The 121896-nt window shown below is 49.3% G+C and overlaps 1 protein-coding gene across 5 annotated transcripts; it reads left to right on the forward strand.

Moving 5' to 3' along the window:
• Positions 1-46837: 46837 nt before the first annotated feature.
• On the forward strand, positions 46838-121194 carry DAGLA (diacylglycerol lipase alpha). 5 transcript variants are annotated; one of them, XM_072638841.1, is made up of 20 exons: positions 46838-46903; positions 89192-89330; positions 89831-90042; positions 90124-90225; positions 91265-91403; positions 94779-94866; positions 97676-97810; positions 98816-98893; positions 100667-100791; positions 104297-104450; positions 105477-105560; positions 105921-105998; positions 106339-106419; positions 106683-106825; positions 108394-108462; positions 108795-108867; positions 110062-110258; positions 110572-110701; positions 116600-116772; positions 117096-121194. In XM_072638841.1, the coding sequence occupies exons 2-20, from the start codon at positions 89236-89238 to the stop codon at positions 118015-118017; spliced, it is 3078 nt and encodes a 1025-aa protein (XP_072494942.1). In that variant the 5' UTR covers positions 46838-46903; positions 89192-89235; the 3' UTR covers positions 118018-121194. The 5 variants fall into 5 exon arrangements, with proteins under 5 accessions (XP_072494942.1, XP_072494940.1, XP_072494939.1 ...); XM_072638839.1 differs by lacking the exon at positions 46838-46903 and adding an exon at positions 47999-51099; XM_072638838.1 differs by lacking the exon at positions 46838-46903 and adding an exon at positions 64073-68549.
• The last annotated feature ends 702 nt before the right edge of the window (positions 121195-121896 follow it).

Raw genomic sequence — 121896 nt, forward strand, 5'->3', positions numbered from 1 at the left:
AGAACTGATATTGACCTTTATTCTGACAAGCCAGTGGTCTAACTGTACACAGACTGCTGATTGGGAAGTAACGCTCATATCGTTGATCAGTTGTTTCCTGTCCGTTAAAACGGAGCCCATTTCCTTTGGGGTAGGGAGGGGGAACATTTGTCATTTCCAGGGCCAGGAAAGTATTCATGATATACCATAGGCATGAGGCTTCTATCAAGTTGGTAAGCTATTGGTCTGTCCCATTCCTTACTTATGAGCTACATTATTGAACGTAGATTGTTTTCCCCTTCCCCTATGCCTACTGAAGTCAGAGAGTGTTCAAACGCGTAACTGCCTTAATTAGGATGAGTCCGATCAAGTTTTTGTGGCATTTCTCTGCCTCTTCATCACCTAAAACAGACCGATGTTATCACATAAACATCCTTTTTTTTACAGGAATCATTTTGCAGAAGGTTATCATGAAGGCTACAGTGCAGCATAACCAAGAGCCCCAGGTTCTTTCTGCCTTTAAATTCAGGATAAGACCCTCTCTACTAGACATTTTCTTCGCCTCTCCAAGGAGAACCTATGACCTATCCTTCAATTTGACTGCAAATTTATTTCTTGGTTTCATATAATAATATAATATAAAATAACATATGATATATATTATACATATATATTATATAATTATGAAAATAGTATCAGTTTGCATTTATTAATACTTTATGGTTTACAATATTTTATCTCATTTGATCCCTCACAACAACCCTGGGAGAGAGGTGATATTATTATTTACACTTTACAGATGAAGAAACCGAGGCAGGAAGAGGTTATGTGACTTATCCAGGATGACACAGATGGTAAATGCCTGAAGCAGGATTTGAACTCAGGTCAGAGATGATCAAGATTCCTGTGATCCTGTATGCCTCCTCACTGTTGGTCCTTGGACAAAGGTCTCACAATTAGCATGCCAGCAGCAAAACACTTTCCTAGAGGGCCTCATATCTTCGTGGTTCTTAATCCCCCTTCCCAGCCCTCTTCTCCCTTTCTCTGCCATTGGCACCATTTCATCCATTGTATTTGTAGTCTTTGTGCCGAATGTCTAAATAACTTGTGATGCATGAATGTAATGAAATATTAGCTTTTTGGCTTTCCAGGAGGCATCGTGGCAGTTGGCAAGAATGATAGATTGACTATAGGCAGCTTTAAAAAAGAGCCAAGAAAAAGGTGGTTGATTCATTTTCCTTTTATAGGCTAAGTTTTTATTGATAACTTCTATTTTTCCATCATCAACATTTCTAATGTATCCTTCCCTCCCTGAGATCAACCTTTAGAGCAAAGAATTAAAAAAAGAGTTCAGCAAAACAGACTGAGAGAGTCTAGTATGAGGTGCAAATGCTCTTTCCCTTTAGTTCTCTGCTTCTCAGAGACCAGGGGGAGGGATCCTTTCTCCAGGTGGCCAATCAGCTCCATGGATCGATCACCTGGTCACGTCCTTGTCTCTTCTCCAAGGTCATGGTCAAGATCAGTCATTCCAATTATACAACATTCAGCTGGAGGATGTTCTTTTAGATAAAATTCTCCTAGATTCTGTCTTCCAGATAGAATTCAGATAGGATCCTCCCAGAGTCCTATCTCTCCTTTGGGACCAACTTGAGTTGTTATCACTTCAAAACACCCAGTTCCAATTGCCTTCTTGTTTCCATTTATATGATTGTATTTATTATGTGCATTGTTTTGCAGGCCCTGCTACTTATACTGTTTTCTCAGTTCATAATATTCATCATTTTTTACATGTCATCCATGTATCGCAACCTGGTTAGCCATTTCCCAACAGACGGACCTCTACTTTGCTTCCAGTTCTTTGTTCTCATAAAAAGTGCTGCTATAAACATTCTGGTGTATATAAGGCCTTTCTTTTTAATCAATGACCTCCTTAGGGACATATGCCTAGCTGGAGAATTTCTGGGTCAAGAGGCATGGATGTTTTATCCACCATCTCAGTATAATTCCAAATAGTTTTCCAGAATGTTTGGCCTGATTCATATCACCACTAATAATGCATTCATGTGCCCACCATTCTACAACTAAGTTGATACATTTTTGAAGGAGTGGTATGGTATTAAATCAGTAACTACATTCAGACTTAACAAATGAAAATTGTCTCTGACGGTCTTTCAGGTTATGTTTTTGAAGAAAATCTTGCCTATATGCAGGATGATGTTTGTTTTTCATAAATTAAAGTTGGTTACTGAAAATGTTCAGGGTAAAAATGTTTGACTGATTTCCATAGAAAGGGACTTACTGATGACAAGATGTGTTCCCTGACTTAAAAAAGAGAGAGACTATGTTTGAAGCTCATACTAACGTCAGAACTATTGACGGTTCCTTGTTCTGCCTCTCCTGCATTGGTTTTACTAAATCTGTAAGATGTCTTATACCCATCACCAACACGTCCATCGAATTTGCAAGAAGATGATAAAATTACAACTCACAGGTGGAGACACATGACTTGAAAAAAATCGTTGATAAACTCATTCCAGACAGCGCTGGAAAAGACAGAGAAGAGACATACCAGGCGATTTGCCTTCTTCGACAGTATATTTGTTCATGTTGCTTGAGAAGCCCAAATTCCAATTGGGAAAATGAATGAAAACGCATAGGGATGAGATAGGCACGAAACAAGAAAGAGTTGATGGATGTGAGCCATCTGCCAGTCCAAGAATCTGTCTAAAATAAGTACTTTTAAAGGTTGAAAAATAAGAATGGATATCCTTGGGAAAGAAATATTATTGATCTGCTTTATTTGGCCTCATTGTTTGGGTTAGAGAAATGACCTGGGTTCAAGGATTTAAAGGAAGTTCAGCTGCAAGCCTGAGCTTTATTATGTGGTACAGCAAGCCAGAGTTCGGGGGTGGGGGTGGGGAACATGGAAACGCAGGGATCTGCACACATATGGGCCAGGATCAATCAGGTAAAGGATGGAGACATGTACTATAGCAAAAATCTCAGTGGGAACACACCCTCCACATTGAGTCTGAGCAGGGAAGGTGTTTGCCCTAAAGATGGGCTTGGTCGAGAAGATCTTGGAGAAGAAACAAAAAAATGCACCTCAGGTGTTCATGAAACTGAGTGGCTACCTGGAGGAAGGGTCCCTCTTCTGCTATCAATCAGCCAGATGTGGGAAGGGGCGTTCCTAATTAGACCCAGATATGGGAGGTGGGGGAGGGGGTCACTTATTCATTCTAGACTCGTTCTAATTGGGATCAGAAATTGGAGCGGGTTCAATTTGATAATGGGCCCCCATTAGTATTGAAGCCAATATAGTCAGCAGGTGGAGAGGCACTCTTCCAATCTGGAGATTTGATTGTTTGTAGAAATGACACACGATCTGAATGAGTCAGGACAGTGGATAATTACAGGCTATCTGTCACTGTTTATATGTTTATGGTCATTGGAACCAGTTAATCTAAGTAACTTCCATATTGGCACCTTGTTGTTTATAAGTAGAATATCAAGCAAGTTTCAAAAATCCCAATCATTACATGCTCCAAAAGAAACAGTAAATAGGAAGAATTCAGAGAAACATGTTAAGATCTGCATGAACTGATGCGGAATGAAATAATCGGAACAATCGACGTCTCATTTTCATCAAGCATTTGTATTACAGGCTTCGAAGTTTGCCAAGTGATTCTTGTATATATTACCTTATAATGCAAACAAAAAGCAGTATCCTCCAACTGAATGTTGTGTAATTGTTAATGACTGAGCTTGACCTTGGAGGAGAGATGGGGAAGTGCCCTCAGGTGATGGTGGAGCCCAGTGGCTACCAGGAGGAGGCCTCCCTCCCCAATATTTTAATCAGCACATCAGTCTAGTGTGCACTTTGTAGGAAGAGGACATAGAAGACGTGGTTTTTGCTCTGTCTGATGCCATGATGGCTCCAGAAGGCTTATTATCACAGACACAAAGGATTAGTGAAATGTGATCATGAAAGATTTTTTTTTTTTTTTGGTGAGGATCTAGGGATGCAGAAAGTCTGATGGAACTGATGAGACAGTTGGTTTTGCTCCTCTGCATTTTTCCTCTGTTACAAGGGAAGGCTCACTGGGAGGGCAGAAGGGAGAGAGGCATAACTTACATAAGGACAAAAGAGGCATAGTTTTAAACCCAGGAGAGACTTTGAAGGCCAGCAAGACCAACAACCACATTTTACAGGTGAGGAAACTGAGGCTCAGGTAAGGTAAAGTGCCCGTTGCTAGAAAGTGTCTGAGGCAGGGTTTGAACTCAGGTCTTCCTGCCTCTAGGTCACCTAGTTGCCTCCTTTATCAATAGTTTAAAATTTTTTTTCAAAGGAGGCCAGAAAGTGAGGGTTTTTAAGTCTCTACAGATTTTAGGGGGGTGATGAATGAATAAATAAATAAAAATACATCTTTCTTTTCACTAACCCCTAACTGAAATTGAGCATTTTCTTCAAGTATTGAAAAATATAATTCTGAGAAAAGGTTCACAGGCTGTACCAGACAGAGCCACAAGGGTCCAGAAAAGGCTAAGGATCCTGGCTGTGAAGCACTGAGAGACACTTTGCATTTTTATTTTTTTATTTTTCAGGGGTTGGCATGTTGGGAAGAGAGATATTGAGTGATAGAGATGGGAGTTAAGTATCAGAGATGGGGGCTTTGTATTGTCATTGGGCAAGTCTTGCTGTGCTCTGGGACTCAGTTTCCTTCTCTGCAAAATGAGGGGCTTGGATGCATGGTCCCTAAGGATCCTGCCATTCTGTGCTAGAAGGGATCCAATGCTCATGAGTGTCTCGGGGGAGCCTCAAGTAGAAGAACATGCCTGGGCTTCCTATCAGGTTCAAAGATCTAGATTTAAGAAGGATGAAGGACGCACATCCAAGGAAGGGAAGGGACAAGTAGGTCTTGAATCAAACCATGAGGGGCTCTTTAATGGAGCACAGCAGACCCCTTGCGTCCAGAGCCTGGTACTGCATCTCCCAGGTCCCAAGGAGGCAGGGATCCTGGAATGAGCCAAGAGAGGTGTGTGTGTGTGTGTGTGTGTGTGTGTGTGTGTGTGTGTGTGTGTGTCCATTTGTGTCCATTCTGTCCCAGGTGGAGAAAATTGTCTGGTCCTCAAGCCTTCATCTCCTTTCCAGGGTAGAGCTGCCTCCTCAGTGGGTTTGGGGAAATTCTCAGAGGGCCAGCACCATGTGGTAGAGAGGACACATCACTGGACAGACAAGGAACCAAGAGCTCCTCCACTACCTCTCTGTGACTCAGTTTCCCTTCCATAAAATTAGAATGCCATGGAGTCAAATCATGTCAAGTCATGCGCCAAGCACTGTGCTAAGTTCTGGGGATGCTGTTGCTCATCCTTTGTTTTTGAAGGGGACCAATCACGTCATGAGTTGATGTCTTGACTTACAAGTCAATTGGATTTAAGCGAGGCAGAGTTGAAAAGCCTCTTTCTCTTCCTGAGTCATCAAAGTCCAGTAGACAGGACAAAAGTCAAGATGACCAGTGATGACCAGGGATGCAGTGGATGACCTTGGCATCTTTGGCTCCTGACCAACTTGAAGTGCCTTCTTCAACCACTTGGCTGTTGGAACAAATTATTCTCATTGACCCGTTTCCCTAGAGAAAGTCTTCACATACTTTGGATACTTATCCCCCTAACCTGTTGGTTACCCTCAGTCTGAGTTAGTCCATCTGCTGAGATGGTTTACTGGGGTGTGTCTGCTGGGCATGCTATAGCTTCTTGGAGCCACAGGTGAGAGTCGGGGTATATGGGGTGTTTAGGAGGACAAGCACCTCCGATATGAGGGCTGGCTATCATTCTCCTTAGGGGAATATAATGCAGTCTGCCCTTGCCCCCTCTAAATTTCTACTCCCTAAGACAGCCTCAATTTATCTACCCTAGTTAGACTCTGAGTAGAAGCCAGGGAAAAAGAGAGCTTTGCTAGAAAAGGATGAATGAGGCCAGGAAGAGGTAGCGGTGGAGTTGGGCAGACAGATGGTTCAGAATCACTGAGATTAGGGAAACAGGAGGCTGGAATTTGCTAGCCTTTGGGCAGGGAAATGTACCAAGTCTGGGAAAGCTTTGAGATAAAACCAACTTCAAGCTTCCAGTCATAAATCTAGTGTGAAGGAGTCTCTGTAGATGGGTCTGACAGGAGGAGCCTCCTTGAATTTGCTCACTAGGATGGGAGGGATCCAGGAAGGGGGACCAGGAAGGCCCTGGAGGAGGCAATCTCAGAGGGAAAGAGACCTGAAAGGGGAGGAGACCTCGCAGGGGAGATCCCATTAATAACCTTTGCCTTGAAGACCTTTAAGAATGATGACAGTTTTTTTCCTTTTTTTATCCAAAGCATTTATATAGTTTCTCTCATAATTTATGAAGCACTTTCACATTCATTGTATTTGAACATCACAATAACCCTTGAGAGAGATGATGGGGAAGATCATTGGCTCTGGGGTCAGAGGACCAAGTTCATCAGAGCCTGTCTGTTACTACCTTGGGGAAGTCACTCCTCTCTGGGACTCATTTTCCTATGTGTAAAATGATGGGGGTTGAGATAGCTCCCTTCCACCATCCCCTCCAGTTCTAAATCTACCATCCTTTCAATATGTCTAATTGTTTATACCTCTTCTCCACCATTACAATATAAGTCCCCTGAGGACAGGCACTATGGTTCCTTGCATCCCTAGCACTTGAGAGTTGTAACAATAGCTAGTATTTATATGGTGCTTCACAGTTAACATTATTATTTTCATTTTACAGATGAGGAAACTGAGGCTGAAATAGCTTAAATGACTTAGTACTATTATTATAATAGGAATCCCCCTATTCCTGAGTTCCAGGTAAGCTTCTCCCAATATAGTCCTGCTCTTCTCCCTCCCCTGGCAGTGATAAGCCACTTCCCAGCAGTGCCCTGGGGTCTCTGCTCTCATGAGTCCTTAAGTCCCAAGAGCTGAGGCTGTGACATCTCTCACCTGTCTCCAATTCAATATGTCTCATTGCTTGTCTTGAGCTACTTGCCCCAGCTGTCACTGTGCCCCGACACACCCCTCCACCCTGAATTGTTAGCAAACTCCCCTTCAGGGTAAATCCATTCCGCTTACCCCCTCTTATATTTTGGCATTCAATGTAACTTGCCTTTCTCTTTAAATTTTTTTTACTATTTTATTTCCCCCCAAAGAAATGTAAACACAATTTGTAATACTCAAATTTACTCAAAAATATTCAAAATTAAAATTTTGAGTCCTCAATTTTCTCCCTCCCTCCTTCCCCCCTCTGCCTCATTGAGAAGGCAAGCAATTTGATATTCGTTATATGTGTGCAGTCATGCAAAGCATATTTCCATGTTAGTCATGTCTTCTCTTGAAGACGTTACATCCCTTGCCAACAACCAGGTGGTTGTTCTTTATTTCCTTCTCCTCTCCCCGTTTTTCCTGCACTCCTTTCCCCCTTCATTTCCACCTCTGCCCCTGCCATTAGGACCCACCAAACTCTCCTCCACTGAGTTGGCTTCCTAGGTCTGGGTGCCCAACGTCCACGTCTCTGTTACTGCTCTCCATCAGACTCCTTGTCACTTTCCTCCCTTCCTCAGCTCCCTCTCTATCTGTTATTTCTCCCTGTTAGAGTGTAATCTTCTCGATCATAGGAACTGTCCATCTCACACTGAGAGTTGTGACTCCAGTGCCTAGCATTATGCCTGGAACTTAGTAGGTGCTTAATAAGTGAGTTTTCATTGTCACTCTTAATAAATTCAATATTTGACTCAGTTACATTCCATTCAACAAACATTTATTAAGCATCTGCTACATTCCAAGTTCACAATCTTCGTAACTCTAAATCCTGACCTCATCCTTGGTGATTCCAGTAGCCATGTTGATGACCCTTTGAACACCCAGTCCTTTCAGTACCTCAAGCTCCTGGACTGCTATGAGCTTCTCTCTACCTCAACTACTCAGCAACACAGTCTTACCTTAGCCCTTCTATCTCCCTAAAACTGTATGACCTCCAAATCCTTACCCAGAACCCCAGCCTTCTCCATCACCATCTCCCATCCTTCACCTCTTCCCATGCCCCACTGTCCCCTAAATCCTTTTCCTCCTCATTCCAACCTCTTCTAGTCTTGGACTCGCTGAGCTTTCTTGTATTATGGATCTCTCTGGCAATCTGATGAAGACTATAGACTGCTCTGAAAAATGTTTTTTAAAAAATCATAATAGAAGAAAATGCTATATTTTAACATCATAAATGGAAGGAAATATTAGATTTCAGTTAGAGGTCAGTGAAAAGAGAGACGTGGGTTTTTTCCCATCCAAGTCCATAGTCCTGAAATTTCGTCACAGATCTCTTAAGGGTTCATGGAACTCAGACTAAGCCCCATCCCTCCCTGTTCCCCAGTTCATCACCCCATTTCACTGTCCTCCCTTTAGAGTCTTAACTCAAAGTTAACCACAACGCACTGACCTGGAGTCCTTTGTCCCCTTGTCTTTCCTTGTTTACCTCCTGCTAACCCTCAGCTCTCGGTAACCCTCAGCATCTGCCTTCTCCCCTCCTGTTCCTTAGCTGCTAGATGGGGCCAGGAAGCCATGAAGACTGGAGCTGACAGAAATTCTTCTTATCTAACTCAACTGGGCCTCCACTGCCATGGAGCGATCCTTTCATCCTATCTCTGACAGTCACCAGCCTCATGCAGAAGCCTCTTCTTCTTTCCAGACCCCAGCTCTAGTCTTAGTCTTTTACTTTGTTAAAAAAATAAAAGGATTGCTCTTTCTGTCTTTGCATCACCTTCATTTCTTAATTTATCCCTTCCCCTGTCCTCCCAAGCCAGCCTGTCTAACAAAACAGAGAGAGAAAGATATAGATATATATAGATATAGATATAAATGTGTGTGTATGTATATATATATATATATATATATATATATATATATATATATATATATATATATATATATATATATATATATATATATAAAGAGAGAGAGAGAGAGAGAGAGAGAGAGATGTATGCAAAGTTCCACACCCCAATAACCCATTTCTTCAACAAAGATCAGAAGGCGCATCTTCATCTGGACCAAGCTTGGTCATTGTAATCAGTGTCTGCACTCTTTCCATTTCTGCTGTTGCTCTCATTACGAGGACCGCTTTCCTGGTTCTGCAGATGTTTCTTTCCATCAGTTTATGGAAATAAGTGTACCCACACTTTTCTAATTCTTCATATTCTTCATGGAAATATTGAAATGATATTCAATTACATTCATGCTCTGACTTTGCTTTTCCATTCCCCAAACAGCAGGCATCTTATTTTTCCGGTTCTTTGTTACCACACAAAGCAATGACATGAAGACTTGGCTGTGTATGGGACCTTTCTTTTCATCTTTGACCTCCTCTGGGGTATGTGCCAAGCAGTGTCATCTTGAGGGCAAAGGCTATAGAAATTTTTGTCACTTTCTTAGCATAATTCCCAAATGTGTTCCAGAATGGCTGGACCGATTCATGGCTCCAGCACCAGGCTATCAGTATGCCCACTTCTCTGCAGTTTCTCCAGCACCGACTATTTCCATCTTTTGTTATCTTTGCCAATTTGAGGTTCCCCTCTTCTTCAGTGAATGATCTCACCACTTACTTTACTGAAATGGAGCCTGCCTGTCAACTGTCTCATCTTCCCTTGTCTCCGTTTTGTCCATCCTTTCCTCCTTCGAAAAGATGAGATGACCTTTCCGCTCACCAAGGCTAATCCCTCTACTCGAGTCATTCACATTCCCTTCTATCATCTTGGGAAGCTTGCTCCATCAATCATTTCTTCTCTCTCTCTCTCTCTCTCTCTCTCTCTCTCTCTCTCTCTCTCTCTCTCTCTCTCTCTCTCTCCTATATCTTCCTATCTCTTGGCTCCATTCCAGTTGCCTGCAAATGCCCTTAGGTCTCCTCTATCCTCAAAACACTTTCCTTTGGCCCTGCTACCCCCTTAGGCTATGTGAACAAGCATGATTATACATCAGAGCAGGTCACTGAAAATCACAGACCTTCTGCATGCAGGCTCAAGGGGTTCAAGTCCTTTCTTTTAGTGTTAAGCCCTTTGAAAGAGACCTTTATCCTTGCTGCCTCTCCTTCCTCACCATCAATTACTTTTTCAGTCCTTTGCAGGCTAGTTTCCTGCCCTACCCTCTAGTAACTGCTCTTGCAAAGGTTACTAGGGATCTCTCCCTTTTAAAAAAATAAATATTTTTATTATGAACTTTATAGTCAACAACAAACATGAACATTTCCATTTTAAAAAAAAGGTCAGAAAAAAATGGATCGCTTATGAAACTGAGAATCTACCCCATATTTGTGTTTGTTTTTAAAGAATGCATCACACATTATTTGCTATTTTCAACTTGAACATGATAGTACGAGCTCTGCCCTTCTCTTCATGACTTTTGAACTTCCTTTCATGTATTTTTGTTTCATCTCTTTTATGTTTCTTTTTCTATTTCTATTATGTTTCATTGACTTTTCTTTAATCTTTTTTTCTCACATCACTATTACTACCCCCAGCTCCTCTAACAAAAGCCCTGTCCTGTAGCAAATGAGGAGAGAGTCAAGTAAAACAGATTTGTGTTACATGGGTCTGGTCTGAAAATGTATGTCTCATTTTGTGCTGATAGTCACCAGTGAACTCTTAATTGTTATAGCCGATGACCTATTTTCAGTTGTCATCATCCTTAAATTCGCTGCTTTCTACAGGGCTGACTATCTCTTCTTCAAGGATAACCTCTCCTCCTTTAGCTTCTGTTCTTTTCTGATTCTCCTCCTACCCAGTCTTATTTTCTAGTTCATCATATCATCCCCTTCCATCCTCTCATTGTGAGTATGCTTCAAGTTTCTGTTTATTCTTCTTTGTATTCTCTCTCAGTCTCTCTCTCTCTCAGTCTCTCTCTCCCAGTCTCTCTCTCTCTCTCTCTCTCTCTCTCTCTCTCTCTCTCTCTCTCTCTCTCTCTCTCTCTTCCCCTCTTGATGATCTCATCAGGTCCCATTGGTCCACTCATCATGTCTATGCAGATCACTCCCACATCTATAAATCCTACCCAAGTCTCTTTCTTGAGTTCCTGTCCTGGTGGCCAGGATATCTTCCACTGGCATCTCAGACACATGTCTAAAACAGAACTCACCATATCTCTCCTCCACCCCCAACATCCCTCAAACCTAGTTCTCCTCTAAATATATCCACTTCTGTGGATGGCACTGCCATATTCCCAGTTGACTGAGCTACAATTTTAGCCTCTCCTTGCATCTTCCCTTGCCCTCAAACATCTAGTCATTTGCTAACTCCTCATGTTCTGGCCTCCACAACATCCCTCCCATCCACCCACTTCTCCTGGCTCATACAGTTCTCTTCACCTCTTGTCTGTACAAATTGCAACAGACTCCTAGCTGACCTGCCCAGTCTCTCCTCTCTATAATCCATCTCCATACAGCTGCCAAAATAGCCTTCCTTAGGCATTGAGTCAGACCACATGACTCCTTTACTCAGTAAGCTTGACTTATTCAGGTTTCCCATTGCTTACAGGATAAAACAAAAAGTCATCAACCTGTCACTTAAGAACCTTCACAGTTTGGTACCAAGCATTCAATCCACCAATATATATTAAGAACTGTACTGGCAGCTTGGGATGCAAACACAAAAGGGAAACGGCCCCTGTTCCCAAGGAACTTTCATTTTCCTACGGGTGTGGGTGGGAGGGATAGATAATGTGTGCAGGTACAAATACATACAAGGTAATTCAGGGGTATGGAGGCCCTAGCAGTGGAGGAGGTCAGAAAATACCTCAGATAGGAGGGAATACTGGAGTTGGACTCTGAAGCCAGGCATTCAAGAAGGTAGAAAAGTAGACAGAGTACTTTCTAGACATCAGCACCAGCTTGAGCAAAGGCAGAAAGATGGGAGATGAGAAACTGTGTATGAAACCTTCATTAAGTGCCTACTGGGCAGCTAGGTGGTACAGAGGAGAGAGTGCTGGGTCTAGAGTCAAGAAGATTCATCTTTGTGAGTCCAAATCCAGCCTCAGACACTTACTAGCTGTGTGACCCTAAGCAAGTCACTTAACCCTATTTGCCTCAGTTTCCTCATCAGTAAAATGAAATGGAGAAGGAAATGGCAAACCCCTCCACTTTGCTAAGAAAGCCCCAAAAGGGATCAAGAAAAGTTGGACATGACTGAAAAATGACTGAACAACACAAAGTTGTTGCCTACTATGTGCCAGGCTTTATGCTAAGCACTGGGCATACAAAAAGAAGCAAAAGATAGGTCTTGACCTCAAAATAGAAATATAGCTCAGTTTGACTGAACCCTAGAGTAGGGAGAAAGAAAATAAAATATAAGTCTAAAATGTAGGTCAGAGCCATGTAGTGAAGGTCTTTCAATGCTAAACAAAGAAGTTTACGTTTGATCCTAGAGACAAGGAAGAACACACCTGTGGGATCCTTGAGGAGGCGAGTGACATGGTCAGAACGGGATCATAGACTCATGGCTACAGAGGCCATTTCTGGTCCAGCCCCTTCATTTTATAGGTGAGGAAACTGAGGCCCAGGGACATTAAATAATGTGTCCAAAGTCACACAGGAAATAAAGGTCAGAGATAGGGCCTTCTGACTCTGGAGCCAGAATTCTGCCTCCACCTTGGCAGATATCTGAAGGATGAATTGTAGAGGGAAGAGCCTGGAGGCTGGGAAGTCAAGTAGGAGGCTCTAACAAGAATCTAGGCAGCAGGACAGGAGACCCCAAATTGGTCAAGGACTATGTGAGTAGATCGAAGGAAATAGAAGTGAGAGATATTGTGGAAGCAGAAAAGGAAAGACTTCACAACTGATTGGATGTGTGAGGTTAAGGAGGAGGACGAATCAAGGGTGACACCAGAGTCAGGACCATTTCCAAACCCTGCCACCTGTACTCTGCATGTCCTTTCTCCCCTTCCTCTTTTATGTATTGTCCATCAGGAACTGTTTTCATTTTTGTATTTGTAGCCCTAACATTTAGCTCCAAGTTAGCACTTAATGAATGGCTTGCTCACATGGATAACTTGGACTATATAGTTGCCCGAAGAAAGAAAAAGGGAATTAGTAAGAGAGGGAGTCTGGTAGGGAAAGATCATGTGTTCTGTTTTTGGAAAGACTGATTTTGAGATGCCTTTTTGACATCCATGTGGAGTTCAGGAGAGAGACTAGGGCTGGATATAGACCCCTAAGAGTCATCTGCTTAAGACAGAACCTATGAGAATTGATGAGATCTCCAAGGGAGAATAGTGAAAAGAGAGGAGCAAAGAATAAGAGAAGAAAAGGAGGACAGAAAAGGAGGAGAGAGGGGAAGAAAGAAGATTTGGTCATTAATAGATCAAGGAGTGAGTAGTTTCAGTTGAGTGAGTGAAACGATTGGAATGTTGGAGGGGATGTGGGAAAACTGAGACACTAATGCCTTGTTGGTGGAGTTGTGAACTGACCCAATCATTCTGGAGAACAATTTGCAACTATGCCCAAAAAGCTATAAAACTGTGCATACCCTTTAATCTAGAAATATCACTGCTATATCTCAATACAATAATATAATAATACTATATATACATATATATAAAACAATACATATAATAATATCCCAATGCAATAATCCCAATACCAGGTGTATATCTCAAAGAGATTAAAAAATAAAATCAGATAAGAACCTATTTGTACAAATATATGTATAGCAGCTCTCTTTTTGTGGTAATTGAAGAATTGGAAATTGAGGGGATGCCCATCAATTGGGGAATGACTGAACAAGTTGTGGTATATGATTGTAATGGAATATTATTATGCTATAAGAAAGGATGATTTCAGAAAAACCTGGAAAGATTTACATGAACTGATGCAGAGTGAAGTGACCAGAACAGAACATTGTATATAACAACAGCAATATTGTATGATAAAACAACTGTGAATAATTTAGTTATTCTCAGCAATGCAATGATCCAAAACTGTCTCAAAGGACTCATGATGAAAAATGATATACACCTCCAGAAACCAAGAGCATCTGAATACAGACCAAAGCATATTATTTCTCACTTTCTTGGGGCTTTTTGGTTCAAGTTTCCTTCTACAAAATGACTAATATAGAAGTATGTTTTATGTGATTGCACATGTATAGCCTATATCAGATTGCTTACTATATCAGGAAGGAGGAAGGATAGAACTTGGAACTCAACACTAAAAAAAAAACAAAACAAAACCACATACAACTGTTAAAAATTGTTTTTACATGTAATTGGGAAAAAATAAAACATTTTTTAAAAAAGAAGTGATTGGAAGCCAAATTTCTTAGGAAAGTAGAGGCAGCAAATGTAGATGGCTTTTTCTAGGATGTTGACTATGAAAAGAAAAAGGTACATGCCAGCATCCAGGAGATGATAGGTACAAATGAAGGTTTGTTAAGGATGAGAGGAGGTTTATGCATGTTTCTAGGCCATGAGGAAAGAACCAAGAGAGAAGGAGAGATTGCAAATTAGAGATGGGAGAAGCAGGGCAAGCTCCTGGAGCAATTGAGAGGGGCTAGGATCCAGGTTGTGCCCAACAACCACAGGGTTGGCATTTGCAAAAGGAAAAGGCCACCTCTTCCTCCTTGGAGCAGGTGGCAAAGGGACCCTCTTACGTCACCCAGAAGGGACCCTGTCACCTTCTACTTCCTAACCTTTAGTGATACAGGCTCCTTCTTGCTTCAGGAAAAATATCCTCATCTTTTAAATATTTAAGGCCCTCCATCCATAACCTGGTTTTCTTTACTCTCCTTCTGTGTGGCATCCTTATGGAACTATCAGCTGTTCCTTGAGCATGATATGTCCTCTCCCCTCTCTGTGCATTTGAACATGGATTCTCCCACCATCTGGAAGACACTTTTTTCCTGGTCCCTGCCCTTTAGATCTTCAAGGCTCAGGTCTGGAGCCACCTCCTTTATGAATTCTTCTCTGATCTGCCCTGATTGAAAGTACTTTCTTCCTTCTTAAGACTTTCTTGAATATTTTGTCTGGATCTTTCCTTTGCCCCCATCATGTGGTATTTTATATTATACTAACCCATGATCTTGTCATATGCCTGCATCCCAGCAGAGTAGAAGCTCCCTGATGTCAATAAAAACATCTCGGTATTCCCAGTGCCTAGTATGGTGCCTTGCTTGTAGAAGGCAGGTAACAAATTGCATTGAATTGCTGAGTTTGCTGCAGCTCCATACACACACACACACACACACACACACACACACACACACACACACACACACACACACACACACACACACACACACACACACCCCTTGGCTCTAGCTTCCTCCTTCCTGATTTTTGTCCTTCTGCTGGACTTTGCTGACTCTGGAAGAGAGAGCGAGGATGATGATTTTGCCCGGCTCTGCCTCACTAAAATCCAATGCATGCGCAAGTTAAGACATCACACTGTGATGTCATTGGCCCTCTTCAAAAACAAAGGATGAACAACAACGTCTAAGATTCAGGGTGAAACTATTTGGGAGATGGGAAAGAGAAGCTCTGGACAATTTTAGAGCATAGCGGTATTCCCTTACATACCCCAAGGGCAGAGTGGAGGGTGAAGGGATCCTTACCTGTATGTCCTTGGGCAAATGAAGCTCTTGACTCAACAGAGCTCCAAGAAGCCTTGTGACTGAGTTTTGATTCTCTCCAGTCACCATCCTAGCTCAGGATTTCATCACATTTCACCTGAACGCTTACAACAGCCACCTAACTGGCTTCCCTGCCTCCAGTCTCTCTCTCCCCATTGCAATCTAGCCTCTCCTCAGCTGCCACAGGGTAGGTCTGACCATGCCACCCTTTCCAATAAATTCCAGTGACTCTGAGATGCCTCTAAGAACAAATGTGAATTCCTCTGCTTTTTATTTTAAAAATTTTAAATTAAAAAATATTCATTTTCTTTCCCTTCCACCTCCACTCTGCCAGTGAAAAAGAAAAAAAAAACCCCAAAACCTTCTAATGAATATGCATAGTTCAGTAAAACAAATTGTTTCTTCAGACATGTCCAAAAACACAGGGTGCACCAAAAACCTTAGTCCAGTTTGAAGCTGCTAAAGTGTTCGTAGCTGTCTCATTCTACATCATGAGTCCATCACCCCCTCCATCCCAAGTTGTGCAAAGTGTATTATCACTGGTCCCTTGGAATCATGGTGGGTTATTGCAGTCATCCAAGTTCCTACGTCTTTCAAAGTTGTTTGTTTTTACAGTCTTGTCATTATTATATAATTTGTCTCTATGTTTATGCTCCCTTCATTCTGCATCAGTGCATACAAGTCTTTCCAAATTTCTCTGAAACCCACCCTTTCATCATCTTTTATGGCAGTATTCCATTAATTTATATATCATAATTCATTCAGCCATTCCCCAATTGATGGATACTCCCACCCCACTCCATCCCTTACTTTCCAGTTCTTTGCCTCTACAAAAAGAGCTGCTATATTTTTGTAAATGAGGGACTTTTTTCTCTTTCTTCATCTCTTCATAGTAGTGGTTTGCTCAGTTAAAAGATATGCCCTGTTTAGTGACTTTTTGAGCAAAATTCCAAACTGCTTTCCAGAACTGTTGGACCAGTTCTCAATTTCACCAACAATGCATTAGTGTGCCTATCTGCCCACTTTTATGGGCAACACCTGTCCTTCCAACATTTGTCATTTTTCTTTTTGTCAACTTTGCCAATGGGATAGATATGAGATAGAACCTCAGAGTTTTAAAAAAAGTTGCTTTTCTCTAATTATAAAAGATTTAGAAGATGTTTTATGTGTGTTGACAGCTTAGATTTCTTCCTTTCAAAACTGCTTGTTTATATCCTTTGACCTTTTTTCAATTGGAGAATGGCTCCTAGTCTTATAAATTTGAAAATGTTCCTTGTATATAGGAAATGAGACCTCTATTAGCAAAAACTTGCTACCAAGAGTTTCCCCATGTTCAGTGCATCTCTTCTAATTTTAGCTGCATTGGTTTTATTTGTGCAAAAGCTTAATAGTTTCATGTAATCAGAATTGCCCATTTTATCTTTATGATTCTCTCTGTCTCTTGAGTGGTCATGAATTCTCCCCTTATCTATCGATTCAAAGGTTTATTTCTTCCTTGCTCCTCTAACTTGAGTATGACATCACCTTTTATACTTAAGTCATGTATCTATTTGGAATTTACCTTGGTATTTACCTTGGTACCTTGACCAAAAATTGGTCAGTGGAACAGATTAGGTACAACATACAGAAGAAAAGGAATATAGTAGCCTAATGCTCAAAACCCTTCAAACCCCAACTACTGGGGTAAGGATTCACTATTGAACAAAAACTTATGGGAAAACTGGACGGCAGTTTGGTGGAAATTAGGTTGAAGTCAACATCATACATCAGTTTTTTAACCAGTACCAAATAGTGGGAAACTGGCTGCTCATTCAGATAGCATGAGATCTCAAACTGCAAGAACCCTAATTTCTTCCCACTTTTTCATTCTTTCTCTTGAGATTCTTGCCCTTTTGTTCCTCTGGATAAATTTTATTTTTTTCTAGCTCTATAAAATAATCTTTTGGTAGTTTAACTGGCATGACACTAAATAAGTAAACTGATTTAAATAGCATTGCCACTTTTATTACTTTATACTGGATGACCTCTCATGAGAAATTAATTTTCCATTATTTCAATCATGTCTGACTTTTTGTGATCCCATTTGGGGTTTTCTGGGTAAAGATACTGGAGCAGTTTGCCATTTCTTTCCCTAGTTCATGTTACAGATGAGGAGACTGAGGCAAAGAAGGTCAAGGGACTTGACCTGGGTCACACAAACTAAGGACGTATCTGAGGCTGAATTTAAATTCACAGAGATGAGTTTTCCTGAACCCAGACCCAGAGCTTTATTGACTGCCATATAACTGCCCTGAAAATTAACATTCCTCCAATTATCTAGAGGTCTGTCTTTATTTCTGTAACTGGATTCATATATTTCCTAGGTATGTCTTAGTGAGTAAATTTCAAATATTTCTTTACTTTCTGTAATATTTTAGATGATATTTCTCTTCCTATCTCTCCCTGCTGAATTTTGTTGACAACTCTGATTTTTAAATAGACAACCTGGTCTCCACCTATCTTTTCAGCCTTGTTATATGTTTGCTTTCCTTTGATCCTCCCATACAACACTATATCTCTAGCGTCTATCTATGCCTTTGCACTGGCTGTGCCTCATACCTGGAATGCCCTTACTCTTCATCGCTATCTCTTAGAATTTCTAGTCTCCTTCAAGACTCGGCTCAAGCACTAGCTTCTACAAGAGGCGTCTCCTGATTCCTCCAGATAAGAGGATCTACCGTCCTACCTGAACTACTTTGTATTTATGCTGTACTGTTTCTTGTACTTACACTGATGTAGATCTTCCCTGACGCAAAGCAAGCTCTTGAGGTCAGAGGCTGGTTCATTTTGTTGTATCTCTAGCCCCTGACATAGTGGTTGGCTCTTAATAGACGTCCCTCTCCAGACTTGGCCACCATGTTCCACTTGCCTTCTCCCTCTGCCCATAAGATGCTCAGCCCCATTGGTAAATTTCAACAATAGCCTCCATTTTAAGCAGCTACCCATCATTCTCTGGACTTCCCTACCTTCCTTCTTCCTCCTCATCCCCTCAAACCCAAGGATCCTCTCGCTTCTCCCACCCACCTCCCTTTAATGTTTTATTAAGTTGTAAACTCCCTGAAGGCAGAGACAAGCTGTCTTTTTGCTTGTAATCCTACCCCAGTGTTTAGCACTGTGTCTAGAGCAGTTGAATTGACTTGGAGCCTAAGAAATGCTCATTGCTTGGGTTTCACTTTTCTCATTTGAAAATGTTAAATTCCTTGACGTTTAAGACTCTGCCCAGGATTAACATCTTACAATCCTAAGGACGAGAATAGGGCTTAGACCCATGATTTCATTAGCACAGGGCACTCCTGGGTGGGGAAAGTTCCCCAACCAATGGAGGTTGCCTTCAGTTTCCCATAATCAATGTGTCCAGGGCAGGACTTGAACCCAGACCTTCTGGGTTGAGCAGCTTGGTGGTGCCACAGAGCACAGGGCACCAGGCTTGAAGTTAGGAAGACTCATACCCCTGAGTTCAAATCCAGCCTTAAAACACTAGTTAGCTGTGTGACCCTGGGCAAGTCACTTCACTCTGTTTTGCCTCAATTTCCTCATCTGCAAAATGAGCTGGAGAAGGAAATGGCAAACCTCTCCAGGATCTTTGCCAAGAAAGCCCCAAATGGGGACACAAAGAGTTGGAGATGACCGAAATGACTGAACAGCAGCTTTTGGGCATTCTCTACACCTTACTATTCTCTCTAAAAGCTGACTCCACTAAATCACTCCCAGAATGGTGGAGACTTTCCTACATATACCCTCCCTTGGCTGATGTCCCATCCTGGCACCATCATCCATGGATGTCTCTAAGCTAGGGCTGGTTGGTTTAGGGTCTCATCACGTCTCACCCAGATGTTTACAGAAGCCTCCTAATTGGCCTCCCTGCCTCTATCCAGTCTCTCCTCCTGGGCTGCATTCCTCTTGGCCCCTGGGCCATTCCATTCTCAAGACCCACCCTTTCATTTTCCATCCCAGAAGCTGATAAGACCTGAAGAAAATGGCAAGTCCTACCTTGAATCTCAGCCTCTCTGTCTGTGAAATGGGGATAATCATACCTGTCCCTCCCTGCCTCACAGTGTTATTGTAAGGATCAAGCAAGATAACTAGTGAAGTGTCAGCTACAATTAGCTTGAATTGACTGTGATTATCATCTCTAATGGCAGACTGTTCTGCAGGTAACACAAAGAAGGCCTGACTTGAGAGGAAGCGATGAGGGTGGGCTGAGCTGCTTTCTTGTAGGTTATGTTTTTAAGTGCAATGTTTTATATTTTGGTTTTTTTTCTAATTACATGTAAAAGCAATTCTTCACATTCATTTTTGAAGAAATCTGAGTTCCAAATTCTCTCCCCACCACCTTGAGAAAGCGAGTAATTTGATACAGATTAGACATGTGCAGTCTTGCAAAACACATTTCCACATTAACCAAGTATCAGGGGAGAAAACAAACCAAAAAACAAAAAAAAAGACCCAAGAAAAATAAAATTCAAAAATAGGCAACTTCAATCTGCATTCAGACTCCATCAGCTCTTTCCCTGGAGACGGAGAGCCTTTTTCATCATGAGTCCTTTAGAATTGTCTTTGATCACTGTATTGCTGAGAATAGCTGTCTTTCACAGGTGATTATTGTACACTGTTGCTATTACTATGTACAATGTTCTCCGCCTTCTGCTCACTTGGAGAAGTCGCTTAACCTTGTTTGCCTCAATTTCCTCTTCTGTAGAATGAACTGGAGGAGGAAATGGCAAAGCATTCCAGTAGCTTTGCCAAGAAAACCCCAAATGGGGTTATGAAGGGTATGGCTGGGGCAAAGGGTATGCACAGTTTGATGGTTCTGTGGGCTGAGTTCCACATCACTCTCCAGAATGGTCAAACCAGCTCATAACTGGTGAGTGCTTTCTAAGAGGTACACCCACTGGATGGGTGGTCATATCCACTCTGACCAAGAGGCCTTTGGAAGGGGTCCAATGGAACTGGATGCTTCAAGAGTTCCCTCCAGGTCCAACACCCAACATGACAAGGGGATTTTAGCAAATAGAAGTAATGAGTCTCTGGTCATATGCTGATCTTTAGTTTGCTAACTTGTATTCATTTGACTATCATGATGATCATGATGATGATAGCTAAGATTTACTAGCATTTTATGGCTTGCTGAACACTTTACAAATATTATCTCATTTAAGCCCTACTAAGAATGATGGAGGTGAAGTGACTTGCCCAGGGTCACACAGGTAGTATTTAAAATGCAATTCAAACCCAAGGCCACCTGTATCAAAAGTCCAGCCCTCTATCCACTACACCACACTCCCTAACTTTTGCTCCCCAGATTCATTTCTGTTGTCTCATCTTGGCCATGGGTTGTTAACTCTGGGAAGGCAAAGACTCATACTTTGTTCTCTGGCATCCTGAGAGTGAAGACTAAGAGTATCAGAACGGGGGGAAGTTTAGAACACAGAACACAGAATATCACAGCTGGGAGGGTCTTAGAACAGGGTATGTCAGGGCTGGGAGGGTCTTAGAACAGGGGATGTCAGAGCTGGGAGGGTCTTAGAACAGAGGATGTCAGTGCTGGGAGGAATCTAAGAATCCTGATTCTGTCACTTACTAAATACCTGTGTGACCTCAAGGAAGTCTCCTAACTTGTCTGGGCTTGAGTTTCTTCTTCTGTAGAATGATGGAGCTTGGACAAGAGGCTTCTAAAGCCCTCCTCAGTGCTGAATCTATAATCTCAAGAATATAGACTATATGGGAAAACAGGCCCAGAGAGAAATGACTCACCCAAGGTCATATGGCGCTTGGATCACATCCGAGGTACCATGTTTCCGAGTTCAGGGTTTCTTCCATGTTGCTGCATTGCCTCCCTGACCTGGTCCATTTGCACCAAGACCAAGGGCCTGTGCCAACCCTCCTGCACCCTCCTGTAAGGCCACCAGAGAGATACTTTTCAGAAGGGGGTGCCCGACTGCTGAGAGGATAAATGGGAGGGGGTGAGAAGGGTAATGTCTGGGCACCCACAGGGTCGTCTCCCACACACATTCTAACTCTTAGGTCACTTAGGGTCACAAGCTCTGTGATGGGTCTTGGGGTTGGAGCTGATGACTCATTAATGTGAATTAATTTAATTTGATAATGGGATTGTTTTTCCGCAGACAAATCAAAAACATTTCCCAGACATCAGTGTACAGAGTGCAGAGACTCCCCTTCACCTTTTCATTTAGCAAACATTAAGTACCTACTGTGTTCAGGGCTTAGCATGGAGAACACAGAGGTGAATGAACTAGAATCCAAAGCCTCTGATCACTTACTTAGGGAGAAAAGATGGGCATGGTTTGATGGAGTCTGAGGAAGAGTAGGCTTGGATTCGACCACTAATTAACCAAGGAGTCCTGGGTATGTCACCAGCCTTCTGGGCTTTCCAGGTCCTCTGGGAAATCAGAAAGGTCTTTCTCTACTCAGACAGTCCTTTCCTGACCTAACAGTTCACATGCATCCTGGTCTGACATTCCCTGTTCTAAGGGCCCTCCCAGCTCTGATGTCTCTTGTTCTAAGGCCCCTCTTGTCCTCTGACATTCTCTGCTTTAAAAGACTTTAACATTCCTTCCTAGAGAGAGAGAACCCAAGTATAGGGAGAAGGGCTGGGGGCCTCCAGTCTGGAGGAATCTGCGTTTGAATCCTTACTGGCAGGCACTCACAGAGCAGTTGAGGCTCACTGAGCTCACAACCTTGTTGGGGCTCCATTGAATCTCAAAGTCATATGCAAATGTGCTAAGTGAGGGTACAAATGACATCAAGGATTTGCATGAGACTGCATCTTCTTTCTCATCTTGGCTCTCCGGGTGAGGTGGAAAGACCACCGTTAGAAGCAGAGGGCCTGGGTTCAAAGTCTGCCTCTGATGCTCACAACCTCTGTGACATCCCCTCTCTGGGCCTCAGTTTCCTTGTCTGTATAATGACAGGTTGGATTAGATGACTCCTGAGTTCTTCTCCAGCTATTCTTATCTAGCAATATGTTATGTACGAGTATGAATGAGGAACAAGAGGCTTTGGCGGACTACATCCGATGATGGCGTGCTCATCTTCACCAGCTCACAATTGACTGAGTGATGGAGAGGAGATCTGCTCCCCAGGCGCTCTTTGTTTGTGGATTATGAAAAAGCATTTAATTGGGCAGAACAAAACACTCCCCTGAAGACTACTTCACAGCAAGACCATTTGGGATTCTTTGGAAATTATAACAACAGAAATAACCCTGCTCAATGACCCTCTGACAATAATTATCAGGTGAGACAGAAAACAGGGAGATGTATGCTTGCCAAAAACATTTGACACTGGGATAGAGGAGATCTAGCCCAGGGTCCAGGGAAGGGAGGGATTTCCTGTGGTTGGCAGAGGGCTTCTGATGATCCTATCGGTGACCAACATGGTGTAGATTAGATCAAGACCCAAGATACCGCAAAGCCTCCTGGAAGAGACAAGGAACCACCCAGAGGAGTCTGACCTCTCCATCCATACAAGAATGACCAAATAGATAAAGAATGTCTGTTACCCAGATTTCAGCTTGCATCTGGGAAGTACACTCTATCAAGCTTGTCTGACTCTCTTTTGTTGTGAGTGTGTGCAATAGATATGTAATATATAACATATGGTAATGTTATATAATATGGGTAAAGTAGAACCATACATTATTTTATTATATGAATATGTGTGGTATAGTCTATATAACATATTAAGCATCACTATATGTCATTATATATTATAAAATATAGGAATATGTTATATATGAGTAAAATATAGTCATATATTATCATATGACTATATGTGGTATATTTCATAAAATAAATTAAATATCACAATATGTTTACATATTATGAAGTATGGTAATTTATTAGATACCATATATTATATCTGGACAGTACAGTTGGCCAATAAGGTAGGTCCAAGATTGGGAAGGAAAAGAAAGGGCTTTATTTTTCTTTGGAGAGATTACAAAGAAATGACAAAGTCCTCTTACCAACCTTAAGCTTCCCATAAGAGGGAAGGCTGATCTTCTGAATACAAACATTTTCCCAGAGTTGCTGTCCAGCAGTCAGCCCCAGCAGGCTACTGCCTCTGAAGGACTAGAGATGAGCACCTTGGAGAGGGGCAATGGAGACCCTGTGGTGGGGTCACGCAGGAGACCATGGTGAGGGTGCAGGGGCTACAACAGGTAAATGATGAACACCTCCCGAGATCAGGAATCACTAGCCTGAGCCTGGTAGGAATGAGGGTTGACAGCCAGCCAGAAAGAAGGGAGGAAGGCTCTGGGAAAGGATGTGGATCAGAGTACCACAGGTTGGGCAGGCAGAGATGTGGCACTATATGTCTGGAAATGGGGGGCAGGGTACCTCATCCCTAGAAGTCTTTAAGCAGAGGTTAGAATGACTATTTGTTAGGCAAGTTATAGGAAGGACTTCTAGTCCTCCATTTCCCCAGATACCCCATTATACTTTTGGAAACATCCCATAAAATTTATGATCTTATAGATTTGGGGTTTCTCTCCAAAGAGACAGACAGCAACGCATCTCTGCTTGCACACACACATATGTAATAACCTAGACATTTTTTTTTATTCCAAACTGGACAAACTCCAACAAACATGACCATTTCCATATAAAAAGGACAGAAATAGTATCGTATATGAAACTTTGAATCTCATTATGTACAGCTTGGTTTTTAAAAATACATGTGCTAAATTCGGCACGTTAGTTTGGTCTGTATTTCAGGGATTTTTATCTGATACGGGTTGCCCTAAATAACCATCCCCTTCCAACTCTGAGATTCGGTGAATATTGATCATTAGCAACTGTTATTTTTTATTTTTGTTGTGCAGTTGGGAAGCAATTTGGACCCAGTGTTGAAAAGGTAAATGGGAGAGGGCTGGCTGGCTTTAGGAAAATTGGACAGAATTTCATTCTGAGAGGCTCACCACTGCCAAAGCTGGTCTTTTTAACCCTAACATTCTCCCAGCGATTCTTTTGGTGACAGAACATTCCTATCTCTGACAAATCAAAATTGCTGGTGACCCAAAGGGCAGTGGAGAGAACAGCAGCTGCTAAGTAGCCTGCGGCCTGTAACGGGACACTGCCCATGATGTAGATGACATCAACCATGTCCTGTATGTAGCTGTAAAGGAAAGAGGTCACTCATTGAACCAGGATGAAGAATTGGCACCCCAAGGGCTGAGCTGGTTTCACAGAATGTTAAAACAACAAGGAGAAGCAGGAGAACAGGGCAGACCTCTGACAGGATGGCAATAGGGGAGGCAGGACACAGACATGGCCACAGGCTACTCAGGATGAGACTGGTACCAGCATTCAGGAGATGGTGCAAAGTACCTGACCTCTAACAAGTGCTGGTAAAGTACCTGCATTTTACCAGTGAGGAAACTGAGATAGAGATCTATCCAAAGTCACCCAGCTAGTAAGTGTCTGAGGCAGGATTTACATACAGGTCCTCTTGACTCCAAGTCTATACCTTGTGTCACCTAGCAACTTTTGTCATTTCATCCTACAAATGATACAGAGCACAACCTTTCTACAGCTCAGATTTCAGTCTGGATGCTTACTAGTCAAGTGGTTTTAGACAAGTCACTTGAACTTTATGGGCCTCAGTTTTATTATTTGTAAAATGAGAGGGCTAGGCTGGATGACTTACTTCAAAGGGCGTTCCCAACTCTGACCTCTGGGTTCTATGTTCTAAGCAAGCTCCTTCCCAACCTAGACATTCTATGTTCTAAGTTGCCTCCTAGTTCCATTGTTATCTGTTCTCTGTTCCAAAGATCCTCCCAACTTTGACAGTCTATGTTCTATGGGGCCTTGTGGCATATGCTCATACCCTGTCAGCTTGTTCAGCTGATGCAAGCTTCCCCTGGAAGGACGATGGGGGTTGGCTTCTGGGAGTGTGATGATGTGCCAAGGAACTGGCATAGAGACATCATAGAGCCTGGGTACCCATTCCACACCTGCTCCTGGTTAGCTAACCAGGGGGGGAGGATTTGGGGGGTTTGCCATTTAATCAGAGTGGTGGGCACCCTTTGTCAGTCTCTGCTTCCTGGCTGTCTGGGGGAGATCAGCCATAGGGTAAGCTCTGAGGCTTTGTGGCCCCAAGAAATAGGCCCCAGGCCTTGGTCTTTTTGTTTATTCCAGGTGAAAGGGGTTGGAGCCTCATAATAACAGGGTCCTAGCATTCCAGAGCCTGCCCAGCAGCAATGTCCCAGGATCAAAGAATGCCAGTCTAGCCCCAGGCCAGCCATGGCTGACTTCGGGACTCATCTGGCTGGCACTGCTTGGGTGGACCAACTGTGGAAAAACTGAGCTACCTGTTGAGCCCACTCCCCAGAACCTGAGCTGGTGTAGGGGAGACCATGCTCCTGGGGCACTGGGGGAAATATTTGTAGGGGTGTTCTTGCTGTGTCTCTGAAGAAATATCCCTGTGAAGAAGCTGCCTGGTACTAACTGGTTAAATAGGGTCCTGGTCATTGGCCCCTAACAATGGGGGGAGCTCAGTTGGTGGGGCTCCATCTAACTCTGATGTTAAGAAGAAACGACAGATCCCTCCAGATTGTGACAGGCTGAGGAATTGTGCAAGTGGCCTGGCCCTGAGGGAGAGGGAGCCACAGTCTTCACTATATCTAAACAGAGCAGGATGAAGCAATAATGATGCAGAGTCAGGGGCCAGCCTGCTGAGAGCTCAGACTTCGCCCCTCAATCACTGGGAGGAACCCTGAGGTCCTCGCCACTGCCCTCAGGCCATTCTGATCAGAAGCCAGGCTCAGAGGGGCCAAATGGCAGAGCTGGAAGAGAGACCTCAGAGGTCAGCTGGTCTAGCCCCAGGATTCTAGGGATGAAGGAGCAAAAGCCTAGAAAGAAGAAAGTGACTTCCCCAGCCTTGCCCAGTGAGGTGGTGGCAGAGTTGGGTTTATCCTCAGTGCCCAGCCTTCCCCCCCTTGGCACTTTGACCCAACTCTGCCAGTTCCTCCTGCCTCCTTCACATCTGCCCCCATCTGTTGTCAAACTGGAGGAGCCTGGGAAATTCCTCATTGCATAAAAACAATACTTTCCCAGAGTGCTTTAAGGTGCACAAAGCAGGGTGGGTGTCATGTCATCTAGTCCTCAGGATTCGATGAGATAGGTGAAAGGGGATGGTTCCTTCAGGTGTAAGTGGCTTTGCACCGCCAATGGCGGCAACACCTTCACCCAAAGGGGAGGAGCTGTAATGGGGTGATGCCAGGCAAGGTGAGGGAGCCCGTGGTGCCCACCTGCTAGTAAGATCAGCTTTGATTGGATGGTTTCTGGCCCTTTGGGACTGCTATATAGATGAAGTCATCGAGAGGGTTCAGACCTGGACTGGGCACCTGACTATGCCAGAAGTCGTCTAATCCCATGCTCCCTTCATTGCCTTGGGCTTTGGAGAAGGGGTCTCTCTGGAGAAGGAAGGAGCTTCCTGGCTCAGGGATGAGGGATAATTCTGTCTCACACTGATTCCCCCGCCCTCCCTAACCAAGAACAAGATGCAAAGTTACGGCCATATTGTGTTAGATGAATCTTGAACCTGATGTAGAAAGGCAAAAAGATTTGGAGTCAAGAGAAACTGGGGTCAAATCCCAACTGTTATTTACTACTTGGATGACCTTGGGCAAGTCATGCCTCACTGCTGTTCCTCAGTATTTTCCTCTGTAAAGACCAAAGGATCTGTCACGTCCCCTTCAGCTCTGAACCCTAGGAATCTCTGTTCCTACATCAGAGCTGGAAGGAGTCTTAGAACACAGAACAAAATGTGAGTTGGGAGGGACATTAGAACATTGGATGTCAGATCTGGGAAGGACTTTGGGAGGAGCCATGCCTAAGGTTTCACAGGTCCTTAGTGACAGGGCAGCCAGGTGACACCATAGTGCATAGAGCCCTGGACCTGGAGTCAGGAAGACTCCCCTTCTTGAGCTCAAATCTGGCCTCAGACACTTCCTAGCTGTGTGACCCTGGGCAAGTCATGTAACCCTGTGTGCCTCAGTTTCCTCATCTGTAAAATGAGCTGGAGAAGAAAATGGCAAACCACTTCAGTATCTTTGCCAAGAAAACCCCAAATGGGGTCACGGAAGAGTTGGATGTGACTGAAAGAGGATTGACCCACAAAAGTGACATTCTAGACTAGAACACAGTTCCCTTGACTCGTTTGGGTAGAGCTCTGTGGGGTAGGCCAGGCTTTCAGTGGAAATCATACCCTTGTCCAGGGCAGGGACTGGTTTTTTGTTTTGTTTTGATTCTGTCTCCCCAGAACCTTGGTTAGCGCCGGCCCAAAGTCGGCACTTAATTAGTGCTCATCCAGTGGAATGAGTCCAGAAAGGCTCTGAAGTTAGGTGTGGAAGCTCTCACTTAGTCACTGAGGTGGGGGAAGGGAGAGGAACCTGGAGGGAAGGAATGTTTGGCTGGAATGAGAGTCTCAGCCCCGGGGAAGAAGAAAGAAGAGACATTCCATTCATCTCCCAGCAGGAGCCATGTAAGAAATGGGTACTTGGAGACAGGTGAGGAGAGCTCATTAGAAGGAACAAAGCAGGCCTGAGGAAAGGCAGATTCACATCCCCTGGCTCCTGGTCTGTCTCCAGCACACCTCAATAAGAAAGTTGCTAATCCTGTAATGCTGGGCAAAAGGCAGCTGTGGTTTAATTCGAGAGCCCCAGGTCTGGAGCCAGAGCCAGAGAATATGGCTTTCAAACCTCTGCTACTTGTGCCATGTGTAACCTGGCAATAAGAACTCCCAGGCCTCAGTTTCCTCAGCTGAAAAATGAGGAGGGTTGGATGAGCTGGCCTCTGAAGGTCCCGACAGCCCTAAGTCTACACTGGGTCCTGAGTTATCTCCCATCCTGGGCCTGTTTTCTCTGTAAAATGAGGCATTTGGACGAGGTGATCTGCAAGGCCTCTGAACAAGACATTCTCAGAGCAGCTGGGCCTTCCGCTGTCATCTGGGCCAACATGTCCCTGACCCAGACTCACTGTCTCCACATCCTTAACAAGTTATCATGCTGCCTTTGCTCAGAGGCAAAATGTATAGAGTGCTGGGTTTGGGACTAAGGAAGACTCATCTTTGTGAGTTCAAATCTGGCCTCATATACTTACCAGCTGGGTGACCCTGGGCAAGTCACTTCCTGCTTGCCTCAGTTTCTTCATCCGTAAAATGAGCTGGAGAAGAAATGGCAAATGGTTCCAGTATCTCTACCAAGAATGACTGAATACATGCACACTTGCTAAGGAAAGGAAATCCTTGACCTCTGAGGCCACCCATTCTACTTTGAGATAGCTCTCATTGGTAGAAAGTTTTTGCTTTGGTTTTTTCCAGCTTAGATCTGCCTCTCAGTAACTTTCCTAATTCATCACTCCTGGCGCTGTCCTCCAGGGACATGCAGAACCTAATCCCTCTTGCACATGAGAGCTTTTGTCATGCCCTGTCTCCTCTTCTCCCCACTCAACAGCCCTAATTCTATCAGACATTCCTGGCACATCCTTGGAGCTTCTCATTGGAAGATCCAAAGGTACACTGCAAAGGAACAGAGACTGGAATCTGAGGGCTTGGATTTGAATTTTGACCATTTGCCACCTTGTGATCTTGGGCAAGTCAATCACAGGACAGGTCAAGAAGCATTTATTAAACGTGTCCATTCCAGGCACTCTGCTAGGCACTAGGTACGCAAATCTGAACCAAAAAAAGCCACAGTCAATAAGGGGAGATGGAGGGGAAAGGAAACTGAAAAGGGAGGGGAGGGAGGAGTGAAAAAATGGGCATCCCTGGCTTGGTCACTTCCTCAAAGTGGAGGATCTAGGAGGACTTTGCCAAGGAGAAGAGGAGATCCCAGGGGTAGAGCCAACATCCTAGGGGAGAAGCGTCTTGGCAGTGATGGAGAAGTCTAAAGGATGAGGAGATGAGAGAAGGAAGAAGTATGGCTGACTTGGGGATTTCTGCAAAAGGGCAGCACCTGGAAGAATTCCCCAGTTGGAGGAGGGAGCTCATGAGGTAGAGGGATCCTCCAGGCAGGAGTGGGGAATCTGTGGCCTCTAGGCCACATGTGTTCCTCTATATCCCTCAGTCAAAGGGTTGCACTTGAGGATCTAGAGCACCACGAAGACTCAAAGCCTCTCTCCTCCTGGGCCTCTTCCTCCTACAGCACATGTCCAAGGAGTCCCAGGACTTGGGTTCTAATCCCAGCTCGGCTTCTCTCTACTGGTGTGACTTGGACATGTTATTTAACCTTCCCAGCCACGGTCCTGTATCTGTAAGATAAAAATAAAACCAAAGGGATAGGGATGTCTCTCCTCCCTCCCAGTTGGCTGCCAGGATCAAAGGAGATAAGGCTGGTAAGAGGCTCTAGAAGTCTCAGAGCCCTTTACAAATGCTGAGGATTAAAGGATTCAATCCTTTTAAAAATGTCTTTGCACTTTCTTCTTCATCCTGCAGCCTTTGCTGGCCAAGGAACAAGTGCTAACCCAACCACTTCCTACCTTCCCATCTTTTTGCACCTTACCTTATGGAACACAATACTCCATTTTCAAACTCCAGGCATTTGTACTGGCTGTGCCTCCTGCTTGGAATGCTCTCCCTCCTCATCTCTGCCTCCTGGCTTCCCTGGCTCTCTTAGAATCCCAGACAAAATGCCCCCTCCCACAGGAAGCCTTTCTCAACTCCCAGCAAGGCCAGGGTCTTCCCTCTGCTGACTCTTCAATTCATTGTGTCTTCATGGCTCGTTTGTACATAATTGTCTGTACGTTGCCTCCCCCCATTAAGTTGAGAGCTTCTCAAAATCAGGATTGGTTTTGCCTGCCTTTGTATCCCCAGAATTTAACACCGTGCCTGGCATGTTTGGGGTTGTCATTTTCCAGTCCTGGCCTACTTTCTGGGAGCCCATTTGGGGTTTTCTTAACAGAGACACTGGATGGCATTGCTGTTTCCTTCTCCAGCTCATTTTACAAAAGAGGAAACTAAAGCCCAGAGAGGGGAAATGATGTGTCCAAGGTCACACAGAGAGCACTGTCAGGATTTGAACCCAGTGCCTCAGGCTCCTACTACAGCCATCTTTCCACTATTCCATATGAAATATCCACATTCCGGGGCAGAGCCAAGATGGCGGAGTAGAAAGATGCACATACACATAGCTCCAAACCCACAACCCATATAACATCTACAAAGAAGTAACTCACGGCAAATTCTGCACCCAGAGGCCACAGAACATTGGAGCGAGGGAGATTTCTGTTCCAGAGAGACCTGCAAACCTCTTGCAAAAGGTCCTTTGCGCGGTGGACTGGGCGCCAGGACTGGGAGCTGAGTACAGCCCTGCTGTGGCCGTGGCCCCGAGAGGAGCAGATCTGAGCGGGCTTCAGGGATGGGATCTCCAACAGCCACGTGGGTCCCTCCACCCACAGAGGGACCTGCAAACCTCTCACAAAAGGTCCGTCGTGCTGCAGACGCGGAGCCCAGCCCAGACCTGCCGCGGCACCAAGAGGAACAGATCCGAGCAGGCTTCAGGGACAGGATCTCCAGCGGCCGCACAAGTCCCTCCACCCACAGGTGACGGGGGTCAGTGAGAGAGTCTCTTTGGCGGGTCGAGAGGGGAGTGGGGTGCCCCCATGGCTCAGGCCCCCTCGGGAGGCAGAAGCTGAGGGGCGGCGGCAGACCAGGGCTCCCCAAGCAGGCAGGAGCCTGGATCCATTGTTGAAGGTCTGTGCATAAACTCCCTGAGGGAACTGAGCCTGAGAGGCGGCCCTGCTCCGACCTGAGCACCTGAACTTAATCTCACACTGAATAGCAGCCCTGACCCCGCCCAAAGCCCTGAGGCTGGAAGCAGCATTTGAATCTCACACCCCAAACGCTGGCTGGGAGGATCAGGAGGCGAGGTGGGTGTGAGGAGAATATTCAGAGGTCAAGTTACTGGCTAGGAAAATGCCCAGAAAAGGGAAAAGAAATAAGACTATAGAAGGTTACTTTCTTGGGGAACAGGCATTTCCTCCCTTCCTTTCTGATGAGGAAGAACAATGTTTACCATCAGGCAAAGACACAGAAGTCAAGGCTTCTGTGTCCCAGCCTACCCAATGGGCTCAGGCCATGGAAGAGCTCAAAAAGAATTTTGAAAATCAAGTTAGAGAGGTGGAGGAAAAGCTGGGAAGAGAAATGAGAGACATGAAGTCAAAGCATGAACAGCAGATCAGCTCCCTGCTAAAGGAGACCCAAAAAAATGTTGAAGAAAAGAACACCTTGAAAACTAGCCTAACTCAATTGGCAAAAGAGGTTCAAAAAGCCAATGAGGAGAAGAATGCTTTCAAAAGCAGAATTAGCCAAATGGAAAAGGAGATTCAAAAGCTCACTGAAGAAAATAGTTCTTTCAAAATTAGAATGGCACAGATGGAGGCTAAGGACTTTATGAGAAACCAAGAAATCACAGAACAAAACCAGAAGAATGGAAAAATGGAAGATAATGTGAAATATCTCATTGGAAAAACAACAGACCTGGAAAATAGATCCAGGAGAGACAATTTAAAAATTATGGGACTACCTGAAAGCCATGATCAAAAGAAGAGCCTAGACATCATCTTTCATGAAATTATCAAGGAAAACTGCCCTGAGATTCTAGAACCAGAGGGCAAAATAAATATTCAAGGAATCCACAGAACACCGCCTGAAAGAGATCCAAAAAGAGAAACTCCTAGGAACATTGTGGTCAAATTCCAGAGTTCCCAGGTCAAGGAGAAAACATTGCAAGCAGCTAGAAAGAAACAATTCAAGTACTGTGGAAATACAATCAGGATAACACAAGATCTAGCAGCCTCTACATTAAGGGATCGAAGGGCATGGAATAGGATATTCCAGAAGTCAAAGGAACTAGGACTAAAACCAAGAATCACCTACCCAGCAAAACTGAGTATAATACTTCAGGGGAAAAATTGGTCTTTCAATGAAATAGAGGTCTTTCAAGCATTCTTGATGAAAAGACCAGAGCTGAAAAGAAAATTTGACTTTCAAACACAAGAATGAAGAGAACCATGAAAAGGTGAACAGCAAAGAGAAGTCATAAGGGACTTACTAAAGTTGAACTGTTTATATTCCTACATGGAAAGACAATATTTGTAACTCTTGAAACATTTCAGTATCTGGGTACTGGGTGGAATTACACACACACACATGCACACATGCACACATACATAAAGACAGAGTGCACAGAGTGAATTGAAGAGGATGGGATCATATCTTAAAAAAAATGAAATCAAGCAGTGAGAGAGAAATATATTCGGAGGAGAAAGGGAGAAATTGAATGGGGCAAATTATCTCTCATAAAAGAGGCAGGCAAAAGACTCATTAGTGGAGGGATAAAGAGGGGAGGTGAGAGAAAAACATGAAGTCTACTCTCATCACATTCCACTAAAGGAAAGAATAAAATGCACACTCATTTTGGTATGAAAACCTATCTTACAATACAGGAAAGTGGGGGATAAGGGGATAAGCAGGGTGGGGGGGGATGATAGAAGGGAGGGCATGGGGAGGAGAGTGCAATTCGAGGTTGACACTCATGGGGAGGGATAGGATCAAAAGAGAATAGAAGTAATGGGGGACAGGATAGGATGGAGGGAAATATAGTTAGTCTTACACAACTATTATGGAAGTCATTTGCAAAACTACACAGATTTGGCCTATATTGAATTGCTTGCCTTCCAAAGGGAAGGGGTGGAGAGGGAGGGAGGTAAAGAAGTTGGAACTCAAAGTGTTAGGATCAACTGTCGAGTAATGTTCTTGCCACTAGGAAATAAGAAATACAGGTAAAGGGGTATAGAAAGCTATCTGGCCCTACAGGACAAAAGAGAAGACGGAGACAAGGGCAGAGAGGGATGATAGAAGAGAGAGCAGATTGGTCATAGGGGCAATTAGAATGCTTGGTGTTTGGGGGGGAGGGGATAAAAGGGGAGAAAATTTGAACCCAAAATTTTGTGAAAATGAATGTTAAAAGTTAAATAAATAAATTTAATTAAAAAAAAATATCCACATTCCCTTCTTGTTTCTGACTTTCAGAATCCTTTTCCAATGAAGTCTCTACTTCATGTAATTCAACAAATCTTTATTAAGTACCTGTTATAATAATAAGAAGAATAGTTACCATTTATATAGCCCTATCAGGCTTAGAGAATGCTTTACATGTTATTTCATTTGAACCTTACCACAACCCTGTGACCTAGGTGCTGTCATTATTATCATCCTTATTTTTACAGCTAAGGAAACAGAGGTCAAATGACTTATCCAGGATCACTCAGCCAGTAAGTGTTTGAGGCAGGATTTGAACTCAGATTTCCAGGCTCCAAGTCCTTGCTCATTCTGTCTGCTGTGCTACCTAGCTCCCCATATCTTAAAAAGCAGACAGGGATTGGGGTGGGAGTGGCGCAAAGGCCAGATGTAGACAAGGTGCTCTAGGAAAATCTGAGGACACCGAAAACCCTCCTGAGTGGGCCAGGTATCAAGGAGGTGTCCAGGAGACAGGTGGCCCCTAAGATGAACCTTGAGGAAAGTGGTTGAGGGCAGAAATAAGGAAGGCAGATGTTCCTTACAAGAGGGGTGGCCTCCCCTTTGTTCACTCTCCCAAGGAGTTGGCGGGTCAGGTCATTCAGAAATCGTCAGTGAACCGTCCAGAACACTGCAGCTGCTGGACAAAGAGTAAAGTCTGGACAAACCCCACCCTGGTTAATGCTCGTCTGTTCAGAGCTGGCCCATTTAGATTGAATTTCAGTTAAAAAAACCTATCAGTCCTCGGGACCTGCTTTTCAAAATGTCTCCTGGGCCGTAATGGAAGCTGCCCCTTTACAGCACTGCCCAAATCACCAAGCACTTTCCTTAGAACAACATCAGGCACCGGGAGGGGAAAGAACTCTGTCTCTAGAGCCAAGGAGTCTGGGTTCAAATCCCACCGCCCTTACCTACTTAACTTGTGCTGCAGCAGCAAGCCACCAGCCCTCTCAGGTGCCTTCTCAGTGAAACAAAGGGGTGCAATTCAAAAACTTCAGGACCCTTCTCACTCTAGCTCTGAGACCCTATAAAGTAGGTTGTATGAGTATAATCAACCCTATTTTACAGGTGAAGAAACTTTCACCCAGTTAAAAAGTGTCAGAGTTTGACCCTGATGACCTCCCCATCACATTCTGCAGGCTTTGAATAACAAAAACATCCAGTCTGCAGCCCTCAAGGTTACAAAGCAAGGCTTCCCAGGCATCCTTATCTCCATTTTACAGATGAGGAAACAGATAAAGGGACTTCCCCAAGGTTAACACCAGTAACCAGTGCAGCCAGGGCCCATTTCTAGGTCTCATGAGGCCAAGGCTAGCTCTCCTTCCACTGGACTATAATGCGTTACGAGAATGCCTAAGAAAGTAGAGATTCATTCCCTCATCAGACATTTATTGGGTACCTATAATGTGTCAGCCCTAGGGAAATGACAGGTGTCCTAAGGCTGAGGGGAAGAGATCTCCTGAATCAAGTTTTGAACTCAGCAGAATTCTACCTCATCTGACTGGTGCAGCCCTCAGAATGGGTGAAGTCTCCTTACACGGTCATTTCCTTCTGAGATTGTCCTCTAATAGGTAGCAAAGAAAGGTGGGTTTTCCCCCATTTATTTTACTTAAGTTAAAGCCCCCTATCCCCTTGCCTACTTCTAGGCTGGTTCTTCATGGAAAGGAAGCCTTAGAGATGGAGGGATCTGGACCGTATCGTGCCTCTACTTCAGATGTAACATGACAATCAACAAGGGAGGGAAGCCCTCTCCAGAGACGTCTGTGTTTATGACTCAGTATCTCCCCCGTGTTCAGAGCAGGGAAATGAGTTACTATAAAGTCCACCAGGGAGACACCCCTGACAAATAAGCTTGTATAAACAGATACAAGGATCCCCAGGATCCTCCAGGCTTTACTAATGGCCTTGGGGAAAGTGTTGGTGAAGCTGGAGTAAATGCAGTGGGATAGAAATTGCTAGGAAAGCTCCATTATGTTATTGTCACCATCACTCACCGCCATCATCTCCATCCTCATGGTCCCTTGAACTCCCCCCTCAGCATGCCCAAGAAGGTAGAGATTGTGGCTTCAAAGGTGCCATTAGGGATGCAGCTGACGCTGTTGTAGTAACATGATCAACTACCACTGAGTGAACCTGGTGCCTACAACCTCAAGCAATTTAGAGTATAGTCGCATACACAAACCTTCCCTTTGCACTAGAGGCACACAGCCCAGGGGAACATAGATCCAGAGGGAAAACCACCCAGGTAACATGAGTTTCAGGATATGCACTGCTCTGCCACAGACATCCCACGAGGCTCTCTTGCCCAAAACAAACAGCTCAGTGACCACAGTGTGTTGTCATGGGCTAGCCTAACTCCAACCTAGGTGCCCAAACTCGTTTTTATTGGCCTTCATTTAGGGGCTAGTCTAGCATCCATCTTTGGGAGTGCTGCTAACATCTCCTGCCTATCTACTCTCGCAGTTCAACCACCCTTCCTTCCTGAGTGTGGTAACTCCTTTCTGTCTGTAAATGGGGCCTATTCAGATAAAAGGAGGCATACCCCAAATGCATAGTGGATTACTGAGGCCTCCTTTTGGTGTTGGGAGCTGTTGGCTCCATTAGAGACATACCCCTCTCTCCTCTCACCTCCGCTTGATCACAAACGACTTTCAGGGTGAGAAAAACAAGCACTCCACCTACTTTCAGGTAAGAGGACATCCGGGGTCATTCTCTCCCCCCAGTTCCATGATGATCCTTATTTCTGAGTTCTTTCAGGTGAAATGGACCTGGAAAGAGGGAAGGAAAAGCAGTCATTGAATAAAGAGCAGTATAGCTTTTCTCAGTTGGGAGAACACTTAGGATTAGAAGGACAATCTCTCCACAAGGTTCCCCTAATCTCCAGATAAACCTGAGTTTGGGTACTTGGCTTTAGGTGGCATAAAACCCAATCCACATCTATTCCCTAGTCCATGAGACATACTAATTTCTCCCTTTGTGGGAATCTGACAGTTTAATTTTTCAGGCAGGCTGAGTTTATCGTTTTCAGGTAAACACTCTTTCCTCCACATTCTCAGACTTCTCCCAGGTCAAGGATTGATTTCCCTGACCTTGGGAAGGAGGAGATATTTCTGCCCTGAGGCTGTGTGCCTCTAGTGCAAAGGGAAGGTTTGTGTATGGGACTGTACTCTAAACTGCTTGAGGTTGTAGGCACCAGGTTCACTCAGTGGTGGTTGATCATGTTACTACAACAGCGTCAGCTGTGTCCCTAATGACACCTTCCCAGCCACAATCCCCACCTTCTTGGGCATGCTGAGGGGGGAGCTCAAGGGACCATGAACCAGGTGTGAACTAGATGTGTTTGTTAGGAGTTGTCCAAGACAGAATCAAGGACACTGGTGCTACCAAGATTTCATCTGGGGGATGTCAGGACAGAATGGACCAGAGAACCACCAGTAAGGCTGAAAGTGACCAGCCTCTGACACTCATGTTGACTCTCGGAATCATGGCGCTTTGGCAGTCCCAGGTACAATGAGTCATAATGGAGAGACCCCTGGATGAGGAATTAGGAGAACTGAATTCAAATCCTGGCTCAGGCATTTATGAGTTGTGGGACCTTGGTCAAGTCATCTATAAAACAGGGATAACTATAAGCATCCCCTAATTCACAAAACTATTGTGGGAAGGTGGTTTGTAAATACAATAGTTAGAGTTCATTATATGTGGACTAGGGGAAACCTGAGTTCAAATCTGAAAGCAGACGCATACTAGTTGCGTAAGTCACTTCACTTCTGTTTGCCTCAATTCACTGGAGAAGGAAATGGCCAACCACTCCAGTATCTTTACCAAGAAAACCCCATGGACAGTACTAGTATGACATGGTCCATGGGGTTTCCGAGAGTCAGACACACTGAACAACAACAAATCCCATTCCTTACCTCCCTGCCACCCCATGGCCTGTAGCCATGAATAATCCCTGGGGCCATGCTGTAGGGCGGTCAGCTTCTTGTTTCGCGTCTCAATGTGGTGAAGTTGCCTTAAACTTCCAGGCCTGAGCAGAGAATACTGGAGTGATCTCCCACCTTCTTACCTGGCCCAAACATCACACACACACACACACACACACACACACACACACACACACACACACACACACACTCCCTGGAGCCTGCAGTGGCCTTGGGAACTCAGAGACAATCGTCTTGGACAACTAGACTATGCCTCAGGTCTAAAGAGGAGAAACTTTGGATGACTTAGGAGCCAGGGAGGTGCCAGAGGTCAGCCTGGGCTCTTCTTGGAGAATGTTTAGGCTGAGGGGCAGGAGGAGGGAAGTTGGATGAGGGTCAGAGTCAAGGGAAGCAGGGGGACGACTCTGGCTCCAGAGTGGGCTGCCTGGCACTCCCTCCCCAGGCTTCTAAAAATAACCCCCTCAGCCAGCATCTTGTCTGACAATCAATGAATCTGGGCAAACCCCACCCTCCCTGTGGGGGGGCTTGTATATAGTATTCCCCTCTCTGGGACCCTCTGAGGCCTAGAAGGAAAGGGACCCTGGAGTTTGCTGAAAGGAGCACAGTTCTGATTGTGGCATTAAGGGTCAGGTTTCTGGGCCTGGGCCCCTCTCTCCAGAGCTATAGGGCAGCAAATATGGCCCAGACATTTACTAGCTGTGGGATCCTCTGTGCATCACTTAACCTCTCAAGCTCACTTTCCTCATCTGTAAAATAGGATTAATTATATCTCCAGGTGCAGCTAGATGGCACAGCGGATGGAGCACTGGGCTTAGAATTTTCATGAGTACAAACCTGGCCTCAGACACTAGCTGGGTGACCCCGGGCAAGTCACTTCACCCTGTCTGCCTCAGTTTCCTCACCTGTAAAATGAGCTGGAGAAGCAAATGACAAAGCACCCCAGTATCTTTGCCAAGAAAACCCCAAAAGGGGGTCATCAAGGGTTCAACAAGATGGAAAACCACTTCCCAGGGTTGCTGTGAAGATCAGATGAGATAATATTTTTAAAGTTCTTTTTAAACTTGAAAATGCTACATAAATATTATTCTTTTTTATTATCATTATCATTTTACATTATTTCCCTTTGCTCTTTCAGTGCCCAAGCTCAGCTGACCTGCCTGCTTTCACCATCTCCCGCCTCAAGCCTTGGCAGGAGGCATCCCCCCTTTCTGGAAGCCTCCAGGCCTCTGGAATCTTTAGAATCTTCCTTCTAGGCTTTTCCACTTCCTCAGCTGCTTCCTCCTCCCTTAAGCTTTCCTGTTCTTTCTACGTATCTTCCTTAAGACCTCCACCTGAAGGCTTTTTTATTTTACCAGGTTTGCCAGTCTTAAAGAGACAAGGTTGGGGTGGGGGAAACCAGAAGTCCCACTAGATTTTTGAGGGCGTCCTATGAAGCCAGGACGGAGGCACAAATAAAGGTGAAACTGGAGGGTCAGGCTTTGAATTCAGATCGCTCGATCGCAACTTTTCATCTGGTCAAATGACTTGCCCAAGGTCAGAGTCGAAATTTTAATCCAGGTCCTCAGCCTGCAGAGGACTTCCGTACTCTCTCCCGCGCCCCACTCTGCTTCTGAATTGGCGAGAGGATTCTGGTTTATACAGTGGCTGCCCTAGATGAATTCTGACATCCTTTCTGCTGCTAGAATTCCATGTGTCTAAGGGATGGGAACTGGGGCAGGAGGGGGAGGGGGAAGAGGAAACTATGTCATCTTTTCCTTTCTTTGGCGGACTGGCCTATTCCAGATTCCAGAAATCCAGAGGTTTGATTTTCCAAAAATGCCTTTATTAGCAACTGAAATGGAAAAAAGAGGAGGAGTGGTATCCATGCCCAGGCTGGGAGAATGGGGAACAGCCAAGCAAACTCGCCGAGGAGGATGAGGATGGCAGCCAGCACTCCAATAATTTCGGGGGTGGACAAATGTAACACAGATCCTCGTTACTTCTCCCTCGGACTATTGTAACAGCCTCCAAATTCATCTCTCTTCCTCCAATCTTTCCCTCATTCAATCCCTTTCTCCATAGAGCCATCAAAATTGTCTGTATCAAAACAGGTCTGACCATGTTTCTGCCCTGCTCTGTAATCTCCACTGGCATCCTGGGGCCAGGAGAGCTCTAAGGGTGGGGACCAGCTAGGGTGCATCTGGGATGAGGAGGCCAGGTCTAGAAACCTGACTAACACCACATTTCTTCTGACAGATTCCAGGCTCCCTCCTCCTCTGGGCCTCAGTTTCCCCTGAGTGCCAGACTCTTACTGCCTCTAGGATAAAATATCAACGTCTCAGCCTAGCATTCCAAACATTTTACACTACTTCCCTTTGCTCCCTCAATGCCCAAACCCAAATAACCTGCCCACTTTTCCCATCTCCTACCTCTGAGCCTTTGTAGATGGTATCTACCCCTTACTGGAAGCCTCCAGGCCTCTTTGGAAGGCTTAGACTCTTCCTTCAAGGCTCTCCTTTTTCAGATGTTTCATCCTCCCTCAGGCTTTCCTGTTCTTTTGAATTTGTATTTATCCTCCTTAAATTGCTCTACTTTTTCTTCTTTGTTTATACACCACATTCCCCAGCTGAATATGCACTTATTAGCTCACATATTTAGAGCACAAGCACAACCTTCTCATTTTACAGATGAGGAAACTGAGACCCAGAGAGGTTAAGGGACTTGCCTAGGGCCACACAACAAAGAAGTATCTGGGGTAGGATATACCTCTAGGTCTTACTGACACTGAGTCCAGTTCTCTATCCACCACACCGCACTGCCTCTCAGCTCCTGGGGAGGGGTGGGGGGGTGGCAGGTATAATTGCTTTTATTTCTGCTCCCCTAGTGCCTAGCATGGTAAGTACTTAATGTTTGTTAGATTGGAGACAGCAAAAGAAAAGCCCGAGTGAGACTGGATTTGGGGTCTAGCTCTGAGTGTTTTCTCCATGTCTCTAGTTGGGGGCAGAGGGGCTGATTCTTTACAATGAAATGGTGGTCTCCTCAGCCTGGTCAGCCAGTGTGACCAGCATGAGACAGTGTTTGGGGACCAGAGTCTTCTCAGGGCCAGTGCTGCATGGCTGGGATTCTGCTCCCAGCCCAGGACCAACAGCTCTACATGCAGATGCCAGAGTATTTTGCCAGAGCATTCATACCCCGGAGATCCCGAGGGGGAGAGGAGACAGATGTAGTAGTAGATATTCCCCCATCACCTTGTATTTGCCTACCAACCCATCTCATAAAATTTGAGTCTCAGTATTGGAAATATCTGTCCCAGCACCAAACAAATCCTTTGAAAATTGTTTTAGATGACTTTAAAACACCAGAAAGAAAAATGGACTCCTAAAATAATACATTCTGGGTTAAAAGACTGGACCAAAAGGTGTCTTTGAATGATAAAAGCAAAGGGAGTTTTGCAGCCAGGATGGCTCTCTGAATGGATGTGGTCCACCTGTCCCCCGCATACTGAAGTAGATACGTTGGCAAAAACCTCAAATGCACCCCAGACTGACTAATGATCAAGACAGAGAATAAGAAACACTAGTGACTTCTTCCACCCCAGAATTTCACAAAAAAACCAAACCCCTCAAGTCCAAGTAGCCTCAGAGCACTATCAAAGACACGTAAGCTACAAGCCTCCGTGTCCATAAATCGCAAGAGCCTCCTCCTGCTCTCGACTTGGAAAAAGACCCAGGGAAGTCAGAAGGCCTCAGACCGTGGTCCTTGGAAGATGACACTCTGGTTGGCAGCAGTCAAAATAGCATCAAAGTTCTTAGATCGCTGCAGCCCAAGTTTGGAACCAACTCCCAGGTTCTTAGCACTCTGTCCCGAGATGCCAAAGAAGGCTTTAAAGATTCAATGGTCTCAGTCCCAGAGTTCTAAGGAGCCTAACTTCTCTGGAAGAGGAGATCAGCACAGGAACCCAGGGGCAGCCCTGGGTCTTCCACAAGCACAAAACCTAGAAGAAATGAAGCAAGAAATATAAAACATAAAAGCTCTGGAGGAAAGAATTGGTAAGAGAATAAATAGCTTAGAAGGGAGATTGCTAAGCCTTACCCACCTCCTCTAGGCAAACTACAAGAAATTAAGGAGAAATCAATGACTCCATGAGACCCCAAGACATATTAGAACAAAATCAAAGGACTGAAAAAAAAATAAAGACATTATCTGATATCAAAATAACTGACCAGGAAATAGATCAAGGAAAGATAATTTAAGAATCACTGGATTCCCTGGAAGCCAGTGTTACCACCATAACACCAAAGTGTTACCACCATATTTCAAGAAATCATAAATGAAAACTTACTAGATCTAGTAGAACCAGAGGACAAAGTGAAGACAGAAAGAATACACCAATCACATCCTGAAAGAAACCCCCAGAATATAACAGCCAAAATCCAGAGCTCCTCCAAAATACTGAAAGCATCCAGAAAGGAGTTCAGCTACCAAGGAACCATAGTCAGGATCACACAAGACTAGGTAGTTTTGTTTTTTTGGTTTTGTTTTTTTTACTGTAAATGAGAGGAGATCTTGGAATATAATATTCCAAAAGGTAAAAGATATGTTTCCAACCATGAATAATTTACCCTGAAAAGCTGAGTATAATCCTATAGGGACAGAGCTCTCAAGAATTTCTCATGAAAAGAACAGAGCTGACTAGGAATTTTGATATGCAACCCCAAGAGTCAAGAGAAACGTTGGAAGGTCAATTAATTTGCACAATTAGAAGGGACTATATGATAATGTAATGATAATATTCTATGAGAGAGAGAAAAAAGTAGAGTCTCTTGAGGATCTGAAGGTCTTCAAAGTCTGAGAGTCCTGAGGGTGAATTGATTCTGTTTTGAGAGGGGAAAGAGAAGGAAGGATACAATGGAGAATACACTAATATAAAAAAGAGGAAGAAGGGGGTAGACCTAGTTATTTCTCATATATAGGTTATGTGAGAAGTAGAGCAGATAAAAATGAAGAAAGACATTGGAGGGCAGATGAATCTCATTCTTATCTGAAACAGTCAACAGAGAATTGCAACAGGAATACACACAAACTGTTTTGTGTAGAAATACATCAAATTCAATAGTGAGGGGTGATTAAAAGGGAGGAAAATAAGGTGATTGTATAGCTGTGAGCCAAACAAACTCCTTGAGCCTGGAGTATTAAAAAGGGGAAGCAAGCAAAGCAAAGAACTAGAATCTAAGGGGCACCCACCAATCAGAGCAGAGTTGATTAAGTTGTGGCATAGGACTGTGATGGAATGGGAATGGTGAGAGAGGACTGCGGAGAGATGACTGAGTGGTCTGAACTGATGCAGAGTGAAGCAAGAAGAACCAGGGAAACCATTTTCCACAAGAACAACATTGTAACAAAAAACAACTTCGAATGCTGATCCACACTGCAACCTTTTATGTCTGCAGAGGACCTGTCATAAACTATGTTACCCGGTTCCGGACAAAGAGAATAGGAACTAGTAGGAAAACAACATATATTTGTGGACATGGCCATTGTGGGGATTTGGTTTGCTTTACTAAGATGCTTACAAGGTTTTATTTTTGTTTTTTGCCTTATCCCTTTCTGTTTTTAATTGGAGGCATTTGGGAGGCAGAAGGAGAGTTAGAGAGGTATTTAAATAAAGAGAGAAGAACCATTGAAACAGGTTTAGAAGAGAACACAAGACAAGCAGGACAGTTTTGAAAGTGATATGTAGTATGTTCTATATTGGGCAGTTAGGTAGCACAAGAGAGCCACGCTTGGGGTTAGGAAGACCTGAGTTCAAATCCTGCCTGAGACACTTACAAGCTATGTGATCCCCAGACAAGTCACTTCACCCTGTTTGTCTCAGTTTCCTCATCTGTCAAATGAGCTGGAGAAGGAAATGACAAATCACTCTAATATCTTTGCCAAGAAAACCCCAGATGGGGTCACAAAGAGTCAGACACAACTGAAATGACTCACAACACCAAGAAAAAGCAGGTAATATGAAATAGAGACTCACAGTTTCATACACTGTTTATAACAATGCTGCTTTTGAGAGTGCTTAACTTCAGAACAAAATATCAAATTAAAAATGATCAAAAGTAAAGAAAATTTCCCTCTAGTATCTCCCACATTTATTTTCTCTTCTCCTATTTGTTTGCTCTTTCTACCTGGGTTCCCAACATCCCCCTCTTCTCCTGACCCACACTTGTCCTAGTCCCTCCCTTTATTGATCTGTCAGGGACCAGAATATTGAACAACTGACCATAAAATATAGCTGAACAGATGGAGGACTTCATTGGTCCCTTTCCTCTGAAACAAGTTTTACAAACAGCTGTAGATAAAGGAAAAGCTTCTCTTATTTAAACCATCCTCTTTCCTTTAAGAGCAGCAATGAAAAACCCATACTTTGGCTAACATTCATTTCCATGCATTGTTTGCTCCAATTAACCTAACTGTGGAAACACTTGGGCAAATGAACGAGTATTCCACATCTTTTTTCTTTCCCGTATTAATTTCTCAGTTGTTTTCTCCTGTAAGGGAAACAATTCTCTGCTCAGAAAGCAAAGCCCCAATCTTCCTAGAGATAAAAGCTTTCTGTGGTGGTATGAGTCCAAAGGTCACTTGGCCTCCTTGTCGACTAAACAGAGATGTTAAGAAGTAAAAATGTGTATCTACATTATTCCGATTTTTTTTTTGGTAGATCCATCAAGTTGCTGCCTTTCTCCATATCGGTGTATTTTTGATTGACTTAAAAATTGTTCTTGTTTTTCTTTCCCCACCTTGGGCAACAATGCTAAAGGGTACATCCTACTTTGGGGAGACCCACCTCCTCTTTACAAATCAACTTTGTAATAATCCCTCCCTTGATTTTATTTTTTATTGAGATCTTTTTCTCTTTCCCACTGAATTCCCCCAAAGGAAGAGAAGCAAGTCTACAAACTTTTCTTGACTAGAAACACTTTATCAAAGATCAATTCCCTGTTAAATATTGTGGCTAGAATCTAGGAAGAGGGGGTGGTCAACATTGTCATGGAGCAGAGAGGGAAAGGATGAAGACTGAGAAAAGACAATCAACATTGTCAGTTGAGAGATCCCTGGCAATTTAGGAGAGGATGAGATTATGGGGCTAGGGAATTTGTAGTGTGGTCAAGTGGTCAAGAGAGTTAGCTAGTCTTTAAGCCGAGAAGGCTTGGGTTCAAGGGCTGTTTCCACTGGCTGGCTGTGTCATTCTGGGCAAGTCACTTGACAGAAGGTGCTAACCCACCTTGGTGGAAGAATTAAATAAATACACCCCTGAAAACTGGTGAGCAGGACAGCAGCCTTTTCCTCCCCTCCTAGTTTGTTTGGGCCTTTAAAGCACACTCAGTAGAGGTCTGTAAGAAGAGGTGGCCCTGTCTCCTCCTCCCTGGTCCAAGCAAACTTTTGGGATGGTAACAGGACCCAGGATGTAAGAAAGTTCCTTCCACCAAGAGAACTTTCATTGGGGACAATATGGAAGAGGTGCTGGGGGCAGAGAGGGATGATGAATCCGCCAAGCAACAGTTCATCAGAGTGAACAGAAACCTTCTTCTTCCTCTACCTGAGAGATTATAGTCTGTGGAGAAATCATCCTGCTTCTCATTTCTCCAAAGGAAATGACTCGTCTAGCTTCCTTTTTTTCTGTTCCCTTTTAAGCATGAGACTCCTAGAAGGTCCAAGGGGACCATGGGTCCCATCACAAAACTGCAGCCTCAGAGCAGGAAGGGATCCCCCCCGCCCTTGCCTCTCTCCTTCTTTGCCAGCCCAAGAAATGGGTCATCGCATCCCAGCTGAGCACCAACTCAGCTGCCCACTGCGATACCTCTCCTACTTACAAGTTATATCTCCCTTACATTTGCCTGTCCTTTGTCTTATCTCAATCCCCTCATTTTACAAGTAGGAACACTGTGCCCTGAGAAAGAGGCAGTAGCTTCTCCCAAAAAGTGCGTGCTGCAGCTGGGATGGGGGCACAGGCCTCTTCTCTCCCATCCTGGGGCTCTCACCACTGACAGGGAGCTGGGGGATACTGGGTTCTGCCCCAAGCCAGGGCTTTCTGCCCCCTGGTACAGAGATGGCTGGGTTTGGAGCCGGCCGACCATGGGTTTTGTGCGATTTAGAGGTGGAAGAGGCCTGATCCAATCTCCTGGTTTTGCAGAAGAGAAATCAAAGTCTGGGGATGGTCAGTGATTTGTCCAAAGTCACAGTGACAGGATAGTCATGAGATGGGGAGAGAGTGGACTTGACACGCCCTTGTTGCTCCCAGACGAGGAAATCCCTCTTTCAATGCACCTTTTCTGCAACTGAGAGGAGAGAAGGGAAGGAGAAAGTCAGGAGACCTGCCACAGTCCCCGGGTCGAGGAGCATCTGGGGCAGGGGGGGCTGGTCGGAGCTGGAAGAGACCTCAGAGGCTGTGGGTCCCACTGATTCACTTCCCAGGAGCTCAGACAAGTACAGCTGTGTAGGCCAGAGATCATGCAGCTGGAGGGGCCCAGGGCCTTCAGAAAAGCCCCAACAAGGCCTCCTTTTACAGATGAGGAAGCTGGGACAGCCAGGGTGACGTGACTTGCCCAGGGTCACACAGCTGGCCAGTGTCAGGCCAGAGTGGAACCCGGGAAGGGGAGTGCCCTGCCTCCAGGCCCAGCGCTCCTCGGGCTCCTCTCCTGGCTCCTCTTCATCCCCTTCTCCTCTGGGACCCCGACCCGCTCCTCTCCCCATCCTCTTCTACTCCCCTCCCTTTCCTCCCCCTCCCCTTGTTAGGAGGCGAGGGGGACAGAATACTGGGCCTGGACGCAGCCAGGCCTGAGTTCCAATCTGCCCCTGCCTCAGTTTCCCTAAGTGAGTTTCCTTCCAGGGTTGGTGAAAGGCTCAGGATATCTGTAGAGCCCAGTGCCAGTGCCTCTCCCCCATCCCCTCCCCCTCCCTGTCCTCTGCCTCTCTGGTCCTCACCCCGCCCCCCCCTCCCCTCCGCTCCGCGGTCTCCCTCCTCCGCTCCCCCTCCCGCTCCCCTCCCGCTCCCCTCCCCGGCGCCAGGGGGCGCTGCAGGCCGGCCCCGTCGCCATGGTCACCGCCGGCTGCGCAGGGGGCGTTACGTAAAGCACGCAGCGTCCCCCGGGGGGCGGGGGCGGGCTGGGCGCCGGCGCCGGGCCCTGCGGAAGGCGCGTTAGTGAATCGGGGCCTCGGGCGCCCGGGATGGAGGCGGCGGCGGCGGGCCGGGCCCTGCGGCGGCGGCGGCGGCGGGAGGGAGGTAAGCGCGGGCGGGCGGCCCACGGGCACGCGTGGGGCGGCGCGGCAGGGGGGCCCGGGCCCGGACACGCGCGGGCGGGGGCGGAGGGGCGCTGACACGTGGGGCGCCTGGGGGAGCTGGGGGCCCCCGGCCGGGCCCCCCCCCCGCTACGGCGGCCGAGGACGCGGGCCCCTCCTCTGTGACAGGCGGGGAAACTGAGGCCCGGCAGCCGCGGCGACTGGCCCAAGGTCACGGGGCAGGGAGGGGGGGGCCGCGGGCGGTGACCTTGACACGGGGGGCGGGGGGAGCGGGAGGAGCGCCCCCCACCCCCGCCCCTGGTCAGGCACTCCTGGGCTCCTGCCCGGCCCGCGCACACAGCTGGCGCTCACTAAGTGCTCGCTCACGGACGGCTGAGTGATGGAGGGGGGAGGGGGGCTGTCTACACCTGCGGGCGCTGTGGGGGGGGTCCCGGCCCTCGGGGCGCCCAGGAGTTGCCGTGAGTGGGGGAGTTCGCGGTCCTGAGTGGGTCGGGTCCTCCCAGCGCGGAGGGGTCACGCGGGGATCCCGGGTCCCGGCCCAGGGCTGGGGGGGGGCTTGGCCCCGGAGCCGGACCCCACGGGGCCACGCGTGTCCGAGGAGCGGGTGAGTCAGCAGCAGCCGGGCCAGGGGGAGGCTCCCGGGCTGGGGAGGACTCCTGCAGCCTCCCCGCCCCCCTCAGCCCCAGCAGATCGGGGGCATCGGTGCGGGAGGAAGGCTCGGAAGGGCTCTGGGTTCTCTCCACGGTGCCCCTCGGCCCCTGCCTGGGTGGCAGTGAGGACAGGGAGCTGTGGGGGCCCAGAATGCCCCAGGCCGGGGTAGGGGACGTGGGCTCCCACTGAGGAGGCGCCTGCCATCACCCTGTGCCACTGACACCTGCTGCCACTGCCTCCCTGGGGTCCCAGCTGTGAGCTGGGCACCACTCTAGAGGAAGATCAGAGGGTCACAGAGCCACCCCTCTGTTGAGGAGCCCACGCCCAGCATCACCCAGGCAGGCAGGATTTGAACCCTGGGTGCTCCTGGACCCTGGGAGGTTCTCTGGCTTTTTGCTGGGGGTGGGGGTGGGGGTGCCCACAGCTGCCTTGGGGAGAAGAGTGATGGGCATGGGATTCGTAGGGGAAGGCTAAGATGATGGGCCTGCAGGGGCCCTGACCTTGTTCTCATCTTACCCCACAAAGTAGAGGTGACCCTGCCTGCTGACTGCAGGGGATGGTCTGGCCCCAGCCCCATCAGCAGGGCCTCTCAGACCCACCACCCTGTCAGACAGTGCCCCTGAAGTTCTGGCCTGCCGCCCTCCCTGCTGCAGCATCTGCAGGGCCCGGGGCACAGTACAGGTGGCTGCCAGCCTGCGCCTTCCCCAGTGTGGGCAGTTGCCTGGGCACCTCCCTGCTCTCCCAGTGTTATTTCCTTTGCAGTTCTCAGGGGCAGTGGGGGTAGGGGGTGGGAAGAGATACCTAGAGCATCTCAGGCAGACCCTCTCCTTCTCCAGAACTCGGGTGGAGCCCTTTTGTCTTTGACCCCCCCCCCCCCAACACTCTGTGGCCATCCTGCCCCTGTGGGTGCTGTCCAGCCATACAGAGTCTCAGAGTGCTTCCAGCCACCGCTTCCCTTGTGAATCGTTTTCAAAGCCTTGCAGGGTGGCAGGCTGGGCAGATAGGGAAAGGGCTGAAGAAAATTGGCCCCTTTTCCGTCAGATCGTGAGTCCCTGGTGGGTCACATCCCACCACTCACCAACCTGTCCAAATTCTCTGTATGCAGCCCCTGCTTTGGGGCTCCATTTTAGGAGAAAGACTACTGACCCTCACCCTTTGTACAGAGCTGGAAATCAGAGATGCCCTGGATGCCAAAACCATTTTTGGTCTTTGCTTTGCCCACTCCCTAATCCCCTAAAACAAGAAGGCATTGCCCCCTGCCTGCCCCAGGTGAGGTCTGGGAATTAGACCTCTCTTGAACCAGTTTTAAAAAACATTCTGGGGCCTGTGTGGAAGCCAGTTTGGAGAGGCTAAACGTGAACTCAGAACTTGGGGTGAATTCCCAACTTACCTCGTCCTCCTTTTCTCTCTGCCCTCTGGGATCCAACTCTTAGGGCTAGGACCCAGAGGAGCTCCAGTCTTCACTTCCCTGGTGCCTCTGGCACTGAACCCTGCTGCTCCACAGTTAACAGCCTGGGGGGTGGGGGGCTCTGTTTTCTGGTAGGGGCAGATAAGTGTCCTGGGAGAGCTATCAGTAAACTTTGTGGGAAAGGAAGGAGAAATGTGGTGACAAGCCCTGGGCAGGATGCGGTTACCCAGCCACCACACACCTTGTTAAAACCCAGTGTTTACTTTGATTTTGTTAAGATTTTTTATGATGCCAGCATCTGCTGTGCTGGGGCTCCCTGGGTCAGACAGGAGAGAGCAGGAGGAGAGGTCAGCGTCTGTGTGTGGTGTGGAGGGCAACAGAGACGAGTAAATTGTTGGACCTGGGAGGTGGGCACCTAGCGTTCCCTGCTAGGCCCAGGGATGGTGTAATTCAGGGCATCTTTTTGGAGTTAAGTGAGGTTAATGGTGCTTGCCGAGTGGGCTGAGGGTCCCTTTGAGTGCCGCTGTTCCACCCATGTCTGTGGGGGTGCCTTGTGTGGGTCCCTGAATCAGCGTGGGCCGTGAGGGTGCAGGGGAAGGCTGGGAGGCTTCGGGTTTCTGTGTCTGGCCTGATGTCAGTGGGTGTGTGTGAGTGGGGTGCTGGTGGGTTCTGCACAGCAGGAGATGCCAGTGGGAGGAGGGAGAAGGAACGCCTTGGTGCTCTGGCATGGGGGGAGAGTGGGTTTCGTCACAATTGAAGCTTCCTGCTTTCTGGGTATTCCTTAGAAGAAGTCCCAATTTAGGGCTTGTCTCCACCACTCACGCCACCTGTAGGCTTCCCAGGCAGGCCTGTGTTCAGCTCACCAGAAGCTGGCTACCAGCAAGAAAGGAGAGCCCTTTTCCTGTGGAATAGTGAAGCCACTGCTGAGCTTGATTCCTCAAACTCTATCTCCATCGTGACCTCTGCTCTGAGTAAAGGGGGTCCTGCCAGACAGGCCTCAGTCTCCTTCTCTGTGAAATGAGGGCCTTGGACAAGGTATTTCTAAGGTCTCTCCCAACTCTAGCGAGATGAGGGCCAGGCAGCCCCATCTCATTGAAGGTTTGCTGGAGGAGCCCCGGCCCGCTGGGGCTCAGAGAAGGACTGCCAAATGAGTGAAAGAGAAAAGCTGCCTTCGTCTCTGGGCGACGCTTTGCACTAGTGGGCTCTTCAGTGCTTGCACCAGTCACAGCAGCAGGCACCTAGCAGACACTTGGTTGTTGTCCTTGGTGCTCAGAGTTCCCAGAGGGCCTCGTGATGTCAGGGTCAGGCTGAGTGGGTTCTTCTGGGACTGATCAAACCAATAGGAGCCAGGAAGGCCCTGCCACAGGTCAGGCACAAACAGTCCACATGAACATCTAGAGTGAAGATGTTTCTAAATCCGCGCAGCTCCCATTTCTTTTGAGCTACTGTGCTTCTGTTTCACTCACAGAGCACAGTGCCTTCTTTGATGCTGGTGTGCCATGCTGGGCAGTCCTGCGCCAGGATCTCCCATGTCTCCCAATCCTTTCCAGAGTCCTTCAGGAAGAACTTGAGAATGTACTTGTAGGGCCCTTTCTGACCTCCATGTGAGCACCTACTGTGTGCCAGGCACTCAGCTTCCGAGACCAACAATAGAGACCCTGGCTTGGGGACTTTACTGATAAATGATGCATAAAGAAGTGCAAAGTCACTTTAGTGTTGTGGGACAGACCAATGAGTGGGTCCCTTAGGAAAGGCCCTTGTAGGAGATGCTGCTTGAGCCGTTTTGGAGAGGGGTTAGCTTGAGGTAGGAGAGAGAGCCAGGCAGACAGGAGAGATGACTGGTGCAGAAGGACAGACTGGATATGGGCATTATTGTGTGCAGGGGACAGAATGAATGTCATCAGCCCGGAAAGAGAACCAGTGTGGGAAGGGCTTTCAGTGTCAAATAGAGGAATTTGTGTTGTGCAATAGGGAGCCCCAAATGTTCTTGAGCAGGGGAGTAAGTGAACAGTCCTGTGCTTTTAGGACTCAAGCAGTTGTGTAGAGGATGCGTCAGAGGAGGGAAGAGGACACCTTCAGGAAGACCCATTAGGAAGCCGTTGGCATGGCCCAAGCAAGAGGTAACCAAGTGTTGATTTGAACGGAACTGAATTCTTTGGCCTAGGCTTTCTATGAGCTGTATTTCTCATGAACAGTGGGGAGCCACACTTTAAGGCTGGCTTCTACTGACCGGCGTCTTCTTATCTCCCTCCCCCCAGTTTGACTAAAGAGGTATTACTGGGCCTCCTTCCACTTATTTCCAGCCTTTTAATGATTTTCTCACCAAATTACCCTTTGAAATTTCTCCTGCCTGATTTCAGCCCAAGAGGTGACTATTCTAGGAGGTTTCATTAAAGCCCTTTCAGCTGTTTTGATCTCTGTGCTGGTGGTGGGGACAGAACCAGAGGAGAGTACTTTTTTCCACTTTTTTGGATTGGGAGGTGGTTAGGAGGCAGCTAGAAAAACTAGCCCCCATCCTGATTTCTTGTGGTGCTCTGGAAGAATTCTATGTAGGGGATTGGGAGCTATGTGTTTGTGTATGTGTGTATATATACGTGTGTGTATGTGTATATGTGTGCCTGTGGGTGTGTATATATCTACCTATGTATATGTGTGCATGTATGTATATGTGTGCCTGTGATTTGTGTGTATGTACGTGTACCTATGGATGTGTATATATATATGTGTGTGTATGTGTGTGTGTGCAGGGTACTTTTCTTGTTAGAGGGAAGATAGAATACTTCTATCTATACTTCTGTACTTCTCACTCATCCTGAATAAGCCCCAGGTCAGTACCTCTCCTGGAACCATTTAATTAATTTATGATTGATGTTCCTTTACTTACTTGAGGTTAATTTATTATTGATGTCCATTCATTATAAAAACCATCCTCCTGAACAGAACCCAGCGCATCCATCCTCCAGGTCTGAAGGACACTCTGTAGGGGTCTGCTTTGTATTGTGAACACTTGCTGTCACCTGGTTTGGGTCTCTCTGCCCTTGTGATACGTAAGGAAGTGAGGACAAAACACTTCTGTTGTCCCCTTTCCCAGAGGTGTCATTTCAGGACAGAGGGTGACCTGGCTGATCTCTGCTCCTCTGTAATCTTGAGAATGTCAGCCAGAGTCAAGTTAACTCTCCTTTCTGAAGTGGGATACCTGCTGTGCCTCACAGCCTAATGGGGCAAAGCTGATAGTCCTGGCCTTTTGGGGGAGGCAGCATGGATCCAGGGAGAGCAGCTGGCTTGGGAATCGGGAACCTGAGTGACAGTGGTCAGTCTGGTCAGGGGTCTGCCTCCTGGCCCTGCACCTCCCACTCAGGTGGAACAGACAAGGATTTCCTCCAAACCCTACTGTAAGTGGCCATCCAGCTGCTGGGGGAGGACCTCTCCCGAGGAGGAGCCCCATTCCATCTTAGAACATCTGGAGTGATCAGGAAGTTTGTTCACACCTCAAGCTTCAACTCCCTCCCTAGGTTGGACCCCATCCCTCTTCCGGCTGTCACATGTTGAAGACCGCTCTCATTCCCCACCCAAGTCTTTTCCATACTAACTATTCCTAGGTCCCCAACAAATGCCTGCGTGGCCAGGTCTTGAGGCCCTTTACCAGCCTAGTTGTTGTCCTCTGGACATTTTCCAGCCTGCCAGCATCCTGAGAATGTGGCAGCTGGAGCTGCCCCCAGAATTCCAGAGGTGACCTGGCCTGGGGTAGAGCTGTGGACTCTCATGGACCACACTTCAACATGGCCCTCCACCTGTTTGCTTTTTTGGCTGCCAATCACACTGTCGACTTGAGTTTGCCATCTACTGACACCCCCAGATCTTTTGGGGAGCTGTTACCCAGTCCTACTTCCCCACCTTGAACTCCCAAAGTTGAATTTTGGAGCCCCAATGTAAAACATCACGTTTCTCCCTATTATGCTGAGATCTTTCTGGGTCTTGATTTTAGCACCCAGCACACTGGCCGTCCCTCCTTGCTTTGTGTCATCTCTTCATTTGATAAATGCTGCATTTATGCCTCTATCCAGGTCACTGGGGAAAATGTTAAGCAACACAGTGGCCAGAGATGTTCCTGGAGCCCTCCTTCTAAGTGGACACCAAGCTCCTAATGCTCTTACGAGCGCCCCTTGGGTCTGACCACTTAGCCAACTCTCAGTCCTCCTGACTGGCCATACTGTGTGAAGCCCACATGTCTCTACTGAAGCCATAAGAGCAGCATGAGAGACTGGGGGGGTGGGGAGGGAGGCCAGAATCAAGGTAAGCTGTATCTACAGCATTCCTCTCATCTCCCAGTCTGGCAGCGCTCCCTGAGTGATCTGGAACCCATCCTGGGAAAGCCTTCTAGTGACTGCCGCTTCCTTTCTAGAGGGTCACTAACTATCCCTTTAATAATCAGCCCTCAGATTGTTCCAGGCTTTCAGGTCAAGCCCCTGGGTCTGGTGTTTACAGATTCTGCTCTACTCCTTTTATGAAAAGTGGGACAACATTTGCCTTTCTCTGGTCCTTCATCCCCTTTCTCATTTCCCACAGGCTTTCAGAGATCACCAACAGTCAGTCACTCTCTCCAGTTCTTTCAGTATTCTGGGATGGAGCTGGTCCCAGCCTGGTGACTTGAAGTCATCTAGAGCAGCTAGGTGCACTCTCACCATCTCCCTCCCAATCTTGGGTTTCAGCTTTCTGTCTGCCATAGTCATTCTGTCTTCTCCCTCACCAGAGAAAACCACAGGAAGTAGGAGCTGAGTAAATCCTCCTTTGTGTCTCCTGTCATCGTGGCGACCCCAGACAGCAGTTCCGGCTTGTCTTTGGCCCTCCTCTTTTCCCTAATAGAGCTGGAGAAAGCGGTCCTCTCTGTGTCCATAGTTTCAGCACATTCTGAACTCTGGTGCCCCGACCTTACTCCTTCGTGCTCTCCTTCCATGTGGTGGGCAAAGCGAGCTGGTCTGTGACGTCCAGACCGACTCTTTCCATAGCTTCCCCTTTCCCTCCTCAGTGGGATGCTTTTTCTTTGTACCGTGAGAACTTGTCTTCCCTCCTGGCTTGTTCAGTTCCTCTGTAGAGCACTGGTCCATGGGATCCTCCCTGTCTTTTTGGCTGAACCCTGGAAGCTGTTCTCCTGAATTCTAGGGTCCGTGTCAGACCATGCCTGAATTGTCTCAACCTTGCTCAAGATCTGAGGTGAAGTGCTCACTTTCTTCCAACATTCTTCTCAGTCCTACTTTGGGAACAAGTTTCTTCTTGTTGGAAATAATCAGATCCATATTAGGAGTCCCCTGTATTGCTTCTTCTGCTTCTTGAAGTAATTCATTCTTATTAAGGCAGGTCAAAAGTGATTAGCTGCTCTGTCTGTGACTGAGAGAGCTCCAGCAGAGGCCCAGGTCATTCATTTCCTCTGTCTTCTTCTATGGTAGGCTTGGGGTATTTCCCAGTCTCCTTATCTATTTCTTCTTTCTGCCCAGGTGGTCTGTAGTCTATTCTCATGGTGAGATTACTCCTGTTTCTGTTTCCCTTAACCTTCACCTAAATACTTTTTACCATAATACTCTCCTCTGATCTTTGGATTTTGTCATAGAAATGTGTCTCTTTCATCTAAAACAGCATAACATTTCATTTTCCCCAGTCTTCTATTTCCCTTTTGAAATGAGTGTGTCCTCCTTGAAATGGGAAGTTCTTCAGTTTTCTGTGTGTCCTCTATGGGACCTTGGACAGCCTGGGAAACTTGGACCCCTTCCCAGAATGTTTTAAAATGCATAAATAAAACGCATAGGATTACAAAGGAAAGCAGGTAGTGAACTGTTATTAGTATTGAAACATTAAAAAAAACCCAAAAACTGAGTTCAGGAATCCCAGGTTAAGAACTCCTGTGCTGGAGCCGTATTCTGGGTATGGGTCCATCTCCCTGAGTCTTAGCGTTAACTCAGTCTCTTTGCATCAGAATCTTTAGTTTATCTTGCTTGTATCTCCACTTGGTGTATTTGTCCATAGATACCAGAGGCCATAGCCTTTGTTTGCAGGCACCTTGCTTGAATTTTCTATGAATTTCTTGGCCTTTTCTTTCATGACTCCTCTCTATGGTATCTAGACTGAAATATTTGAATTGAAAGTGAATTGAACATTTCCTTTCCTTATCCTTGTCATTAAAGTCTTTCCAAATTAGACTTGGAAGCCTCTAGATAAATACATTTTCTTCAGTCTTTGCTTAAGAGCACAGGATTCTGAGGGTTTACTCCATAATCCAGATATTGAAACCTTGGTCTCAGATAGCTTTTTTTCCTCCTATTTACTTAAAAACAATGTATTTCATTTTAAAAGTGTTTATGTTGCCTCTTGTTAACTGTCATTTCCCTGGAAACTCTCCCCTTCCCTTCTGAATCCTTGCTTGCAACAAAGAGAAACGTGGAAGTACGTTGGGATGCATCCCACCTTCCCCTCCCTGTGTTTCCTTACCATCTCTCTTTGCCTGCCCAGAACGTAGCCCAGGTTCAGGCACACAGTAATTCTTCATCAGCGCTTGCTGAGTGACCGATATATTAACTAGTGGTTCACTTTGTAGGGACATTTCCTTTTTCTGAAAAATACCACCCTTCCCCCCCAAGATCTATGGTTTCTAGCCCAAGAGTTGATCATCCTCATTAGTGCTTTTTTGATCCCTCTGTCGACATCCATTGTGTCCGTGAGATTCATGATGTGTGTGACCTTGAGTCAGTCACCAACCTCTCTGACCCTCAGTCTCCTTATCTGTAAAATGAGAGCATTGAGCTAGACTAACGATTTCTAACCTCCAGCTGGGTTCGCGAATCCCACTTACCCATAACAGGATTGTCATCTTGACCTTTATTCAGCTCCAACAGAGTCTATGATGTGAATAACGGGTCCTGTGCCCTTGTGATTAATATTATGAATCTGCTGTACATTACCCGAAGGCTGAAACCTTCATCACTTCACGTGTATTTCCAGACTCTGAAATTTGCAAAACAGTACCAGCCATCTCATTAAATGACTTGGCATGATAAATAAGCAAACATTATGTCTGAATAAACAGTGTCTCATGAATATGTGCATTAGTATTTTTTGAGGGTACGGAGATGATCTTGTGATCAGAGAGATAGTTTGGCACAGTGTGCGGCGCTGGACTTGGAGGCAGAAAGACCAGGTTTGGAATCCTGTCTGATACTTATTGACTAGATGATCCTGTCACTTAACCCACTTCTCAAGCCTCAGTTTCTTCATTTGTAAAATGGAGGTCATACTAGCACCTGCCCGGCAGGGTTGTTGTGAAAGTGAACTATTGTTGACAGGTTCACTTTAAAGCTTTACTGGATTCATTACAGCTTTTGTGGAGATCTGTGTCCTAAGTCAGTGAAGGCTAAGGGAACAGCTGATATCACATAGAAGTCTGAGAAATAGCTCAACCTAAACAAGGGATCTTTGTACTTGACAATGTTGACATCTCTGAACTGGAAACTTTGTAGAGCCTCTTCAGCTCTAGTATTCTGAGACTGGAAGAAGCTTGATTTCACCTCTCAAAGCTTCACATTCCCCATCACTAAACTAGGGCTAATGAAAATCCTTCCTGCCTACTGTTGGTGGGATGGAACCAGTGAGCTCGCAAAGAGGAAAGTATCGAAAAAGTACTGACTACTACCGGGATGTGTATTAAGTGCTTCTCTGGTGAAAGTCGTGGACATGGTGCCAGCAAGAGCTGACTGCAGATCTGCCCTCAGACACTTACTTAGCATTTACAAAATGGGGATAATAACTGTCCTTCTGGGGTAGGATCCTTGTGAGAATCAAATGAGATCATGCATACAAAGTGTTTTGCAAACCAGAATGCTGGTTGGAAAAATATGCCTTCAAATCCAGCCTCAAGCACTTACTTAGCTGTGTGACCCACCCCTAGTTGAGGGGACACAAGACTGAGGAAGATGATGGGCCCCTCCCAGAACTGAATTCATACATGCACACAGTAAAAGGTATCAGATTAAAAAGAAAGCTATTTATACTGGAATTAAGTGACCAAATGTGTATATATATGTATGTATATGTGTTTTAGTTTTTGGTTCGTGGCCCCCCCAGGTTAAGAACCTAAAGGGATGGTGTGTGTGTCTGTGAGAGAGAAAGCATGTCAGGTGCTATCATGTGCAAGGCATTGTCCAGCTACTATGGTCAGCCACCATTTACTTCATGCCAGGCACGAAGTGAAGCCATGATGATACAAAGAAAGGCCGAAGACAGCCCCTACTCATACATGTAAACCAGTAGGTACAAAAAAATCTCTAGATGGGATGAAATGAGAACATTCTCAGAGAGAAGGCACCAATATGGAGGAGGTCTGGGAAAGGCTGGGGGGTACTCTCACCATTCTGTGTTCTGGATGTGCACTGGGTTTAAAACATGACAGGCCTAGCCCATGAATTCACACTCTAAATGACCAGGAGACCTGGGAATGTAACCAAAGGATTCTCCGCCCCCCTTTCCCCTGTATCATACCAGCTTAATTCCTGCTAGAGGAATGGGTGCTTTAGGACAGCTGCCCAGTGTGATGGGTCTGCCAGAAGGGCCTCCTGGGAGGGTGCCTAGCTGGGGGCTCCCCAGAGGGAGCAGTAAGAAAGTGCCACGTTCCATCTTCTTCTGCTTAATTCAGGCTCATTGGGGAGTTCAAGATGGAAGGGACTTCCAAGCGTATCTTGTCCCATCATGGCCTGATATTACGGTCCCTGGATGCCTGGCCTGGGCTTCTGGGACATGTGGAAAATTTGGTTTGTGGCTGGACCTGAGTTCTAATCTGGCCTCACTTGCTGGCTGTGTCACCATTGTTGGTCTCAGTTTCTTCATCTGTAAATAAGGGATAGCAGCACCTTCTTCCTAGGGTTGTTAGGATAAAATGAGGTAACATTTGGAAAGGGTTTTGCAGACTTCAAGCCCAAGGTCCGTGGGTTGCTTGCCTTGGGGCTGCCCTCTCATCTCTCCCTCAGTGCCCAGGGCGGAGTCTATACAGTGTCAGCCAGCTGGTTTCAGTTTGGTGGAGAAAGAACAGACATCCCAGAAACTGCCTAGTGGGAAGGCCTGGGAAAGCACAGCCTTGTGTGTGCTAGGGAAAGTGGTCAGGCCTCCCCATGGCCACGCTCCCAGGGCGTTGGCTGGAAGTGTTCTTGCTTTCTCATCAGCTTTCCTCCCAGGCCACACAGCCTTGTGGGGATATTCATGATGGTCCCTTTCAGTGAGGAGGAAAGGAAGGGGGATGAGTGCTTCCAGAGCATCCACTGTGTGCTGTACACTGTGCTAAAGGCTCCACAGATAGCATCTCATTTGAGGCTCACAGGGACTGAGGGAGGTAGGTGCTGTTATTGTCCACATTTTACAGTTGAGAAGAGGGCAGCAGTGATTAAATCACTTGACCAAGGTCACACAGCTAAGTAAGTGCCTGAGGCTGGATTTGAAGGCAGGTCTTCCTGACTCCAGGCCTAGTGCTGTGTCCCCTCAGTCAACAGTCTTTGGCAAAGTCCTCTGGATTAGGGGACCCAGGATGCCTTAGGCTACCCCTGAGTTAGCATCCTGGGGTCTGCTCACCCACAGCTGGTCTGTAGTCTCCACCTGGGCTGGAAGGCCCAAGGGGTGACTTGTTTTTCTACTTCCTCTGAGTCTCCAGCTGGGGATGACATCGGTCTTCTCTGGCTTGCACAGCCCATGTGCAGTCAGCTCCCATGTCAGCCAGGTTCCTAGTCTGCTGGGCCCTGGGACAGACAGCTCCTCAGCCACAGCTGCAGTTTCTGGGGCAGGCCAAGGTGCCCCCCTTGCCCCCAGGCTCCAGCACCTTCTGGCCCCTTCCTGCTTCCTTGTCCCACTCCAGTCTAACACTGGGGCCGGCTCCATGGGTCCAATCAGCAGCTTTTCCTCATTAATCACCATGGCCCCTCGTTCTTCTTTTCATTGCTGTTTCTGCCTGGAATGCCACAAACATTCCCTAATGCCATGGTCCCCTTGGCACTCTGGCCTGCTCTCCTCCTCTCCCTCCCCTTTTGACTTCATTCTCTTAAATGTGCTGATCTGACACTCCCAGAGCCTCTTGATACAGCCTGGCCCTTGTCCTGGCCTAGGCTCTCCTTTGGCATGCTGGACCCTGGGGGGCAGGAGGCTTGACCTTTCTTCAGTCTGTCTCTCAGACCATCACTTCCCGCACTGGCTCCCAGCGCATATCCTGTCCTTACTCCACCCCCCCTGCCATCTCCTGGCTCATTTCCCCTATCCTCCATTCCCCCTTTATTCCCCTCCCTCTAGGGCCTCTCCCAGCCCTCTGCCTTCTCTTTGTCCACTGTGGGACCAGCTTTTTCCCCTTTCCAAGCCTTTGGGGTAACAAGGTTTCCTCACACCCGGAAAGCCTGAAGCCTGGGAGCTTTGTGCCACCCTCAAGGACCCTTTGATATTTCCACTGTATTGCTCGTATCACTCAGATTGAGAGCCCTAAGGTTAGGGATTGTGACTGGGCTTGAGAGCCAAGCTCAGTCACCTCTCTACCAACAGTCATTAGAATGGCACATCGGAGCAACCCTGCTCATTGGATGGGGGGGGAGGGGGGGGGGAGTGGTTCAGGGTGGGGCCCAGGAAGGAACAGCTGCCCCTCCCAGCTTTGAATGGAGACGCTCCAGGCCAGAGGCTTCAACCATAGATAATCCATTTCTGTCACAATGGAAGAAACCAGGGGAGGCTTCCTGTGGCCAAACCAACCCTGCCTTCCTTCAGACGAGAGTGAGCCTGCATCCATGAAGCCTTTGTCCAAGATATTTATTTCCTAAAGGCTGCTCTGGTTTGGGGGAGGGGGGGAGCTGTTAGATTTTTTTGCCTACTTTTCCTTACATAGATGCTTTTATCAGACTTTGGGGTAGACTTGCAGGAATGGGTCTCTTATAAGTAGAAGGGTTCCCTTCTGCTGTCTAATTTCTAAGAGTTCTTGGGCACATCTCCCTCCTTCTGGGGAGTTATTAACCATCAGAAGCAGGAGGCGCCCAAGGTCCCCAAGGCCAGTGGCCCTTCCACAGTGTCCCAGAGAGGTGGCCATATCTAGTCTCTCTCTCTAATGGAGGGGAGCTCCCTCCCTCCTGTGGCAAGCTTTTCATTGCCGTGTAGCTTCTGATTCTTCCTCAGTCCCCATTTCTAGCTCTGAGCACGTTTCTCTGTGATTTCTGTTTGTTGGTGCCAGGCAGTCCTACCGTGATCCTTCCGCTCATTCGCTTGCTCCCTATTGCCTGTCTTTCCCAACTTTTAGGCCTTTCCTCAGTCTTCTGAACAATGAAGGGGCCTGTGGGTGGCCTCCTGGTGGTGATTATTTGTTCTTAGTCCCCTGGGGCTCCACCGTTTGCTGGGGGCTCATCATACTGATCTTCCAGGGCCTGGAAATGCTATGGAGCTGCACAGTGGGCCCCCAGCCCCACTCCCTCAAAGAGCTTCGACCCCGTGTAGCTGCCTGCCTGGTCTGTGGCAGCTCTTGAGCCACCTGCCTCCACTGCCTGCATGACCCTTTATGGCAGTTTCACATCAGGCCTGTAATGAACCCCTGTCATAAAGCAGCTGGAGAAATGCGTCCTGGGATGTAGAAATTATCAGAGCTTCTCTGCAGCAGTGACTGGGCGAGCTAGCAGCTCTATCCCTGAGTCAGGCCCAGCCAGGGCTGAGCAAGATCTGCTTTCAGGATAGATGACAAAGCCTCCAAGAGGTTGAGTTTGGGCAGAGCCAGGCCCAGAGAATGTCCTCGGAGCTCGGGGAGACAGTGCTCTCCCTTTGCCCTCACATGGGATCCCCTCCCCAGGACTGAGGATCAGGGTGCTGGAAGCCAGACTTCACCTAGCCCGGGCCCTCATCTTGGAAGGTCTGAAGAACTCAGGATGGCACCCATCTGCTTTTTCCTTTCCCACTAACCAGACTTTGTGTGGCTGCGGCCCCTCCCCCAGTCCCTCCATAGTGGTGGACCTGGGCAGGCATCTGCCAGCCTGGCACCCTGTGCAGCCTCAGCCAGGCCAGGTTCGGTACATAAAGGAAGCCCAGACATCTTGGGACCCAAGAAGTTTCTCTGGGTTTGGAGATGGCGGTACAGGGCTCCAGGCACCATGGTTAGCAGGGATTTCTGGCCAATCAAAAAGACCCCTCTATCATAGCTCGTTTATGCCACTTGGGGTGAGGCTAGCATGAGTTTTTGAAGCTTCCAGGACCTGGCCCCACTTCCACCTGGGAGCCTCCTCCTGGGCACCAACGTCCCCTTCAGCTACTCCGACAGCAGCACATCCCCCCCTCCCTACAGCCTCTCTGTTCTCGGAGGCCAACACCTCTGTGTGCAGATTGGAGGCACATCCATTCAAGCCATTTGTTTTTAAAGACCTCTAAGTAAACCCATGGGATTCTGCCACATTGTTGATAGATTTGTATCCTCTTTCAGTTTAATTTGTTGGGCTCCGGGCCTCTCCAGCCTCCAAATTTCCAGCATGGGAAAATGTAAGAGACCAAATGCTGCTGTAAAAGCCATAGAGAGGAAAGTGTCTCAGCTCCAGCAGCTCAGAGTTGAGGATACCGAATGTGGCCTCTGGGGTCCAAGGGGCCACCTCCTGAGCAGGCTCAGCAGTACCCTTGCTGCCCTCCCTGGCCCTGGGAGCTGCACTGAAATTGCCCCTTCTCCAGTAACTGTAGGGCAAGATCTGGGGATGAATCTTAAGAGGCCTGAGGCAGGTACCTGGAGGGCTGAGGAATACACTTTGACTTTAGACTTTGTAGGTATCTGGATGGTTTCAGAAGTCCCATTCCCCTCGTCACATACATAGAAGTTGTGGCTGGTCTGTGAATACCACAGGTAGTGTCTCCACCTTGGCAAGAATTGGGTTCAGATGTTGATGAGGAGGGCAGCGTGGACACTGCCTCTCACGACCAGCAGCTTGTGTTCTCCCATGCTAAAGTGTGTTAATAGGAAGTGTAAACCAAGTAACACTGGAATGTGAAAGAGAGAGAGAGCAGTCACCTGGGGAGGTGAGGATTCCAAGAGGCAGAGGTGGCGAGGGACAGCTTAGACAAAGACATGGAGATGGGAGATGGCTTATGGTGTCTGGAGAACAGTGAGTGGTCCCATTTGTGTGTGTTTGTCTGTTGCCAAAGAAGACCATGCCATCAGAGAGATAATGACATGACTTGCACTTGACTTTGTTTTGAGTGAGGGGAGGTTGTACGGGTCACCAGCCTCACTTCTCCTCCAGAGCCATCTGAATTCAGAGACCTGGTATTCATCAGGATGACTGGAGATGACCCAGGATGAGGCAATTGGGGTTAAGTGACTTGCCCAAGATAACACAGCTAATGAGTGTTGTGTCTAAGGTGAGATTTGAACTCAGGTCCTCCTAACTCCTGCGCTGGTGCTCCATCCACTACACCACCTAGCTGCCCTTGGTCCCATTTGAAAACCTAGAGGACAGCAGGGGAGTGCTGTAGAATTCAGCTGGAAAGAGAAGTGGAAGCCATGTTCGGAAGGGCCTTCAGTAGCAAACTGGGGGTGTCAGGGTTGGTCCTAGGAGTCATTGGGAGCCACTGAAGCTTCATGAGCTGGGCATGCCGTGATCAGTTCTGTGCTGGGGGGCCATGTGATCCTTCTGGTCACCTCTGAGCTCATCTCACTCCCCACCTGTCCGCTGGGGCTGGGGGAGTCATGGTCATGCCCCAGAGATGTCAGACAGCAGGGAAGACTGCCCAGCCTTTGTCAACAGCATGCCTATCTTAGAGCCAGGGGAGGCCGAGGCTGGATGGCGGCTAACCGGTCCTGCTGGTTTCAGGGAATCTGGCTGAACAAGGCGATTGGTGTCAATGAGGTTACTGTAAAGGAGTGACTATTCACTTCCCGCCACTCCATCCCTGCCAAGCCAAGGCTGTTTATCTCCTTTAGGCCCCTTCTGTCTCCCAGGGTTTCTCATCCCTTCCTTCCCCATCTTCTCCCTCTCTTAGCCCTGGGAGTGAGCGCTGATTCTCAGACAGGGGCTAAGCTGTCTCGGTTCCAATTCTGGACAGGCCTTTCCTGAAGGCCACAGGCAGTGCCCAGTAGGGGAGGTGGGGCTGAGAGGAGCCAGAGACTAGAGATGGAGCTTGGGGGCATGTAGGGGGTGAGCTGTCAGTGCAGGTCAGGAGGAGGCCAAGGCCAAGGTCAGCAGGCTCCCTGCTGCCTCCTGGGGCTGAAAGGCCTCCTGGAAGCCTAAGTTTTGTTTTTCACAGGAGGCAGTTGAGGCACCGACTCGCCCAGGTCACCCCAAATGTGAGGAGGAAAGCTGAGACCCAGCTCTGGGGGCTCTGGGTCCAGGGGTCTGGGATCCTGAATTGGCAGTGCAGGCAGCCCGGGCAGGGGGCAGAGGACCCTGCACTGGTTCCTTTCAGTCAGGAGGGGGCTGGGCTACCCGGTTGCCCTGAGCCTGGTGCTGGGATTTCCCTGGCTGACTCAGCCTCAGTTCCTGCAGAGGTTGTTTGGGAGGTGTCTGGGTGATGATAGTGACTTGCACATCTGCTGATTAGGAGTCCCCGAGAGCTCCCACAGTGCCGAAGACAGACCCGCCCCCAGGGGGGCTGCCCGTGCCTTCTGGCTATTGTCATGCCTTGGAGAAGGGGGCTCCCTGGGTGACTTGCTCAGTACCTCCGCCCCTCCCCCTCAGCTAATCTTGCTGCATTTAGCTCAGAGCATCCCTCCCACTGACCAGCTAGACATGCTGGATGTGTGTCCTGGCTGCCTGGGAAAGGCTCACAGAAGACCCCAGGCCTCTAAGCCTCTTTCATCCTGGTTGGCCCCTTTTCCCCAGCAGTGAGCAGCCCACCTTCACACTTTCTCTGGCTGCCATTACCCTGCAAGGGAGCCCAGGTGCTCGGGCCCAAAGCTCCCCTCTTCCCTGGAGGTTCTCTTTCCCCTTCCCCATTAGGAAAGAGAAGAGAAGAGAGAATTAATGGATTGTTCCCTCTGAGGATCCACCTCTCCCTCTTTCCGTTAGCCTGGGTGGGGTGACTGTGGAGGAGGAGGGGGAGGGAGGGCTGTGGGGTCCCACCGTCCCTGACACCATGAAAGGGGTTCACATGTAGCATTGTGGTGAGAGCTGTTCTCAGTTGGGTTGTGTAGGCAGACATGGCTGCCATGTCCGTGGGGGTAGCTGTGCTGTGGCTCCCACATGGAGGGGGTGCAGAGAGGAGCAGACACACATGGGGAAGGCTTGGGAGCAGCCCTGTGGGGGCGTTGGCAGATGAGCAGCAGCTCTCCTGTGGGCTGGGCTGGGCTGGCACTAGGTGTGTGTGCCAGTCTGATTGGCCTCCACTTTGTCACTGCCTGTGGGCACATGAAGGGGGGAGGGGGTGCACCAGGAGACTGGAGAAGCTCTGTAGTGGCTTCTGTGGATTTGTCTGATGGCTCATACAAGGCACATTTTTGCACCCATACCTGCTTCCTCACTTGAGATTCTTAGCATTTTTTGTTGGCTCGATGACGCTGGGCAGCTATTGCCTCTCAGATTTTTACTCACCTCTCCAGGCACAAACAGGCCTAGCCCAAGCTACCTTATGCTCACCCTGCCACTTTGGGTGGAGGGTGCCCACCCTGAGTAGGAATGTGCCTTTTTCCTTTTCTGGACCTGCCCCATCCTGGTACTACTCAAGGCTTCAGCTTGGCCCTCTGCTGTGACCCTGATGCTCAAGGAAAAGGTTGGCTGTCTCACCCTCACCTGTCAAGGCTGGTGTTTGCCTCGGCTGGCACCATGATGGATGCCTTGGTCCATGAGATGCTATATTGCTTTCTTTCCAGGCTACGTTTCCAGGCTTCATACTTCATAGGTAGCCTCCTCTTTAAAAGAAAGGTGTCTGGTTTGGTCTTTACCCCCATTGGGTGGAAGGCATGTTAGGAAGGCTTTTATTAAGCTACTTAGGTAAACAGGTGGCCCCTCTTTGGGTGGATAAGTGGGCAGTATAAAGTTGGATGACACGTGGCACCTGACTCCTTTTGTCCTGGACGTTAACCTGAGTTCTCAAGGGTCACGCCAATGGGGCATGAGCCCTGCTAGCACTTCCCCTTCTGCCTGACTCCCATGGCCCCCTCCCCTGCTCAGACCTGGCACCTCTCAGCTGGGCTGGTGCTCCCGTTCCTTCCTCAGGCCCACGTTACTCAAGGACACACCCCTGCTCCCAGTCACTCCAGTGACTCTGTCACCTGAGAGATCCCTGGAAGCCTTTCCCAACTCTTCACTGCCATTCCCTTTGTAAACTATTTCAGCCATCCTGCTAATTGTTTCTTGTAAATGATTCAATCTCCCATTTCCTAGCCTTTGCACTCGTGGTTCCCCAGGCCTGGAATGCTTTCCCTTCTCACCTGCCAGCCTAGCCCTGGTTTCCCTCAAGTGTCAGCTCCAAGCCACCTTATGCCCAAGGCCATTCTTGACTCTCCCTCCCTCCCAATTACCTAGCTGTTATTTTGCACACACTTTCTGTTTCCCAGTTGAATGTGTGCTGCTAATGGGCAAAGACAGCTTGAGTTTTGTCTTGTCCTTTCCTGGCCCACAGGGAGTGGGTGCAGAGTTAAGTGCTTATGTACCAAGCTAGAAAGAGACTTCCAGTAAAGTCAGGGCAGCCTCCCTGGAAGGCCCCCTCTGGGCTAGCACCCTCAGGGATGAAATGATGCATCATGGGAGCTCATGGCCTGAGCCAGGCCTCGGTCTCCTGCCTGATCTTCCCCCATGGAATGCAGAAAAAGGCAGAGCCAACTGGGAAGCATCACAGGAAGACCCAAGGTATTTGGGAGAATTAGGGGTAGCAGCTGTGGACAGCAGAGGGCAGGCTGGCAGAGGTGTGCCCTCTATCCCACCCTCTCCCAGGTCAGCTCCCACCTGTGGTTGGGAGAGAACAAGGAAGAAGCAGGGCCTGGTGCTGAGGAGTACCCTGACCGCAAGGCCCACCTGTTGCTCAGGCATGTGGTGCTCTCCTGGCTCTGGGACCAGGCTAGATGAGGGCAGGAGAATCCCACTGCTCCTTGCTTGGAAGTGGTTTAACTTTGTCCCCTGTTTCCTCTTAGGATTCCTCCTTCACACCCTGCAACAGCACAGGATGGGGCACTGGCTGCTTTGTTCCGGGACCTGTGTTCAAGGTCCAGCAACAGTTGCTAGGCAGTTACTCCCTGTCTCCATCGGCCAAGTCCTGGGGGTACAGAGGTGAAAATGAAGTCATCTTTGTCCTCAGAGAGCTTATAGTCTCTCCAGAAACCCCATTACACACACAAGAGAGGAGGACAGGAGGAGAGAGGGCATCCTAGGCATGGGGGACAGACTGGGCAAAGGCCTGGAGGTGGGAGAGTGGCAAGTAAGCCAGTTCGGTGGGACCATAGAGTGTGCAGAGGGCAGTGATGTGATAAGCCTGAAAAAGCAGCCTGGCATCTACATGTGGAGGGCCCTGCCGAGAGCTGGGCAGCTGGCAGAGAGGAAGTGGGTTGGGGACATGGGTATCTTTCCAAGTGGTACAGGCCTCCATCTAAAGAAGGTACCTTCCCATTTTGTGCTCTGGTCCCAGCCAAAGCCCTTCACAAGTAATTCTGACCGAAGCTGTGGTTTCAACCAGATTTCTGGCCAGCCTCCCAGTTACTTACCTGGGGCAAGGTCCAAATCAGGCTCCACCTACAGGATGGAGAAACCACAGCTTTTGGTGTTGAACCAGAAAATTGTTTCCCCGACTCTTGGCGGGGCAGGCTTGTAAGTCATGCATCTGGAATTCAGGCTGCTCTCAGCCCCCTCTTGACAGAAGTCTTCGTGGTGGAGGCCTGGGAGCTGGGAGTCTCTTGAACCTGCACCCTCTGGTAACTCCTGGCATCCCCAGAGGGACCTCCCATGGGACAGTTATTGCCAGATTTCATGTTTGCTTTTCCCAGCCTTGGAGTCCCCTTGGCTCCTTCACCTCACACCTGGCTGGCAGGTGTTTGCTGAAGGATCTGCCCAGCCCAGGTGACGCAGGTGGTGTTGGAGGGGAGGAGGAGCAGTTCTAGGAGAAGACCAGGCCATCTACTCCCCTGCTGGGAAGCTACCACTTTAGTTCTCTTCAGGTAAGGGGGGGGAGCAGATCTCCCTTCAGTACGTAGCATCTTCTTGGAGCTCTGGGCTGCTGAGGCATCCTGGGCCTCTGGCTCTGAGAGGGGCTCAGGAGGAAAGGGTCAGGCTCGGGATGAGAGGGCAGGGTCAGTGACACCTGGAAGGCCCTGGGCTTGGTCTGGCAGGCATCTAGGACAGTGCCAAGGAAGCTGGTGGCCTCGGGGTGGGAAGCAGACCAGAGGAGGTCCTGGGGATCCCACATCGACTCTGGATAGGATGAGCTGGGAAACAGAGCACCAGGAGACTGCTTCAGGCTGAGGGACCACCCCCTTCAGGATACAGCTTACAGCCTGATCCAGTGATGAAGAGACATTTCAGTTATCCAGACATCTGCTGGAGTGCTCTCTACCAAAGACAACTGCTAATAACTTTTTGACTTGCTGTAATGATATTTTCATCCTTCCAAAGATAAAGGAGCCTACAAGGAGAAATTCTTTACTGAATCTAATTCTCACTAATAGGAAGTGGCTGCTGGGGTGAAATGAAGGGGATTTTGGGGAAGGGGGAAGTGAGCACACCCTCCAAGACTTGGTAATAGGAAAGACGAAATCTGGTGTGGCCTGATCTTGGGAAAATAGATTTCAAGGGAATCCAAGGAGGGCTCAGCAGGATCCTATGGACTAAAATTCCCCTAGGGAACTTCGTGCCCAGGAGGGATGAGAAACTCTCATGAATGAAATTCTGACAACACCTAGGAAAATAATTCTGGTGAGGAAGAAAAATGGGAGTTTTCTGAAGAAGCCCAATTTGATGAACTAGGAACCGACCAATCAATGTAGACTTTATAAATGAACTGTACAGAAGAGGGAAGCGAAGGTGGTGACAGAGGACGGGTAGGGGAGCGTGGCGCAGCCCTGAAAACATGGCTTCAGGGGTGTGAAGGCTCCAAATGAGCTCTGGGGAAACTAAGGGAAACAAAGGAGGTTTTCATGGATGTGTGTGGTTAGTCTGTTTTTCTAAGCTGTGTTTGCTGACAGCAGAGCCTGAGGAAGGGCCATGTCCAGTGCATGGGGTGGATGGGATGACAATACCTGATGACAAAGAGAGGACAGACCTGCTCAGCTCCTGCTTTGTTCCATTTTCTCACCGAGGAGAATGACCTTTGCATTGAAAATGACAGAACAAAAGAATGGTAAAGAGGGAGCTGGTGCCCAAGATCTGAGGAAGCAGAAGAAACTTGTGTGGGTGACTAGATGGTGCTGTGGATAGAGTTCTGGCCCAGGAGTGAGGAAGTCCTGAGTTCAAATCCAGCCTCCAACACTTAACTAGTGGTGTGATCCTGGGCAAGTCTTTAACTTCTCTGCCTCAATTTCCTCATCTGTAAAATGAGCTGGAGAATAAAATGGCCAAACCACCCCAGTATCTCTGCCAAGAAAATCCTAAGTGAGGTCATGGAGAATCATACACAACTGAAACAGGTAGGTCGCAACAAGGGGCATCTTGTTGCCTTTAATGAATTCTAGTCTCCTAACCCTGTGGGGCTGTAAATAAACCACTTATAAATGAAGGAGTGAAAGCATTTTTTTGACCTTAACTAGGTTCTTAGGATCATGAGATTTAAAGGAGCTTAGAGGCCATCAGTTCAACCCCTCATTTTTTTTTTTACTATTCAGTCACTTTATTTTAACAAATTTTTAAAATATAATTAATTAAATATTTGTTTTCAACATTCACTTCCGTAAGATTTTGAGTTTTAAATTTTCTCCCTCTCTCTCCTCCCCTCTCCCCACAACGGTGTGCAGTCTGATATAGGTTGTACTTATAACATTTTCACATTAGTCATGATGTAAAGAAGAATTAGAACTAATTTGAGGAACTGAGAAAGAAGAAACAGACAAAGCAACAAAAGAAAAGAGTCCACTCCCATCCGCATTCAGATGCCACAGTTCTTTCTCTGGAAGTGGATGCACTTTCCATTGTGAGTCTTTTGGAGCTGGCTTAGATCCTTGCATTGCTGAGAAGAGCTGAGTGTATCAAAATCAGTTACCACACAGTGTGGTTGTTACAATGTACAGTGTTCTGGTACTGCTTGTTTTACCTAGCATCCGTTCATAGAAGTCTTTCTAGGTTTTTCAGAAGTCTGCCTGCTCTTCTTATAGCACAATCATATTCCATTATATCCATATACCACAACTTGTTCAGCCATTCCCCAATTGATAGACATACCCTTAATTTCCAATTCTTGGCCACCACAAAAAGAGCTGTTATAAATATTTTTGTACATGTGGGTCCTTTTCCCATTTTTAAGATCTCTTTGGGATGCAGACCTAGAAGTGGTGTTGCTGGGTCCAAGAGTATGCAATTTTATAGCTCTTTGGACATGGTTGCTCTCCAGAATGGTTAGATCAGTTCATCAACAAGGCATTAGTGTTCCTGTTTTCCCACATCTTCTCCAACATCTGTCATTTTCCTGTTTTGTCACGTTAGTCAATCTGATAGGTGTGACATGATACCTCAAAGTTGTTTTGATTTGGATTTCTCTAATCAATAGTGATGTAGAACATTTTTTCATGACCATAGAGAGCTTTAATTCGTTACTCTGAAAACTGCCTGTTCAAATCCTTTGACCATTTATCAATTTGGGTATGACTTGTATTCTTATAAATTTGACTCAGTTCTCTATATGTTTAGAAATGAAGCTTTTATCAGAGACACTTGCTGTAAAAATTGTTTCCCAGCTTTCTACTTCCCTTCTAATCTTGGTTGTATTGGCTTTGTGCAAAAACTTTTAAATTTAATGTAATCAAAGTCATCCATTTTGCATTTCATAAATGTTCTCTATCTCTTGTTTGATCAAATTCTTCTCTTCTCCATAGATCTGACAGGTAAACTATTCCTTGTTCTCCTGGTTTGCTTATAGTATCAGTCTTTATATCTAAATCATGTACCCATTTTGACTTTATCTTGGTACTATTTTCCAGTTTTCCCCAGCAGTTTTTATTAGTGAGTTCTTATCTCAGAGGCTGGAGTCTTTGGATTTATCGAATCGTAGGTTACTATAGTCATTGACCATTGTGTCTTACATTATTAATCTATTCCACTGATCTACCACTTTTATTTCTTAGCCAATACCAAGTAGTTTTGATAATTGCTGCTTTATAATACAATTTAAGATCTGGTACAGCTAGACCACCTTCCTTTGCATTTTTTCCATTAATTCCCTTGGTATTATGGACCTTTTGTTCCAGATGAATTTTGTTATTGTTTTTTCTAGCTCTATAAAAATAATTTTTGGTAGTTTGATTGTCATGACACTGAGTAAGTAAATTAATTTAGGTAGGATTGTCATTTTTAGTATATTTGCTCAGCCTACCCATGAGCAACTGATATTTTTCCAATTATTTAGTTCCGACTTTATTTGTATGAAAACTGTTGTATAATTGTGTTCATATAGTTTCTGGGTTTGTTTTGATGGATAGACTCCCAAATACTTTGTAATGTTTACAGTAACTTTAAATGGAATTTCTCATTCTATCTCTTGCTGTTGGGTTTTGTTAGTAATATGTAGAAATGCCAATAATTTATGTGGATTTATTTTATATCCTGCAACTTTGCTAAATCTGTTTTTTATTTCAAGTAATTTTTCACTTGATTCTCTAGGATTCTCTTAAGTATATCATATCATCTGCAAAGAGTGATAGCTTTATTTCTTCTTTGCCTGTTCTAATACCTTCAGTTTCTTTTTCTTTTATTGCTAAAGCTAACATTTCAAGTACCACACTGAATAACAGTCCTGATAATGGACATCCTTGTTTCACTCCCAATCTTACTGGAAATGCATCGAGCTTACCCTCCTTATATATAATGCTTGCTGCTGGTTTTATATGGATGCTGCTTATCGTTTTAAGGAGAGCTCCATTTATTCCTATGTTCTCTAGTTCACTTCCCTCATTTTAGAGGTGAGAAAATGGGAACTTCCCCAAAGCTACTCATATAGCAAATAGAAAGGCTGGGATTTGAACCCAAGGTCTCTTGACTCCAGATCTGTTGGTCTTTCCACCAGCCTGTGCTGATGACTATGCAAAATCCTGGAGATACAAATCCAACCTGGAAACACTCTGAAGTTGTTGTTGGATATGATTTCTGTTCATCGAAGGATCTTGGAGAACAAGAAAGATACCAAAGGGTCAGAGAAAGACAAAGGGAAAAGAATAGGGTCCACAGCGAGGGGTTGGTGAATTTGATCTCAGTGCCTAGGGAAATTCTAGAACAGATCATTAAAGAAATGGTTAACGGGCATCTAGCAGGGAAAAGGGAGCAGAGACTCCAAAGAACCAGCATGGCGACCAAGAACAGTCCATGACAGTCTAAATCAGTTTCCTTTTTTGACTGGATTGTGTAATGAATAGTGGAGGGAAATGCCATAGATACAGTTTCCTAAGCTCTAGCAAAGCATTTTGTAAAGTTTCTCATATGAAGAAGTTCAGAAGTTGTAGAGCAGATGAGAATATCATTCTCATCTCATCATGGTTTGGATTGGGTTGATTAGCCATAATCAAAGAGAAATTATTGAATGGTTCAGGGTTGGCTTCATTGGAGGTCTCCAAGGAAGGGCCCCAGGGATCTGTACTCATTTGGGGCTATTGAGTGACATGCTCGAAAGTATATATGATATACTCATGAAATTTGTAGATAACCAAGTTGTGGGGATAACTGATACCCTGGATGACAGTGTGAAAATCAAAAAAGATCATGACATACTAAATTGTCAGGATTGGGCTGCATCTATCTTTAAAATCATTTTTATTGATAGCTTTTGTTTTTTCATTACCTAGATTTCCCTCGTATTTCTCCAACCTTGATTTCCTGATTTCTTCCCCATCCCTTGGAACAGATGTTTTTTTTTTTTTTCAAAATGAAAAAAGAGGAAGAGAAGGGAAAATTCAGTAAAATTGATTAATTATGTAGAAAAAGACTGCTATTATATGCTATACCTACCTCATCCCATGTCTTTCCCCTTCCCCAGACCCTTTTTGTTACCTTTGGAGATATCTTCTTGTGTCTCTTCTTTGGAGTCAGGTTTGTTCTCAATAATTTCCTATTTTATATTCTCATAGGTAGTTGTTGGCTCCATTGTTTTCCTGGATCTGCTCATTTCCTTTGCATCAGTTCATGGAAGTCTTCCCTGCCTTCTGTGGCCATCACAGCCATCATTTCTTATAGTAGAACCATATTTCTCTATATAATGTAATGAACAATATGCCTCAGTCCCCAATTGATAGGCATCTCTTTTCTTCCCATTTCTTTGCTATCATGAAAGTGCTGCTGTAAGACTTTGGTGTTTATGGATCTCTCCTTGGAACACATGCTCAGCTGTGGAATCTCAGGGTCCAAGAGGACAGACCCCTTAGTCCCTGTATTTGCATAATTCCCAGGTGCTTTCTAGAATGGTGGTAGTAATTTACAGCTCCGTGGACACAGACGTTTCCCATTTTTTCTCATTTTTGTTAATTTACCATGAGCGAGGTCCATCAGAGTTGTGTTGGTTTGCATTTCTTCTGTTAGGGATTTTGATCAGTCAAACCCATGGTCAGTAATCATCTGTGCTTCTTCATTCTTGCTTGCCTTTCTTTTGGGGAATGGCTTTTGGTCTTATCTATCTCTGCTAGTTATGTAAATGGCTTGGATATAAACCCTTATCAGGAATATTCAATACAAATATTTTCCCAAGTCAATTGCTTTCTTTCTTATTCTTTAATGCATTAATTTTGTTTATGTAGAATCTTTTAAATCCCATGTAATTAAAATTATCTGTTTTATCTTTTGTAATTGTCGCTTTCTGTTGGGCCAAATCTAGTAAGGAAGAACTCAGTAGAGATCAGTGGGAAAGCTTAGACTTGGGTTAAAAAAATACACTTTTACAAATATCAGATGGGAGGGGCCCAATCTCCAGGTAAGTGAGGGATTAGTGAGTTGCTGAGTCAGCAGGGAGATGTAGTAACCAAGAAACCACCTTGGACTGCCTGGAGAAAGACTGGAGATCATCCCTCTTGGCTCTCTTCTCGGACCACGTCTGCAGTTCTGGGGGCCGCTACTTTAGAACAACGAGGATGGGTGTGAGAGAGGCCAGAGGGCCACCAGAATGGAGCCTTTGAGTCTGTGTCCTAAGCAGAGCAGTGGAAGGGACAAGATGTTTGGCCTGAAGACACAGGAGCCCCGGGGGACATGAGAGTTGTCTCCCACAGGATAGAGTGGTGGGGCAGCAGAGCTGGGGGAGTTACAAAGGTGCCTTTAAGGCTGCATGGGAGGCATGAACTTGCTCACAGTTAGGGCTCGGACTGGTTCTCACACACAGGCTTCTTCCATTGAAGCAGCAGCTGAGTCCTGCTCCCGGCCAGAGCTTCCTCTGGTAACCTCCCCTCATGCTCTTGGAGAGGAAATCAGCTAGAGGCTCTTGAATCTGTTTCTTCCCTTGTCCCAGGTCTTGGGGGCCCTGGCCGGCTGTGTGTGCTGCTGAGCCTCCTGTCCCCTCTGCCTTTGTCAAATTCTGGCAGCTGGCAGACAGTGAGAGCTCATGTGGCCATAGACATCTTCCTAGTGTCCATTTGTCCGGCAGTAGCGGCTTCAGCAGGGCAGGCAGACACAGGTAAAGGCATGACTCTGCTGTAGGGTGATCGGGCGTTGGCTCTCCCCTGGGGATGGGAGAGGTCCCCTCTTCCTTTCAGGGGAGATCACCCAACTCTTCCTAGGAGTGGGGGCTGTGGTCCATAGCACTGCCCAGCTGAATGGCCTCTGCACCCCTCAGGCATGCTGGGAGGTGAATGAGATGTCACCAGGCAGCTCGAACATTCTGTAAGCAGGGAGGGTTAAGATCTGCCCCTCACTCTCTGGGAGGTTTCTCTGCACGAAGTGGGTGGGGGACCTTTTTCCCAGGTTAAACTGAGGGGGGTGGGGGGAGCAAAGGACCCACGTTGATTGTTTTTGCAAGTCCTTCCTTCCTTGGCTAGGGCAACTCCTTTCTGTAGCAAAGCAGAATGCAGTATTCTGCTTGTGTCTCTGCTGTCCCCTTGACCCCGACCATTCCAGGGCTTATGTGGGGAGGAGAGACCAGACCACCAAGGCCTGACAGGGCCCAGCTGCAAAGAAAGAACCACTGTCTCCTGCTCTTGAGAAATCCTGCTGTCCAGTGGCAGCAGACAGACTCTTCAGACAATGCTCCCCATGGCCCATCAGTCTGAGTGGGGAGGGTGGAGGGGGGGAGCTGTTTGACCCCAGGGCCAACTAACTCAGCAAGGCAAGGGAAGCAGGCTGGTGGACCAGACCAGCCATCTGTCTGGCAGAGATGGGGAACCAGGGAGTGCCCAGCTTCCCCACCCCCAAGGCTTGTGAACTAGCCGGCCATCTCCTCCTGGCTGTTGATGACAGCCCTCTTCCCTACTGGACAGCAGGAATGATAATTCATACCATCTGAGGTGCCTTTGCCCTCTTCTCTCTAAGGAGTTCAGTGGGCGAGCCTGGACAACCCCAGATTCCAAGGGGGAGCGCTTTGCCCAGGGTCCCGGAGAAGTAGCTGTGCCTTACATGTGACTGTGGCCAGGGCCAGAAGGCACGGACTGCAGTGGGTGGTAACTCTCAAACAGGCTCCAGGCTGCCCAAGTCCTCCCCTGGGCTGGGGCCTCCGCTGAGAGCTGGGCCCCTGGGTCACATGTGGGCTTCTGGAGTCCCCCCTCCCTAGTCTATCCCCATCCCCCAGAGACAGAACACAGACCTAGCCTGCCCCAAGGCACTGGGGCAGAATGAAGGGAAGTAATGACATTAGTGTGACTTTTATAGTATCTTCCTTTCTTCTGAGAAGCCTGTGTTTTATCTTATTTGTTCTCATAATATCCCGGGGAGGTTGGCAGAGGGCAAATCACGGTCACTCCAGGGAGGCGGCATGACATGGGGAAAGAATCCTGGGCCTCCTGGAGCCCAGCAGGACTGCTTCGTGACCTTGGGTGAATCATCTTAACTTCTCGAGGCCTCAGTTTCCCTAGAGCGGAAGTGCCTTTGAAGTATTTATGTGAGTACTTTGCAGGGAGGTCCAGCCAGGGCCAAGATTCCCTCTAGATGGATTTGGGAAACTCCAGAGCAGGTCTGTGCATAGCCTGAGGAGGGGAAGGTGAGCTCCAGGGCCAGCTCTGCTACCAGCTAGCCTTCGAGGTCTTAGCTGGCTCATTTCCTTTGACCTTCATTTCCTTCTCAGTAAAATGAGGGTTTGGGGCAGCTCTCCCCTCAGGCCCCTCTGACAGTGACATTTCATGCGTTATGGGTCCCAGGGATAGTACATCTCACACAGTTATGATGAGGACCAGAGATCAGAGATGGGGTTGAGGAAGTCTGAGCATCAAGTGCATTAGTGTCCCAGGAAGGTGAGGGGGCTTCTGACAAGTGCTTTGGTCAGCCTCGTGGGGCAGGACTGTACAGTACTGGCAGAATAAACTTCAGGTAGAAGCTGGGGGTCACCCATGCATCCCACCCCATCCATTTTGGATTGTGCTCATGTTCACCTCAGTACTGTCAGAGGCAGAGCCAGGGTTGTACCCGTGTCATCTGGCTCCAAACACAGGGTTCTTTCCTCTGTGCCAGGCTTTCTTGTAGCTGAGTGAGCCAGAACCACTGTGCCTGTCATCCTCTAAGCCTGTGGGACCTCAGCTGGTGAGCAGGGGCTGCAGGGCTCAAGTTTTACTAGGACACAGCCTGGTAGAGCAGGGTTCTACTCCCCCCTCCCCCCCCCCAACCCCTGGGAGGTCCCTTCCTAGGCCAGGCAACCTTGCTTCTGCTCCAGGGGTAGCAGGATAGGCCTAAGCTTTTGTCTCTGGCCACATGCAGACTCACAGTCAGAAGGCACCTCCAAGGTCCTCTCTTCCAACCCACACCAGGACAGGAGTCTCTCCTTGGGCATTCATGCCAATGGTCGGTCATTTAGCTTCTTCGTGAAGACCCACAGTGATGGGCACCCCTCCCTCCAGGCAGCCCATTCCTGTTTGGGACAGTGAGGAAGCTTTGTGTTACTTGGGGCTGAAATCTGCCTCTTGGCCCCTGTTCCCCATTGTGTGCTGCACTGACAACTGAGCTGCTCCCAGGCTAGGGGGCCAGGGTCCCCAAGAAGTCCCAGTGCCCACGATCTAGGGCACTGCCTGCAGCAGTGAATTACTGAGAGTTCTTTCTAGCATTCATGCAGAGGTGAGGCAGGCAGACCCCAGCCACAGCACCTCCTTCTCCCAACCTTGCTTTCTCCTTGTGATTTTCCAGTCCTTGTCCTGAGTCACCCATGCAGGCTCGGACTCAGCTGAGGGGGATGGGTGGGGGAGGGGGTCCCATACCTGGAGTCCTGGGCTTCTCTTCTCTCTGGCAGTGTGTCTGTTAAAAGGCTCATTGCCTGTAGTTTCCTGGAAGCCCTCTGAGCTCTCTCCAGGCCTCTCAGCTACCATAAAAGGGACAGCTCTTATTCATTACCATTCGGTGGTTAATGGTGTGGAGAGTGCTAGCCCCAGGGAGGCCAGTGAGAGACCCTGGCACGCTCCTGCAAAGCCCCAGGTAGTTTCTGTGCTAAATGAAATCTGCTATCCACTTTGGTCTGGCGAGACTGCCCTGGGGCCCCCCCAGTCCCTATCCAGTCAACAAGCTGCAGCCACAGCTCTGGGGGCCTTATCGGAGAGCAGAGCCTTACTGTCCAGGGCCTCTGGGCACAGACGTTGGTGCAGAGACTATCTGCCAGGTTTCTTGGGCACAGTAGCAGATTGGCCATGGAGCCACAAGCAAGTCTGATCTCTCCAGGCCTTAGTTTGTCTGCCTTCATGGTGGTTCCTGAGAAATTAGTTAGCATGTCCTGAGTGCTCAATGTGTAAAGGAACCCTAGGAAACTGAGAAGAAGGGAGACAGTGCTTGTGCTTAGAGGGGCCAGGAACTCTGTGGGATGAGCCATTGGCCCTGTTCCCTGGATCCCAGAATCTCTCCATCGGAAGGAACGTTAGAGGAAATCTTGCCTACTTTTTCCTATCTGGACACAGGGAAAGGCAGTGAGAATGGCAGCCCCCCTCCCAGGGGAAGGACTGCTCTGTGTGTTCTCTGTGCACCCTAGAGGATCAGGACGGTGCCTTGCACATAGAAGCAGCTTCGTACATATCCCAGGGCCTCCTCCCAGTCACAGACTCTCCAGATTGTTAGACAGGCCCCAGCTGTAGCTGCACAGGGATCGCTGGACAAAAGGCCAGCTGGTCTCCGTGGATGGGAAACTGACCACCTCCTGAGGCAGCGCACTAAGCTTGTGGATGGCACAGATCGTTAAGGAGTTCTTGCATTGAGCAGACATGCTTCTCTGCAAGTGGAAGCATGGTGGGGACTGGAGACAGAGGACTAGGGGTTTCAATCCTGCCTTGGTCACAAAGTCTTTACTGCCCCTCAGCCTCAGTTGCCTTTGTTATAAAAGGAGGGGGCCGGCCTCTCAATCCCTTCACAGCCCTCTTGTCCTGTGAGCCGTGATTGTCTACTCTTCGCTCCTAGGGCAGCCCTCATGCTTTTTCTCTTGGCCTGGCTTGTCAGGGCCCTTCCTATGCTGTGCCACCCTGTTCTGGGCTTCGTTGGATCTGAGCTCTTGCCCCATGGCATGGCCCTAAGTGAATGAGCAGCAAAGACATAGTGACAGGTGTCACTGCTTCCATTATCCACCAGCACAAGGTCATCTAGTGAAAGGGGAGACAGAAACCTCTTCCGAGAAGACTGTGGCAAGGTGGGAGCATGGCATAGGAGGGCAGGGCCCTCCCAGGAAGAGAAGGGGCCAGGACTTTGGAGCAGGAGCAAGCAGGTACAAGGGAAGAGAAGGGTTATTGGCTGGCCTGAGGTTTCATGGAAGATGAGGGGATGTGCCAGGGGCAACCAACTGGTGTGAGCCTTGAAGCGCATCATTAGGAATTTTGATTTGATTTGAGAAACAATTGGGAGGGCTTACATCTTTGATCCCACTGCTAAGGGTAAGCCAGACTGAGGACAGTGTGTCACAGGAAAGTCTAAGGAAGGAAGCTGTCCAGGCGTGGAAGGGTTCTACTCCCAGGACCTGGACAGAGTGGCCATGCAAGGACTTGGAGAGCCTGGAGGAACTGAGGGAAAGAGGGTGGCAGCGTGCACGCATACACACACACAAATTCCATCTTCAAGGACCTGGAAAGGTCTGTGGAAAGGGAGGTGCCACACCAGGACACCCCCCCCTCCCAACCCCAGTCTGCAAATCCTAGTTTGTAGATATCGGATTTGCTCAGCCTGAAAGGTACTTATATCCTATAGAGGATCTGATCACAGTTTTCAGCTGGAGGGACCTCAGCAGGAACAAGTGGTCTTCATACCAAGTCCTTGATGTAGGAGCCTGAAGTGACTCCTGGACCTTTTGAAGACCTTTCTAGATTCCATGGACATGAGAAGAAAACACTGATTTTTAAATCAGACAAAGAGAAACAACTTGATGGATTTTTTTTTCCTTAAGAAAATCTGCTGAAATCAGGAATTAATCCTAGAATCCAAACTTCTCAGTTCTAATTATCTGTTGGTGCACTGTGGTCCTTTGGAGAGTGTGCAAGAGTGTCAGGCAGAGTCTGTGTGGACTCTCTTGGGTTGGCACTCTGGTCTCTGGGGAGACCCTTTGCCCAGATCCATAGCCACTCTTGGGATTCTGTGCTGAAGGCTCCCTCCAGCTACAGGGACATGATGTGTTTGTCCTCCTCCCATGTGTGTGACTCTGCAAACATCCTCTCCACAGAAGGGGCTCCTGTTACTCCGACACTTGATTCCTACTTCCGTGTGGCCCAGGGAAATAGGTTCAAGTGAAATCGGATCAGCTGAACTCCAGAATGTGCTCTGGGCTGGCGAGGCCGTGGCAGAGCAAATAGTCTTCTTGGAGGCTCGTTCCACCCCCTTCGCTGTGTGCGTGTGTTTGTGAAACTTTTGACACAGCTGCTCATGGCTCTTGCTCCTGCAAAGAAATCAAACAGGCAAGATTGAACGGCCCTTCAGACAGACCAAAAAGCTGACAGAAGAACTGAACAGTGGTGGTTAATGCCAAGGAGCCAGGGTTGGGGGGAGGGAAAGAAGATGGGGCCAGGTATATCTGCTTCACATCTGCCTTGGGGAGCTGGCAGGTGACAGTGTACTACAATATGCCGCTCTCAGAGAGGAGAAGAAATCCTGGGAGGATCCAATAATTTGGATACGGGGCTGGGAACCAAGTAACTCCATAGCAGTGTGGAGAGAGACAAGCTAAGCCATCTGGGGAGGAATCATTCGCAGAGCTGTTTTTTGTGAAAGAGGACTGATAACTCCCCACCATGGGTGGCAGGGGAGTAAGGACATGAAGCAGAACATGCTGCAAGAGGAGGGTGCCTGGGGGTGTACTAGTTGAGGTGAAGGCAAAGGCTGTTGGCCCACTAGGCGATTATGTGTTAGATCTGAGAAAGAGCTCTTTGCAGCAGGACTGGGTCAGGGAAGGAAGGGGGATGAGGCCAGGTTGATCTGAGGGGCAGATCTCAGGCTGCAAGGACCCAGGGAAGGTTGGTTTGGAAGAGGTCTGACCAGTTTGTTCATGTCTTACCTCAGGTTTTACAAAAGGATTGGCTAGATCTCCAAGAGAAGACTTCTTTGTGTGGTTCTGAAGGGCCGGTAGAGAAATGGCCCTGGGCCTACACTGCTGGGATGATGGGCATGGGAAAAGGACTTTTGCTGTCTCTAGATCCAGGGTCATGGAAAGAATTCTGAGGTGAGAGCTCAGTGATTGAAGGAGTTAAGGAGTAAGATGCATGAGAGAAGGCCAAAGGAAGTTGTTGCTTATCTTGGAATGCCACAAGTAGCAGAGAGGTTCACTGTCATTTTTCAAATGAAAGAAGTAAGGATCAAGTGCCTTCTGTCTTCATTAATGACAGGAAGAAATGGTCTCAGTCTGTTTGTAGCATGAAGGGTTTAGATGAGAGATAAGGAAGAATTTTCTGAAATGACCAGCGCATTCAGACTTTCCAGTCTTCTCTGATCTCTGCACTTTGTAGAGGCACCAAACCTCCTAGACCTGACTCTGATATGCCTAATATCTTTTGCCTTTCTGGCTCACTGATCTGACTGTGCTCTGTGGATGAAGACATTTGTCACAGCCCCAACTGTTACAAGCCCAGCCTCACTCTCAGAGAATCAGCGTGTCTCCTGGTGAAGTGTTGGCTTGGAGGTGTTCTTGTACCTTGCTACCTGGTCCGTTTTCCTCTTCCCCTTCTTTCTCTTTCACGTGCTTCAGATCAAGAGTCCATCTTTAGAACTTTTTCATAAAGAAAAAGACAAATTTAGATATGATCAGCATGGTAAGGCCATAAGAAGTCTGTGTGAAGTAAAGCTACCCAGACCTGGGAGCATTTTAGTCCATCCCTAACTCACATTACCTGGGGATAGCCTGGCCCAAGATTCTCTTTGGACTGAAAGATAGTTGGTGCTACTTCCTTAAAGGCTCCAGAAGAAAATCCTATCTTTGCTCCCAACCCTACTTTGCCTCTTTGGAAGGAGTTCATTCATTTATTCTTCTAGTCTGAGGCTCACTCTAGTCCAATCAAGAAGCCGCTTTATTGAATGTGGGATTTGGGGTGCCTCATTCATGTTATCAATTTCCTCTCCCCTCTTCCAAGGGAGCAACAAGGATGGAAGAAATGCTTGTAGGTGGGAATGCTTATAGGAAAGATCAGACTCCTCCAAGTGCAATTCACTTCACCATAGTACATCAAGTTTCACAAAAGATAAGTCTTTCCTTATGGTTACCAAGGGAGAGTGAGGAGCCTCCTTCCCTAAGGTGCTTTTAAATCTGGGTTCTTATCTCTGAGGCTTCCTTAACTCTAGGTCTGCCTGGTGACCAAGGAGTGCTCTGGAGGTCCTGATCAACTCAAAGATTCTGTGAAACCCATTGGCCTCAGAGGAAAGGATTTAAGATTGATAACCGGGCCAAAGAGCTGCTGACTGGGACAGACATCTAGTTAGTCCGAATCTATATGATGGGAAAGGAGTTAGGATGGTTCAGAGTGGGAGGAACAGGCCAAAAGGGACAAGAACATGTTTCTTGATGGAAAACAAGTCAGGTGGCTTCCAAAACTAGAACAGCCCCTCATGGGAAATACTTGAACCTTTTGAAACCAACTGGGCCACAAGCATAGAATATAAGCCAGGACATGAGGGGAAAGGCAGAAGAGGAGAGAAATGTCTCCAGGGGAGGGACCAGAGGACCTCTTAGACCTTTCTCTTTTCTCTACAATATGTTCCTCATTTTCCCAACAAATATCAGGAAACAAAAGCACCAGATTCCAACCGAGTTGGCTGGTGTCGCTGACTGGGCCAGCAGCAGATGGCAAATTCAGTTCAGTGTAGACAAATGTAAAATAATTAGCGTGAGAACAAGAAATTGGGGACCAAAGGAACTGTGATGAGGAAGAGAAGCAGAGCCTTGGGAGGGAGAAGATGGAACCAGCTGCGTGGCCTCTGGCTGTTGCATAGAGGGACAGCTCACAAAGCCTTGAACATTCATAGGTGTTGCCCTGAACAGATTAGGAGTCTTTCCTTTGCTCCTTTCACCTTCTACCCAGTCCTGAAAATGGCCTATTTGGGGGGGTGGCAGCCCAAGATCTCAGCCTTTATCCTTGGAGGATAGGGACGGGGTCCTCTGTCCCAGAGAAAGGAGACACTAACTCTGGGTGGTTTGGAGCTCTCCATGATAGACCTTTGTCTCACAGACAGTCCTACCGGACTTTACCTCCTGAAGTTAAAGGCATGGTGAGTTTGAAAAACTCTGTTAAAAAAAAAAAAAAAAGGCCTCTCGTGCAGAAATCTGGACCCAGCCCTGGGCAAGATCAGCTCTGCTTCTGCTTCAACCCATCTGATGTGTGAAAATCAACAGCTTTCAGGCCTCTAGCTTGGGATGAACACACCCGGCCCCAAACCCACGCTTGCTCTCTCTCTCTCACCTCCCTCTCCTCCTTCTTGCTGGCCTGGTATCTGTCAAACCCTGGCTTCACTGCTGGGCTAGGCTGGTACACCCCAGCACATCAGAGCAGGTGGAGTGAGAGAGGAGAAGGGAAGAAAAATAGGCCCCTTTAGGCAGTTTAATGCCACTGCCTCAGTGGCTCTGGAGCATGTTAGTGGGAGTCCTAAGGACTTTAGGTGGATTAAAAATCATCATAATTGGGATGACAGTGGGGCCAGTGGACTACCCACTGGACTGCAAGGCAGCTGGTCTGGGCTCCTGTCTCAACTTGAACTCTGACTTGGGCAAGTTTCTCAACTCCTCTGTGCCTGAATTTCCTCATCTGCAAAATGGGAAAAATACCTACTTTACTGATTTCAAAATGTCATGAGACCAGGATGAAACGATGTGCACAAAGACCCCAGGGAAAGTAGAGAGGCCCTTGCACGTGGAAGAGTTAAAGATGTTCAGCAGGAAGGGGTTGTGTCTTCACTCAGCTTTCCTTCACTCTTATCTTTTGTACGGTGCTCTCAAAGCTTGCTACTATGACCTGATGCATTGGCAGGTGAAGAAACTCCTCTTTCCAGGGCAAGTCCATCTTCTATTAGCTAGCACTGAGTGGTTGAGAGACTTGATCAGAGTGACATACTCAGTCTGTCATAGAGGACTTGAACCCAGGTCTTTCTGCCTTCAGGACTGGTTCTCTCTATCCACTGGGCCTCACAGGCTGTCCTGTAGCATTATGGGATCCTGTCCACCAAGAGGACGAGTTCCCAAGATGATGGCATCACCCACCATCTTGAAAGAATAGCCATGTTCCATCCAAGGATGTCCACTTGATGGTGGGTCCACTCTGTTCCCTGTGGTGGATGCCTCCAGGTCAGCCTGTAGGGTAGAGAGTTGAAAGAGCCCTCTGGTCAGACTCTTCTCTGTGTAAGGCCTTGGGCTGGTCACTGTGCTGAGCCCTGGGGATACAGAGACAATGAATACAAGAATCCCACTTCTGGAGATGCTTCCATTCTAACCCAAAAGGTGGTTTGAGAAGGAGGAGCCTGCCAGTGGAGGGTATCCAAAGAAAAGAGGGATTCTGTGAGGGGAAGATGAAGAGGTCTTCTATCCCAGGTGGGGGAAAAGACATGGTGGGAAGTCATCATAGAAATCTGGGTGAGGAATGATGAGGGCCAACGCTAACTCAGCAGCCTGGGTGAGGAGAGAGATGGCTGGCCTATGAGGTCTGGTGCCCGATTGGGTGGATATGTGTCATGAGAGACAGCTAAAACCCAGGCCAAGAACCTGAGTGACCAGGACGATGGTGGTGCCTTCAAAAGAAATAGAGAAGTTTGGGGGAAAGGGTAACAAGCTCTGTTTCGGTGGTGTTGGGCTGAAGATGTCTGTGGGACAGCCGATTGGAGAAGCAGACCAGAAGCTAGGGGAGGGGCTGGGATGGGGTATAAAGACCTGGGAGCCATCTGCCTAGAGATGGGAGCTGATAGCAAGTGGAGAGGGAGAGAAGGCCTGAGGCAGAGCCTCAGGGAGCACTCACAGTTTTGGGGTGGGCAGGGATGGTGAGCCCCCAAAGGAGACTGAGGAGAGAGGATAGTTAGCAGTCTTGAGTGCAGCAGCTCAGTTAAGGGCGAGGCCTGAGAAAAGGCCTTGGGTTGGGTAATTAAGTGATCCTCTATCCAAACAGGGCAGGGGTGGGGGAAGGGAGTGTGGAGCAGGGGCTGCCCGGATCTTGGGCAGCTGCAAGAGAAACTGGAGCTCAGCCCTTCCTGATTGAGCAACAGCTCACTGGTATTGGGAAGGTTTAGAAGAGAGGTTAAACCTCTTTCTTCACATGTGAACTTCACCAGAAGTCCTAGGGTGACTCTCCCAGGGAGCGGGGAAGAAGTCCAGTCCAGGGGTGACTGACTATTGCTGGATCAGGGTCAGAAGTTTGGGTTGCCCCAGGTGCTCTCCAGTGGGCGAGAAGAGGCTGCTGGGATGGAACGAACATGGACGTAGGTCCTGGATGACCAGGCCAGTCTTGGGGCTGTCACTGACTTGATGGATGACCTTGGGCCCCTTTCCATCTCTGGGCTTCAGTTTCTTCAAGTGTGGCATGCAGGGGTTGGCTTAGATCTCTGAATTCCCTACCTGTGTCTGTGACCACAAGCACAAATAAAGGTCAGGAAGACCTGAATTCAAATCCTTCCTCAAACACTTAGTAGCGGTGGTAGCTTGGGCAAATGAGTCATCTTCTCTCACTCAGTTTCCTCATGTATAAAATAGTGGGAGGGAAGCAGCGGGGAGTTAGACTCACTGGTCTCTAACCAGTCTAAGGTCCCTTCTGGCTCTAAATCTTATGACCAGTGGTCCCAGTCCCCTCCCCATCCCCACAGGAAGTTGCCTGGGTGAGGCTTGCTGCCTGGGCACCCTCTTTTGTTCTCCTCAGTATTGAAAGGCAGAAAGCTGTAATTCCTGTACCCCATTGGCCAGCCCCCCAACCCTGTTAACCTCAGCCAATCTGGGCTCATGAGTGCCAGGAGGGAGGTATGTTTTTGACTCCACTTAGCAACTTCAAGGTCAGCGCGGGGAGAGAGAAGGAGGAGGAATCTCCCCCCGCTCCCATCCCCTGTGTCTTTTGTGGGCCCTGAGTTCACTCTGACCCAGATCCCCAACTCCCTGGAGTTGATTCCCCGTGTGCTGTGACATCCTGGAAGGTGACCCCCCCCCCCTTTGAAATTAGCCCAGCCCCCAAATCCAGAAGTCTCTGCTTGGGAGAGATGCTGCTCCCAGAATCACAGACACTAGGGAGGGCCTAGGGAGGGCCTTGGAAGTGGGAAAAAGGGGGCCTAGCCAGAAGTCAGCTCAGAATGAGCACCTAGAGCTCCTCCTTGGGATCCGCCCTTTCTAACAGCAGGGAGAGCAGCTTTCTTTGTCACGCTCTCTCCCTGCTCTCACCTGGCCAGTCCAGCAACCTCCTGTGCTGTGCACCTCAACCAGCATGCTGTTCCTCAAGGACAGGTCTGACCAGGGTCACTTCTGGTTCACCACACTCTGAGAGCTCCCTCTTGGCTGCTCCTGAGATCAAATTCACACATCTCTGCTTGGTGTGGAGCCTTTGCACTCAGTGGTCCAAGACCCGCGGGTTTGTCATGAGTGGGGCCTCCCTCCTGGCTCCCCTGTGGGCTCAGTGCCTTGATGAAGCCTCCCCAGGTTCCCTTGATTTGTGGGGCAGCTCTCCCATTCCCTTCTATGATGGGATAGGGACCTTCTGAAGAGCAGTGGAAGCAGCCCAGTGGGCAGCCAGAACTGGGTTCAGATCTCACCTGATACTGAAATGCTCTGGGGGAGTCCTGCCCTCTGTGGACCTCAGTTTTCCTCATCTGTAAAATGAGAGGTTTGGACTCAGTGGTTTCTTTGATGCCTTTGCTTTCTAGGTCTCAGATCTTAGGATTCTCCAGCACCCAGCCCTGGGCCTGGAGTTTAGGTGGCATTGAATAAATCCTTCTTAGGAAAGGAATGGTGCTGGTGGTAGGGATGTAAGTTCTGGCAGAACTGGAAAGGATCCAGTCTGTGCCTCTATTTCTCCTCCTCCCTAGGGTGGATGTGGGCAGGTCAGCCCCTCAGGGGTACCCTGTACCCCAGAGGGTCAATGACTGACACAGGGTCTCCCAACCCCAACAGGAACCTTCTCATGAACTCAGTTTTACCCTTATTCCTCTTGTTAGGAAGGAAGTCTAGTCACAGCCAAGACTTTTATCTTCCATCCCTGAAGTGTGTGCATTTAAAAAAATAAGCCTGGAGGGAGAAGGCTCCTAAACATGGAATTCCAGGGGGCTGTGGGAAAGAGGACCCTCAGACCATGTTCCAGGAGCAGCCACGCTTTTTTCTCCACTGTCTGTGTGAGGCTAGCCCCCACTGGGTGGTCAACCCTGGTGCGGGGTGGGGGAGGGAGCGGCTTCAGCCTTAGAGGTTGTTAAGGCTTTCATTTTACAGATGAGTAAACTGAGGCCTCTAGAGGCTGAGTGACTTTGCCAATGTATAGGAAGTGGTGGAGCTGGGATTGGAAGCCGGGACTCTAGACAGTGCGTGTCACTGTAGCAAACCCAGCTGGGGGACTGCTTCTCCCCTCTGTGTCTGGCCCAGCACCCACAGAGAGAGGAGCTGGTTTGGGCAGATCCCCGGACCTTGTGATTGCTCCTCCTCCTCCCCCATCTCTCCCAACATTGCCCAGAGATGGGCAAACACAGCCCCCACCGTGGCCTGGACAATGCCAGGCCTGTGAGGTGCTGGGGTCTCCAGTGAGAACACTGTTCAGGGGCTTCACCAATGGTGGCTCCAAGGTTTATGGATCCTCAGGAGGAACAGAGGCAGCCCCTACATACTGGCAGGCACAGGGCTGCTAGCTCTGGGTCTCTAAGTCCAGGTTTCTTAGGAGCCAGCCATATGTCCCAGGTCATGACCACACCTGCTGGGCCTCCCTGACTGGTGCAGCAAGACAGATGGGTGGCCTTGCCAGGAGTTTAGGGGCTGGGACACCACCCTCTTTAGCCATGGCTTACTTTGACATGAGGCAGGGTACCTGCCAGGAAACAAATAGACACCTTCCTGTTTGGACCCTAGTGTCTGGTGTGAGCTCAGCTGGGCCCACAGCCCAGGAGGGCTCCACAGGACCAGAGGAGAGGAAAGTCTGGTGTCTAATGGGATGGACTGAGGCAAGGGGAAGGGAAGGTGGGCCCTCAGGAGTGCCTGTGTAGCAGGAATGCATCACTAATGGTGGCATTTCAGGCAGATCATGCTGTGCATGACTACCAGGCATTCATTTCCCAGGCCTGCTAAATCTTATCGGTGCCCCGCAATCCTGGGGAAAGGGTTTAGGATCAATGCTCTCACTTTGCAGAGAAGGGAACTGGCCCAAGCTTACACAGCTAATCTGGAGTGGCACCAAGACTTGAACCTGCCTGTTGGGCTCCTGGGCTCCTCTGCTTCCTTGGGTCTGCCCTACAAAACAGTATCAGGGGATCCCTTGGGATGCATGCCCACTCCTCTGGCAGCTGCCTGTCCAGCCTCTCCAATCAGGGCCTGTACTGTGGGGAGAAGGGGGTGGCAGGAGCCAGGGCTTGGGCAGGGGGCTGGCAGAAGTTCCCTCTCCCTTCAACTAGGCTAGTGGAACTCCTCAGTCTGCTTTTTCCCTCCTTGGACCCTAGGACTCTGGGGTCTGGCAGGAAATGCAGGCGCAGGCTGCTGGCTGTTCCTGTTCACGTATCCCAGGCTTCATCCATCTTCCCCCCAAGATCAGAGTGAGCGGCAGGGTCCCCTTGGGAAAAAGTGATGCTGAGAAAGTTCCAGTTGTTACTGTCCACTGCATGAAGCTGAGTTAAAATGACCAGACACGAAGTTAAGAGTGGTTATAGAAAAGTGTGTGTGTGTGTGTGTGTGGTTAGAAATTCCGCACCCCTTTGGGGGCAGGTTGGTGGGTGTGGTGTCCAGGTCTGGCCGGGTGCAGGACTGCAGGAGGGGGTTGCCAGGCAGCCCAGGCCCCATCTCTGGGGATAGTGGGACTTGTACAGGGAGGCCCCCGTTTCTGGGTAGGCACAGCAGGGTGCAGAACTCCATGTTGCCACTGCCCAGACTCCATTGGAGTGGGGCCCCCCGCAGCATCTTTTCTTGGCACAGATGTCCCGCTTCCCCCACCAGCACACATTTGTACCCCTGTTGTCCTGCTGGAGAGGACAGGTGCCACAAGGGATGAAGAGCCCCAGAGACCTGAGCCCTCCCATGCCAGCTCACTCCCTCTCCATCCTCCTCTCTTCCCAGAATCCACTCTCAGTCTCCTCAGGAGAGTGGGATGATGTCACTTCCTGGGGGGTTGGGGGAGGGGGGAGGTACAACCCCGGCTTGCCCGCCCGCCTGCCTGCCTGCCTGCCCACCCACCCGCTCGCTGGCTCACTGAGAACAGCCCCAGCTGACTAGATGAGGCAGCTGCAGCAGGGAGGGAGGCCATTGCTTGGCTGGGGGTGCTGGCCAACTGCCCATCCCATGCCCCCTCGCCCGCCCAGGGGACCCTAATGCCTAAAGGAGGCATTGGCAACTTCCCTCCCATATGATGACAGCTCCATGGACCAACACACATTCCCTTGGGAAGGAGGACCCACTGCCCCTGGACCAGATGCCCTGTGAACCTCTCAGGCTGCCACAGATAACTCAGTTGGTACTTGGGTCCTTCTCCGGGGTCTCTTCCCCCGACCTGGTCTGGGAAAGCTCTTGTCTTGAGAACGACATGTTTCCACAGCCTTGGCCACCTTGCACTGCAGCTTCCCTCTCGTGCTATGGGCTCAGGGGCCACAATCTCTACCTAGGATCCGAATTGGACCCAGTCTGTCCTCCTCTCTACCCTTGTCCTGCTGCTTTTCTTGGGCCTAATTTGGAGAGGTACAGGACAGTAGGTGCCACTGGAGGGGCTGAGATGGCCCTGTCAGCCATCCAGATGCCTGCCCCAGAAACACCCTGGAGCTACTCCGCCTCCCTGCGACCCAGTCCAGCAGAATCTGGGCATCTGTTGTCTCAGGTACAGTTGGACTAGAGGTGCCAGGGGGCTCACCCAGCCCTCAACCTGTGATTCTGTGGTACAGTAGCATTACTGCTATCTTATTGGGAAGCTTCAGATCAGAGAGAGCCAGCTACTTTTCCAAGGATGCACAGCAAATCATCAGGGTAGCCAGCCATGAAGGCTTCTGTTCCTTCTGTCAGACTCTACCTCCTGAGCCCAAATCAAAGGGGGTCCTCTGAGGAGCGTCTGTCCCTCTGTTCAGGGCATGGCTCTGACCAGGCCCCTTCCCTGGAACCCTTGCCCTCTGTGCCCATCACTCTGAGCTATAGAGAAGGAGACAGCATGGAAGAATCATTCAGGACAGTGGCTGCCCTGGTCAGGCCTGCCCTCCATCCCCATTCCCACCCCTACCTTGTCCTCACCCCCGCCCCTATCCCCATCCCCTCCCCTGTCCCTACCCTCCACCCCTACCTTCACCCCACCCTTATCCTCATCCCCTTCCTCATCCTTGGAGCCCAGATTGTGAGGACACCAGAAGCTGGGGCTGACACTCAGAATCATCTGCTTGCTTGCAGGAGGTGAGCGTCAAGCCTTCTGAGCCTCCCCAGACCCGCTAGCCATGCCCGGGATCGTGGTGTTCCGCCGACGCTGGTCTGTGGGCAGCGATGACCTTGTCCTGCCAGCCATCTTCCTCTTCCTCCTCCATACGACCTGGTAAGTGTGGGGAGGCAGCCCAAGGCCCAAGGCCTCTCTGCTAGCCCATCATGTACCATGACAGGTATGGAGAGTTGGGGGGGGGTTGGGGCCGAGCAGCGCAGGAGCCCCCTGCCACCCTTCCTTCCCTGGAGGGCCCCCTTATCTCTAGAGATGCAGGGAAATGAAGATGTCACCCTCCCATCCTCCCCATGTGTCCTCGAAGAGTTCTAAAGTGAGAAGATTCTAAGGCTTCCTGGACTTTAAGGAAAGGCCGCATGGCCCTCCCATAGTAGCCCCAGTAACCCCAGTGGTGCTGTGGCTGCTGCCTCCCGGGCATGGGCCCTGACATGGTCAAGCTTGGCACATGCCCTCAAAGGGCTGTGTGGCCCCAGTGGTCATGGAGTGATCAGTGAAAGAGGTCAGCTCCCACAGCTGACCACACAGCCACCCTCCTCCGAGCCCCTGCCTGGGCCCCTCTGCCTCAGGTGGCTGCTGACTGCCTGGCCAATGCCTGGCAGGTTTGTGATCCTTTCGGTGGTGCTCTTCGGCCTGGCCTACAACCCCAACGAGGCCTGCTCCCTGAACCTGGTGGACCACGGCCGCGGCTACCTGGGCATCCTCCTGAGCTGCATGATCGCCGAGATGGCCATCATCTGGCTGAGTATGCGGGGCGGCATCCTGTACACGGAGCCCCGTGAATCCATGCAGTATGTGCTCTACGTGCGCCTGGGTAAGGCCCTCCTGTGTGTGGCCCGGGCCCATCCCCTCCCTGCCGTACCTAAGGCTCACACTGGCCCCTCTCTCTCCATAGCGATCCTCCTCATCGAGTTCATCTATGCCATTGTGGGCATCGTGTGGCTCACCCACTACTACACTTCCTGCAACGACGTCACTGCCAAGAACGTCACCCTCGGTATGTCCCAGCCCTTGGCACCAGCACACCGACTGCCTGGCCTGGAGAAGGGACAGAGGCCCTGCCTTTGGTCCAATCATACACTTAGAGCTGTACTAGATTGTTTGCTGCCTTGGGGAGCAGGGAGGGAGAAAAGTTTGGAACTCAAAATCTTATAAAAGTGAAAACTGTCTTTACATGTACTTTGAAAAAATAAAATACTATTAAGTAGGGGAATAAAAAGGGACAGAGATGACCAGAACTATAGGTCTAGATTGACCTAGGTCACATTGACCTAGATAGAGCTCAAGGGGACCTCAGAAACCAAAGCGGGAAACTGAGACTCAGAAGTAAAGTCCCATAGGTAGTAAAGACTGAAAGGTAAAATTCGAATCCAGGTCCCTTGACACCAAATCCAGCCTCAGATGCTTCCTGGCCACGTGACCCTCCCTGAGCTTCCCTTTCCTCGATACAAGATGGATAATATTTGCTTTCCCAGCAGAGTCAGTCAGCCAGCAGGCATTAGTAAGCGACTTCATATCCCTTTTACTGATGCAGTGGGGACCCTGGGAGAGGCCCCTTGGGCACCACATTAGGAGGGCGGGACGCGGGGTCAGGACACTGGATTGGCGTCTTACCTCTGATGCTTGGTGACCTTGGGCAAGTCATCCTCTCTGAGCCTCAAGGTTTTTTTAAAAATGCTTTGCTGATGCTTTAAAAAGCCTCTCTTTGGGAGATCTCTTGTGATAAGAGGCAGTGAGGCCAGACCAGCCCCACCGAGGGTGTGTCTCATTCCTGCCGTCCCCCACCTCTTCTGTCTTCTGGAATCAGGACGCAGTCTCTGACTGTACGATGGGACAGTAATTCTCATACTAGCTCCATGATGGGATTGCTTTGGGGAAAGTGCTATGTGAGCTCTGTTTCCATCCTCATTATTATTCACAGTCATAGAATCAGGAGTGGGGAGGAAGGGGGTCTTTCATTACCACTACCACCCTACCCTGTGGAGGGAGAGAGGCCTCCCCTAGACAAATCCCGACCTCCTCTCTCCCACCCACAGGAATGGTTGTCTGCAATTGGGTTGTCATCCTGAGTGTCTGCATCACCGTCCTGTGCGTCTTTGACCCCACTGGACGCACCTTCGTCAAACTGAGGGCCACCAAGAGGAGGCAGAGGAACCTCCGGACGTACAACCTGCGGTCAGTCAGCTGACCAGCCAGTGGTGTGAGCCCCCTGCCCCCTGGGTGCAGGGCCCTGGGTCTGGGGCTTCAGGGGAAGGAGACAAGAGAAATGGCGGGGGTTGGAAGGGCATCCTCTGCTATGGGAGGGACCTGGAGTAGAGGAGGTAAGACTGTCTGGCTCCCTCCCTCCTTCTGTCCCAGAACATATTAAACATATCTGAAGACACACAAATGAACAGAGGGTAGACCATGTGCCAAGGGAACAGGGCAGAGGAGGGTTCAGGGGCTGATGATTAACCCAGGAGGCCTCCTCAGAGGAAGGGGTTTTGGCCCAAGGTACCCTGGCAAAGAGGAATCTCACTTAGCAGAGAGAATGTAGGGGGCATATTAGAAGCCAGAGGTCCCAAGGAGGGTGAGGCCTGAGCAGCTCCTGCTGGCCCACCTGCCCTCTCGTCTACAGGGGGAGGGATGGAGGAGGGGATGAAGAAGGAGGAGGAGAGGGAAGAGGGAGGGTCCCTGGGCCTGCCTCTGCTGCCTCAGCTCTTTGGAATCAGAGCACCACACCCAGTGGTGGTGATGCTTCTTCAGCCTTTGGGCCAGAGGCAGTGAGCCACTGAGTGCTCTCTCCCCTTCTTCCTGCTCCCTTGGGCTCTCCTGGCTTCTGGGGCTGCAGATGCACAGCCTGCCTGCCCACGCCCAGTCAGGGGCTTTGTGGTTGCTGTCGTTTTAATTAAAAAGCTTTTTGGTGGGTTTGGAGTTTTCTGCTGGCTGCCACTGCCTCCGGCCACCACTTAACACTCTGATGCCCATTGCATTCCTTTTTTTAATTGTTTTTTTAAAATTATTATTTATTTTTAACACAGTTTATAGCAGATAAAACAATTCAAGCTTTTGGTCAGGTGATACTTCTTTTTAAAGCATTTACAATATGGACCACAAAAGAATTTTTTTTAAAACATTAACCCGCTGAGACACAGACAATATTTATGTTGCTAACTTCACAAGCTCTTGACCTAATTGTCTCCACAGTATTACCAAGAATTAAAGGACCCGAACTTACTGTTGTTGGTCTAATGTCCTAAGCCTAATAGCTTAATTTTAGACTTAACCTCGGATGTTCCCATACCAACAATCTATAATTGAATCGATCTGGTATTAAGCTTACAAACCTTTTCACTACAGAAGATTGCCACCAAGAGTAGGTACTTTGCAGGGATACAACATCTCCCCAACTTCACGTCTGTTCCAGGCAGGAATAGATTGTCAACTTGCATTCAGTCAGGCTTAAAGTCTGCCAGGTGTCAGTGGGGAAATTGAGTCAGGAGAATCCCACCTCAGCCCAGGCTGAACAGCTGCTCTCCCACCCTTCCCTTGAGATCACCTATGCAGTGCATACCAGCATCTTGCATCATGTACTGGAGGCTCAGATCACCTTTCTTGCTATCCGTACCTGGAGTTAGATTCAGAAGAAGTCACTTAATAGCCCCATAGCATCTAAAAATGGCAAGTTCCAATAACCAGGTTTCAAATATGATTATAATTTTCACTTTGGCTAAAGAACATCTCTTGAGGCAGGTCTTAAGTGGCTTACATGCCTTTCTATACATGTTCTAGTCCCTGATTAAATGGCAATCATAAAGCCAAATTTACCCTTAAAACCTTGACTTTTCTATCAGTGCCGAATTTTACCCGAGGTTACCTTCCTCTAGGAAAGTGAGACTGAAATTCTTTTCTCCAAACTAAAGATGTCATTCATTTGTTCTCAGTAATTAATTCAGTCTATTGTTTTAATACTAATTGCTTTTACCTCACTTTGTAACATGTCCAATTTTTCTCCCCATCTCTCCCCTCCCCCCATTTCCTAATACCCTGCATTCTGATTACTCCTTCCTTCCATGTAGCCTCCCCTCCATCACACCCCAGCCCTCTCCTATCCCCATCTTTTCTCTTTTCTTGCAGGGCAAGATAAATTTCCATACCCCTATCCCTGTAATTCTTAATTCCCGATTATATACAATAAAAATTCTCAACATTCGTTTCTAATACTTTGAATTCCAACTTCTCTCCCTCCCCCCCTCCCTCCCCAGTGCCCATTGGATTTTCTCAGGGTGAGCGTGTAGTCCCATGGAGAGCTTCAGGAACCCAGTGTACGGATCTAGCCTTTGGCCCAGGCCCTAGAATCCACCCCTGCATCATTTACCCTGGGATCCGGGATCCCAGGTCATAGGAAGTGAAACAGCCTAGGCTGGCCATGTCTTCTTTTTGGGCAACTAGCCCCAGTGTTTCTAGCCAAGCAGTGAGTCCAGGAACTAGAGAGGCTTTGGGCCCCTAGAGGGGGACACCCCAGAGGATGTTCCTCCAGTCCCTATACATACATCAAAAACCTGGCTCTGATATCCACCAGGGTAGCCCTTTGCAGAAAGCACCAACCTCAGTCACCTCTTGGGTCTACCAGAGCTCCCTGACCCAGCATTCCCCGAAAGCTGGCCAACCAGAGAAGTTCTAGTGGCGCCATTTCATTTTGAATTGGCCTCTGAACCCTTGGCTGTGGCCATGCCCTCCCAGAATAGCTATGCCCTTAAATTCTTTCCTGCTCCACCTTTTCCTCCTTGCAGGCGGGCTGCTGCTGACCCCTGAGAGGCCCCAGCCAGGGGCCTCAGGCCTGTGACCTCAGATGGGCACTGACTCACTTTCTCCTAGGGTTCTTTCCAACAAGTTTCCTGTTATTTTTGATTCCCCATCTCATATGACATGGAGGGGATCCTTCTGTTTAGTGCGCTAAAGTCCAAGAGGCTCGGGTGTACACAACCTCCCATCCCAGAGTCGGAGAGTTTCGCTGCCTTTGGACAGGACTTTTCCCAAACCACCCACTTGCCCCCATCAGGGCCCTGCGACACCTTGGTTGATTGTGAATGGCCCTTGGTTGGGTGCAGCTTTCTAGGTCACAGAGCTTGTTGTGTGGCTGGGCAGGGGGTAGAGATGGGCAGTAAGGCGACACCCCTCTCTTTGGAGTGACCAGCATGTACACAGCTGGATCAGAGTGGGTCTCGGTCTCCTTTAGACTTGCAGAATTGCCATGGTGTAGACAGGAGATGAGAGGACTGGCCCAGCACACCAAGCCAGGGGCGAGACCAAGAACAGAGTGTCTCTCCAGAGCCGCTGGGGATGGAGGCTAACAGCCCACTTTGCTCAGGGTTTCCTTGGTGCTTTTGCTTTGATCTTTCAGGATTGTCTGTGCTGCAGCCTCCTGGCAGAGCAGGCACCTCCCGGGAAGGGTCATCCTCCAAGCCTCCATCCTGGACAGAGAGGCCCGGGCTTGGGTCTAGCCACCTGATCCCTTCCTGGGAGCCTCCCCACCTGGATCTGACTACTGATGTTTCCTCTGACCTGCAGGCACCGCCTAGAAGAGGGTCAGGCCACCAGCTGGTCTCGTCGGCTCAAAGTGTTCCTCTGCTGCACACGGACGAAGGACTCCCAGTCAGTAAGTCCCCAGGGGTCCCCTCTCTTGGCCTGGCCTTTGGGGGGGAACATGATGGGGGGTGGGCAAAGGCTTGAGGAGGGTCCGTGGAGCCTTTATCATGGAAGCCCCTAATGACAGTCAGCAGTGTGTCACAACAGAATATCACAGAGTCACCCAGGGGCACACTACCAAAGAGTCCCTACCACAATTTAACCCACAAACGAGGGTCCTCCTGCTCACCTGCCATGGGAGGCAGCCCAGCTTACATTCCCAATCATGTCAGTTATAGAGAACTTTATGAATATTATTTTTTCCTCACTCTCACCCTGAGATATTGGTGCTATGATGATCCCCATTATACAGAAAGCGAAACAGAGGCAGGGTTACTCGCCCAGGGTCACCCTACTAATCAGCATCTGAGGCTGAATTTGAATGCAGGTCTTCCTGGCCCCTGGCCTGGCACCTCCTTTGAGGAACCTTAGAGCATAAAATACGGAGGATCAGAATGGCAAGGTATTTTGACCCTGAAATAGGAGGGGCCTCAGGACATAGAACACAGTATATCAGGGTGGGAAGCCTAAGAGCCTAGAAGGTCAGAATTTGTAGGGACTGTAGAACCCTGAATGTTAGGGGCCATAGAACAGAGAAGGTCAGAGCTGGGAGAGCTTATAAAGGAGATTGGCCTCCTAATTTTACTGATAGGCCCAGGGAAGGAGAGCAGCTTGTTCCCCACAAGCTAGTGACGGAGCCAGTGGAAGATAGTCTTCTCTGACCTAGAAAAGCCCTAAAAACAGTGGTAGAGTTCTTTTCACCTGAGAATCCTCCGTGATCTGGAGAGTCAGTTTCTCAGGTCTAGGAGGACACTTGAGGTCCTAGAGTAAATCCAGGCAGGGGAGAGCAGCCCCCTGGGTAGCTTCTTTGTGACTTGGTCCTCAGCTGGAGAGTGGGCTGCCCAGTGCTGGAGCTTTCTCTTGGCCTTGGGGGAACCCAGCCAAACTACCTGGGCTCAGCAAGGTGGGGCTGAAGGAAAGTCTCCAAAGGAGACCAGCCAGTTCTGGGGAAGATGGAGTCAGTGCAGGGCAGGTGAAGGTGGGAAAGGAGACCTTCCCCCAGGCAGACTGAGAAGAGGTGGTATTCCAGCACCATGGAGCCCCTTGGCCTGCTGCCATCACTCCCCTTTCCAGTCTTGGCTGTGTGATGATGGCAGCATCCTTCACTCCCTTTTCAAAGCATGCTTGGACCGAGTCTTCTCCCTGACAACATTTGGTGAGGAAGAGGCAGTGACTGGTTGTGCCTGGAATGCAGGTCTTTTGGCTCCTGAAGTGGTGAATGCCCTCTTGGGTGCCCTGAGGCCCTGGAGCCACTGTCAAGGGCATTGTGGGCACAACCAGACCATCTCTGGATGTCACTAGCCCTGGCTTCGAATTCTAGCTCTGTCAGGCCACCACTAGGGTCTTGGGCACGCTGTCCACCCTCTCAGGATTTGGTTCTTCCTCTGTCCAAGTTGGCCTGTGTGACCTCTACAACCCCTTTTAGCTCTTAATCTAAATGATCGAGTGCAATCCCTCAAGCTCCCATGGATGCAAGAGTAGTTGAGGCATTGGCCTGATCAAGGGAGGCCCCTCCCGAATCATCGGTCCTTGGTCCTTGGTCTCAGCTCCTGTGCGGGGCAGGAGGAGTTGGGGACAGAGCCGGACAGGGAAATGCCCCTGGGCCGGGTCCAAGGGCCCTAGCCAAGAACTCATGGACCCGTTAACTAACAATGCCGGGCACTGGTCAGTTCTAGGCCTCATGTCCAGACCCAAAGTGCGAACACTGAATCATTGTGGAGGATGTAGAATTTGTGTCCTGAAGGATGGACTGGATCGTGCAGGGGTCTCTGCGTCTGCCCACTCCAAGAGAGGGGTGGTCTTGGGCTCAGTGGCAGTGGGGGCGATGCAGAGAACAATCCCTCTGCTTCCTGAAGGCAGGGCCTTCTGACTCTTTCTAGGATCCCCAAAGCTTTGGAGATCATGGGGCAGACATGTCCTTTGGGGATCCCTGGAAGATGGGGGCCATGCCTCCAGCTAGGAAAGCTGAGGGACCACAGGGTGCCTGCTATCGTGGACCTCACAGTTTAACTGGGGGAAGGTGATGTGTGCAGAGAGAGCTACATGCTGAGTGCCTAGGCAGAGTGCAGGTAGTGGCTCACCTTCAGATGGGGAATAATTACAGGGGATTGGAAGGCAATCTCACAGGGGAGGGCCCTGGCACCCTGGAAGGCCAGGAAAGGTCTCTTGCATAGGATGATGTTAGAGCTCCTTTTGGAAGGAAGCCAGCGAAGGCAGGAGGGCACTTCAGGTGTCAGGGACAACTAGACAAAGGCTCAGAGTTAGGAGATGACTGGTGTACTGTGCATTTGGATCACAGAAGAGGGGGTAGGGGATCAGTCATGGAGGACTTTAGATGCCCAATCCTAGCAGCAATAGGGAACCACTGGAGTTTACTGACTACTGAGGGTCCTCGCCCCTGGGATTTATCTCCCCAGAGGCAGCTCCAGGAATCCAGTTAGGAGGTCCCTGTACTAGTGCAGGGGATGAGCCATGAGCTGAACCGGGGAGGGGGAAGCTTTGTGAGTGTAGAGGGGACAGATGGGACAGTGTACAAGACCTGACTTCAGATCAAAGGAGCAACAGAACCAGAGAAGGGTCCAGGATCCCCCTGAGGTTGCTGGGAGGCTGGATAGGAGGTCTCAGGGTGGGCTTCCTGGAGGAGGTAGCCTTAGAAACGAATGCCTCGTGTACCCCTTCTTCTGTGCTCCACTCCCATTCCCCCTTCCTGGGTTTTTCAGGATGCTTACTCAGAGATTGCCTATCTCTTTGCGGAATTTTTTCGGGACCTCGACATCGTGCCCTCTGATATCATCGCAGGACTGGTGCTTCTGAGGCAGCGGCAGCGAGCCAAGCGCAATGCGGTATTAGATGAGGTGAGTGATGCCCTCCCAAGCTTCCCGCCATCCTCCCACCCTCCACCAGTGGAACTCTGCCTTCTCCATTTGCTGCCAGGCTCCCTGACGGCTTCCCCTTGTGAGCTAAGCATTCACAAAGGCTTGGTAGCAATAGACATGAAAAGATCTGGGACCTTCAGGGGACCACAACCTCAAACTAAGGTAGCGATGTGGCATGGCTGCCACAGAGACCAACGCAAGACCCTGGGCCACCTGAGAAGCCTGATGACTGGCAAAGAGGAAGGGGTGGGGCCTCTTTTCCTCATTCCATCTCAGTCTGATCAGACTGCGGTGAGTGGCTTGACTCTGGGCACCACATCTTTGCTAGGTCTTAGAAGAGTGAGAGCCCTCGCCTCCAGGGATGTTGAGCCAGAGTAAAGATTCTCCACTGGCCTTACTCTCTGCTTGGCCCCAGAGGGTGGTCTAGGTGAACTTGTCCAGGGGCGGACTCCCTACAGAGCAGAGCTGGCCACCTCAGATTCGCAGCCACTGATGGTCCTCAGGATGGTCTAGGGGAATTCCCCCAGGGATGGTATAGGGAGAATTCTTGTTGGGCAGAGGTCCCAGTCATGCTAGGTGACTCCCGACATCTTTTCCAGCTCTGTGGTTCCTCGGCTCAAACCCTGGCCCAGCTCTCCTAGGAAACACCAGTGAGCCTTTCTGCTTCCCAGGGCCTCCTCAGTCTGATGAAGGACTTAGGTTTCTCAAGGCTTTTCATGTGCTCTTCTGAAAGCTTCGTCCTTCAGACAGGGCTAGTTGATTAACTGAGCCCAGGTGACAGAGCAGGGACGTGGGAGAGGGCCCTGCCTTTCCTTGGGGAGGCGAGGAGGTCTTCATGGATTGTCAGAGGAACCTGGGGGGAAACATCTTGTCCTCTCCCTTCCTGATGCTGGATGCCTGCCCAGGGTGGCCAGTGGCAGAGCCAGGGTTTGGTGCCCAGGGGGTACTTCTAACCCACGCCCCCTTTGCATGTGTCTGTTACAGGCCAACAATGACATCTTGGCCTTCTTGTCTGGGATGCCTGTAACCAGAAACACCAAGTACCTGGACCTAAAAAACTCGGTGAGTCCAGAAAGTCCCCGCAACATCCCAAGGGGCACACATGGCCAGCCCCTCACCCCTCACCTGCAGATGCCTCACAAGTGCCTTCCCTCTCCCTCCCCAAACTGGACTTGCAGATGGAGGGCAAGGTTCCCTTGTCAGCACCATCTCTAGTCTGTTCTATGACTTCGGTTCCTCCCTTGCCCTGCCTTCCACAGCCCCCCTTCCCAAACCTCACCCTTCCTCAAGCCCAGCCCTGCAGGTGCATTCTCTTGTGTCAGACTGTGGCCTTTTGAACTAAAGACCATGAGAAAAGATGGAACCCAGCTTCCTGAAGCCCATACTTCTTTGTTCCAGCCAGTTGGCAGGCATTTAGGAAGCCCTTAGTATGTGCTAAGTGTCCTGGTATCAGGGAGACAGAGACATGAGACACTCTGCTGTGCCACTAATGGTGCTTTACACGAGGTCCAGTCTTTCCCAGCCCCCAGGCCACCTCCCACATGCCTTGGCCCACTTTCTCGTGAAAGCCACGGAGCTACCCTCTCCCGTGCCCACTGCCCCAGCACAGGGGGCAGCAGCCCCTCAAGCCCCCTCGGACAGCCTGCCAGAGATGGTGTCTGTTGGGAACTTGGCAACGTGGCGGGCCCCTAGCCGGCACCATCCCAGCTTGGGAGCTTCCTTCCACATGCAGAGCTGTTAATTGCTTTCTCTACACTTGTTCCTGAAGAGCAGACAGAGGAGACAGGGATGTTTCCACCCCTCTGGGGCCCTGATTAAGGAGCTACCTATTTAACTTTACAGGATGACTAATAACCTCTTTATAACTTTTACAAGGTGACTAATTCCCTTGAAGGAGGCACAGGCTCTCCCCTTGCCCAAGGCTCCCTGGGAGGTTGGAAATGGCTGAGCCAGTTGTCAGCAGCCTCTCCCAAGACCTGCTCCTGGCCTGGGACAGAACCGAGAGGATCTCAGTTACATCTTTAGATAACAAATTCGTTCCCAGAGGCTATGTTCTCCCCACATCCTCTCTGTGAAGCCTATATATTACAGGGGTTCGAGCCCTGAACTTGGAGCTGCTGAGCCAGGGTCTTGCTCACCCTTCTCCCCCAAAGACCCTCCCTCACTGTGGGCCCTTGGCCAAGACACCCTCCCTAGGCCTCAGTTTCCTCCTCCACCTCAGAGCCATTGTCTCTGTCCTCCCAAGGAGCAGGGCTCATTCTTGCTTTTGAGAGAAAGAAACTGAAGGCTGCATGCCTCAATGGCCCCGTGGAGGTAATTTGGCCTACTTATGCTGCAGTGGAAGCCTTGCTTCAGACCCCTCCGCTAAGACCCTGTGGGCTGTGCCCCTTAAAGACACTTTTCCCCCAGCAGTGGTTGCAGGAGGCAGCTTTCCTTGAATCCACTCAGGGAGTTCTCTCTCCGTGTGTCTCTGTCTTGATTTGTCTCTCTCTCCTCAACACGGTTACCCAAATCGATCTGGTGCAAAGAGGTTTCCTTTGTCCCCAAACCATTAATCCTGAGATTGACGCAATAGGACAAGTCTCTGTAGGATTTACAACCTCATGGCGGAGATAATTAGAGAAATGCAATTACCGTCTCGCCCGCCCAGCTCACCCTTCTCTTTCCTCAAGCCTCCTACCGTGTGACAGCTCTCAGAGCTCTTTCCTGTTAACCTAGGGCCCTCCACATCCCTGGCTGAGAAGCCAGGCTGAGTCCAGGGCCTCTGCTGCTCCAGCTTTGGCCTCCCCGGAGGGCCAGGGTACTTCTCTGATGCTGCCCTCTCTTCTCTTTCAGCAAGAGATGCTCCGCTACAAAGAGGTCTGCTATTACATGCTTTTTGCCCTGGCTGCCTATGGTTGGCCTATGTACCTGATGCGGAAACCTGCCTGTGGGCTCTGCCAGCTGGCCAGATCCTGCTCGTAAGTGTGTGGCAGCGGGCCCTTAGCTTTGCCTCCCTTCCATCCCCTTCTCTTCTGGTCTTTTCTAGATCCCTCTCTCCTTCCCTCCCTCCTTTCTCCTTCCTTCTTGCTCTCTTCTTTGTCCTTTCTCAGAGCTGATGTCTCTGCCCCATTCCTCGCTTGTCCACAGTCCCCTTCTCCCCTCCTCAGGGAGTCCAGTGTGTCCTGTGGTCTCTTTCTGAACCAAGCAAATGATAAGCACAGTGAAATCCTGTTTTTTCAGGCTCATCCCCAAGCCCAGACATCTTTCACCAGGCCCTGAGACAGGCTTCATATTAAACTCTCTAACCCTCATCTGACCCACTTTGGAGCATTCCAGGTGGTTCTGTGGACGCCACATCCTTGACCTACTCCTGCCTTCATCCCATCCCTTGCTAGCAAACCTGCCCCCTGCTGAGGGCAGACCCTCATAAGTGGACCAGGACACTCTCTCCTCCCGCACAAGGCACACCATGTGTTCCCATAGCAGCCAAGGCACTGAACTAGGACAGGTCCCTGGGCCACCGTGATGGCATCGAGTGATGGAAGTGAAGTTTGTTGGCATCCAGAGCTCAGATCCTGGGAGCTGCGTCTTGTCCTCGGTAGCTGCCTAACCCTTGCCCTCAGCCCAGAAGGTGGCATCTCAAGCCCCCTTCACATCAGGCCCCTGCATAAGCCTTAGATGTCCTCCACCCTGGACCAAGTGCCAGGCCTGGCACTCTGATGGTGGCCTTCTTGGGTTTATATCAGTCAATTGTCCACCCCTGTACAATGTTAAAGCAGAAAATGAGATGGCAGGGCCTTAGACCAGGAAGCAGAGGATGTCAGGGGGTTTAGAATGTGGAATATCTGAGCCAGGAGGGACCTTAGAATATTAAATGCTGGAGCCACAATGGATCTGGACAGTCCACCCAGAGGAGGGAAGGGAAGTGGAGCCCTGAGCAGAGTGAGCCCCTCCAGCTCTTGCTGCAAATGAGTGGTTTCTGTGGCCTGTGGGCACCTGCCACAGGGCAGCCAGCGGCCCTGGTCCTCTCTCTTTGCATTCTGAATCTTGCTGACTGATTTTTCAGTTTTTAGGCCCTGGACCATTTGGCTCTCATCAGGCAGGAGGCTAGCTAATGGGCCTTCATTCCATTAGAGGAGACCTCTCCCACCTTGAGTTCCAGGGTTCCAAATGCCAGCCTGGCAGGAAGCAACTCAGGGTGGGCACAAGGTGGTGGAGCATCACTAGGAGGAAGGAGGTAGGGACTTTTGTCCCCCTGACACTGAGTCTTCCTTCACAGGTAAATCAGGGCATTGGCTAAATGACCTCTGAGCTAAGTCCCTATGGCTAGGACATTCCTTGATCCTGTAACTGACTCTGAAACCTCAATCCATCTAGGGCAGGACCAGGGTGTTCAGCTGCAGATAAAGGGATGCCTGCATGGAGCTCTGAACCCAAAGGGGTTGTTTTTCTTCAGCCTCCTTGGCCAAACTTGGGAAGCTAACAGAGGCCAGACGCTGTCCTTAAGACAGCAGCCTCTTGTCCTAAGCTTCCCCTCCCCCCTCAGATGAAAGGATGTGCATGTAAGCTAGGGTCTCTCCATCCTTCATCCCGCTCCACCCCAATATGGTCACCCTTAAGGGCAGCCAATTGGCCCTCCATGCCTGGCACACATGACTGACCCTCATCTGAGGACCAAGATAGAATCTAACTTCTGACTAGGGAGGGTCCTAAACCCCACTAGGAATTCCATCAGCCACTAAGAGTTTGACTGCTTCTCCCCAGGGGGCCAAAAACAAAAGGATTGGATCAGGTTACCTCTTAGGCCCCCTCCAACTTTAATATGACTGGGCTGTCCATGCCATATGCACATGCACATGCATGCACACATGTACACACACATGCATATACGCACACATGCACAGGTGCATGTGCATGCACACACACAACTGTAATAGAAAAGCAGCATTGTAAAATCAAGAACCTGGAACAAGAAGACATCGGTTGGAGGGCAGGATTTGCTGGTAACTTCCTTAGTAATGGGACACACATGTATATACTTTACAAGTTTATAAAACACTTTATTATTTTTTGTTGAAACCCTAGTTCGTGTATCAGCAAAAGTAGCCGCTGATTGAGCACTGCAAGCTTTTTCTCGCTGATGGTGTTTTTAGCCAGATTTGAATAATTTTGAGTTGAAAGCATGACCTTAATCTTGTGACTCCAATGGTGTTTGCAAAGCTTTTCCTCTTCATAACATCCCTCAGCCTGGGTTAGTAGAGGTGTGTGCCAACCTCCCCCCCCATAAAAATTTTAGATGTTTTATTGAGTTTTTTCAATTTTTTTAAAATTACAACCATTTGCCAGTGACTCACTGCCCCCCAAGAGAACAAATCAAAAATGACCCAAATGGAGCCCTCTTTTTGCCCCTCCCATGCTCCGCCACCCTGCCCAGAGTCAGGAGGCCTCCCTCCCGTGAGCCCTCTCTAGTCACTGAGGGATCAGAGTCCTGAATCTGCACAAGATTTTTCTCCTGACAGCTTTGTGAGGAAGACAGGACAAATATGTTTCTCAAGGCATTTTGTCAGTAGGGGAGCTGGTTTCCTCATCTGTAAGAGTGATGATAAGAATATTTATGTAGAGTTAAAGTTTCCAAAGCAATTCGCATGTGTTCTTTGCTCTGCACAGTAAGCTTATGAAATCTGACAAATGAGGAAACTGAGGTTAAATGTCTTGCCCAGAGTTATCCCATAAGTAAGTGTCTAAGGAGGACGTTAGTGGAAGTCTGGATAATAGCCAGCCCACATCTCTGCCTCTGCTCAGTGAGGACCTCTATGGTTCCTTCTAACTCAAAATTCTGTGATGAGTGCATAGGAGAGTCCCAGGGATGGGATACTGAGGGCAAAGGTCATTACCCCCAGGGGAATAATCAAGCAAGATTCTGTGAAGGAAGTGGAATTAGATTGGTTCTTATATCTCTCATCCCACTGACCACATGGTCGGGAAAGGGGCAGAGATGATGTGCCCACCAGTCCATGGCTAGGCAGTGTCAATACCCCAGAATTAGGACCTAAGACTCTACTCTACCAGCCCTGGGCTCTCGCCACACCCTCTTGGATTTGCCAGTGGCTCTCCCCACTTTTGCACATCCCTAACCTTAAGCCCCTCATGTATTTCCCCAACTAACCAGATGGTCCCAATGGAAGCTGCCATATTCCTTGGAACTTGATTTGACCCTGAAGTGCCTAGAGCAGGCCACATAACTGGAAAGTGAGTTGTGCAGGGCTAACTCAGAACAAGGACAAGCTTCCTTAAGGCTCCAGAATCAGGCCTTCCTAATAAAACCCCAGCCATCCCCTTCAAGGCCCCATGAAGGGGCTTGGGGCTCTTGGTGAGGAATCAGTAGGCTGCTGGCTCCCTCTGGTGGTCAAAGGTAGAACTGCACTCCTTGGTGGATTCAGGCCTCTTCTCTTCCCCCCATACCTCTTGGGTCTCCCCTCACAGGTGCTGCCTCTGCCCTTCTCGCCCTCGCTTTGCTCCTGGAGTCACCATTGAAGAGGACAACTGCTGTGGTTGTAACGCCATTGCCATCCGCCGCCATTTCCTAGACGAGAACATGAGCTCAGTGGACATCGTCTACACTTCCTGCCATGATGCGGTGAGAGGGCTGGGGGAAGAGGGGGATCTGTAAGAGGGCAGGATGCAGGCGGCCCCCCTGGCCCCAGACAATAGCAAATGATCCCCCTGCTTTATCCTAGCTCCAGGGAAGAAATAGGAAGCCTCCCTACACCCTCCACTCTGGCCCAACAACCCAACATCCACGAGGTCAGACTGAGCCCGGAGAGCACGTTGTGGAGGTGTTCGGCTCCCCTCCCCACCCTCTGAGCCTGGCAGTGCCCAGGTGACCAGGGTCAGAACTAGGAAGGTGACGGTGTGAGAGCCCTGGACAGTGACGTCCCCGGCCCTCGCCCCTCAGCCCTTTCCTCTCAGCTTGAGCCCTTTCTTTGCCTTTGGGACACCTTGCCTTCTGAACCCACTTCTCCAGCCATGTGGCGGAAAGGCGCCCCCTGCCTGCTCTCCCTTGCCCTGCTCCCCGGCCTGTGGGAGCCGAGAAAGAAAGCTCTTTCTTGAGTCAGTCTCCGAGTCCCACAACAGGCAGTGAGGGGGTTCATAAGGAGGAGGAGACGGGGTCTGCCTCCCAGGCTGGTGGTGGAAGACGTCCAGCTTTGCTCAGGCGCCACTGGGAGAACAGTATGAGAGGAGATAACAAAGTGTGAAATGTGTGGGACACACCAGAAGGGCTGGAGGAGTTTTGAGACAGGGAGATGAGAGGAGGCTGGTCAGATGGGAAAGGCTTCGTGGAGGACTTAGTCCTTGAAGAACAGACCAGATGAGCCCGAGGAGCAGAGGAGGGCATAGGGGGAGGGAGGAGGGGGGAGGCACAAGCACAAGCCTGGGAGGAGGGGATGGCTGGCAAGAGTCTGGCTTTCCTTGCTTTGGGGAAGGGCCAAGCCCCAACGCACAGGCCGAGCTTTGAGAGCGCCCTGGGGAACCGGCCAGCCTTGGGAGTCAGCATCTGGAGACTGAACGTGACCTTGCTGCTTCCCCCCAACACTGGCCTCTGCTGAAAGAGGACCGCAGCCGCCCAATCCTAACTGACTCATTGGCCCTACCCTGTTTCTAGGTCTATGAGACACCCTTCTATGTGGCTGTTGACCATGACAAGAAGAAGGTGGTGATCAGTATCCGAGGAACCCTGTCCCCTAAGGTACATGGCCCTAGCCTTCCTCTTCCCTTCAGTCATTCAGCCCCTCAGCCAGCAAATCACCACAAAACACCTACTGTGTGCCAGGTGCCAGGGATGCGAGGACAGATGTGGAAGCAGTGCTGCTCATGGCAAGACAAGGAGGGTGTGGATGAGTGTAGATGAGACAGTTATAAAGAAGGTGCAGCTAGACAGGGCAGGCAGCTTGGGGGAGGGTGCCGGGAGGCGGCAGCTGGGCATGTCTCACAGGAAGGCAGGGGCCTGGTCTGATGCCTTGGCCGGCATTCTGAGTCTTCTTCCCTACCAGCCCCTCCTCCCCAGTCCTCCTTTTATCTCTCTGACCTCTCTGGACTCTCCTCCAAGGATGCCCTGACTGATCTGACCGGCGATGCAGAGCGCCTCCCAGTGGAGGGTCACCATGGGACATGGCTGGGACACAAGGTACTCCCTGCCCAGACAAGCCTCTTTGCCCCTTCCCTGTTCTCCTATCCGCTCTTGGCATCCTGCCTTGGGACCTTTGCTGGAGGATCACCCTGAGGGATGGGGACTCTACCGAGATCAATAGTCACTGTCTGAGGCCCCCTCCTTAGTAACTCCTTGTCTGTCAGCAGATAAGGTTTGCTGGTGTTACCCACTGATCTTAGGATCAGTACAGTGCCCACCCTCTTCTTCTGGTGACCTTTGCCTATGTCTCTCCCCATCCTGTTGCCCTTCTCTGGGCCCCAGAGGAATATGGGTATCAAAAGGAGGGGCTTCTTTGCCCATGCCTCCCTCTTCCTAGGGAATGGTCCTCTCTGCTGAATACATCAAGAAGAAACTGGAGCAAGAGATGGTCCTCTCGCAAGCCTTTGGGCGGGATCTGGTGAGTCCTTTCCATCTGAGCCAGTCCAGGAGCAAGGCCATTGGAAAGGGCTACCAGCTCCTCCCTCCACCAGGGCATCCCAAACCTCCCAAATCTCCTGGGCCCTAAGGGTGCTCCCCTGCCAACCACTCCTCCAGGCCTCATCCCTTGGTGGTTTGAGGGAGAGCTTCCTGTGGGTGTCACATCCATCCCCCCAGCCCCTGAAGGGAGCAGGCTTAGTGGAGGAGGGGCCAAAGGTGTTTGAACTCAACTCTCTCCCCCAGGGCAGAGGAACCAAGCACTATGGCCTGATTGTGGTGGGCCACTCTCTGGGGGCGGGCACTGCTGCCATTCTCTCCTTCCTCCTGCGCCCTCAGTACCCAACTCTCAAGTGCTTTGCCTACTCCCCCCCAGGGGGCTTGCTGAGGTAGGAATGAGGTGGCCTTCATGATCTTGGGGCCTGGTGGGGAGGTCTGGGGCACACCTTTGGGAGTCCAGGCCTGGCAAAGGGAGGTAGGAGGCATTGCTGATGCTTAGAAGGTCCATAGAGGGACCTGAGCTCCTGGGCTGGATCTCTACTCCCATGAGCCTGAGGGAGACAGTGGCTGGCCTGGGAATGGGGATGTGCAGAAACCTGGAGAGTCACCTGCCTCCTGAGCCCCAGGGGTGGCAGGTGGGGAACAGGGCGACGGAGAAGGCTTAGCCTGGCCAGAGGCCAGAAGGAAGCTCGGCTTCTGGAGCCCTGTCCTTTTCCCAAGCAGCAACCTCTGACCCACTTTGGACCACTGTCCTTGAGTCCAGCCCACTGTTCAGGGGTTAGGCAGGTAGGTGTGCAGAAGAGAGAACGACTGCTGGGCCCAGAGTCAGGAAGACCTGACACACCCACTGGCTTTGTGGCCCCTGGCAAGTCCCTTAGTACTGCCTGCCTCAGCGTCCTCATCTGGAACATGGAGACAGTGCTCACACCTTTGTAAAACCTTTGGCACACAAGCCTCTGTACTCAAAGCACTGAGCCAGGCCTGGATGAAAAAAAGAGTCTGGAAAAGACATGACTTCTATCCTCGAGAACCTTACATGGGGGTGTGTGTGTGTGTGTGTGTGTGTGTGTGTGTGTCTGTGTGTGTGTGTGTGTCTGTGTGTGTCTGTGTGTGTCTGTGTCTGTGTGTGTCTGTACACACAGACACACATATGGATGTGTGAACACACACACACGCACATATAGCATAATGCTTTTTGTTATTGTTCAACCGTTTTACTTGTACCCAATTCTCCATGACCCTATTTGGGGTTTTCTTGGCAGAGAAACTAGAGTTTTTTGGCATCTCCTTCTCCAGCTCCTTTTATGGATGAGGTCACTGAGGCAGACAGGGTCCAGTGACTTGCCCAGGGTCACATAGCTAATAAATGTCAAGCTGCATTTGAACTTGGGTCTTCTGTGCACCATGGCATCCCCTAGCTGCCTCTTATCCTATATTCCTATGAAGCAGCATAACTTAGCAGGTTCAAGGCCTGTCTTAGAGTTGTAGGCCATGGGTTTGAATCCTCCCTCCGACACCCACTCTCTCTGTGGGACTGGGAGAAATCACTTCACTTCCCAGTGTTCCAGGCGATGTATGAAACTAGGCTAGAGATGAATTGCCCATTGCCTTGGGCAAAGGGAGTTTCCATGCCATAAGTTCCCTACGTGTACAATCAAAAGTCCAGGAAAAGAAAAGATGCATTCTGTGAGGATGTTAGAGAGATGCAAGTAGAATGCTGTATGACTCAAGAACAGCCCAACCCCGGGGCCTGAAGGGGCCACAGAGGCAGGGTCTGGGCATGGATGGCGCAGCAGGAGGAGGGCCACATCTGAGGGTGGGGAGTCTAGGTTGGCCGCGGAGGATATGGGAAGGATGAAAAGGACTGGGGGTGACCTGGCAAAGGGCACCAGATGGCTGAAGTACTTGGGAAGACCGGAGGTTCTCAGCCTTGACTGGGTGGTGGGTTCCTTCACAGTGAGGATGCCATGGAGTACTCCAAGGAGTTTGTGACTGCAGTGGTCCTGGGCAAAGACCTGGTTCCCAGGCAAGTCTGGCCTCCCAGGCCCCTGCATGTCCCCATGTCTCTCACTTTCCCCCTGCCCTCTGCTCAGTGCGCAGTGCCCTTGGCCTCTCCCTATCATCTCCTTTCCCGTTGCCCTCTGAGATGTTCTCTGGGCACTAGTGCAGGCCCAGGCCTTCTGAGGGGGTCACCATCTCACCCCGTCCTGTGCACTGACCCTCATCCTGCTGGTCCTGACCTCAGACCAGCTCCCTTTGAGTTCCCTCCCCACTCCCTGCTCTGCCCCTCTCTGCCCCCGACCCTGGGACCCAGTCAGCCACCCAGGACTGAGCTCAGCCTCCTTTTTTCCCCACCAGGATTGGCCTGTCACAGCTCGAAGGGTTCCGAAGGCAGCTACTGGATGTCTTGCAGCGCAGCACCAAGCCCAAAGTGAGCAGGTGCCCCCAGGAAGGCCATGTCTCTCACAGCTGTGCCAGGGCTGGGGCCTGTGTCCTCCAGGTCCCCAAGGGTTATGTTGGGAGGCAAGGAGGAAATCCAGGGGTCACCAGATACTTTCCTCACATCTACCTTGTGAGGAAAATAGAGCAAATATTCCATTTTATGGATAAAGAAGCTGAGGCTTTGGATTCTTGCCCTCTGGAGAAGGGGGACCATGTCGTGGGAGGCTCAGCTAAAGGGGCTAGTGACATTTAGCCCCAAGAAGAGGAGATCTGGGGGCAGCGGGTTTAGCTCAAGGTCACTGACAGCTCTAGACTTGTCCTCTTTGGTCCTAGGAGTCCTGGTGGGGGCTGAGGGGAGTCCCGGAGAGGCAGACCAAGGCCTGGGATCAGGAGGACAGGCAGGGGCTGATGAGAGGGCCTTTAGTGGAGGCTGGAGGCCCCCTCCTTAGGGAGATTGGAGGGATGGTTAGACTGAACCCCTTTCCAAGCATTGCTGGAGTAAGGAACCCAGGTTCAGATCCTGCCTCTGACTCTTCACGAACTGTGTGGCCTGGGGTAGGTAAGTTAACCTCTCCAAGCCTCAGCCTTTCCATCTGCACCATGAGATCTGTACAATTTAGCCCATAGACTCATTATAGGGAAAGCGCTTTGGAGTCCTTCAGGCAGGACAGAAAAGTCTCAGGTGACCAGCATCTGTTTTCTCCACTGTGGCTCGGGGCTGAGCGGTACCCGGCCTTGGGGGAGTCGACCTCCTGGGGCAGGGGGAGGTCAGCAGCCCATCCCCAGGGCTACAAGAGAAGGTAGTCTCCAACTGGGACCTGGGAGGCTGCTGAAGCCAAAGCAAACCTCCTCCCCCACTTCATCTCTGTCTCCCCAAAGCCTGGCACATAGTAGGTGCTTCATAAAGGCTTCTGAAATGATTGAATGACTGAACCAGTCAGCCCTGGGAGAGCCTTGGCAAGGGCAGCCTCTAGTTCTCACCTTGCTAAGTGTGGCCAGAGGCAGCAGTGTTAGCTGCTATGGGAGAGGTTTCCCACCATCCCTTAAGCTCTCCTGCTTACCCACTACTCAGCCCTGCCTTGATTTCCCTTCACCACCACACCTTACCCCCGCCTCTTCCTTTGGGGACCTGGTGCCCATGCCCCTTTGGGGCCACTGTTCAGTTTTCTCTTCCCAAACCTAGTGGCGCATCATTATTGGGGCAACCAAGTGCATCCCCAAGTCGGAGCTGCCAGAGGAGGCCGAAGTGACCACCATGGCCAGCAACCGCCTGTGGACCCACCCCAGCGACCTGACCATTGCTCTGTCAGCCAGCACGCCCCTGTACCCCCCGGGCCGCATTATCCATGTGGTGCACAACCACCCAGCCGAGCACTGCTGGTAGGTACCATGGGGCATCACGTGGCCAAGGAAGGGCAGCCCCAGGGGCACTGGCTGCAGCAGCCAGGGCCCATCTGCTCCTGAGTGTGGCGGCCACACCCAGGGTTACTGGAACCTGGCTATGATCCTAGCTGATTCTGGGGGTTCTCAGTTCTAGTCACGGCTTGGGGATACTGAGCCTGGGAATGCTTTGAACCTTCAGGGCCCATACAGGACAGAGCAAGAGGAGGGGAGGGGAAAGGGGGCAGAGTCGGGTCATGTCTTTGATCCCTGTGTCTTCCCTTCCCTGTCAATGTCTGTATGTCTGTCCCAGCTGCTGTGAGCAGGAAGAGCCCACATATTTTGCTATTTGGGGAGACAACAAAGCCTTCAATGAAGTGATCATCTCTCCAGCCATGCTCCATGAGCACCTGCCTTATGTGGTCATGGAGGGACTTAACAAGGTAAGGGGGATCCTGGCCCCCCACTCTAGAGAAGCCGGCAGGAGCTGCTGCCCAGAGCAAGGCCACAAGCTCACGCGGGAATCCGAAGGCTCTACCACTTAGCCCTTCCAGGCAGCCTCCTTCCTGGGACCCCAGTGATCTGAGGCAGGAAGAATTTCTGTTTAAAGGATGTTCTATTGATGTTTTGTCTTTCTCCCTCTCTCCTTTTCCACCTTGTTGTCATTTGTTAATGACTTCCCTGTCCCTCATAGAACCTTTCCTTGTGCTGTAAGTGAAGCAAAACCAATGAAGGAGCAGGCCAGGACTGACCTTTCTCCTCCCCTTCCCTCCCCCAAGACCCCTGCCCTCCTCAGACCCATGGATCTCCCCTCCCGTCCTGGCTTTGAGTACTTTACTCAGGGCCCCTGGGTTTTCCCTTTGAATTCCTCTTATTTATCTTTCCTCACAGCACAGTAAGCGACAGGCCCTTCCTAATGGAAGGTCTAACCTCAGCTCTTAGCCTGTTACTATGGGCTGGTCTATCCTTGTGCCCACCCGGACCAGAGGGAGCTGCCCTGCTTCTTGATCCTGTGGGCACTTTCTCTGCTCCCATCTCTTTGCTACCACAAAACGGGTTCCTGTAAATCCACTTTCTCTTCAGCCCTCACCCTCCTCAGGTGTGGGGTCCTCGCAGTATCTCAGAGCCCACAGGTGCATGCAGTTTGGTGACTTCTTGTCTGGTCCCAACTAGAAGGGCAGGCTTAGAAGGGGGGCGGCATCATGGCTCCCAACCCAGCGCCCCAGGGGCCTTCCCACAATTTCCATTTCCCTCTTCTATCACCTTTGTGGAATCTCACAGCCTTTTTAATTGAATTATTAATGATTTGATGCATTCTTTCACACGACTGTGGATAGCTGATATTTCTTTTGAAGAGTGACTTTGGCCACTGATCTATTAGGGAGCTGCTGCTATTCTTAATTTTAATTTCCTCTGTGTCCTGCAAATGCTGGAGAATTTCTGAGCTGTTTGTCCCAAAGGATTCTCAGCACCTACATATCCACTCCCTTCCAAGGCCTCAGAAAGGTCACAGGAGACTTGACTCATTATACGGGGCAGAAGTGAGGCCTGAACAAGCAAGAGGAGGATTGAGGGAAGAGCCCAAGGGGCCCAGCCCCCCAGAGGGGAGGCTCGTGGCCCAGCCTTGGCCCTGTGGGGGAGGCCCTGGACCTCTCTGGGCTTCAGACAACTTCTCTCAAATGTAATTCTTACTTACATCAACGCCTTTGTACCAGTGTGGCCCACAAGCAGCAGCACAGGAGGGTTGGCCCTCTTTCCTCTTCCTGCTCCCAAGCCTCCTTTGGGGAAGGAGAGAAGGGGGAAAATCAGGCCCAGACAACTGGGAGTCCTTGAAGTGAGAGGGCAGGTGCCCCAGGCTAGGGGTGGGGAACTCCCCCCTAGGGTCTTGGGAAAGTGGCTTGGATTTGACCCCAGCACTTCTTGGTAGCCGGGCAGGACTCTGGAAAGACCTCCACCTGTTCCAAGTGTAACCTTAGGCAAGTCCCTGAACCCCTGCTTCTCAGTCTTTTCATCTACAAAAGGAGGATAGAGGCAGGGCCTGCAATCAGGAAGACTCCTCTCCCTGAGTTCAGATCCAGCCTTGGACAGCAACTTGCTGAGTGACCTTGGGCAAGTCGCTTCACCCTGTTTGCCTCAGTTTCCTCTTCTGTAAAATGTGTTTGTCCTTCTTGCCAAAGAAGACTATGCCATCAGAGAAATGATGACATGACTTGCACTTGACTTTGCTTTGAGTGAGGGAGGGCTGTGCAGGTCACCAGCCTCACTTCTCCTCCAGAGCCATCTGAATCCAGGGACCAGATATTCATCAGGATGACTGGAGATGACCCAGAATGAGGCAACTGGGGTTAAGTGACTTGCTCAAAGTCACACAGCTAGTAAGTGTCAAGTGTCTGAGGTGAAATTTGAACTCAGGTCCTCCTGACTCCTGCACTGGTGCTCTATCCACTGCACCACCTAGCTGCTCCTTCTATAAAATGAGCTGGAGAAGGAAGTGGCAGATCCCTTCCAGATGGGTCACGGAGAGCCGGGCAGGACTAGAACAGCTCCGTGGTGGCTGCCCGGCTCCAGGGATAGGACCTCGTGGTGCGGCACTGGGCGGTCCTGGGGCTGTTGTCATCGGGTCATCGGCCCCCACCATCGTTACTACCATGAGCGTCATTGTCGTCGTGGTCATCATCGCAGTCATGAGCACAATGACCAGCGTTCTTGTCGTTATCAGTCACTGTAACTGTATCACTGTTATCGCCATCGCTCCAACTGTCGTTAGCTAGCATCATTGTCGTCTTCCCCATTCTGACCATCGTTACTGTAATAACCATCACCCCTCCCGCTGTTGTCATTATCCTCATCATCATCACCCTTGTCATTTTCACCATAATTGCCATCATTATTGTTACAATCACATCATCATCTTCATCACAATCATCATCATCATTCCTGTTGCCGCTGCCCTCGCCATGGCCATCACCTTCTTGGGAGGAGTCCCCTCAGCAGTCCAGTCCATTTCTCAGAAGCACACAGGCTGACAAACCAAACCTGCAGCCCCTTCCCCTTGAGAGCACTGGGGGCCGTTGCCTCGGATGCCTTGCCCTCCCTCCCCTCTTCCAGACTCCCCAGGACTGTGCAGGGCAGCACCATCCTGCCTCGCCCTCCCCTCCACTGTTCCAGACTCCCCAGGACTGTGCAGGGCAGCACCATCCTGCCTCGCCCTCCCCTCCACTGTTCCAGACTCCCCAGGACTGTGCAGGGCAGCACCATCCTGCCTCGCCCTCCCCTCCACTATTCCAGACTCCCCAGGACTGTGCAGGGCAGCACCATCCTGCCTTGCCCTCCCCTCCCCTCTTCCAGACTCAACAGGACTGTGCAAGGCTGCACCATCCTCCCTGTCTTGCAACCTCAATTCTTTACTCCCTCTCACCCTAGGCATCCAGTCACTTCCAAATACATTGCTTTCTGCCTGTTCAGTATCTTTCATATTGGTTTCATTCTCTAACCCTTTTCTCCACTTGTTCTCCACTATAGCTCAGACCCTCGTCCTCCTCCTTGGTCTCTCAAAGCTCATTCTTCCCTTCTTCCTCCTCTCCACAGCCGTGTTGATGTTTCTTCAGTTCAGGTGTGATCATTTCATTTCCTTACCCAATACATTCTATTAGCTGCTTGTTGCCTCCAGGATAAAATACAGATTTTCCCGTTTGGCTTGTAAAGGTGGTCTTCCCCTCCTGCCTCTGACCTGTATGTTGTCTCATGACTCCTTACCTTGGATGGTCCCATCAGACCAGCCTCCTCCACAACACTATCTACACCCCCTTGTGCCAGCTCTCCCCAGGGCCGCTCCATCTACTAGTAGACCATGCCAACTTGGGCAAGTGACTTCACTTCTGAGTGCCCCAAGAAATTCTCTGAAGCCCTAAATTTCATTGGCAGAGGGAGTTTCTTCATTTGGGAACTCCATATGCCAAGGAAGTCACAAGTGAGATAAGGCAAAGAGAGGGGGCAGAGTGAGGAAGGAAGGGAAAGGAAAAGAGAAGAAAGACTTGTATATGTCCATGTTGTCATCCCCAAATAGCAGGGACTGCTGCCTGCTTGTCTTTGTATCCCTGACATCTAGCCCGGTGCCTGATACAGAGGAGGTAGGTGATTAAGGAATAACAAATTGGTTAATTGATGGGTACTTAACAAGACACAAAAACAAGAGTTCCTTGTCTTTAAGATGCTTATGTGTGTGACATATACCCTGAGAAATAAATACATAATGCAGATCATTTCAGGGCATACAGTACTAACTCCTAGGGGGAGTAGAGGCAGCTCCACAAAATGGAGGTGAAGAGGAAGGGTATTTCAGGTAGGAGACTCAGCCTGTTCAAAGGTGCATAGATGGGAGATGTTACCAAGAATAGTGCTAAAATGGAAAGCTACTGACGGCTCGCATCGTAGCCATCACCGATATTAGCTCCATAACCAAGCTCAGATTTGCTCACCACCCTCCGTATCAGCCTCTCTGGTGATAACCTCACAGGGCCCTAGATTCTCCCCCACACACACACTAAATTTCTCTTTAGAAGTTTTTGAGGACTCATTTGTTTTGTACATCTTTCCTTAGACATGAAAATTGATAGTTGTAGCTATGACTGGAAGGGACTTTAGCGATCTCCTAGTCCAGTCTAGGTCCTCAGGTGTCACCCTTTGATGAAAAGTTTGAATTCAGTCAAAGGACAGCACTTGAGGATCTAGAGGGCCACAGGTGGCCTTGAGACTGCAAGTTCCCTCCCCACGATCTAGCCAAATACCCTCATTCTACAGATAAGGAGAACCAGGGAAGGGAAATGACTTGTCCAACATCCCACCACAAAGTAGTGTTGGGACTGCAACTTGAGACCCCCACTGAAATGACTTTGACAGATTATGGCATCTCTTTCTTGAAGATCATGATGAAGAAGCACTACCACTATCGCCAAGGGCAATGCTTCAAGAATCTATTTCTCGGGTGTAAAGGTATCTTCCATTGATGCAGATCCCAGCTCCTCTAGAACTTGAGTCATGTTAGGGAGTTGATTGTGACTGACAAATATCTTGTCCTGGGGGCCAGCAGGTGATGAATATACTTGGGCTTCTTAACATTTTGTAAGTCCTAGCCCCCTTTGACAGTCTGATGATGCTTATGGACCCCTTCTCAAAATACTGACTTTAAATGCACAGAACAAAAGATTGGGTTACAAAGGAAACCGATCATATTGAAATACAGTTCTCAAAATATTTTTTCAAAAATGTTCACAGATATGAGGTTAAAACCCAGTGCTGTCTACACTGTGGTAGGCTGACCATGGGAGTTTAGTCTGGGGGTTCTTAAGCTGGAGAGCTTTTCTCTTGGCATATAAGCTTAATAAATCTTTAATGACAACTTTTTAAATGTTTTGATAACTTTGTTTAACTGGTTTCCTTTGTAATACTGCACTTAAACACATTCTGAGAAGGGGACCATCGGATTTTTCAGACTGCCCAAGGGGTCTGTGACACCAAGAATGTGAAGAATCTCCAGTCTAATCCAACCCCCTCATTCAACAGAGGAAGGAACAGAGGTACAAGGACGTGCCTCGTGTAATGAGCGGGTCCTGGATTTCCATCTCCATTCTCTGACTCCAAAGCCATCCTGCCTTCCTCATGTGCTATTTTTTGTCCCTCAGCCTGTGCCTTTGCCATCTGGCAGGGCCTGACCTGAGCCAAGTAGAGGCGTTGAGGTCAAAGACCTTGGCTGAAAGAGCGGCTTCGTTGGGGTGTTTGGAGGCTAACACTCATGACTGACACTTAGGTTGGACTTTGAGGTCGGCAGAGGGCTTCATCTCATTTGACCCTGGCCACCTGGGAGACAAATATGACAGGCATTATCACTGATGTTTTTGCTGAGAAAGAGAAAGTGTTCTGCCTGTAGTAAGCCAGCTGTTAAATGCCCTGGGCAGGATTGGACCCAGGTCTTTCCTGACTCTAAGTCTTTTATTGTTTGGTTGTTTCCAAATCTTTGCGACCCAAAAACACTGGAGAGGTTGCCATTTTATGCTCCAGCTCATTTTACTGGAGGAAAGTGAGGCAAACAGAATTAAGGGACTTGCACAGGGTCACATAGCTACTTGAGTGTCTGAGGTCGTTTTTTAACTCAGGACCAGTATTATATCCATTGCAGTGCCACCACATAGCTGAACCATGTTAGCTAGACTCCAGGTGCTCTGGCATGGGGTAGAATTGGCCTTCCCATAGACAGATTCTGCTTGGTCATGAGCCTGTGGTTCACTTTCCAGTGACCTGTCTAGAGCCTTTCTTGACCAGCGACCCTGGCCTTTCTCCCCCAGGTGCTGGAGAACTACAACAAGGGTAAGACGGCCCTGCTCTCTGCAGCCAAGGTCATGGTGAGTCCCACAGAGGTGGACCTGACCCCAGAGCTGGTCTTCCAGCAGCAGCCCCTGCCCAGCGGCCCCCATACCCTGGAGCTTCCACCAGCTGCCCAGAGGAGCTGCAGCATCAAGTAAGTGCCACTGTGACTCCCTAGGAAGGCTGGGTTGCTGGGGGCAGGGCTCTCAATGGTCTTCCATCCCCGGATTAAGTCAGTAGAGGGATGTCTTCTCCGTTAGGTGTTTGCCCAGTGAGCATTTCCCCTATACTGTGATGCCCACGCGGGCCCTGCCTGGTGGGACCAGGACCCTGGAGTCAGCAGCAGTCCTCCTCCTGCCACCCCTCTTGAGCCATGACCCTCCTCCTACCTCCTGAGGGGCAGAGCCCACTGCCACCCAGGAGCCTCAACCAACTGGCCCTCCCTGCCCCCACCCCGCTCCACCCCCAACTTGGCAGGAGCAAGTCCCAGTCCGAGATCAGCCTGGAGGGTTTCTATGAGACCAAGGCTTTGTCCCCCACAAGGAAGGACCCGGTGGAGCTGCTGCTGCTCACCACCCAGGAGCGCCTGTCGGTGGAGCTGCAGGCCCGGCGGGCCCCCCTCGCCACCATGGAGAGCCTGTCGGACAATGAGTCCGTCTACAGCTTCGACTCTCGTCGCTCCTCCGGTTTCCGCAGCATCCGCGGCTCCCCGAGTCTTCACGCGGTCATGGAGAGGGACGAGGGCCACTGCTTCTACATCGACCCGGCCATCCCCGAGGAGAACCCTTCCCTCAGCTCAAGGACAGAACTGCTGGCCGCCGACAGCCTGTCCAAACACTCGCAGGACACGCAGCCGCTGGAGGCCGGGCTTGCTGGCGGCAGCGGTGGGGAGAGCCCTCAGCGACGCTCCAGCGGGGAGGAGGGTGGCTCTTCCCCTGTCCCGGCCAGGGGGGAGCTGACCCTGCAGAATGGGCGGCTGGGGGACTCTCCGAGTCCCCAGGTCCTTGAGTTTGCCGAGTTCATCGACAGCCTCTTCAACCTGGACAGCAAGAGCAGCTCGTTCCAGGACCTCTACTGCATGATGCTGTCCGAGAGTCCCGGTGGCGACTATGGCGCGCTGCCCAAGTCGGTGAGCGAGCAGGAGATCCTGCTGCGGGCCCAGTACGAGCCGAACCTGGTGCCCAAGCCCCCCCGGCTCTTTGCCGGCTCCACCGACCCCTCGTCGGGCATCTCGGTGTCGCCCTCCTTCCCCCTCAGCTCCTCGGGAGAGCTCATGGACCTGACCCCCACTGGCCTGAGCAGTCAGGAGTGTCTGGCTGCAGACAAGATCCGGACTTCTCCGGCTGGCCACGCAGCCAGCCCCTCCAAGCAGGAGGACCTCATGATCTCGGCCCTCTAGTTCTGGGGTTGGGGGGAGCTCGGACCCACCACACGAAGCATGCAGCAGACCCAGGCCTGGGGTCGCCATCCCCTGCCTGCGCGCTGGCAACGGCGGGAAGCATCCCCCGAGGGTCCGTTGGAGTACTCGGGTGCACTTGCGGCTGGGGAGGGAGGGGCCGAGCTGCCAGCAGAGAGGGCGAATAGAATCACAGGGTCCATTTCCCTACCTCAGCCCCAGTCAGTGTAGGCTCCTGGGGTCCACCATGAGCTGGGGAGGGAGGTGAGCAGTCCAGGGTTCACCAAGGCCAGCCGGGAGGGGACTGGGCAGCGCTTGGCCTCCCATCCTTCCCCTCTCCCCCTTCAGCAACAACCTTTCCAAGGCTTCTAGGAATCATCATCTACTGTTCACCTGGGTCCTGCCCCTCTCCCCACACCCACCAGCCCACCCCAGCTTTCTTCCTACTCTCCTTGGGGAGGAGAAGGAGCCAGGGTTAGGCGCTGCCATTGGCCATCTCATCCCTGGCCCCCAAAGCCCCAGATCTGTTGTTGGCACTTGAGCAAGACCGGCCTCCAGCTGCCTCCCCAGCCATGTCCCTCGGTCCCTGTCTAGGGTCACAGTCAACAGTCACAAACTGTGTATGTTTACAGATGCCCGGGCTCAGCCCAAGATGGTTCTGCTGTGCCAGGTCTAGCCCAGGGCTTCCTTAGGGGTTTTTTCAGGGCCACCCCTTCCCCTCTGTCCCACCTCCCCTGCCCCTCTACAGCACTCCTCAGAGGCCCTCCTGAGCCAGAAGCTTACTTCTCTGGCCCTGGGACCTCCCCTGTTTAGTTGCACTTATCCAGTCTCTATTGAAGGCTTCTCAGACCCTGTGAGTGTAGATAGCATCCTGGCCCTAGGCTTTGAGATGAGCTTTCTGCAGGAGATGGGTCCCTGAGTCCCCACGGGTCCTGGGGATGGTGAGGATGTGGGGGGCAGACCAGGGGTGTCAGGAGGTGGTCGAAGGACCCAGTGCCTCTCCCTTGTAGGCCTTAATGGCCCTGGCATCAGGGCTGCCAGCTGCTCCCTGCTGCAGCAATGGCCCCCATACCCCCTTTCTCCAGCCTCTGTAACACCCCACCCCACCCCAAGCTGAATCCCAGCTGCATGGTGAGCTGTACTGCTTCAGAGAGGAGAGAAAGCAGGCATGTTGCTGCTTGCGGGGGTGTTCATAGGCCTCCCCGCCTTCCTGCCACCTGCATGCATTCCCTGAGCTCAGGGCGCTTTTGGAGAGAGGGACCTTGCCTGCTTCCTTTTTCCCTAGACACCTTGGATGCCAGTATTTGAAATGAAACCCTTTGCTACCTCCTCCTTGCCCTGTGGCTCCCCGGACACATCTCTCTTCTCAGTCCTCTGGAGAGGGAGGCTGTTGTCTGGTCCCATGGCTGGCCCCATGCTCCCATTAGCAGTTGGACTGAGGAATATTGCCCTGTGGAGAAGGGGGCATGAAGACCTGCTTGGGCTGCCTTAGAAAGGGATGTCTGAGGACCCTCCAAAAGGGTTGGGTTCTGTGGCCTCCCACATGCTGCCATCCCCACAGAGGTGCCCATCAGAGACTGAGCCTCCCCTCACCACTATCCAACCCCCAGGGAGCAAGCCCAACATCTAAGTGTTTTCAACAGCCAACATTTTCCTTGCTTAATTTGGGGTGAGCCTGGGAAAAGGGTGAGGGAGCCAGAGCCCTCTGGATTGGAGCACAGATATGGCCTGGCCAGTTGTACGTGTGTGTGCATGTGTCTTCCCACAGAGTCCAAGCAGACAGTGGCACCCCTGCTTTGCTCTCAACCTTCCCCCTTCTCCCTGCCCCATTTCCTGGAACTTTGGCTTTGTTCCTGCTATTGCCCCTTCATGTGCCACCTCCCCGCCAGACTAGGATCATGGGATGAAGCTCCTGAGAGACTCCTCACCAGCCTGCCCAGGCTCTGGGGGAGGACTTCTGTTGTCTCCATGTCTCCTCTCTCCTGAGGCTTCTCTTTGGGGCTGGTTCAGATGCCTGGATGGCATCAGAAAGCCAATGAGTGAAGGTCACCCCTCCGGAGGGGCCTTTCTTTCCTTTGTCCAGCTCCATACCTACCCCAGTCCCTGTTTTTTTCTGAGATTCCAACCTGGGCACTTTGAAAGGAAGGGAATGCCCATGATGTACCCTGGTGGTCAGACAGTGTGGGCCACGGATGAAGAGGCCTTATGGGTATTGGTCCCGTGCTTGGGTCACAGTGAGAGGACTGAGGCCAGAGAGCTAGCCTCTATCACCTCCTCCTCCTTGTCCTCCATCTGCATTGCCCTCCGTCCCCTGGAACCCTTGCTCTAACCTACTTCAGGGATCTTGCTCTAGGCTCCTATGGGGTAGGCTCCCTGTGGGCACAGGCTGGTCTCCAGCATGGAAGGGAGTTGAGGGGTGTGATAAGCTTGGGTGTGAGGATGGGCTGGGATGGGTTTAGTGTCTGTTTTGAGGTACGCTTTCCACAGAGTTGCCTTCCCCTGACCCTGCCTCAGCCTGCCAAACTTCTGCCGCAGAAGCAGAGCTAGCTGGATGCTCCAGAACCCCAGGTCTCCCTCCCCCTCCATGAAGGCTGTAGGCACAGTGCTTTAGGGCCAGGTTGGCTAATCCATGATCTCAAGGCCCCTCTACACTGGAGAGGGACAGGTTCTCTCCCAGATGGTCCCAAGAGATGTTTACCCCTCTAAGACTCCTAGGCTCTAGCCTCTAGTAGAAAAGAATCTCCGGGTATAAGGAGTCACTCCATTTTTCTCCTGGACCAACAGGGAGCCTGGAGCAGCAACCTCCCACTTCCACTCTTTAATCCCCACCTGTGGCACAGCCCCCACTCTGGTTCACCCTCAGAGCCCTGCCCTCCGTGTCCCTGAGCTGCTTCGTTCTCCAGGGGCCGACAGAACCTCCATATGCAATCACTAAGGAAGCAACCAGGCCCTCCCCATCCTCAGCCCTCTCTCTCTGCCCCACCTCTGGCCCCCACAGACAGTCATGCACTCCATGTGCCAATCCCACCTGACTTTTTTGTACCTAATGTATGAAAGATCCAAACTAATATTGCTGTAAAAAAGAAGAAACAAATTAATATAGCTTATTCTATAAATCTATCTGTATATAGAGGTTTCTGTATATTGTATAGAGCTGTGTATAAATTGGTTGTAGAAGCAGGCTTGGTGTGAGTGACTTTTCCCAGCAGGCACTGGGGACAGGCAGGGGACACACACCAATCAATGGCTTTTTATTCAGCGTGGGGCACTGTTCTTGGTTCTGGAAATCAGACAAAAATGAAGTCATTCCCACCTCAAGGAGCTTACATCCGATGCTCATTTCAGCAGACCGACCTTTCTCAACATCTGCCCATCAACAAGCATTTCTTATGCCTTTTTTCTGACTGCTGGCTGGGACGGTAGACCGAGTGCTGGACCCCAAGTGCCTCACACGCTTCTTATTGGCTCTTTGGCCCTGAGCTAGACCCTGAAGCTCTCTCCAGGCACCTTATCTGTCAGATGAGGACAGCCACGTGGCACAGTCGCCTCAGTTTCCTCATCTATAAAGCGAGCTGGAAAAGGAAGTGGCCTTTGCCAAGAAAACCGCAAATGGAATCACAGAGAATCAGACATGACTGAACAGTAATGACAGCGCTTGCTTTCCAGAGTTCCAATGATACGATATTTGTAAAGCACTTTGCAAACTCTCAAGTGCTTTATAAATACTGGTTATTATTATGTGCTGGGTCCTATGTTAAGCACGAAGAAGCACAGAGAGAGTAAAAAGTAATCCCCTCCCCTCAAAGAGCTTATTTTCTAGTGGGGGGGGATAACATACAAATTAGTGGGTCCATATGTATACATATAGAGTAGGTGGAAGGT

Source organism: Notamacropus eugenii, chromosome 2 (assembly GCF_028372415.1).
Source record: "Notamacropus eugenii isolate mMacEug1 chromosome 2, mMacEug1.pri_v2, whole genome shotgun sequence".
Lineage (NCBI taxonomy): Eukaryota > Metazoa > Chordata > Mammalia > Diprotodontia > Macropodidae > Notamacropus > Notamacropus eugenii.

Excerpts from the sequence above, each read along its gene's own strand:
- DAGLA (XM_072638841.1), top strand. The coding sequence starts at position 89,236 with ATGCCCGGGATCGTGGTGTTCCGCCGACGCTGGTCTGTGGGCAGCGAT. Across the intron at positions 90,226-91,264 it reads TGCCAAGAACGTCACCCTCG|GAATGGTTGTCTGCAATTGG; the intron begins GTATGTCCCAGC and ends TCCCACCCACAG. Across the intron at positions 91,404-94,778 it reads CTCCGGACGTACAACCTGCG|GCACCGCCTAGAAGAGGGTC; the intron begins GTCAGTCAGCTG and ends TCTGACCTGCAG.